Here is a 144,179-nt window from a genome sequence, read left to right as displayed (position 1 = left end):
GGAGTACTGAGGGGGTCTGGAGTACTGAGGGGGTCTAGAGTACTGAGGGGTTCGAGTACTGAGGGGGTCTAAAGTACTAGGGGGGTCTAGAGTACTGAGGGGTCTGGAGTACTGAGGGGGTCTAGAGTACTGAGGGGGTCTGGAGTACTGAGGGGGTCTGGAGTACTGAGGGGGTCGGGAGGTACTGAGGGGGTCTAGATTACTGAGGGGTCTGGAGTACTGAGGGGGTCTGGAGTACTGAGGGGTCTAGAGTACTGAGGGGGTCTAGAGTACTGAGGGGGTCTGGAGTACTGAGGGGGTCTAGAGTACTGAGGGGGTCTGGAGTACTGAGGGGGTCTAGAGTACTGAGGGGGTCTGGAGTACTGGGGGTCTAGAGTACTGAGGGGGTCTGGAGTACTGTGGGGGTCTAGAGTACTGAGGGTCTAGAGTACTGAGGGGGTCTGGAGTACTGAGGGGGTCTGGAGTACTGAGGGGGTCTAGAGTACTGAGGGGGTCTAGAGTACTGAGGGGGTCTAGAGTACTGAGGGGGTCTGGAGTACTGAGGGGGTCTGGAGTACTGAGGGGGTCTAGAGTACTGAGGGGGTCTGGAGTACTGAGGGGGTCTAGAGTACTGAGGGGTCTGGAGTACCCGAGGGTCTGGAGTACTGAGGGGGTCTAGAGTAATGAGGGGGTCTGGAGTACTGAGGGGTCTGGAGTACTGAGGGGGTCTAGAGTACTGAGGGGGGTCTGGAGTACTGAGGGGGTCTGGAGTACTGAGGGGTCTAGAGTACTGAGGGGGTCTGGAGTACTGAGGGGGTCTAGAGTACGAGGGGGTCTGGAGTACTGAGGGGTCTGGAGTACTGAGGGGGTTAGATACTGAGGGGTCTGGAGTACTGAGGGGGTCTGGAGTACTGAGGGGGTCTAGAGTACTGAGGGGTCCTGGAGTACTGAGGGGGTCTGGAGTACTGAGGGGGTCTGGAGTACTGAGGGGTCTGGGAGTACTGAGGGGGTCAGAGTACTGAGGGGGTCTGGACTCGGTTCAGCAGGATGGGGGGACTGCTAAAACAAAGGCGTGGTGCTCATAGGAGCTAACACTGTTAAAAGCCGCTGCACACACACTAAATGAGTTGTTTAAAATGGAAGCGGTCCCTCCAGCCTCTCAGACTGTCTGGTTGAAGATAAAAGCTAAACTGGGGGGGGGGGGGGGGGGGGGGGGGGCTCAGTGAGGAGAACCGGAGCCTCAGAGCCGCCATGTCTCAGTTAGAAGCAGGACTGTCTACATTATTATCTAAAATAAGATCATTGGGACCGAGCCGTCGGGCATGGTCTCTGTTGTTATTCGTTCGTTGTCGTTCTATGTTGTACCTGTATTTATTTATTATTTATTCGAGATTAGATCTCCATTAGTCGTCACTGGGTGACAACTAGTCTTCCGGGGTCCAGAACAAAGCAAACATCACATATCAAGTACACAAGATTAAAACACAGAAATAGTGGACCGGAATACACAAGATAAAATAATCATAAGAAGCAGTGCAGAAACCGTTCTTATATAGAAAAGGGTGAAAAGAATGTATATTCGGCAATGATTATAGAGGTGAAACAAGACCCTAATACAATTAAAACATAACCAACACTAAAAATGAACCAACAATTAAATCAAGTTTTAAAAATTTCCGCGATCACAGATTTAAACCTTTTTGTGTTGTTCTCTTTCCGTACTGCTGCAGGTAAATTATTCCACCGATTAGCTGCCCTGTACATCGCTGTACTCTGCACAGCACTGTCCGAGCCTCAGGGAGAGAAATGTAACCCTCTGTATGGCACCTGGTGAAATGGTTATGGCGCTGATGAATGTACATGATTCTCTCAAAAAGAGGCCTAGGTTTCATTTTTATCTAGATAGATAGATAGATAGATAAAACTTTATTAATCTCCCAAGGGAGAAATTCCGGTGTCCAGCAGCACACAAATCATTCACACGCAAATGACAACAGTACAATAAATAAAAGTGCTCGTAGTGTACTTAGTTTGGCTCAGGCACATCTGTTATACAGCCTGACTGCTGAGGGGATGAACGACCTCTGGAAGCCTCAGTTCTGCAGCTCAATGACAGCAGCCTGTTACTCCGCTCACTTTTTTGAGCTGCAACTGTGTCGTGCAGTGGATGTTTGGAGTTCCTCCAGATACTCTGCATTAGAGCCTCATCCTCCTCTCCAGGACTGCTCCAACAGAGTCCACCTTCCTCCCGTCACAGACACACACCTCCTGATCAGTCTGTCCAGCCGACTGCTGTCTCTTTTTGTCATACTGCCGCCCCAACAGACAACCCCAAAGAAAACAGCAGCTGCAGCAACAGACTGTAGAAAATGTCCAGCATGTCACCACACAGGTCAGAGGACTTCAGTCTCCTCAGGAGAAACAGCCTGCTCTGTCCTCTCTTATCCAGAACCCGAGCTGCTCCGACCAGTCCAGTCTGTGGTCAAGGTGCACACCCAGGTATTTATAGGTGTGAACAACCTCAATACTCTCTCCGTCGATGATGACAGGTTGATGAGAGGCTTCCTGCCAAAGTCAATGATCATCTCCTTCGTCTTAGAGGAGTTCAGAATAAGACCGTTGTCCCTGCTCCAGGTGGTGAATCCCGCGATGAGCTCCCTGTACTCCTTTTCATCCCTACCCTTCACACATGCCACAACTGCAGTGTAATCTGAATACTTCTGCACATGACACGCAGCAGATCTGTGAGCAGAGTCAGCAGTGTACAGTGTGAAGAGAAAGGGGGATAGTACAGTCCCCTGCGGTGCACCAGTGTTGCTCATCAGGGTCCCAGACCCCCCCCCCCCCCCCGAGCCGGACGTATAGTGACCTCAGAGTCAGGTAGTTGTGGATCCAGCGAACAAAGAGAGGATCCACTCCCATCCTCTCAAGCTTCCCCTTCAGTAGCTGAGGCTGGATGGTATCAAAGGCGCTTGTAAAGTCGAAAAACATCAACCTCACAGCCTCCAGCTCCCTCCAGAAAGGAGAGCGCCTGATGGACCATAAACAAGACTGCATCGTCCACTCCCATGCTGTCCTGATAGGCGAACTGAAGGGGGTCCAGCCCCCCCTCCACTTGAGGTTTGAGCAGCCGGAGCAGCAGCCTCTCAAAAGTCTTCATCACCACGGATGTCAGGGCCACTGGTCTGTAGTCCTTCATCCCTGCAGGCCTGGCCCCCCTGGGCACTGGGACAAGGCATGAGGTCTTCCACAACGCAGGGACACGTCCAGTCTGAAGACTCCGATTGAAGATGGTTTGGAGAGGCACAGCCAGCTCTGACGCACACTCCTTCAGCAGCCGTGGTGATATCCCATCAGGCCCTGCAGCTTTCCGTCCATGGAGCCTCCTCAGCTCCACACGGACCTCCTCCACAGTGAAGGCCGGCGCGTCAGCAGAGGTGGAGCAGCCGCTGGGTGGTGAGGAGGAGCAGGTCACAGCAGCAGAGGTGGAGCAGCCGCTGGGTGGAGGAGAGGAGCAGGTCACAGCAGCAGAGGTGGAGCAGCCGCTGGGTGGAGGAGAGGAGCAGGTCACAGCAGCAGAGGTGGAGCAGCTGCTGGGTGGAGGAGAGGAGCAGGTCACAGCAGCAGAGGTGGAGTGGCCGCCGGGTGGACATCCGTTAGTGTGTGTGTGCGTTTGTACAGAGTCAAACCGGTTGTAAAAACGGTTGAACTCGTCCGCCATGTCCACATCACCAGGAGCTACACATCCCTTCTCCTTGAAACCAGTAACGGTTCTCATGCCCTTCCAGACCTCTCGGGAGCTCTTATCCTGCAGCTTCCTCTCCAGTCCTGCTTTGTACTCCCTCCTGGCCCGTCTCATGGCCCTCCTCAGGTCATGCTGAGCAGTCCTCATTCTCTGCCGGTCACCAGACTTAAAAGCCTCCTTTTTACAGTTCAGCAGATGTTTTGTGTCACTTCTGATCCACGGCTTGTTGTTGGGGAAGCAGCGCACGGTTCTCAGGGGCACTACTACATCCGTGCAGAAATGTATGTAGTCTGTGACACAGACCACACTCTCATTGATGTCATGGTCCACGTCTGAACCCACAAGCAGATTCCAATGTGTGGATTCAAAACAGTCCCTCAGCCTGGCTGTTGTCTCAGGGGTCCACTGCCTAAAAGACCTCCTGACCGTAGGCAGTCTCATCACAGATGGTTTGTATGATGGTCTGAGGTGTATGAGATTGTGGTCGGACTTTCCAAGGGGAGGCAGAGGCACGGCAGAGTAAGCAGATCTTACATTCACATAACACAGGTCCCGAGTGTTGTTATGTCTGGTTGGACACTGCACATATTGAGTGAAGCCGCCTAAATGAGGGCTCACATCAACATGGTTGAAGTCCCTGAAATAATGATGAGCGCCTCTGGATGTGAGGACTGGATCCTGGACACCACCTCCTGGATGACGTCACACGCTGACGTCGCGTCCGCACGCGGCGGGATGTAAACAATAATGGCGGCGACCAGGTGAATCTCCCTCGGGAGATAATATGATCTTAATCCGACCGCCAGGAGCTCAACATCACGGGTACAGATTTTATCTTTCACCGTGATGTGACCGGGATGGCACCACTTGTTGTTGACCAGCGCGGCAAGTCCTCCACCCCTCGCTTTCCCGCAGGATTCCGCCGCTCTGTCCGCTCGAACGAGTGTGAAGCCGGGGATGCTAACAGCGGAGTCCGGCAGGGTCTCATTCATCCAGGTCTCCGTGAGCAGATATAACGAAGCTTCCCGGTAAGCACTCTTGCACTTCATCAGGGCTTCCAGCTCATCGCGCTTGTTGGGCATAGAGTTTACGTTACCCATTATAATAGATGGCACAAAGGGCTTGTACCTCCACCTTTTAGCTTTTAGCTTAGCGCCGGCTCGGCATCCTCGGAAGGGCTTCTTGATCTCGCGCGGGATCGGATGCTTGATTCCCCTCGATGTGCGCCTCAGCTCAAGGAGCTCATCCCTCGAGTACTTGTACCAGCACATTCCAAACAAAACAGTCACCAGTCTGTATATTCTGAAGGAAAATGACGAGATTCTTCTGTAACCTCCGCTCTACAGGTAGCCATGAGAGACAGCGATGCATATATCCAATGTGTGTTCGGAGAGGGCAACGAAGAACCAGCCGTGCAGCTTTATTCTGTAGTACTTGTAGCTTTTCAATATCTTTTTTCGTGGTTCCCGACCATAAGACTGAGCAGTAATCTAAATGAGATAAAACTAATGACTGGGTGACATATTTGACAGATGAGTCTGTCATGAAGTAGGCGCATCGTCTGATAGCCGAAAGAGCTCTTCCCATTTTTGTCGCAATTTTATTAACATGACTAGTCCAGCTCAAATTTTCATCTATGGTTAAGCCCAAGAGATCAACTTTATGCACCTGCTCCAGGTGTATATTATTTAAGGTGAGGGACAAAGATACTATTCATTGATTGCCTTCTATAATTTAGAGTCATGCACTTTGTTTTACTTACATTAATGCTAACTTGTTAGATACCACCCATTCAAATACCTGGTCTAGCTCACTTTGAAGCGTATTATTTAGGATCCGCATGTTCTCCGACCCATAATATATAGTAGAATCATCAGCTTACATGGCAACAGAGGATTTCTTTAAGATAAAAGGAAGATCATTTGTAAAAATGGAGAAACACAGAGGACCAAGACAGCTGCCCTGTGGAACTCCACATTCTAGCCCCAGTACAGAAGAAAAGCTACCATTGAAGTATACTGACTGAGATCGATTTGATAAATAACTCTTAAACCACTTAAGAGAGCAACCAGAAAAACCATATGCGGATAGTTTGTCCAACAACAAGTTGTGATCGATCATATCAAAGGCTGCACTAAAATCTAAGAAGACCGCCCCAACATCATTCCTAGCATCAAGCTTACACAGCCAGTCATCAGTCATATGAACAAGTGCAGTGGAAGTAGAGTGACAGTCTCTAAAGCATGCTGAGAATCAGAGGCAAGATTAAAATTCATAAAATATTGTGAAATCTGTGCAAATATAAGCTTTTCCATAATCTTACTCAGAACAGGCAATATACTAATGGGTCTGCTGTTAGTGCCATTGAGAGCAAGCTTATTATCTTTTCGTAGATCGATGACTTTAGCCAGTTTCCAAGTATTAGGGAAGAGACATTATTTTAAGCTCAGATTAAATATATGACAAACCGGCATGGCAATATATTCTGCCATTATTGAAATCATTTTTCCATCTAAATAATCCAGCCCAAATTGTTTGCTGTTTTTGACAGTTTTCAACAGTATTTCCACCTCATCCTGATCTATAGGATCAAAAGAAAATGTACAATTTTTGCCTTTCATGATTACATTTTTGATTACTTCAACAGATATGCCACCACATAGATTACTGGATGTGTTTAGGTTCTGAGTCCGTATTTGCTTTACTTTATTAATAAAATAATTATTAAAATAATTTGCAATCTCAGTTGGTTTAGTTATATACTTTCCTTCCGTTTCAATAATAGCAGAGTCAACATTTTTGGGTCTCCCCAGTAAGTTGTTAAGAACATTCCAAAGTTGCTTGCCATCATGTTTTGCATTATTAACTTTGGTAATATAATATGCCTTTTTCAGTTGTTTGTTCTTTTTAGTTACAGAGTTTCTGATTTTGCGATATTTATTCCATATGCTAGGATCATTACTTTCAACAGCCGCACGTTTTAACTCATCCCTATGGGCCATGCAGGTTTTTAAATCTTTATTTAGCCATGGTGCCGGTGTCTTTTTAATATTTATTTTCCTAAGAGGTGCATGTTTATCAGCAACTTCCTGGATCAAATCACTAAAAATTTCAAGTGCAGCATTAGTATTATTTTCAGAGCCAATTTAGTTCCTTTATATCTGAAATGAAATTTTCTGGAATCCAAGATTTATATGACCTTTGTAATAAAACCCGGGGGCCACTCTTTGGTACCTTAACTTTCCTACAAAAGGCCATAATGTTGTGATCACTGGAACCAATCGGGAGGGAAGCGAGATCGGTACAAAGTTCACCAACATTAGTATAGATATGATCAATGCAGTGTTGTTCTCGTTAACGATGACGACAACGAAAATATTTCCTCAACGCCCCTTTTTTCGTGACTTAAAACGAGACGTGACGAGCTAAAAATATCTCTTTAAAAGACGGAAATGTGACGAGACGGATCTGTTGTTTTCGTTAACGAGACCAGACGAGACGAAAATGTCGGTATTTTGACTTTCAAAATAAATTAAAACAAATGCGATTCCCCCAGCTTTTCACACAGATCAGATTTACTCTGAAAATATTATGAATTCACGAGCTGCTTCCTGTTTGACCAGCCTGCACTGCAGCACCGGCGCACTACAGAGCGGCAGCAGCTTTCGCGGGGCTCGGCGAGAGGAAAAGACGCAGCGATGTATGGATGTACTTTATTCAGAATCCAGCAGAAAAGAAAACAGAACGCCTCGTAGTGGGAGACGGAGGATCTGATCCAACTGTTGACTGTTTGTTCTTACTGTGAAACTGCAACAGGAGCCACCACTAATTAGTGAAGATTTTTTTCCCCAAGTAGCCTACCAAATAAATCTTTACTTTCTTTCTTTCTTTTTTTTTTTTTTAATAATTCAGGTGTTGTCTTATTTTGAAGAAATGCATTTTGACTTAGTTTAATATTGCATGGAAAGAATTCAGGTAAGGAATACTTACAAAGTTTATCAAACTCAAGTTGTGTTTGTCATTTCAGTTTTGAAGACTTCCAGTGTTCCACACCATCAAGTTTACCCAAGGAATTAATTCAGTTTATTTCAGTATTTTTAATGCTAGTATTTTCCTAATAACCATCTTAATATTGGTTTGATCGTTCCTCCAAAATAATAACAGGCAGTTACTCCACCAGTTCAAATCAGTAAGATAGAAACAGAACAGAGCAGTTTTAATAAAAGATCTCAGCCTTTATATCAGTCCGGACATTATAAAAATAACTTGAAAGTATCAGCAAAACTCCTATTAGTCCTCTCATTCTGTCTGCAGAGCTCATATCAGCTCTGCATTGAGTTTGCAAAGTATCAAACTAGTCCGGTTTATTATTTGATATTCAAAGGCATCAATGTGTTCTGTTGGGTTTTTTTGCCATTTAAGTATATTTTATTATGTTTGTTTTGTTTACAATTTCCTTTGTCTTTTTCCTTTTAAGGCTTTTCTAGGACTAAAACTAGACTAAAACTATGAGGTGTAGAAATGACTAAAATGTGACTAAAACTAATGAGCATTTCGTCCAAAAGACTGAGGGTGTTTTCACACCTGAAAGTCCGGACCACGGTCTGAACTAAAGTATGGTTTTGTTACATTCTTTCTACATTCTGTCTCTTGTGGTTTCACACTGTTACTAACGCAAACGGACCAACAGACCTTACGTGACAAAACTACGTGATGTCGTCATCACCTGCGTGCTTTGCGTGTCTACGCAGTTTACACTGATTGGTCATGTACTGGGCGGGCGTCTGACGTCAGCAGGCTGCAAAACGCGGCTCTTCAAATGTAAACAATGAATGAGACGAATGAGATCGTTTCCCCCACTATTATATTTTTGTTAATTTTGTATCACCGTCAGCGACAGCTTGAAGAGATTTACATAAGTCTGATCCGACGTCGTTTCATGAGTTTTATGATCAGGCGACACTTTTACCACCGTCGACAGGAAAGGAGACGAAATGCAATCCTGCGAGCCATCACAACACCGACTCGGGAGAAAAGGTATGTGGTATAAAACTTATGAAAACATAAGCTTTCAATTGTGAGGTATTACTTTAACTGCGATAAAATTTCCCGTTCTTGAAAAATCGCTATTCAACACAGTAAGGAACACTTCTAGTCTTCACGGAAGCAGCTACGCTGTTAGCCCAGCCTGTCCAGGCTGCTGTTAATATCTGTACGGTGAGATGAATTGTTGTGCGGTGTAATGTTACTGAATAAGTGCTAAGTCACGACACTGACTGTTTTATACATGAGTGATTCTCCAACTACAGTCAAATTTGGTTGTGAAATTTTTCATAAAATCCAAGACATATTTTTAGAAATATTTTGATTTTTTCTACTTCACCACAATATATACAAACATTAACTGATGGTGGTTGTAATAAAACTACATACATATTATATATTTTCAGTTGCTTTAGTCCAGCATTCAGAGGAAAACAAAGTTTGTATCAAGTAAGTAAATGAAAACTGACAAACATGTTTTAGTTTTTGTTATTTCTGCCTGGGACACAAATAGTTGGAGAATCTCACATATATATATATATAGTATTCCCATTATAAACTTTTCTTTGTATTGTAAATTAATCTTGATCTTAAAATAAAAAGATATAAAGCCTCACATGGATGTGCTGGTTTGTGTCCTATTGGTCACTATTCTTGCTAAAAAGACAAACAAACAAAAACCGGATTATTTCTTAAAATTACAATTTGTAAATTGCATTTACTAATGTGTTTTTGTCTTTTTTCACTCTTGCTGCTTATAGGAAACTCTGGACCCACGCACGCTGCCATGCTTGGCGGCAGCACGCATGCGACACTCGGACAGAGAGAGACTGGCTGCTCAATTTCAGAATGAGAAGAACAACTTTTCGGCATCTCTGTGAACTTCTGCGTGCAGAGCTCACTCGGCAGGACACAAGATGCCGTAGGGCATGCCAGTGGAGCTGCGTGTGGCTGCGTGTTTATGGAGGCCAGCAACAAATCTTCAGCTCCGATCCATCTCTCATCTGTTTGGCGTGGGACTGTCCAGTGCTTGTGTATTCACTCAACAAGTTGTTGCTGCTATCAATGATAATCTGAAGTCACAATATCTACACACACCGAAAGATGCAGAATTTGTGGAAATAGTCAAAGGATTCCGTGACAGATGGGGGTTTCCACAATGTGCAGGAGCAGTTGATGGCACCCATATTCCCATTCTGGCACCTTCTCACAACCCAGCTGATTATTACAACCGCAAAGGCTTCTATTCTATAATCCTACAGGGGGCTGTGGACCACAACATGAAGTTTTGGGATGTCAACATCGGCTGGCCTGGGAGGGTTCATGACGCCCGCGTTCTCTCAAACTCATCCCTGTATGAGAGGACAGAACGGAACACTTCTGCCAAGTTTGCAGGAAACCATCCCAGATGTCGATGTGCCTCTTGTCATTCTGGGAGACGCCGCATATCCACTGCTGCCCTGGTTCATGAAGCCGTACCAAGAGGGCAGAGGGATCGCAGCAGAGCAGACCGCATCCAACCACCGCTTGAGTCAAGCCAGAATGACAGTGGAGCGAGCTTTTGGACGTTTGAAAGGACGTTGGAGATGCCTTTTAAAAAGATGTGACTGATGTCAGTGACATGGTCTTGGCATGCTGCGTTCTTCATAACTTCTGTGAAAGTCATAATGAGGAGCACATCTGCAGTGACAGTGATGCACATGATCCCAGGCCGGACCCTGCAGACCGGCAGATCGCTGTGACAGTGGGGCAAATATCAGAAATGCACTGTGTGCTCCTTTTGCAGCTCTGCAGTAAAGAGGGCTTTGGACGTTGCTCATTGATCAGTTCAAAGTACAAGAAATACTTGAAAGTGATCGTTGCTGGAGTTACTGTTTTTTCACTGTTGTTTCACCAAGGAAACAAACTCATTTTTATCCTCAATGACCTTGTGTTGCTTTTTGTTGAACTCAAACATTTTTTTTCGAAATGAATGAATGAATGTTTTATTTCAAACTTAAAGTTGCTATGAGGAGAATCTATTGACGGCGAAATAAAGACTCTGCTACCCATACATACTTTGAGTTCATCACTGCAGCTGTTCCATAATGTAACTCATTTAACTGAGACACAGTCAAGTGTCATATTTGTTCTCACTGCTTGTTTTTTCAATATGAAATTTCCTCGAAGATGATGTTAGTCATCTCTCAGTTGAAAAAAACTTTGGATTCTGTTTGATAGCATATAATTTTCTCCTTAATACATAATTTGGATAGTTTTAAAAATAAACCAAAATAAATGTTGCATATTTCTGTAAATGTCATAAACCTTGCATGAGTTCACTTTTTTTCTTGTGCTTGTTTAACATTTGGGAAGCTATCATATTCATTGAACAAAAATAAAGATGAAGAAAGAGTCAAAATTTGAAAAGAAAGCCATTTGTCCAGCTGATTTTTCTATTTTAATATTTTATTGGTGTGTTAACAAATACAAATCAAAATGTTAGCAACAACAAATGTCACACCTATATTTTCCCATTTTGTACAGAGGTGTCAACAGAACAAAACAAACCCAAAAACAAAAGAGAGAGAGAGAAAGAAAAAAAAAACACCCAAAATGCTACACATATTTACAGAAAAACGTCAGTGACATTAAAATAATAAGAACAATGCCATTCCTTAAAATAATAATGAAAAGAAAAAAAAAAGTAAGAGGGGGGGGCTGGGGATGGTTTAGGATGTTTTGAAGAAGTCGATAAAAGGCTGCCATTTCCTAAAGAATTTGTCAACACAACCTTTTCTGGAATATCGGATCTTTTCCAACTTCAAAAAAGACATAACTTCACAAATCCAATGTTTGCTGGATGGTGCTGTAACAGACTTCCACTGTAAGAGAAGATGGCGTCTGGCAATAGGGAAGTAAAGGAAAGAACCTGCAACTGTAAAGGGGAGTAATTAGAGAAGTCCACTGGGAGACCAAAGGTGGCAACACAAGGAGAAAAATCAACAGTTTTGAGGAGAACTTTAGACATAGTGTCAAAGTAAGTCCGCCAAAAGTTAGCGAGTGCCGAGCAGGAGAAAAACATATGTGTAAGGTTACAGGGAGACAAGCCACATCTATCACAAATATCTAGTGTCGAGGGGAAAATTTTTGCTTATCTTGTCTTGGAGTAATGACACCTAAACAGAACTTTAAATTGTATAAGCGTCAAGCGGGCGCAAATGGTACTCTTATGAATGTGCTGCAATACAGAATCCCACCAGTGATTATCAAGAGTGAGCCCCAACTCATTCCCCCAGGCCTCCTTTATCTTTGTTGTCATATTGCTGCTGAAGGCTTGAATGTTGACATAGATTTTTGTAATAAGTGATTTTTGAGAGGGATTTAATTGAAGGAGCTCAGCCCAAGGTTGAGCAGGCGGGAGATGTGGAAAACTGGGGAATAATAATTTTGCACAATGTCTCATTTGAAAGTACCTAAACAAATGGGACGATGGAAGAGTAAATTCTTGAGCTAGATCTGTAAATGAATAGAACACACCATCTTTATAGAAATCCTTAAAACACCTCAGCCCTTTCTCATGCCATGTGGAAAAAACTGGGTCAATAAATGTAGGTTTAAACGCATGATTTCCCAAGAGAGGAGTGAGAGGGCTGAAACCAGTAAAACCGTGCTGTTTCCTGAACTGAAACCATATCTTGAGAGTAGAAATGACCACAGGGCTAGAAGTAAGAGCAGAGGGGTTGGTTGTAATAGAGCCGGTCAACAAGGCTGATAGAGAAGATGAGGTACAGGATTGAGCCTCCAACTGACACCATGGCACATTTAACAGTTTTGTCCAATATGCAATTCTAGTTATATTCACCGCCCAATAATAAAATTGAAAATTTGGAAGGGAGAGACCACCCTCAAATTTGCAGTTTTGAAGTACTTTTAATCTAACTCTGGGTGGTCTCCCTGTCCATAAGAAATGAGATATAACGGAATCAACTGACTTAAAAAAAGCTTTAGGCAAAACAATGGGCAGATTCTGACAAAGAAACAAAAATTTTGGAAGGACAACCATCTTAACTGTATTAATTCTCCCAATCAATGAGAGAGGGAGAAAGTTCCACCTTTGAAAGTCTGCCTTCATTTCAGCCAGCAGGGGTAAAAAATTTGAAGCGTAAAGAAATTTATAGGATCTAGTTAGTTGTACCCCCAAATATTTAAAGCCTGAAGTGGATATTCTAAACGGAACATCTGATGAGGAGAGTTGCAATGCTGGTTTGTTAACGGGATAACATTCACACTTCGAGACATTAATTCTATACCCTGAGAGCAAACCAAATCTATGAAAGGTTGAAATCATATTAGGAACCACCATTTTAGGATCTGTAGCATATAACAACAAATCATCTGCATAAAACGAAAGCTTAAATTCTGTGTGCTTCCGGACAATGCCTGTGAGCCAAGGGGAAGACCTCAGAAGAATAGAAAAGGGTTCTATTGCTAGGGCAAATAAAAGAGGTGATAAAGGACAACCCTGTCTGCAGCCTCTGTTCAAAGTGAAGTAGTTAGATTGGATATTATTAGTGACAACTCTAGCACAGGGTAGCGTATAAAGAAGACGGATCCATGAAATAGATTTCCTACCGAAGCCAAACTTTGTCAAAACTGCAAATAAATAACGCCACTCTACTCTATCAAACGCTTTTTCTGCGTCTACAGCTATTACTACTTCAGGACTAGCTGAGGATTCCCTTGAATATAAAACATTCAGTAAGGTACGAACATTGTAGAAAAGCTGACGTCCTTTTATAAATCCTGTCTGCTCATTTGAGATAATAGAGGGAAGAATTTTTTTCCAAGCGGCAAGCCAGAGCTTTCGCAAGAATCTTGGCGTCGACATTCATCAGTGATACAGGTCTATATGAAGTACAAAGATCAGGATCCTTCTCCTTCTTTAAAATAAGGCTAATAGACGCCTGTCTCAATGTTGGGGGAAGGCATCCAGATGACAGGGACTCAAGATATACTGAATGAAGCAGAGGAATGAGTTTTGCATGAAAAGTTTTAAAAAATTCGACCGGATATCCATCCTGACCTGGTGTCCTGAGATTATTCATGCTCTGTAAAGCTAGAACCAGTTCTTGAGCAGTCAATTCAGAATCTAATTGAGCCACAGACTCCTGGTCAATGATTGGAAAATCGAGGCCATTCAAAAAGGTATGCATGTCCATCGCATTTGAAGAGAACTCGGAACTGTACAAAGACTCATAGAAGGAGGAAAATACAGAATTAACAAGTCTAGGCTCCTCCACCAAGATTCCTGATCCATCCTTAATGCGAGGAATTAATCTAGAAGAGGCTTGACGACGTAACTGATGAGCTAGTAATCTACCCGACTTGTCCCCATGCTCGTAATATTTAGAGCGAGAATGCATCAGTAGGCGCTCTGCTTCTGTGGTCGTAATAAGATCCAAATCTGTTTGTAAAGCCACTCGGCGTTTTGTTAAATTCTCACAATGAACTGCTGCCAGCTGTTGATCAAGACATTTAATCTCAGAGGACAATTTCTTTATATTTGAGTCTCTTAGTTTTTTTAAATATGCGGAATATGAAATAATCTGGCCCCGCAAATAGGCTTTTAAAGACTCCCATAGCAATGTTTTAGAGACAGGGTCAGAATCAGATTGATTACAATAAATGAAATCATCGATGGCGCTCATGATAAATCCGCAAAATTTGTCATCAGATAACAGCGATGTATTAAATCTCCATGGTGAGGAATAACGGGGTCGTGATTGAATCTGAATATCAAGTGACACTGGAGAATGGTCTGAAATTACTATTGGGTGATACATTACATCAACCACCTTAGACAAAAGACTACCATCTATAAAAAAATAATCGATTCGAGAAAAAGTTTGATGTACATGAGAATAAAAAGAATATTCTCTGCTTGTGGGGTTACGACATCTCCAAGGGTCAACATAGCCTCCACTGGACATGAATGAGCTAAGGGCCTTGGCCATTTGAGAGGAAGCAGACACTGATTTAGAGCGGTCTAATTCAGGATTAATAGCACAATTTAAGTCCCCTCCAAAAACCAAAAGGTGGTCATTGAGAGAAGGCAGATTCTCAAACAGATTATTCATGAAGCCGGCATTATCAAAATTTGGCGCATAAACATTGACTAGCAAAACTGGGGAATCAAAAATTGTGCCCAAAACTATTAAATATCTGCCATCGCGATCTGAAATTGTTTTATTGTGTGTAAATTGAACTGATTTAGCAATCAAAATGGCAACCCCCCTCGCCTTAGAGTTAAAACTCGAATGGAATACTTCAGATATCCATGGACACCTCAGTCTGACCTGGTCCCTGGATCTCATATGGGTCTCCTGCAAAAAAATGATATCAGGTTTCAAGCGTTTCAAATGAGAAAACACCCGAGATCGTTTAACAGCCCCCCCTAGACCTTTAATATTCCAGCAAATAAATCTAACTATAGAGCCTGCAGCATTAGCCATCCATATTACAGATCAAAAAATGAAATAAGAGAAAAGAAAAGACAAATTTCCATTTGCAACACCCGATGAGGGGAAAAAAAAAGAAAGGGAAAAAGGAAAAGGAAAAAAAAAAAAAACCCCAAAAAAAACCTCCAAACAATCTGGACTAACCCCAAAACCCCCTTCCCCCCACCCCCCCACCCATGCACTTACCAATACCCCCTCCCCAAATGATGGGGCGCCAGTGCAGGCTCCACAAGGAGTCAAAAACCAACAGAAAGAGCTCAGGACTTTGGACTTGAACCTCATCCACCCAACTCCAAAGTAAAATGGAGCCCTGCGAATAATGAACTCAGACTGACAGGCCTACATGCTCAGCCAAAGAAACATTGATTTAAATACAAAAAAAAAAAAAAAAAAAAACCTAATAGTTAAGCTTGCAATAACTAAAGTAAGTAAATTAAATAAAAATAATTACGCTTAAATTTACAGAAAGAAAAAAGAAAAAGCACAAAAAAAACACACAAAAAAGGCCATTGTAACATACCATTAACCAAAAAGTCGTTTGTCAAGGCCTAGTGATGAAAATAACATTAATTAAAAGACAAAGAAGATATAACTAAATACTGATAATGATAAATAAATAATATCAAACTTATATAATTAAAAAAAAAAAAAGGCAACAACTAACAAACAAAAAAGGCAGGTAAAGCACTGAAACTTGTGGCAAAGTAGTATAAAACATAAACCTAAGACCTAAACCATAAACTTAATACATACTAAAGTACTCATCTTGTATAAGATGGGACGCCGGCTAGATGCAAACAGGGTTCACTTAAGAGTTTTCACAAAGTCACTGGCCTCTTCAGGAGAAGTAAACTCCCTCGTGATTGATTCCCTTACTTGTAATCCGGAGACGAGCAGGATGCACTATACCAAACCGTACCTCTGGAATGTCCTTGAGCTGGCGTCGAACGTTGCTGAAGGCGGCCCGGGCTCTGGATGTGCGCGCGGTGTAATCCGGGAACACGGAAATCACGGCATCCCCGATCTTGATCCGTTGTTGGGTTCTGGCACGTCTCAAAATGTCTGCACAGTCCGAGTAGTAATGCAGGCGTGCGATGATGGGACGAGGGCGGCCACTTGACAAAGGTTGAGCAAATCTGTGCGCCCGATCAACTAATGGCAACTTATCAAGACCAAAAGCCTCCTTCAGCAGAGTGGATACCGTGTTAGCATTAGCAGCACCATTTTCCTCAGGGTATCCCAGAATTCTGATGTTCTGACGGCGGCTTCTCGATTCCAAGTCATCATATTTGTTCTCCAAAACAGTAACTTGATTAGACAGTTTCTCGACTTTAGTCTGGAGAGAGACCATGTCATCCGTGCAGGTCGACAATGAAGCTTCCATATCGCGCACAGGGCCCCTCAGCTCGCTCACCTCAGCTTTCACGGCCCCAATGCTAACATTTAGCTCAGCCTTCACCTCTCGTAGCTCCGCTTTTATTTTGGATAGATTATCAGACATAGCCGTCGCCAACTCAGCTCTGAAAATGCTTACCACCTCGTCACGAAGGGTAGTAAGGAGTTCTGTCTTAAAGTCCGCAGAGGCGGAATCCATAGCGGGAGGTGGAGTGACTGGTTGAGCCGGGGCGCTATCACTCGAAGCCGAGGGTGACGCTGGTGCAGTAAGCCGCGTTTGTGCCGCCGTGGATTTACTTGAGGTCTTAGGTTTAGGAGGCATGACGGAGATGAAAAGTGCAAGAACAAAGTGAAAGTCCCAAAATATCTTGCCACAGTCCTATTGAAAAGCCCTGGAGTTAAATTTTTAAGCGTTTTCGCAGGAGCTCCCCCGAAACACGTCCTACTCCATCAGTCGCTAAGCTCCTCCGCTAAGCTCCAGCTGATTTTATTGATGCTCAGATCATTCTGATTCATTCCAGACAAACACTTCCCTTGTCAAACATATTTGTAATCTTATTTGCTTCTTCACCACACATTTTAACACATGTAACTGTTTAAGATAAACAGAGCCTTAAAGAAACAAACCCAGCTCTTTTACAAACATCTGCATAACTGCCTTTTTATTCTTTAGCAAAACAATGTATTTGAATTGTATGTTTTGAACCTATGGTAAACTCAAAAACAAGAAGCCCTCACTGAAGTTAACTGTGCTCTTCTATCCTTCTGTTTTCTTTCTAACTCCAAACTTAACTTGAACTTGTCTCATTTTTTTGGCCTTGGCTCAGTGAAAGAAACTACAACTGACAGAAGTTTTTTCTGCCACTGCTTATTTCTCCACTTTGTGGCATCTGGTCACAGAGACCTGGATCAGCCTGTGGAGGTAGTGTGTGGAGACCTCTGAGCAGCCCATTCTCCTGGAGTTGGGGGAGCAGGATAATTCTGCTGATGCATGGTTGGACCCCAAGATGTTGCGTGCTGTTGTGCAGGGCTTTGCTGGGATTTTGTTTGAATTAATGTCTGCATCATGTTCATGAACATTGAAGTTGTGGCTGCCTGCTGTTCCTGCAGCATCCTAAAGCGTCTCTCTTCAATCTCTTGCTGCATCTTCATCCATTTTTCAAATGCTGCATCCTCCCGTTCCCGCCTTCTGTCTTCTGCTTGGTTTACCTCTTCCATGAGCCTTTTGTCGTCTTCTGTTCTTTCTGCAGTCTTGTTTTTTCTCTTCCTGTGACGACAAACAGAGCTGGTTCAGGCCCTTTTTCCTCCTCAGTGCTCACAGCTGCTGTTTCTCCTGTGGATTTTGAAAAGAGTTACAGTGACTTAAAAATGTGTGTACATCTGTGAATGAGAAATAAGTTTGCACAAATGTTAAAATACGATATATTCGTTACATATATTCTAAATAAACCTCCTACTGTGTTTCTGTAATTTATGATGCCGTTTTCCTGCAGTATAAGCTATTGTAGTGTTTATGATGTAACACACCACTTTAGTTGGTTGTGTTTCTGCATACATTTGAAAAAAAGCACGATAGATTTGCAATAGAAAGACAAATCATAAGTAATGTACAGGGATGAATGGATGTCTACTACAAGCGTAGTGGACAAGATGAGCTACTCACCGCTTTCCGAATTGTTTTTGGTGGAAAACGACACCTCCTCAGTCGCTAGCGCCGGCTCACGGTTGGCAGGTGATGCAGACTCAACAACGTTGACAGGTGAGCTAGTCGGACGACTACTTAAAATGCTGTCGAGGTCCTCAAAGAAGGGAAACTTATCCTTTTCAATCGCTGATGCCCCGCTTTTTCTCAGTGCATCCAGCACTTTTGCTGCTGCCGCAGTTTTTTTTATCTTTAAATGGCACTGTTCCCCCGTCCTTTCGTATCCATTTTCTTTCATTCTCTCGGGAAACAGCTGAAAAGTTTCTGCATTTTTATGAACTTTTTCAAGTTGGCTCCTTACAAAATCATCCGACCAGATACTTATTAAGCATTTCGTCTCCTCCTCTCCCCATGTGCTCCCGCGGCTCATTTTGTTTTGGTGATGGCTTTCTTTTTCCTGTAGTTCGTGTCGTAATTTCCTGTCAATGGTAAGAAGGTCCAAACCTTTCAAAATAATGCTTTCACACTGGGCAGGAGCGAGACCGTGGTCCCGTTTGGTCCGAACCGAGACCACCTATTTTGGTCGAACCAAGGTCCGGTTGTTTGGTCCGGACCACGGTCCAAGGGAGGTTTCACACCTACCATTTTGGTTCGGACCAAACGAAAAAGTCTGAAAGTCCGGACCAGACGAGTTAGGTGTGAAAGCCCCCTAAGACTAAAACTAAATCAAAATAGGCTGCCAAAAACAACACTGGATCAATGCATGAATTGGATTTCTCACCGGAAGATCTAGTAAAAATTCTGGTTGGCACATTGACAATTTGAGACAGGTTACAGGTTATCAGGGTGCTGATTAATCTGTCTTTCAGAGCCGATGGAGTAAGCCAGTCTATGTTGAAATCACCAAGTAAATATATTTCACCTGGTTTGTCAGTAACATCCATAAGCTCTTGACATATATCATCGGTATACTGAACAACAGCACTCGGAGGTCGATAACAACAGCCAATCAGCATAGGTTTATGATAAGGAAGTTGAACCTGTAACCACAGTATTTCAAGAGAAGAAGGCATCAAATCGTGTCGAAGTTTAGCAGCGATGTTATTTTGGACATAGATGGCAACACCACCTCCTCTTCTATTTCTGTCTTTCCTGAAGATGCTATACCCAGATATAGCTATTTCAGAGTCATCACTTGTACCATCCAAATGTGTCTCAGATAGTGCAATAATATCAAAATGGTGTAAATACATCAATCTGGTCAACTCAGATACCTTAGAAGTTAAACTACAAATGTTTAAATGAGCGATTAATAAACCTTTTTTAGGTAAAACCATGAGGTCTTAAAAAAAATTAAAGCCGCAAGTGGCATTGGTCGGGACCGATCCTCCCTGCCGGCCTGCGACTGAGACGTCCAACCACTAACATGCAAGTTGTTAGCATCTCCCATCAAGTAAGATGTAGCTGTTAGCGTCTGTCATCCATTAACATGGAGTTGTTAGCATCTCCCATCCACTAACATGCAGCTGTTAGCATCTCCCATCCACTAACATGTAGCTGTTAGCATCTGTCATCCACTAACATGGAGTTGTTCGCATCTCCCATCCACTAACATGTACCTGTTAGCATCTCCCATCCACTAACATGTAGCTGTTAGCATCTCTCATGCACTAACATAAGTTGTTAGCATCCCTCATCTACTAACATGGAGTAGTTAGCATGTCCCATCTACTAACATGGAGTAGTTAGCATCTCCCATCCACTAACATGGAGTTGTTAGCATCTCCCATCCACGACCATTGAGTGGTTAGCATGTCCCATCCACTAACATGGAATTGTTAGCATCTCCCATCCACTAACATGGAGTAGTTAGCATCTCACATCCACTAACATGGAATTGTTAGCATCTCCCATCCACTAACATGTAGCTGTTAGCATCTCCCATTCACTAACATGGAGCCGTTAGCATCAGTCATCCACTAACATGGAGCTGTTAGCTTCTCCCAGCTGCTTTTGAGAGTCACTGAATGAAGGCACTGAGTGTCAGAGTTTGATTGACAGCTGCTGTCAGCTGTGTAACTGCACTGTATGCCCATATATGGTCATTTCAGTTAGAGTTGGAGAGAGCAGAAAATTAAAGCTTCTGTTTGGGAAACAACTGCTCCTTGTTCCTTTCCTGTTTGGCAAAACTGAACAAAAAATATCACGTTTGATAGGAAAATTAGTTGTCTTTCAGTTGGTGAGGATTTCAGAGCAGTCAGACTTTTCGTTTGGTCCATAGAAGCCTCAGTTTGTGAGAAGCGCAAGATTTTACCCCATCTGGCTCCATTATAACTGAGAGCAAAAAAAATGCAGAGCACACACCTACTTATACCTGTGAAAACATACATATAACATGAAATTTTCACAACTTATGTTACATCATCTTGTTCAGGAGAACCTGGTGAGGCTTTACGTGTGCTCGGTTTGTTGATAGGAGTCACAGTTTAGCCACAGTCGCCACTTGTTCGAGGTGCTGAAAAAAGGCAAATTTTTAAAGTTTTTTCCTATTATAACGGATGAGGGCAGGAGCAAGGCAGGATTTCAGACTTCCAACTTTGAACGCTAATAAAATCCACAACGTTAGACTTTTGACAAAGTTGTTCACAACTTTTGTAGAGAAATCTGTCCTCTGTCACGTCGCATGACTCTTATGTCTGTACGACAAACGGTCTCGGAGGAGATAATTTTTTCGTGAGGAGTGATTTTGAGGAAGATTTTACTTTGAAAGGGAAATCGCAGACTTCCTGTTGGATTTAGGTCAGGGGTGTGAGCACGTGAAATGTAGATCTTGATGAGACGAACACGTCAGCGTTGGTTTGATCTCTCTGCGAAATTCCTGCGGGCCGTGGCGCCTATTTTACTGTTTCTCGGTGGCGCTAGAGAGCAGATGGGCTTCATTTTTCCATTTTATTAAATTTTTCGCCGGTCATGAAGTGCGTGCCAAATTTGGTGAGTTTTCGTGCATGTTTAGGGGGTCAAATTTGAGGTCAAAGGCGTGGGGAGTATAATTAAAGCTGCAAGCGGCATTGGTCGGGACCGAGGCTCCCCGCCGGCCCGCGACTGAGACGTCCACCCACTAACATGTAGCTGCGAGCATCTTTCATCCACTGACATGGAGCTGTTAGCATGTCCTATCCACTAACATGTAATTGTTAGCATCTCCCATCCACTAACATGGAGTTGTTAGCATGTCCCATCCACTAACATGGAGTTGTTAGCATGTCCCATCCACTAACATGTAGCTGTTAGCATCTGTCTTCCACTAACATGGAGTTGTTAGCATGTCCCATCCACTAACATGTAGCTGTTAGCTTCTCCCATCCACTAACATGGAGTTGTTAGCATGTCCCATTCAGTAATATGGAGAATTTAGCATCTGTCATCCACTACCATGGAGTTTTTAGCATGTCCCATCCACTAACATGTAGCTGTTAGCATGTGTCATCCACTAACATGGAGTATTTAGCATGCCCTATCCACTAACATGTAGCTGTTAGCATCTGTAACGGTGAACTTGTTAGCATGTCAAATCCACTAACATGGAGTTGTTAGCATGTCCAATCCACTAACATGTAGCTGTTAGCATCTGTCTTCCACTAACATGGAGTTGTTAGCATGTCCCATCCACTAACATGTAGCTGTTAGCTTCTCCCATCCACTAACATGGAGTTGTTAGCATGTCCCATTCAGTAATAAGGAGCATTTAGCATCTGTCATCCACTACCATGGAGTTTTTAGCATGTCCCGTCCACTAACATATAGCTCTTAGCATCTGTCTTCCACTAACATGGAGTAGTTAGCATCTCCCATCCACTAACATGGAGTACTTAGCATCTCCCATCCACTAACATGGAGCTGTTAGCATCTCTCATCCACTAACATGGAGTTGTTAGCATGTCCCATCCACTAACATGGAGTTGTTAGCTTCTCCCATCCACTAACATGGAGCTGGTAGCATCAGTCATCCACTAACATGGAGTTGTTAGCTTCTCCCAGCTGCTTTTGAGAGTCACTGAATGAAGTCATTGAGTGTCAGAGTTTGATTGACAGCTGCTGTCAGCTGTGTAACTGCACTATATGCCCATATATGGTAAGGTCAGTTAGAGTGGAGAGAGGAGAAAATAAAAGTCTTTTTTGGGGAAACAACTGCTCCTTGTTCCTTTGCTGTTTGGCATAACTGAACAAAAAATATCACGTTTGATAGGAAAATTTGTTGTCTTTCAGTTGGTGAGGCTTTCAGAGCAGTCAGGCTTTTAGTTTGGACCCCAGAGGCCTCAGCTTGTGAGAAGCGCGAGATTTTTCCCCATCCGGCTCCATTATAACTGAGAGCAAAAAAAATGCAGAGCGCACACCTATTTATACCTGTGAAAACAGACATATATCATGAAATTTTCTCCACTTATGTTACATCATCTTGTTCAGGAGAACCTGGTGAGGCTTTACGTGTGCTCGGTTTATCGATAGGATTCACGGTTTAGCCGTAGTCGCCACTTGTTCGAGGTGCTGAAAAAAGGCGACTTTTTTCCTTTTTTTCCCATTGTAACGGATGAAGGCCGAAGCAAGGCAGGATTTCAGACTTCCAACTTTGAACACTAATAAAATCCACACCGTTATACTTTTGACAAAGTTGTTCACAACTTTTGTAGAGAAAATTGTCCTCTTTCACGTCGCGTGACTCTTATGTCTGTACGACAAACGGTCTCGGAGGAGATAATTTTTTCGTGAGGAGTGATTTTGAGCAAAATTTTACTTTGAAAGGGAATTTGCAGACTTCCTGTTGGATTTAGGTCAGGGGTGTGAGCATGTGAAATGTAGATCTTGATGAGACGAACACGTCAGCGTTGGTTTGATCTCTCTGCAACATTCCTACGGGCCACGGCGCCTATTTTGCTGTTTGTAGGTGGTGCTAGAGAGCAGATTGGGTTAATTTTTCCCATTTTATCAAATTTTTCGCCGGTCATGATGCACGTGCAAAATTTGGTGAGTTTTCGTGCATGTTTAGTGGGTCAAATTTGGGGTCAAACACGGGGGGGGCGTTTCTAAGAAGAAACGAACGAAGAACAATAGAGACCTTGCCGTGGCCCTCCGGGGCTCGGTCCCTAATAATGAATATTAAGAAGAAGAAACAGACGAAGAACAATAGAGACCTTTCCCTCCGGGCCTCCGGGCTCGGTCCCTAAAAAAAACAATGATAAAACCAAGGATAAAAACGTATTAATATCGGCCATTAAAAACAGATATTCACATAGATCCACATATCAGGTGTCACTGGGGAACTTCGGAGTGCTAACGCCCAAACGCAAATTTGACCCACTAAACATGCACGAAAACTCACCAAATTTGGCACGCACTTCATGACCGGTGAAAAATTTTATAAAATGGAAAAATTAACCCCATCGGCTCTCTAGCGCCACCTAGATCCCAAAAAACGTCTAAAACAGTCGCTACGGCCCGCAGGAATGTCATAGAGAGATCAAACCAACACTCACGCGTTCGTCTCATCAAGGTCTACATTTCACGTACTCACACCCCTGACCTAAATCCAACAGGAAGTCCACTATTTCCCTTTCAAAGTAAAATCTTCCTCAAAATCACTCCTCACGAAAAAATTATCTCCTCCGAGATCATTTGTCGTACAGACATCAGAGTCACACGACGTGATAGAGGACAAATTTCTCTACCAAAGTTGTGAACAACTTTGTCAAAAGTCTAACGGTGTGGATTTTATTAGCGTTCAAAGTTGGAAGTCTGAAATCCTGCCTTGCTCCTGCCCTCATCCGTTATAATGGGGAAAATTTTGAAAAATTTGCCTTTTTTTCAGCACCTCGAACAAGCGTCAAGCGTGGCTAAACCGTGACTCCTATCAAAAAACCGAGCACACATAAGGTCTCACCAGGTTCTCCCGAACAAGATGATGTAACATAAGTGGGGAAAGTATCATGTTATGTGTAAGTTTTCACAGGTAAGAAAAGGTGTGCGCTCTGCATTTTTTTCCCTGTCAGTTATAATGGAGCCGGATGGGGAAAAATCTCGCGCTTCTCACAAACTGAGGCCTCTACGGTCCAAACTAAAAGTGTGACTGCTCTGAAAGCCTCACCAACTGAAAGACAACTAATTTTCCTATCAAACGTGATATTTTTTGTTCAGTTTTGCCACACAGGAAAGGAACAAGGAGCAGTTGTTTCCCAAACAGAAGCTTTTATTTTCTGCTCTCTCCACTCTAACTGACATGACCATATATGGGCATACAGTGCAGTTACACAGCTGACAGCAGCTGTCAATCAAACTCTGACACTCAGTGCTATGGAATGAAATCCCTATCAAACTTCAAGAGCATTTCAAATTGATTTGAAAGCAGCATTTATTGATTTCATTTTCGGATTTCATGATATTGTCTCTCAGAACTCTGCTCTCGCGCTCAAGTTTGCTCTGCGTGCTCAAACTGTGTCCTCGCGCTCGGTCACCACGCTGCTCGCGCAGATTTCCTGCACTCGCACTCAAACTCCTCCTCTGGCTCTCAGGAACTCGTGCTCACGGATCTCTGCTCTGCTCTCGGATTTTTCGTGTATTAACGCTGTCAACCAATAGGAAGCCGGCTTGCTCTGACCAATCAGATGATCCCTGTTTGTATACGGGTGCGTTCGCTGTTTCTGAGGGGCGTCGCATACGGGCGGACACCCTTTCAACGGGTTTTATTCACTTCCTCCCTCCGGGGCTGGAATAAATGTGATTTCTTTTATTTTTTTACCACTGTTGGAATAAATATCATGCAATACGTACAGCAGTGTCCAAGCTTCTCATTACAATGGCTGTATTGTATAATAACAGCCCATCGAACACTGCTCTGTGAGGCGTGCTGGTGGAGAAAACAATGTCTCCATCCTGGAGGGACGAGGAGCCTTTTGTCAGTTTGAGTTTCTGTTAAATTGACATCATCACATTCTGGGTCCAACGCACCGCGCTCCTCGTCCTTGGCGCTGCCCGGCACTGATCGGTATTGTTCGGCATCGCTCCTCAGCGCGCACCGCCCCCCCCCCCCCCGCCCCCCCCCCCCCCCGCTCAACAAATGTCGGGAACGGGGGGGGGGGCTTCCAGATAGTCAGTCAGCGGGGGGGGGGGGGTGGACTGCCTGCTGAATGTTCCCTGCTAAAATGGAGCTGCCCAGCGGCTCGGCTGAAGGCCGTCCTGGTGATAAAAAGCTGGGCGGTTCCAGAAAACGTTAAAATTGTCAATGAAATAAAAGTTGGAGGCTGAGCAGGAGCGCTGGAGCCAGGTGTTGAGGCTGAGCAGTCTGGAGAAGCTTTCAGCGCCCCTGAAGAAGTTCGGCAAAGGTCCAGAGATAAAGACCGCCCTCCCACAGCTCTCCAACGGGTTAGAAAGGTCTTTAAAATCCTGCTTGGTGACTCCGACTGCCGCCGGGCCGTGGCGTTAGTGCCGACGTGGACGATGACCCGGCGGACAGTGGAGGGGAGGGACCGCAGGAGCTCCGGGAGTCCATGGAGGATCGTGGGGACAGTAGCACCAGGAATACAATCAATCAATCAGTGTATTTCTGTACAGCCCAGCATCACAGCAGCAGCTGCCTCAGAGGCTTCAAGATGTTACATTGGTCAGTAAAATAAAAACAGTGAATAAGCATCATGTTAATATGTCAGATTCAGTAAGGAGACAAAACGAAGCAACCTCCGCCTTACACCCTCACATCCGGCAAGAACAACCTCCAGAAACCCAGTGGGAGGAGAAGAGATGTGGGGAGAACCACAGTCTGGAGGGATCCCTCTCCCAGGGACGGACAGCTTTGGCAGCAGCTAGCATGAGAATACACCGCGTGATGGCGTTAAAGAAGCGAATATTCCTGATGCTACTGTCCGCAACCAGGAGTGTCGTGGGGGAAAAGGGGCGGGGGCGGCTGTGGGGCGACGTCGTGGGTGTCCGGGGCTACGATGTCGGTGTCTGGGGCTGGGGAGCGCTCCGCCGGTGCAGCGACGCCGCCGGCAGCAACCTCGCTGCCGAGCGGTGGTCCTGGCCCTGGTCCCGGTTCTCCCCGGGGGGGTGGTCCCGGTTCTCCCCGGGGGGGTGGTCCCGGTTCTCCCCGGGGGGGTGGTCCCGGTTCTCCCCGGGGGGTTGTCCCGGTTCTCCCCGGGGGGGTTGTCCCGGTTCTCCCCGGGATGGTGGTCCCGGTTCTCCCCGGGGTGGTGGTCCCGGTTCTCCCCGGGGGGTTGTCCCGGTTCTCCCCGGGGGGGTGGTCCCGGTTCTCCCCGGGGGGGTGGTCCCGGTTCTCCCCGGGGGGGTGGTCCCGGTTCTCCCCGGGGGGGTGGCGGTGGCTCCCGGAATGCCTCCTCACCTCCTCCCTGATCAGCCTCAGGCGGGCAGCGGAGGCCGCGGTCCAGGGTGATCGCTGCCGCTCCGAGACCGGCGGGGAGCGGTCCGGCTCCAGGCCCGGGGCGGAGTGATCCAGGGCCGCGGTGGAGGGAGCCGTTTCCGGGCCGGGGTGTAGGATAATAGGATAATAATAGGATAATATAATAATAATATAGATCTAAAAGGAGAAAAGCCCTAACTTTAAATGCAACATAAATCTAAAATATAGCAGGAGCTTCAATATATATACTAGTATGTACAGGATGTTTTAGTGCAACAGAATGTGTGTCTGATGAAGCGACTGTGATTTATTATGGGAGTTAAAAGTGATTGCAGGACGGTATGTCCAGGGTTATTGCTCATATCTATAAGGTAGAGTCTATATGTAAATTGTAGTTAATGTAGTTAACCTGCTTTGTGACACTGATTTAAAAAAAAAAAGTCTTTTTTTTAATGTATTCACTCCGGGACATCCATCAGACCTGTTATCCCCAGACACAACTGACTGGTTGCCATTAGTGGATCTGGGCCACAACCAGGTCCCAGCACCCCCTCCTGGAGCCCAGGCCCGTGATGAACATGGTAGAAGCTGCAACAAGAGGAGAAAGACTTGCAGCTGCTGAGAGTTTGGTGGCTTTACAGAACATGTCATGAAGTGACTGTGTGAGCAGACCTACATGCTGCAGCCAGAGGAGGAGGGAGCTGGTCGGGAGTGTCAGGCCGAGCTCACTGGCTTCCTGATCACTGGCATGCAGGAGGAGATCAACCGTCTCACTGCAGAGAATTTGGAATTAAAAAACAAACTGACAGCTGCTGAAACTGGAGAAGGTTTGTTTTTCTACAGGGCTACCAACATATGCCATGTTGATGATGATGACGACAAAACTGTGCACCTGTGCTGCACTGACGAACATCAGTGACACCGTTGCACCTTTTGACTGAACTGTAAATGTTTCTGTGCAGTATTAAAGAACAGCTGGATTCTTTTTCATGAAAACTTAGGACTCCATGCTGCTGCTTTTTACGTTTTGTCATAACATGTTTCACATGACTTGTATTTGAGCTGCCAAATAAATATATGCCTTTCCTTTTAGTCGGTTACCAGTTGAATGATAAATGCAAAGAAACAATTCCACTCGAAAAACAGCTTTATTTGGTATCAGCATGCCTGCAGATTCACGGACAATTAAGAAGTAAGAACCAGTTACACTGGACAGATATATTGTAGGTTCCTGAATAATGAAGCCCAAGCTGGACGCTCCGATCTCCTCCTGAAATCCACACGTGAAATACAAAAACCTCCACAGAACCCCCTCCATTCACTCAAACTGTTTAGTCAAAGGTGCATTAAGGAGTTTGTTCGTTTTATGCGAAACAGCGCCCCCTGCAGGCCTTGGACATAACTGCAGCTTAGTGAAACGCTCGTGTCTGTGGCTTGCATCCATGTACGTCCACGGAAGAGGGGAACTCCTTCCTCGCTGTTTCAGTAACGCTCGAGTAACCTTTAAAGGCGCTATCCCCGATTTAACGTAACCAGGACAAGAAAAATGCTTTTTCCAGTCCATGGTACATTTCTATGAAAAAAAATCACCCATTGATCAACGAGTTTTGGATATCTGGCCCCGCAAAGCGCTGCCTGAGGATTCGGCGTGACGACCTCTCTGCTCCGCTGGCAGCAGCGGGGGGCGGGGCGGGGGCGGAGCCAGGCCGTCTTCAGCGCGTGCACGACACAGGGAAAGTGGCGATACGTCCACTTGCTGTTACAAATTCATTTCTGCAGCTACTTTCTGCATTGAACATGTAGTGACAAGGGAACATCTGGTTCACCTGCGACGAGGCGGACATTTATTTTGAACAAAACAGAGCGGAAGTGGCTTCTGCTGTTTCCTCCGGAGGATTGTGCACGCGTATGGGATGTGCATGTAGCGTCGTGCACGCTGAGTGGGAGCAGAGCGGAGGGGGAGGGGGAGGGTTTTCTCAATGTGAGGAACCAGTCAGAGAGCTCGGGGGCGGAGCCAACATTTCACACTGAAGCTCAGAAGCAGGGATGGCTCCTTGAGGTTTCTCCTGCCTGGTGGGTCTGTGTGGCGCTGCGGCGCCAGAAGCCGGTCTGTTCTTACTTCCTGGAAGCTCCATCCTCAGTACTGCTCAGTTGTTGCTGCTGAGCATCTTATCGGAGTAATGGCGGACAAAACGAAACGTAAGGATATCAGGCCAGCGGGAGGCGCATTACGTCATTCCTCTCAAATTCTCCCCAAAAAATTTCTGGTGCCGGACCGGCACTGCGACTTTCTAGTGACAATTTAGCGCTGTTAGCGGTGCCGGCAATGGATCTGTCAGGGCACATTGTGCACATCACTGAACATGTGTAACATATGGTGGAAAATAAGTATTTTTAAAGTTGAAAAACTCCTTAATGCACCTTTAAACTTCAAAGTCGTGTGAAAAAATCATAACGTCCAGATAAATAAATGAAATAACAAAGGTAATATCCAGAGAAACAACGAACAAAAAGCTGTGTGGCTCCACTCCACTTGCCCAACTGTCTGTCTGATGCAGGACAGCCACAAAAGAAAACTTCATTTTCTTAACAGGCAATTAAATATCAAATCAAATCAAATCAAACTTTATTTGTAGAGCACTTTTTCATATTTATAAAAACAAGGCAAAGTGCTGAACAGGAACAACAGTCATAAAAACAAAAGAATAAAAACCGCACCATCAATAAATATACACCACACACACACACACACACACACACACACACACACACTCCGAATTATTTGCACACAGCAGAGGAGACATGGCATGGCACTAAGCATCATGGGAAAACACTACCAGTGGGGCCGTTCACACCAGGAGAAGGTGAAGGTCATTAATACTGGGGCCCCAGCGCTCGACCCCCGACCCCGCCAGGCCAAGGGGACCCCCACACTGAAGTGTGGAGCCCCCCAGGCCAGCCGGGACCCGAGGCCTCGAGCGCAGCGACCCCAGCAGAGGACCGGGACCAACTCCCGGTGTGGAGGACCCCCCTCAGAGTGAAGGACCCCCCTCAGAGTGAAGGACCCCCCCCTCAGAGTGGAGGACCCCCCTCAGAGTGAAGGACCCCCCTCAGAGTGGAGGACCCCCCCCCTCAGAGTGGAGGACCCCCCTCAGAGTGAAGGACCCCCCCCTCAGAGTGGAGGACCCCACTCAGAGTGGAGGACCCCCCTCAGAGTGGAGGACCCCACTCAGAGTGGAGGACCCCCCCCCCCCCCCCCTCAGAGTGGAGGACCCCCCCCCTCAGAGTGGAGGACCCCCCCCCCCCCCTCAGAGTGGAGGACCCCACTCAGAGTGGAGGACCCCCCCCCCTCAGAGTGGAGGACCCCCCCCCCCCCCTCAGAGTGGAGGACCCCCCCCCTCAGAGTGGAGGACCCCCCCCCCCCCCCTCAGAGTGGAGGACCCCACTCAGAGTGGAGGACCCCCCCCCCCCCTCAGAGTGGAGGACCCCCCTCAGAGTGGAGGACCCCACTCAGAGTGGAGGACCCCCCCCCTCAGAGTGGAGGACCCCCCCCCCCCCCCCCCTCAGAGTGGAGGACCCCCCCCCTCAGAGTGGAGGACCCCCCCCCCCCCCCCCACTCAGAGTGGAGGACCCCCCCCCCTCAGAGTGGAGGACCCCCCCTCAGAGTGAAGGACCCCCCCCCCCCCAGAGTGGAGGACCCCACTCAGAGTGGAGGACCCCCCCCCCCCCCCCCAGAGTGGAGGACCCCCCTCAGAGTGAAGGACCCCCCCCCCCAGAGTGGAGGACCCCCCTCAGAGTGAAGGATCCCCCACTCAGAGTGGAGGACCCCCCCCCTCAGAGTGGAGGACCCCCCCCCCCCCCCCCCCCTCAGAGTGAAGGACCCCCCCCCCCCCTCAGAGTGGAGGACCCCCCCCCTCAGAGTGGAGGACCCCCCTCAGAGTGAGGACCCCCCCCCTCAGAGTGGAGGACCCCCCCCCTCAGAGTGGAGGACCCCCCCCTCAGAGTGGAGGACCCCCCCTCAGAGGGGAGGACCCCCCCCCCTCAGAGTAAAAGACCCCCCCCTCAGAGTGGAGGACCCCCCTCAGAGTGAAGGACCCCCCCCTCAGAGTGGAGGACCCCCCCCCCCCCCCCCCCCCCCCCCTCAGAGTGAAGGACCCCCCCACTCAGAGTGGAGGACCCCCCCTCAGGAAACTCTGGAGTTAAAGCAGCTAAAGACATAAAAAGACATGATACAAAGTTAATAGCAAGATAAGATTATAAAGTAAAGAATTAAAATAAGTTAGAAGTACATAATAAAATAGAACTAATAAATAGGATAAATAGAGTAAAATAAAAATGATAATAAAGAATAAAAACGATGGAGATAAGAACTATAAAAGGTTCATTAAAAGCCTGATTAAAAAGGTGTGTCTTTAAAAATATCAACAGTCTGTGTGGTCCTGAGGTTCTCCGGCAGGCTGTTCCACACGCAGACTTCCAGGAAACCTCAGTGTCCCGCAGAACATCCAACAAACCTCATCCATATGGATTTTTAACCTTAACTTATCTATACACATATTTTGAGAAGTAATTAACCACAACATGAGCTGTACCTAATCATCTGTGAATATTTTAAAGCTCGTGTCCGGAGTTTTGAAAGAGAGAGGGTTTTTTTTTAATCCAACGTCTGGAGGCTCCGCCTCCCTCTGCTTTCATGAGCGACCAAGCCACGCCCCTTTAATTGTGCACGCGAGTTATCTGTGGGGTGAACCTGAGCGCCTCCAGTCCTGCAGCTCCTCCATGCTGAGCTGTTTCCTGGATGTTCAGCAGACGGTGGATATATCCGAGGTGAGCGGGCTGGCTGCTGCGGAGCTAACTCTGCCTGGGCGAGCGACGTGCTCTCTGGCTGCGTGCACACTTTGATTGATGGCACGACAAGGCGGAAGCTCGAAGTCTATTGGCTGACGCTGACCAGCACTTTTTCAGATAACATGGGGGTCTATGAGACGAAGGCGGGGCTCATAAATACATTTTTATATTGCTTTATGCTAATATTATATTGTAGTATGAACCAGACTGACACATTGAAGCTCTGTTGAAAAATGATTCATACGTTGGAAACGAAGGGAAACTCCGGACACCAGCTTTAACCTGTAAATAATCACTTCACATCTCAAACACAAATAAGCGTTTAATTATGAAATGGCAATTTTCACGTTGATAAACTCAAACTGTATTTAAGCTCCTACACATATGTTGGTGTGGATTCTGTCACAATCACTTCAGAATATGTAAAAAGTTTCAGCAAGCTGAGTAGAAAACACATCTCCAGCATTTATATAAAAACAAACAAGAAAAGGCCAGAGAACTTGAAAATAACACATATAGATCAATTACTACCACAGCTTGAGCCACATGTCACATCAGACCTCAGTAACACCTCCAGCGGGTGTAAAGCAGCCGAGGAGCTGTAACGTCATGAGCTGCTTTAACGACTCTTTTTCCTGCTGCCTCTGCATTCTGGACAGAACCAGAACCCAGAACCCCGCTCGCCCTCTGGGGTTTCCTTGATGTTCTCACAGCCTGAATGGAACCGCTGCATTTCGCAGCGTCCGTCGTCACAGCGTGCAGACGGCTTAGCGAGTAGACCAGGTAGTAACGATGTGGAAGTAGCTGATGTCAGCCCATTTATCCTCCTTCCGGGTAAATTCCGTGCTTGCGATCAAGAATGGGTCAATAGTCAATCCCTTGCACTTTTCGCGATACAGAATCCTGTTTTTTTTTCGCTCAAAAGTCCGCAGTAACCCGCCACCCTCTCATGTGTTTGTAACTCCGCGTATGCCCTCCAACATGGCGCCCGAAACTGTTGCTCAGCAAACGATGACGTCATTAGGAACACCCTACTGAGAACTGAGGAGCGGCCCTTGTCTTTGAAGGTGACGTCACCTGGATCTGCTGCCATGTTCTGGGCGTTTCCACGCTGACGTCAGTGGGATACGTAAGCAGGCTGACCCCAGCAAGGTGCCGCGCGCTGAGTGACACGTACCGTTTATAAAGACGAGGAAGGAAGCGGAACGGGCCGCAGCAGCACCGAGCTCAGGTTGGTACACGCGCCGCGGTAGGCTTCGCCGAGGCGGCTACACTCCGAGCTGTTCGCCGCTGAACAAAGACGACGGCGTCGAGTGAGCTAACCAGGCTAACCAGGCTAACCAGGCTAACCAGGCTGCTTGATATTTAGCCCGCACAGCTACCGACGTTAGCTCGTTATAAGACCGCCTCGCGCGTCAGAGCCACGCTGAGCTTTCCGCTGCTCGACCCTGCGGGTCTATTTCTGAATATCTCTTCGTCGAAGCGTTTGATTTTGTCCCCAGAGAACCGTTTAGTGTCGGAGCTGATAGCATGTTAGCATGGCTGGGCTAGTCCAGCTCCTCCACGGTTAGAGTTTAACCTGTTGTTTATCTAGAACCATCTAAACATCACTTCCGGCCGGGCCTCACCTGGCAGCTCAGTTTGATGACCTTTGTTTTATCACATGGTGATTATTGCAGTGACACATTAACTACGTGACCGCGATGAAAAGTACCGTATCCTCGTGAGATGTTCACCACAACACACACACACACACACACACACACACACACACACACACACACACACACACACACACACACACACACACACATAGGGTTGCCAACTCCCAGAGATTGAAATAAGGAACGTCTCTCGCGGGCAGCTGAAAAAAACAAGGCTTTTGGGGGGTGAAAAACGCATATATAACAGCATTTTGCCACAGTTACACCTATTACAGACTATAAAAACACATTAGGCTACTGCATCACACCTACAGTAGCAAGACTGCAATAACTCATGATCAGCTTGATCAGTTTGTGTTTGAGGCCTGCAGTGAGACAGTTATCATTCCAGTCTCATCATCATGATGGACAGCAGCTCTCAGCCACTGACCGGACGCTAGAGCAGCTCAGCAGCTCCTTCAGAGGAGACTGAGACCCTCAGAGCAGGAAGCAGCTGCCAGGCCTCTCATCCCCACCGCTGTCAGGCTGGACAGTTCTACTGTGCAGAATATAACCTAATCCTGGACGTTATAATATGCTGCACCCGCCCTTTCAGCGACACTTTATCATCCATTCACTCTGCTAAAACATATTGTACATATTATATCATACTGCATCATATATTGCATATTGTATTGTATATATTGTATATAAAATATATATATATAATATCAGGATAAAATAAAATGTAACAGGATATATATAAATATACATATATATTTATATATATCCTGTTACATTTTTAAGATTCAGGTAGTATATACAGTTAAATCTTCATTGTCTTTAGCTTCTATTGTCCATCCTAGTATGATTTGCACTAAAACTTGTTAATTATTGCACCATGCATTACTTTTGCACCCTGCTGTGGGTTCTATGAGCCCATACACCTGTAAATTTCTCCACTGTGAGATTAATAAAGTCTTCTATTCCTATTCTATTCTATATTTATTGCTAAATGTGCAAAATAACAAACAGCTGCTGTCTCTTCTGGATTTTAACATTTTCTTTTTTTTATTATTTTCAACTAAAAAAGTGCAAAATCAAAACTGAAAAACCTTCTGAACAAAAAAACTAACAAGGTTCCGTTTCTAAACTGAAAACACTCCACAGTCTGCAGCAGCAGACACACATCACTGAACTAAACACGATATATCCGATATGGAAACGGCACAAACTGACATGTCTCTGGAAGCCAGGCTGCTGCTTTAATGTTGTGATTTCCTTCTTCCCACGCGCTCTGTGACCAAACTGACTACTGGCCAATGAGCTGCCGCGGCCTCCGAGGAACGGCCTTTTTTTGACCAATGAGATAAGAGTGATTCTGTTGTCGAGCCATCTCTGTCAGCTCATTGGTCACAGAACGTCAGAGAGCCGCTGAACAATTTACCGTAAGTTTTCAAAAAAAAGCGCATGTTCCATTGACTCTCACAAAAATACGGAACAAAGTGCGTTCCTTTTCAGCTCAATACGGAACGCACACTTTTACATCCAAATACGGAACGATTCCGTTTTTTAAGGAACGGTTGGCAACTCTACACACACACGTATCTTCAGGTAGCCTTGTAGGAATGGTCGGAACACAAAATTATGTGATTTTTCAAGATTGTTTTCTGAAATTAAGTTTGTCTTTAAAAGCTGTCCATAAACCTGAGACTAGCTGCTGCCTGCAGTACCAGGCCCAGAGGGTCTGGAGGATCTGGAGGGTCTGGAGGGACAGAGTCCCACTGGGCTGTTCAGGATTGTTGAAGCATTTGTAAATGTGAGGCCAGATTTTTATGATCCGTAACGTTTTAAATTCGACATGTATGCTTTTAAAACTTAACAGCTCACATGATTAAATACAGTAAATCGGTTAATTGCATTATTGGTCGGTCGTGATTAATAAGACTTTTGTATTTAATTTTGAATAATAATAATTTTTTTTGAATAATCGGAGTGTGAGAGCGCAGTGTGGCAGCTCCCCGTCGGCGCTAGCTAATGGTGGTACATTTAGGAGATGTGCTGCTCGTCTTCACAATACAACAGGATTCATCAGGACCTGGAGCTGAAGAGAACCAGTCCCGTAATCTTTTTAAAGAGTTTTCACAGTGATGTCCGTCTGTCTGCGTTCCTCAGTCAGCTGCTAATGAAGGTGTCTGCAGAGACGGCTGCTTTCCTCAGGGAAATTCATCCAGTGCAGCCGTTCCATGCAGGACGGTCATGATGAGTTGGACTGGAAAGAGACGGTCCCCGTCTCTGGACGTTAAAGGAGACGTCCCCGTCTCTGGACGTTTAAGGAGACGTCCCCGTCTCTGGACGTTTAAGGAGACGTCCCCGTCTCTGGACGTTAAAGGAGACGTCCCCGTCTCTGGACGTTAAAGGAGACGTTCCCGTCTCTGGACGTTAAAGGAGACGTCCCCGTCTCTGGACGTTAAAGGAGACGTCCCCGTCTCTGGACGTTAAAGGAGACGTCCCCGTCTCTGGACGTTAAAGGAGACGTCCCCGTCTCTGGACGTTAAAGGAGACGTCCCCGTCTCTGGACGTTAAAGGAGACGTCCCCGTCTCTGGACGTTTAAGGAGACGTCCCCGTCTCTGGACGTTTAAGGAGACGTCCCCGTCTCTGGACGTTTAAGGAGACGTCCCCGTCTCTGGACGTTTAAGGAGACGTCCCCGTCTCTGGACGTTTAAGGAGACGTCCCCGTCTCTGGACGTTAAAGGAGACGTCCCCGTCTCTGGACGTTAAAGGAGACGTCCCCGTCTCTGGACGTTAAAGGAGACGTCCCCGTCTCTGGACGTTAAAGGAGACGTCCCCGTCTCTGGACGTTAAAGGAGACGTCCCCGTCTCTGGACGTTAAAGGAGACGTCCCCGTCTCTGTGCAGACCTGCCAACCTGTAGGCATTTTGCGTAGCAGGTACACAATTTGACATGAAAACCCGCTGGTACGCTCCGCCTCATTAAACTACGCAAAAAGCTGCAGACGTCTGTGAGCGCTGGTATAAATGCGGACCGTGGACGTTCTCATGTCTGACAGCACGATGCAGCAGCAGGGCTCTGAAGTGTCACGCTTTTCGGTGTGTTGTCACGCATTCACGGCACACATTGTATTTGTCACGCTGAAAAAAAATACCGGTAAATTAGGCCGGTGCGCCGCAGCTCTGGAACCGGGAGGAAACACATGTGCTCCCCTCGTAGAGCTGCGACGTTCAATGAACACAGCATTGTGTACACAAAGAGCCGTTCGTTTGAACGGCTCTTTCAAGTGAACGACGAGAGCCGGTTCTCAGCTGTCTGCGAGCCGTTCCTTTGTGCAAATTGTCCTCGCTTCCTTCACGTGTCTCCTGAGTGTCTCCTGAGTGTCTCCTGAGTGTCTCCTGAGTGTCTCCTGAGTGTCTCCTGAGTGTCTCCTGAGTCCCTCCTGAGTCCCTCCTGAGTCCAGCTGTCTCCGCTGCTTTCGTGTGAACGACCGAGTTTCACTTTTCCGCAGCAGCTAACTAGCGGAGGAGGAGTGTCGCGAAACCGGAGCGGAGCCGGTGTTTTGGAATAACTGAGTCCCTTTTAACTGGCGACTGGGTTTCTTTCACGTCCCTTGTTGCTGATAGATGTTAAAAACCAGACAAAAAGCCGTTCAGACCTTTTATGAGTCTGATTTCAACATCTGAGGCTACTAGCAGCAGCAGCAGGAAGTGCTAAAGGAAGTCAGTCACCAGTTAGCAAGGAAACCAGTAGTAATTTGAAACGCCGTATTCACGGCTTTATAAAGGTTTTAGTAATGGAACACACGCGCACGCATGCGCACACACACACAGCAAAAAATGCTTAGATAAAGGACATGTAGCAGCATGTTGAAGCTCTTTTCTGGGGACAACGTGCACGGTCAGCCGCAATGTAATGTGTATCAGAAAAACATCAGTTTAATCTTTGCCAATAAACAATTTAAAGAACCACATGAGAGCTTAAAACTGCCAGCCCCCCCCCCCCCCCGATCGACAACTGTTCTGGCAAGTGGTACTCAAAACATTTTACCAAGGTTGGCAGGTCTGCCTGTGGGAGCCGTCCCCTCATGTCTCCACTCTTCCAGTGCCTGGTCTTGTTCTGACCCATTTGTCCACAGAGGGCTGTGGTGTGAAGTGGACTGGTCCGGCTCCCTGCCAAGACGGAGGGGTTGTCTCACAATGAGGCAGTTGTTGGTTCGATTCCCATCTCCTTGTCTACATGTTGAAGTGTCCTTGGGCGGAACACTGAACCCAGGCTGCTCCCAGTGATTGGCTTTCCTGCCTGGCATGGTGCCTCACACTCCTCCACTGGTGTGTGAGGAGTGTGTGAGGAGTGTGTGTGTTGTAGTGTGAAGTAGGGCTGTAGCGATACACTCATTTGACGATACTAGGGATGTGCGAGTACCGATACCAGGTATCGGTATCGGGCCGATACTGGCCTTATTTCAAGGTATCGGGTACTCGTGAAGGCTACCGATGCCAGCCGCCGATACTCACGGCAAGAAAACCCCACGCGTAGTGAGCCCTCCTCACCAGCAGGTGGCGGTAGTGCAGCCGAATGGGATGCAAGCTGCCGACAAACATGAAGGAGGAAGAAGCTCCTCTCTGGAGCTGACAGACGCAGGGCTGCACTGCAGCGGGTTGATTCTCCATGAGTCTCATCCAGAGCAGAGACAACAGGATGAATCCAGAACGGCTGCTCGTCTCACCAGAACCGCCGGGGTGGAAATTCTGTTATACAAGTGAAAACGAGCCGAGCTTTGCAGAGTGCTAACTCTGCTATGCTAAAATTGCTAAAGGAGGTGCGCGATGTTGTTCATTTACCACTAGTAATTTGTTTAAACACCTCAGGGCGACGCTTGTGGACGAGAGTCTGACGCTGTTGTGCTGGAAAAAAGAAAACTCCGGCAGCAACTCGACGGCAAACTCTGCAGAAGACCGAGAAACTGAAGAGCAGAGATCCGAGAGCAGCACAGAGAACACGAGCAACTCTTTAAACTTCTATCTTTGACTTTAGTTCATTAAAAAAAAATAATTAAAATTAGTACATTTAAAAACCTTAGTTTATGTAAAGTGTAAAACTCAGAGAAATTGTTTTATCTTGCACTTAATTTCATTTAAATAAGTGCAAACTCAGTTGCTTGTTTTATTTTTCAGACTATTATTTTGGACTTAAACGTAGTGGCTGGGCTGCCTTTTTATTGGAAATAAAATTCAATTTCAAAAATAATCTCATTGCATTATTTTAAATTTTATGTGTATAAAGTATCGGTATGCAAGTATCGGTATCGGTGAGTACTGAAGATGAAGTACTCGTACTTGGTATCGGTCTGAGAAAAAGTGGTATCGCACATCCCTAGACGATACGATACGATACACGATATTCAGCTCACGATATGATATATATCACGATTTTCGGCCAATGATATGATCCGATACGATTCGATGCAACTCGATACGATTTGTTAAACTAACATCATTTTCTGCAAGATTTTCCAGGGAAAGTGTGATTTTGGTGACATCTTGTTACTGTTCCGTTGACTTGGATTGATTTAACCGAACTGAAAAAAGAATGCATCAAATACACAATATATGGCTCTGACTCGGCAGAGAGTCTGCAGCTTGCAAATGCTGCACAAAGTGAATCAAAGACGTGGCGAGAAAATGTATTTTTAATTGAAACAGTGCAAACTGTGGCCTGCAAGCCTTTGTGAGGTGAATAAAGTGCAACAGCATTCCAGTGCACTTTGAAAATTGCAGCAAGTGGCCTGTTCTGAACTTCACATTTAACTTCTGAGGGTATCCCTCTCGCCACCCAGTTAGTAAACATAGTACCTTGGTTACTCTAAAACAGCCAATAATTCAAGTAACAACGAGCCATTTGAACACATTTAACTCACTGGTGACGTGTGAGGTGCGCCCGTAGGTGCGTTGTATTTCCTGAGTATTTGACGTTTGTGTGACACAGCTTGCAAACTGCAAATGTTTGTCCAAATCAACACTTTCTTTCTTCTTTTTAAAACTTTTTAAAACATCTGATGTAACCCTTTAAGCCCTGGGCTATTTTTCAGAGCCTCTTCTCGAAAATGACATACTAAACTAAAAAGAGTGTAACACTGTAATAACTGGGCCTATTGGAGTGGTTACTGTCTCCTCATAAAGTGAACACTTGTAAGATTTGTCCAGATGTGTAAATATCAGTATATATGTTACTGGTTAAGTGTGACTGAAGATGGAACACAGCACAAATGAAAAATTTTCAGTCTCGCCTAAAAAAAAAAAAAGCACTTTCAATGTGATCATCTCTTTGGAAAAGTCCAGCTGCAGCTCTAAACCTCCATCAGATCATAGACAAATATGTGAACACTCTCTCTGCAAAGGCTGACTCTGAGAAAGTGAAGCAGAACAACATTTGACAGGTTTTAGTACAGACAGGTCAGGCGATGGCACACTTTGGCACACTATGGTGCCATCTGTGTAATCTGAATTTTCTAATGTACCAAATTATATTTTTCACTTTTATATCACTGCTGAGGTTCAGTACATCCAAACAGAGCAGTCTCTGGCGTGACTGCAGTGGAAATTCACACAGAGCGTCTGTTTCCGCTCAGCTGGACGCTCCGTGCGTAAAGCCTCCTCTGTATACAGGCTCCCAGCTCCGCAGCAGCTTCATGAATACAGACACCCCGTACGGCGCTAGACTCGTCTGAGCCAATAGAATGCAGCGGGGGTCACCGACATGTGATTGACAGCTCTGTTAGCCAATCAGAACAAGCAAAACACCGTCATGGCGCAGACAAACTGTATGGCGCTGACCAATCACAGAGCTCCTTGAGGCTAACTGGGGGTCAGTTTTACGCCCGGATTGACGTCAGAGAATGCTAGGTGGCTAAGCTAAGTGATCCCGATGGACAATAAACGCATAATTCGGACTCTATATGGCCAAAAGTCCAGGTAAGAGGCGATTTTTTTTACCGCAGTTTGAAAACGCGATCTTGCTGTTGGCTGTTTTTGTGGCATTTTCTGGCGGATTCTGTGGTTTTAGAGGCTTTGAGTGGCATGGTTGTAACCAGCGGAGTCTCAGCTCTCGTCTGAGAGGCTGTTTGTGTGAATTGTATCATGTTTCATTGCGCTACGATCAATATTTCGGCGAGTGGGTTGACACGATCACGAATATGGTTCATAATTCATTTAGCCTTCTAATAGCCTTAATGTTATAATGGCTGATATATTCGGTTAGCCCAGGCTCTGCTGTTTAAGCATCATGACATTCTGTCAGAAATAATCCATATTATTAGACAATCTCTGAAATGTTTGCTGCCAGGCCCCCAATTGGGGGGCGCTCGGGCGTAAGACACGGCGGCGCTGGAGTTAAATTCTCTGCCATTTTCTCGATCCTTCTTGCTCTTTCTTCTTCTGTGGGTAACTTACTAGAAGTGCTGCAGCGACACCAGTGGCTGGCTGACCTAATTGCTCTTCCTGCAAAGCAGACGGAGCAGGGGGAGGGGGCAGCGAGCAGAGTGCCGGACGGAACAAGCGGGATTTGAATGAGACTTAATCTATCGATACTTGCGGCTGAAAGATCGATACTTTCTGGCGAAAAAAAATATCGATTTATATCACAGAATCGATAAAATTGCCCAGCCTTAGTGTGAAGACATGCAGCATTTAAACCTAAGGAGGCGAAGTTGATTGGAGGGACGGAGGCTGGACCAGGACCTCCTGACTAGCAGAGTCTAACTGGAAGACATCCGTCTGTCCTCCAGACTTTGTCCTGAGATGCATCTTTTAGAACTGGACCCGTCCCAGATGGACGCCCAGATCCTTGGAGAGGACGGAGGAAGGGAGGAGAATGGAGAGCACAGTCAGGGCTTCCTGCTGATGGCTCTGAGATCCATCACTTCTGCAGGATGACAATATAATGGAACCGTTTGTTCAGCAGGAGGTCGTCCATCTGGGTCTCCTCTGGATCCCCTCTGGATCCCCTCTGGATCCCCTCTGGATCCCCTCTGGATCCCCTCTGGATCCCCTCTGGGTCCCCTCTGGATCCCCTCTGGCTGTAATGTCTTTAAATTTTAGTGAGAGAGACCCAGACGTCGGGGTCATTCACAGGAGACCAGAGGTCACAGGTCGCTCCCGTCCTGTGTGAATAGTTCGTACCGTAAACATGGAGGGAGGAGCCGCGCCGCTGTATGAGGGTTCAAAGCAAGGGAGGGAGTGGCGGCTTAAGACCAGGAAATGGCGGTGAAGAGTCCTGAGACGTCCCCGGTGCAGAGCTGTGGGAAACATGCAGCTTCCCACTGAGCAGTCCAGCCCTGGGGACGGGGTGGGGTCTGGGGGGGCGTGGCTTTTCTCTCAGGTTCAGTGACCCTTGGTGATGGAAGCAGCGGGGGACATGGTGTCCTGACACGGCCTCCAGGGGGCGCTCTGTTTGACTTCCTGAAAGAGTGTTTCGGTCTTGAAGGAGCGACGCCCGGGAAGCGGTCCGGCGCTCTAACGTCTGGTCTTCTTTCTGCCCCACTGGAACCGGGTCCAGGTTTGTCTCCACAGGACGCTTTGACGGATCAGGTCCAGGTCTCGGTCCCGGTCTCATCATGAACGTGTTCGACCGCAGCATCAACCTCGATGCCCTCTTCAAGTTCTCCCAGATGTACGTGAGCCTGTGTGTGTGTGTGTGTGCCTGTGTGTGTGTGCCTGTGTGTGTGTGCCTGTGTGTGTGTGTGTGTGTGTGTGTGTGTGCCTGTGTGTGTGCCTGTGTGTGTGTGCCTGTGTGTGTGTGCCTGTGTGTGTGTGTGTGCCTGTGTGTGTGTGTGCCTGTGTGTGTGTGTGCCTGTGTGTGTGTGCCTGTGTGTGTGTGCCTGTGTGTGTGTGTGCCTGTGTGTGTGTGCCTGTGTGTGTGTGCCTGTGTGTGTGTGTGTGTGTGTGTGTGTGTGTGCCTGTGTGTGTGTGTGCCTGTGTGTGTGTGTGCCTGTGTGTGTGTGTGCCTGTGTGTGTGTGTGCCTGTGTGTGTGTGCCTGTGTGTGTGTGCCTGTGTGTGTGTGCGTGTGTGTGTGTGTGTGCCTGTGTGTGTGTGTGCCTGTGTGTGTGTGTCTGTGTGTATGTGTGTGTGTGTGTGTGTGTGTGTGTGTGTGTGTGCATGTGCGTGCGTGCGTGCGTGCGTGCGTGCGTGCGTGTGTGTGTGTGTGTGCTTCACCTGTGCTCTTCCTGCAGGTCCCGGTCCACCCAGGCCCACCTGAAGAAGGTGTACTCCAGCCTGGCGCTCTGCATGCTGGCGGCCGCCGCCGGCTCCTACGTGCACCTGGCCACCCGCCTGCTCCAGGTGAGCCTCCGTGGTGATTGGCCCAGTGTTCGGCGTGCGGGGGGGGGGGGGGTGTGTGAAAATAATATTCCAATTTAGCTGTGTAGGTGGGCTGTGTTCATGTCCCTTTAAGACGCTGCGCTACATGACTCCGCCCACTCCTGATTCAAATCCCAGCAGGCAGCAGAAGCAGAGCAGACAGACGGCGTTCGACCCTCTGAACCAGCAGACGTGATCTCTGGACACACAGCCTGGAGACATGCTAGTTTAGCCGCTAGCGGCTACAGGCTAACAGCCTGCGGGGCTGCTGCTGGTCCACCGTCCCGGACAGTGAAGCTCCTCAGCAGCTGATTGGCTGATATTCCCTGCAGGAGCTCCTCATGCTGTTCTATTGAACCGGCCGTATGTTCTGGTGTGTTTGTTTACATCACGCTGCATGTGCAGCTCCGAGCCATGCCTTGTGTCTTCTTCTCCATTTTGGAGCTTCTGTGTCAGAGTGACGGCGCCATCTGAAGGCCTGGCAGGTGAACTACATCGTTTTCAGTCCTTGTTATGTTTCGTGGATGCAGATATTTCCTGAAGGAAATACAGGGACAGGAAACTGAGGAGGAGATGTAAACAAACAAGCTGGGCTCATCTGTAGCTCGGGGACAGGTAGACGTCCAGCTGTGTTCCATTCTCAGCTGCTCATAACATCACATCACACTGGAAACATCTGGAACCTCGTAACATGAATCATTTCCCAGAGTCTTCAGTCATCGGATTTTCCCTGAAGCCCACAGAGAAGACATTTACATTACCAGCAGAGTTCTGTCGGATTTGGACGTCTGTTGCTGTGAAAGTTTGGCCTCGTGAACCAGCCCCGCCCACTCCACATCCACATTTGGATTTAGTAGCTGGGGGGTCTGGGGACGAGCCAATAGAAAGAGAGTGCGGCTCGGCCATGAAACGGCCGAGCCAATCAGCGTTGGCGAATTCCGGTGGCTAAACCGGAAGCGACGTCATCGCTGAGCGTAGCAGAGATTACGGACTTCAACCATCATCTGAAAGCTGTAATAAGTAAAGTTACAGCCAAAATACCAAGAATTACAACAATCAAGCAGAGCCAGAGTCTGAAGGGTCTGGCCTGGAGAGTTTCTAACAGGAAAAGACGTTTTCACGTGTCTTTGCCTGTAGAGAAGCTAGAGCTAATGAGCTAAAGCTAACTCTTAGAGACGCTAACGCATCTTGATGACGTATTTCTTTTGAAGCGCTGATTGGCTGAAGTGCATTGTCAGTCAGAGGAGTAACCGACGCCCCCCGCAGGAAGTTTGTATTGGCTTGTCCCCAGACCCCCCAGCTACTAAATCCAAATGTGGATGAGGAGTGGGCGGGGCTGGTTCACCAGGCTAGTGAAAGTTGGGATGCATAGATTAGTTAGTTTAGTTAGTTTTGTACCCTAATCTTGATAAATCTAATAGAATTTCAAGAAAACTGACCCCATATAATGAGAAATAAAATGTTTGCAACACCTGAGCCCACAGTAAACTGTCAGAAGTTTAATCCAGTACAATCCCCCCCCCCCCCCAGTAGTTATTCATTTATCGTTATCGAGGTGAACTGTTCAATATATCGCGGTATTGGTTTGAGGCCGTATCGCCCAGCTCTACTGTGAATAGGAGGCAGAAGCAGCTCGGTGGAGATTTCCTGTCCTCAGTCTTTAATGAAACGATGGAAGTACAGACGCCGTCCCTCCGTTCTGCAGACGGAACGCAGAACCTTCAGTCCTCCAGCAGACCTGAGCTGCTGAAATAATCAACACAACCTGCTGCTGACCTGGTTCTCCGGCGGCGTGGCGGGGGAACCAGCAGCAGGAGATCTGACGCTCAGTCCTGAAGATCATGGAGGGACAGAAGCACAGACATCGTATATTTACTGAATCTGTTTACCAGTGACCGGTCCGGTCCGGTCCGGTCCGGTCCGGTCCGGTCCGGTCCAGTGTTGTCTTCATGGCCTGTTGAGCGGTCCTCCTGCTGCTCTGTGGTTCCTAACAGATCCAGAGCATCAGCGAAGAAACGCAGAGGACGCTTTGTTTGGGCCCCGGCCCCCAGAGGTCAAGGCTCCCCACCTGCTCCGCACCGTGGAGGGTTTGAAACCAGGCGCTCAGACCCGGGTTTACAGGTGTTGGCTGCAGTGGGGACTGTGGCCTTGGTGTCCTGTCTCATCCCATCCTGTCCTGCCTTGTCCCCCGTCCCCCTCAGGGAGGCGTGCTGTCCGTGCTGGGCTCTCTGGGGATGATGTTCTGGCTCGCCATGACGCCTGCCAGCCCGCACACCGAGAAGAAGAGGCTGGCTCTGCTGGCCGGCTTCGCCTTCCTCACAGGTAGGCCGAGTGGACGACTGGCCCCGCTGGGGGGGCTGGTCCCCGGGCCGCTGGGGGGGGGGCTGGTCCCCGGGCCGCTGGGGGGGGCTGGTCCCTGGGCTGCTGGGGGGGGGGGCTGGGTCCCCGGGCCGCTGGGGGGGGGCTGGTCCCTGGGCTGCTGGGGGGGGGGGCTGGGTCCCCGGGCCGCTGGGAGGGGGGGCTGGTCCCCGGGCCGCTGGGGGGGGGGGGCTGGGTCCCCGGGCCGCTGGGGGGGGGCTGGTCCCCGGGCTGGGGGGGGGGGGGGGGCTGGTCCCCGGGCGGCTGGGGGGGGGCTGGGTCCCTGGGCTGGTCCCCGGGCCGCTGGGGGGGGGCTGGTCCCCGGGCCGCTGGGGGGGGGCTGGTCCCCGGGCCGCTGGGGGGGGGGGGGGGGGGGGGCTGGTCCCCGGGCGGCTGGGGGGGGCTGGGTCCCTGGGCCACTGGGGGGGGGGCCCCAGCCACCAGGCGGGGGGGGGGCGGCGGGGGGGGGGGCGCTGGCGCCGGCGCCGGAGCGTTGACCCTGTCCTCTGTCCTCTGTCCTCTGTCCCCTGCAGGAGTCGGCCTCGGCCCCACTCTGGACTTGGTGATTGCTGTCGATCCGAGGTGTGTGTGTGTGTGTGTGTGTGTGTGTGTGTGTGTGTGTGTGTGTGTGTGTGTGTGTGTGTGTGTGTGTGTGTGACTCAGGACGGTCTCTCTCGTCCTCAGCATCGTGGTGACGGCCTTCCTGGGGACGGCGGTGGTCTTCATCTGCTTCTCGCTCAGCGCTCTCTACGCTCAACGCAGGAGCTACCTGTTCCTGGGCGGTAAGGCGGTCTCCAGGGTCACCTGAGCAAGGGCATGCACAGCGGCGTGCACGGCGGCGTGCACGGCGGCGTCCTTCAAAGCTCTCGTCTGTCTTTTCAGGTACGCTGATGTCCGGCCTGTCTGTCCTCTTCCTCATGTCTCTGGCCAACATGTTCTTCGGCTCCGTCCTGCTGTTTAAGGTGAGCTCCAGCCCGTCCCGCCCGTCCCGCCCGTCCCGCCCGATGCCGATGTCTTCACGCGTCCTCTGTCTGTCCCCACAGGCCCACATGTACCTGGGGCTGCTCGTCATGTGTGGCTTCGTCCTGTTTGACACTCAGCTCATCATCGAGAAGGCGGAGAACGGAGACAAGGACTACGTCTGGTGAGGACTGCTGCTCAGTGCTGGGAGGGGACGGCTGTCTTTACGTCTCCTCACACCGTCGTCCCACCTAGCCTTGGCTAGGGGTCACCAGCTCCGCCCGAGTGTGGAGTACCGGGACAGGGCGCCCCCCCCCCAGGACAGGGCTTTTTTTACTGTTCAGCACTTTGCGTTGTTTTTATGAGAAGTGCTTTAAAAAGAAAGATTGAGACTGAGCTGGCTCCGCCCACCACCGCTGCTCTGTGTCTGGCGTGGGGTCGGCTCCGGCTGCCTGCTGCCCCCTGGAGGCGGTGTGAGCTCGGCGCGTTCCACCGTCTGCAGGAGCTGCGCCCAGACGGCCGGTTCCCCCAGACGCGGTGAACAAATGAGATCGTGCACGCCGCTCGCCTTGGCATCACGCCAACTGTTCTGGTGGTCAGAGCGCTGCAAGTCAGCGCGTCCGCGAAGACCTCCACGCTGATAGGCTGTCCTGGCGCCAATTCGCTTGAAAAGTTCAATTATTTCAACCCGAGTGACAAGCGTGGAGCGATGAAGCAGCAGGCTTTGGGCGGCGAGCAGTGGGCGGAGCCGAGTGGCACTGCAAGTTGACGGGTGCGCGAATCTTACACTGGAAACGCTCACTGCCAATCGCGCGCCGCGTCATCGCTCGCCGTCCGGCACCCGCCACTCAAGTTTTTGAGCAACGATCGCGCCATTACATTGACTTTGTATGTAATGTGCCCCCCCCCGGTGGAAACGAGCGTGGGGCGTGTTTGAGCTCCGTGCAGAACGGAGGCGGACCGCCAGGTCAGAGCGCGGCCCGGGAGGCGCTCCAACAGAGCAGAATGAAGCGTCAGCTCTGAGGAGAACCGAGTCCGGCGGAGAGTTTGGAGTTCACATCCCGACAGTCCTGGACGGAGGTTCTTATGCGGCCTGGGAAAAGAAAAAAAATCCCCCCTGTCGTCTCTCATTGTTTCCTGTTATCGACAGGTCGGCTAACTTCCCAAAAATGTTGGAGAACACAGAACAAAAGTAATAAGCTGTTGGGGAAGGCTCGGTGTTCGTGCTGGAGCTGATGAAGACCTGCAGCGCTGTCAACGGGATTTAAAGGAGAAGTTCGGTTTAAACAGTTTTCATGTTGTTTATACGAGGGGGGATCCAAAAGTTCCCGGACTGTGGTTATAACTTTTTATTTTTTAATCTTCGCAATTATTTGAAACTGTCACCTTCAAAATCCTCTCCTTTGGCTGGAATACAACGCTGCACCCGAGATGTTCACTGTTCAGAAGAGTCGCCATGACCGTGCGTAACTGTGCCAGAAAGATAGAACTTCGATTCCCCGCCCCCGCCTGTATGCCTGTCTTACCTTTCCGCTGCCGCTCCAGTTTCATCTTTGACAATAGAATATGGCGGTGGGGAGGCTGGCTGGTCACGGTTTTAGTCCAAAATTATGCTTTACACACAACATCTGGTGCTATTTCTGTGCGTAACGGGGCGTCCTGTGGTCTGCTGTGATGAGGCCATGTCCAGGAGCCTTCGTCTCCCTGCTTCTAATAACCGCCTGAGGATGATCTGTCTGGATCTCTACAACACTCCATCAGTTCTGCAATGTCATCAAAAGTCCTGCGTGGATCTACCAGGACGTCTTCTTCAGTTTTTGTGACGTTTTCCTCTGTTCTGGAAGTGGATTGTTGTCCTCTGCGTGCCTGGTCTTCCTGATGTAGTCTGATTACTCTTAAAGGGCCCAAACCACTCAGAAACCCTAAGAATCCTTCTTAAAGAATGTCTGCAACATGGTGAGTGTTTCTGCCGCTGGTTTCCCAATAAAAAACAAAATGTTTTGACAGAGCGCATATCCGTGGATATCCGCCATCTTGAAAAATCGAAGAGCGGGGAGTAACTCTGTCAACACAAACAGTGACTGTCAGCTGACCGCTTCACGGGGGAAGACCAAACCTGGCACAGTTATGCATGAGGCTATCCTGTAGCGACATCTAGCGGCCAAAGGCGGAAATTCATTGTATTTTTTTATTAATAGAATCAGTCCGGAAACTTTTGGGTCCCCCCTCGTAGAAGAAAGTAGAACAATATCCTCACCCAGAAGACTTCTCTGATCCAAACAGTGCTTCGGGAGAAAGTTGGATCCAAAGTGGAGCTGCAGACATCGTAGGGCTGCACAATTAATCGAATTTTGATCATGATCACGATTTTGGCTGCTGCGATTAAATTTAGATGATCGTCGCGATTTTTAAATTGAAAAAACGGCTCTGCTGCGTGTCAAATCAAGCACTTTTTTAATCCAACAATAAGCCAACCACCAGGGGGCGACCTGAGCCGTGTAGCTCCTGCTGCCTTCAGGGACACTCCGTAAAAGTAGCTGCTGATGGACGCCACTGCGTGTCTCAGTCAGCTGTTAGCTTAGCTGTTAGCCACTGATGAACTAGCTGGCTTTGAACGATTCCTTCATGCTCAAACATCAGTCGATGGAACGCATCTCAGCTTCTGTCCCGGTGGAAAGAAGATGTAAACGCTGAGCGTCTGGGACGGAACGGGAAAGGTTGTTATTGACGGACAGTTCAGGATGTGAGCGGCGTAGCGGCGGCTTGGAGAGAAGGAGGGAATCATTGTTCTGGTAGGTTTCATGTCTGGGTTTAGCGTGGCTGTTTACTGTTCTCTTGTTGTTCAGTGATCATCGTGTTGCTCTCAGGGGTTAGAATGCAGCAGGTGACGGTCTCAGCTGTGAGGCGTTCAGGTTCCGAAGTCATAATCCGGCTCTTTTCAGAACATAGGTCTGGTCAAACGTTTGTAAAAACTCACAGTCGGCGCGTCTATATGTTCGTTTCTCAGGGAAAGCGATCATTCACAACACTGACATGGTTCTAAATAGTCGTTTAGATTCTAATTAAAACATCTTCAGTTATGTGCGCATGCACACCGGACTTCACTGAAGTGCTGAAGACGCACATCTTCAATTTGACACTTGTTTGTTTAAAAAAAAAGTGCAATAAAAAGGTATGTTTTACATAACAATGAATAATCGTGATGAATAATCGTGATTACAATATTGACAAAAATAATCGTGATTATCATTTTGGCCATAATCGTGCAGCCCTAAGACATCGTATGCTGTTAAGGCTGGTCCATGCTTCACATGTCCGCGTTTCCGCGCTTCCTCCCATGCTACATTCTGAGCTCAGCTGTGCGTCTCCCTGCAGGCGCGGTGATCCACGCAGCCTCGACAAGCTTTTCCGGCTCTACAGACTGTTTATCTGCTCCTTTATTACGGATTATTTAGAGAAAATTAAGCACATACATTGTCAGTACATTATCTTTAAGTATTAAAGTTTATTTAGCCTTTTTTCCTGTTTCTGAATCGCGGGGCGGCGGCGGAGCGATCAGTTACTTTCACTTCTGTCTGCAGACCTTCTCCTCCCTCCAGACAGTCTCTCTCTCTTTCCACCAGTTTTTCACTCTTTCGGTGTCTTTAGTGGAGCCATCAGGCTGGAGCTCCGTCTACTTTCACTTTTACCGTCATGTTTTGTTTGCTATGGCGCTCTGGCGCAGGCGCACACTTCCGTGACCTGCGCGCAACGCGGTCTCAAATTCTGGCTGCTGCGCGGACGTCCGCGGACCCTAGCGGACAGGAATTCATGACGATTTTTACGTCACGCGGACCAACGCGCAGCCACGCACACATGTGAAGCTGGACGGGCCTTTAGCCAATGGGGCATGTGTGGCGCCGGCTCCCAAAACGGCTTCAATCATCCAGAAACTCATTAGTGTCACCAACATGTCGTCCTGGTCCCTCAGCCTGTCCTCCACAGCCCGGGGTCGCAGAGTACCTGCTGAGGTTTACAGATCTCTGAAGTGGACACGGTGATCAGGAAGTAAACTGAAGGACATTCACCAAGAGACACAGTAGGGGGCGCTGTGCACCTGAGTTGTTGGTCGCCACCCGCTTATTTGAGTATATTGTTCTACTTCGTTCTATAAACAACGAGATGGCCATCCAAACCCAACTTATCCTCTCACAGTTCCGGATGGATGCGTCGCGATGTGTTTTTTGCCCGAGTTGAAATGTGATTCATGGCTCCAGTGTGGAGCCACCTGGAGGAGCCCCCCCACACCCCCCCTACACCCCCACCCCCCCTCCCAAAACATTTTCAGGCATGCGATCTTTTCCTGCTTCAAGCCCTGCATAACTGTGTGGCATTGTGGGCTGCTTTGCTTTCACTCTTCTGATCATTTCATCCCAAACCGGCTCAGTGGGGTCTAAGGGTGTTTTAGCCCGACCTATCAGAGCCTCTGGACCGAGCACGGCGCGACTGGGTTGGTGTGAAAGCGCCACTCGCTCTAGTTGTCGCTCTAACTCTCCCGCTCCCAGAGCGGCTGAAAGAGGGGGTCTCGGAGCGGCGGGGGTCGCGCTGGGATGCGGCGCGGCAGATGTGTGAAAGCGCCGCGGCTTTAGCTCGGCCCAAAGTCTAGATATTGCGCCTTTATGAACGACACAGGCTCCCGTAGTCGGCTCAATCCCGGGTAAAGTGATCACATGTCACGATGGCAGAAAGAAAGTCTCTGCGACTCACTCTCCAGCAGACTGGCGTGATGAAAATGCTTTTTTTACACTGATTGTTGCGCGGTTTTAGCCCCGCCCCTTTCCTTTTTTGATTGACAGGTAAGTGACAGGCTCGCACACGTGTTTGATTCTTTGCGGTTCCATATCAGCGGCGCTCCAGACAAATTTACCCGTTTTTTTTTGTTTTTTTTTTTCAGCATGAGAAACACAATGTGTGGCATGAGTGCATGAGAAAAGACCGAAATGCGTGACTGTCACGTGAAACTTGAGAGCCCTGAGCAAGGCTGCTGGTTTTACACCAGCTTCCGCCTGGTTGTCATGGATACCCCACACTTCCCTTGTTTAGAGCGGCTGCTCTGCGCGGTCATGAAAAGCAGATGTGAAAAGGGACGGATTAGTTGACGACTCAAACACTATATCTTTTTTACTGGTGCGGCTGCCTTTGGCCCAAATACATGTGAAAACGGCCTCAGTCTGGAGGCTGTGCTGGCCACTCCTTGTTTCAAGTTTGCCAGCTTCTTTTTTCACAAGACAGTTGTGGCATAGCCTGGACTTCTGTTTTGGGTCATTATCTTGCTGTGAGATGAAGCCCTGACCGACTAGACGCATCCCAGAGGGGACTGCATGGCGCTGCAGGACGCTGTGGGAGCCGTTCTGGTTCAGGGTGCCTCTGAACAAGTCACCAACCCTGGATCCAGCAGAACAACCCCAGACCATCACACTTCCTCCTCCATGTGTGACAGTTGAAGCCACACACTGTGGAAGCTTCCTTCACCTGCTCTCCGCCGTACAGTCATCCTGCTGATGAACCCAAGATTTCACGTTTTGATTCATCCCTCCATAAGACCTTTTTCCAGTCTGCAGTAGTGGCAGTGCTTCTTGGCCCAGGCAAGCCTCTTTGTCTCATTCTGACGTCTTAGCAGTGGTTTTCCTGCTGCAGCTCGTCCAGTCGAACCTGCAGCTCCAAGTCTTCTCTTCACAGTAGAAACAGAGACTTTCTCACTACGACCACTATGAAGCTGTGCTTGAAGCTGTCGTCCTGTGAGCCGCCTATCACGCAAACTGTTGACTCAGAAACTTGTCCTCTGATTCAGTTGTGGCTTTGGGTCTGCCAGACCTCTTCCTGTCAAAGTTTGCTCCAGTTTCTGACTTCCTGTTGACGGTGAAGGAAACTGTCCTCACTGACACCTTGACTTCCTTTGCAGTTTCTCTGTAGGAAAGACCTACATTTTTCAGTGTCATGATGGTCTGTCTCTCTTCCACTGTTAATTGCCTTTTTCTTGCCATTTCTGTAGCAACACACTACTTTCTGCAGTGCAACACTGTTCAACTGATGCTCACGAGGGTCTGGCACCACACTGTTCAAACACTGCTTCTATGCTGACAGAGGGGCTTGTTAGTAATCCAGAAAACTTGGAAGACCTGTAGGGATTAGTAGCACCAGCTTCTAAAGGCTTGGTCTCCCTCCACTGCTGCAGGACAGCTATCAACTCTTAACCCATTTTGTGTTCTTGTGCTGAAATGTACTCTGTTTTTCAGCTCTGGGTAACCTTTAAGGCTGGGCAATTTTATCGATTCTGTGTCCGGCACTCTGCTCGCTGCCCCTCCCCCTGCTCCGTCTGCTCCGTCTGCTTTGCAGGAAGAGCAATTAGGTCAGCCAGCCACTGGTGTCGCTGCAGCACTTCTAGTAAGTTACCCACAGAAGAAGAAAGAGCAAGAAGGATCGAGAAAATGGCAGAGAATTTAACTCCAGCGCCGCCGTGTCTTACGCCCGAGCGCCCCCCAATTGGGGGCCTGGCAGCAAACATTTCAGAGATTGTCTAATAATATGGATTATTTCTGACAGAATGTCATGATGCTTAAACAGCAGAGCCTGGGCTAACCGAATATATCAGCCATTATAACATTAAGGCTATTAGAAGGCTAAATGAATTATGAACCATATTCGTGATCGTGTCAACCCACTCGCCGAAATATTGATCGTAGCGCTATGAAACATGATACAATTCACACAAACAGCCTCTCAGACGAGAGCTGAGACTCCGCTGGTTACAACCATACCGCTCAAAGCCTCTAAAACCACAGAATCCGCCAGAAAATGCCACTAAAACAGCCAACAGCAAGATCGCGTTTTCAAACTGCGGTAAAAAAAAATCGCCTCTTACCTGGACTTTTGGCCACATAGAGTCCGAATTATGCGTTTATTGTCCATCGGGATCACTTAGCTTAGCCACCTAGCATTCTCTGACGTCAATCCGGGCGTAAAACTGACCCCCAGTTAGCCTCAAGGAGCTCTGTGATTGGTCAGCGCCATACAGTTTGTCTGCGCCATGACGGTGTTTTGCTTGTTCTGATTGGCTAACAGAGCTGTCAATCACATGTCGGTGACCCCCGCTGCATTCTATTGGCTCAGACGAGTCTAGCGCCGTACGGGGTGTCTGTATTCATGAAGCCGCTGCGGAGCTGGGAGCCTGTATACAGAGGAGGCTTTACGCACGGAGCGTCCAGCTGAGCGGAAACAGACGCTCTGTGTGGATTTCCACTGCAGTCACGCCAAAGACTGCTCTGTTTGGATGTACTGAACCTCAGCAGTGATATAAAAGTGAAAAATATAATTTGGAACATTAGAAAATTCAGATTACACAGATGGCACCATAGTGTGCCAAAGTGTGCCATCGCCTGACCTGTCTGGACTAAAACCTGTCAAATGTTGTTCTGCTTCACTTTCTCAGAGTCAGCCTTTGCAGAGAGAGTGTTCACATATTTGTCTATGATCTGATGGAGGTTTAGAGCTGCAGCTGGACTTTTCCAAAGAGATGATCACATTGAAAGTGCTTTTTTTTTTTTTTTAGGCGAGACTGAAAATTTTTCATTTGTGCTGTGTTCCATCTTCAGTCACACTTAACCAGTAACATATATACTGATATTTACACATCTGGACAAATCTTACAAGTGTTCACTTTATGAGGAGACAGTAACCACTCCAATAGGCCGTGTTATTACAGTGTTATACTCTTTTTAGTTTAGTATGTCATTTTCGAGAAGAGGCTCTGAAAAATAGCCCAGGGCTTAAAGGGTTACATCAGATGTTTTAAAAAGTTTTAAAAAGAAGAAAGAAAGTGTTGATTTGGACAAACATTTGCAGTTTGCAAGCTGTGTCACACAAACGTCAAATACTCAGGAAATACAACGAACCTACGGGCGCACCTCACACGTCACCAGTGAGTTAAATGTGTTCAAATGGCACGTTGTTACTTGAATTATTGGCTGTTTTAGAGTAACCAAGGTACTATGTTTGCTAACTGGGTGGCTAGAGGGATACCCTCAGAAGTTAAATGTGAAGTTAAAAAAAACTGTAAAAGAAACTGTTCAGAACAGGCCACTTGCTGCAATTTTCAAAGTGCACTGGAATGCTGTTGCACTTTATTCACCTCACAAAGGCTTGCAGGCCACAGTTTGCACTGTTTCAATTAAAAATAAATTTTCTCGCCACGTCTTTGATTCACTTTGTGCAGCATTTGCAAGCTGCAGACTCTCTCTGCATAGTCAGAGCCATATGTTGTGTATTTGATGCATTCTTTTTTCAGTTCGGTTAAATCAATCCAAGTCAACGGAACAGTAACAAGATGTCACCAAAATCACACTTTCCCCTGAAAATCTTGCAGAAAATGATATTAGTTTAACAAATCGTATCGAGTTGCATCGAATCGTATCGGATCATATCGTTGGCCGAAAATCGTGATATATATCATATCGTGAGCTGAATATCGTGTATCGAATCGTATCGTCAAATGAGTGTATCGCTGCAGCCCTAGTAACCTTACTGTTTGTTTTACCCTCTGGAAGTTCACCACTTACCGCTGTATCATTTCAAGCTACTGATTGGACTTGAGTGACTTGAATTGCAATAAATAACTGGAGAAATTGGAGTGTTCTAAAACTTTTGACCGGTTCCCGGTTCCCTGTTCCCTGTTCAGTAAATTCCTGTTTTTTTTCCTTGTATTCCCGTTGAAAGTTTCCAGTTTGAAGAGTGGTGTCCCGCTGCTCCGCTGGCCAGACGGTGGCGCTGCAGCCTGCTCCGAGCTGCTGAGCAGCAACTCGTTGCCAGTTGAATAGAATAGAAATAACTGATTGTAGATTAGCTACAGTGCAGCCACGGTGTGAATGAATGAATCATGAATGAATGAATTGGTTTGATGTCGCTGAACAGAGTGAACCTGCTGTTTCCAGGCACTGTGTGGACCTCTTCCTGGACTTCATCACCATCTTCAGGAAACTGATGGTTCTTCTCACCATGAACGAGAAGGTAGGCTCCAAAAACACTCACACAGAGGTCAAGGGTCAAAACAGTCCACAGGGTTCCAGCTTTCCAGTGTCGGGGTTCTCAGCATTAGTTCTCATGGGCCGCACCAGTAATGCTGTGATTTCAACTTCATGGATTTGGGCTGACCCCCTCCCCGCCGTGCACGTGTGTCCTGGAGCGCACACACCAGAGCTCCGGCAAACCAGCAGTGAACCCGATCCCCAGCACCAGGAAGGCACTTCACAGCCTGTCCACTAGGGGCCAGTGTAGCCCGCATGAGCGACTGAGTCCCAGAGTTCGAGAGCGCTCACTGCAGGTAGCATGTAGAGCGCTCGCCGCAGGTTGTAGAGCGCACGCCGCAGGTTCCAGAGAGTTGTAGAGCGCACGCCGCAGGTTCCAGAGAGTTGTAGAGCGCACGCCGCAGGTTCCAGAGAGTTGTAGAGCGCACGCCGCAGGTTCCAGAAAGTTGTAGAGCACTCGCCGCAGGTTCCAGAGAGTTGTAGAGCGCACGCCGCAGGTTCCAGAGAGTTGTAGAGCGCACGCTGCAGGTTCCAGAAAGTTGTAGAGCGCTCGCCGCAGGTTCCAGAGAGTTGTAGAGCGCACGCCGCAGGTTCCAGAGAGTTGTAGAGCGCACGCCGCAGGTTCCAGAGAGTTGTAGAGCGCACGCCACAGGTTCCAGAAAGTTGTAGAGCGCACGCCGCAGGTTCCAGAGAGTTGTAGAGCGCACGCCGCAGGTTCCAGAGAGTTGTAGAGCGCACGCCGCAGGTTCCAGAAAGTTGTAGAGCGCTCGCCGCAGGTTCCAGAGAGTTGTAGAGCGCACGCCGCAGGTTCCAGAGAGTTGTAGAGCGCACGCCGCAGGTTCCAGAGAGTTGTAGAGCGCACGCCGCAGGTTCCAGAGAGTTGTAGAGCGCACGCCGCAGGTTCCAGAAAGTTGTAGAGCGCTCGCCGCAGGTTCCAGAGAGTTGTAGAGCGCACGCCGCAGGTTCCAGAGAGTTGTAGAGCGCACGCCGCAGGTTCCAGAAAGTTGTAGAGCGCTCGCCGCAGGTTCCAGAGAGTTGTAGAGCGCACGCCGCAGGTTCCAGAGAGTTGTAGAGCGCACGCCACAGGTTCCAGAGAGTTGTAGAGCGCACGCCGCAGGTTCCAGAGAGTTGTAGAGCGCACGCCGCAGGTTCCAGAGAGTTGTAGAGCGCACGCCGCAGGTTCCAGAAAGTTGTAGAGCGCTCGCCGCAGGTTCCAGAGAGTTGTAGAGCGCACGCCGCAGGTTCCAGAGAGTTGTAGAGCGCACGCCGCAGGTTGTAGAGAGTTGTAGAGCGCACGCCACAGGTTCCAGAAAGTTGTAGAGCGCTCGCCGCAGGTTCCAGAGAGTTGTAGAGCGCACGCCGCAGGTTCCAGAGAGTTGTAGAGCGCACGCCACAGGTTCCAGAGAGTTGTAGAGCGCACGCCGCAGGTTCCAGAGAGTTGTAGAGCGCACGCCGCAGGTTCCAGAGAGTTGTAGAGCGCACGCCGCAGGTTCCAGAAAGTTGTAGAGCGCTCGCCGCAGGTTCCAGAGAGTTGTAGAGCGCACGCCGCAGGTTCCAGAGAGTTGTAGAGCGCACGCCGCAGGTTCCAGAAAGTTGTAGAGCGCTCGCCGCAGGTTCCAGAGAGTTGTAGAGCGCACGCCGCAGGTTCCAGAGAGTTGTAGAGCGCACGCCGCAGGTTGTAGAGAGTTGTAGAGCGCACGCCGCAGGTTCCAGAGAGTTGTAGAGCGCACGCTGCAGGTTCCAGAGAGTTGTAGAGCGCACGCCGCAGGTTCCAGAGAGTTGTAGAGCGCTCGCCGCAGGTTCCAGAGAGTTGTAGAGCGCTCGCCGCAGGTTCCAGAGAGTTGTAGAGCGCTCGCCGCAGGTTCCAGAGAGTTGTAGAGCGCACGCCGCAGGTTCCAGAGAGTTGTAGAGCGCTCGCCGCAGGTTCCAGAGAGTTGTAGAGCGCACGCCGCAGGTTCCAGAAAGTTGTAGAGCGCACGCTGCAGGTTCCAGAGAGTTGTAGAGCGCACGCCGCAGGTTCCAGAAAGTTGTAGAGCGCGCGCCGCAGGTTGTAGAGAGTTGGTGTCTGGCAGTAACGGGGACTGATCACCAGCGCTGTCCCCAGCCTGAGACGGTCTCATGGCTGCTTCCTGACAAACAGGGCTGTGTAGAGACGGAGTCCTGCTGAGGACCGGTGTGTCGGTCCGTCCGTCTGTCGGCTCCTCGGTTCACAATCCACTCCCGCCGCTCTGTCGTTCAGGAAGTCAAAGTCCCACCCAGTGCTCTTCTGGGGCTCTCTCAGGGCGGTCTCAATGCTGTCTCAATGCGGTCTCAGGGCGGTCTCAGGGCGGTGTCAGGGCGGTGTCAGGGCGGTGTCAGGGCGGTCTCAGGGCGGTGTCAGGGCGGTCTCAGGGCGGTGTCAGGGCGGTGTCAGGGCGGTGTCAGGGCGGTGTCAGGGCGGTCTCAGGGCGGTCTCAGGGCGGTGTCAGGGCGGTCTCAGGGCGGTGTCAGGGCGGTCTCAGGGCGGTCTCAGGGCGGTCTCAGGGCGGTGTCAGGGCGGTCTCAGGGCGGTGTCAGGGCGGTCTCAGGGCGGTGTCAGGGCGGTCTCAGGGCGGTGTCAGGGCGGTGTCAGGGCGGTCTCAGGGCGGTCTCAGGGCGGTCTCAGGGCGGTGTCAGGGCGGTGTCAGGGCGGTGTCAGGGCGGTCTCAGGGCGGTGTCAGGGCGGTCTCAGGGCGGTGTCAGGGCGGTCTCAGGGCGGTGTCAGGGCGGTCTCAGGGCGGTGTCAGGGCGGTCTCAGGGCGGTGTCAGGGCGGTCTCAGGGCGGTCTCAGGGCGGTCTCAGGGCGGTCTCAGGGCGGTCTCAGGGCGGTGTCAGGGCGGTCTCAGGGCGGTGTCAGGGCGGTCTCAGGGCGGTGTCAGGGCGGTGTCAGGGCGGTCTCAGGGCGGTGTCAGGGCGGTCTCAGGGCGGTGTCAGGGCGGTCTCAGGGCGGTGTCAGGGCGGTGTCAGGGCGGTGTCAGGGCGGTGTCAGGGCGGTCTCAGGGCGGTGTCAGGGCGGTCTCAGGGCGGTCTCAGGGCGGTGTCAGGGCGGTCTCAGGGCGGTGTCAGGGCGGTGTCAGGGCGGTGTCAGGGCGGTCTCAGGGCGGTGTCAGGGCGGTGTCAGGGCGGTCTCAGGGCGGTGTCAGGGCGGTCTCAGGGCGGTGTCAGGGCGGTCTCAGGGCGGTGTCAGGGCGGTCTCAGGGTGGTATCAGGACTCATGAATGATCCGAATGTGACTGTCTGTCTGTCTTTTTCTTTCAGGACAAGAAGAAGGAAAAGAAGTAAAGGAACGATTTGAAGTGTAGGAAATTTAAAAAAGAAAAAAAAAATTAAAAATCAGTCAGAAAAAAGGCACAATTTGCAATCTGATTGGTGCTTTTCACTGTCTTCATCTGTTCAGTTCATTCTCTGGTCTCATTCAACCTTTGGCTGCTTCAGTTTCTGAGTCGTGGAGGGACGAGTGGGGGGGACGAGTGGGGGGGGACGAGTGGGGGGGGGCGAGTGGAGGGGGACGAGTGGGGGGGGGACGAGTGGGGGGGACGAGTGGGAGGGGACGAATCGGAGGGACATGTGGCGGGGACGAGTGGAGGGACATGTGGGGGGGACGAGTGGAGGGACATGTGGGGGGGACGAGTGGAGGGACATGTGGGGGGGACGAGTGGACTGACAAGTGGGGGGGACGAGTGGACTGATGAGTGGGGGGACGAGTGGACTGACGAGTGGGGGGACGAGTGGAGGGGGACGAATGGGGGGACGAGTGGACTGACAAGTGGGGGGATGAGTGGAGGGACATGTGGGGGGGACGAGTGGAGGGGGACGAATGGGGGGATGAGTGGACTGACGAGTGGAGAGTCGCGTGGTGGTTGACGCTTGTCCCGTGAGACTGGCCTGCCTGTGGGTTCTCCTGTGGGTTCTCTTGTGGGTTCTCTTGTGGGCTCTCCTGTGGGTTCTCTTGTGGGCTCTCCTGTGGGTTCTCTTGTGGGCTCTCCTGTGGGTTCTCTTGTGGGCTCTCCTGTGGGTTCTCCTGTGGGTTCTCCTGTGGGTTCTCTTGTGGGTTCTCCTGTGGGTTCTCTTGTGGGCTCTCCTGTGGGTTCTCCTGTGGGTTCTCCTGTGGGTTCTCTTGTGGGTTCTCCTGTGGGTTCTCTTGTGGGTTCTCCTGTGGGTTCTCCTGTGGGTTCTCCTGTGGGTTCTCTTGTGGGTTCTCCTGTGGGTTCTCCTGTGGGTTCTCTTGTGGGCTCTCCTGTGGGTTCTCCTGTGGGTTCTCTTGTGGGTTCTCCTGTGGGTTCTCTTGTGGGCTCTCCTGTGGGCTCTCCTGTGGGTTCTCCTGTGGGTTCTCCTGTGGGTTCTCCTGTGGGCTCTCCTGTGGGTTCTCTTGTGGGTTCTCCTGTGGGTTCTCCTGTGGGTTCTCTTGTGGGTTCTCCTGTGGGTTCTCCTGTGGGTTCTCTTGTGGGCTCTCCTGTGGGCTCTCCTGTGGGTTCTCTTGTGGGTTCTCCTGTGGGTTCTCCTGTGGGTTCTCTTGTGGGTTCTCCTGTGGGTTCTCTTGTGGGTTCTCCTGTGGGCTCTCTTGTGGGTTCTCCTGTGGGTTCTCTTGTGGGTTCTCCTGTGGGTTCTCCTGTGGGTTCTCTTGTGGGTTCTCCTGTGGGTTCTCCTGTGGGTTCTCTTGTGGGTTCTCTTGTGGGTTCTCCTGTGGGTTCTCCTGTGGGTTCTCCTGTGGGTTCTCCCTCACTCTCAGCAGAACCTCACTCGTCTTCAGTGCCATACCTTGCTGGCTGGGTTTCAGTCGGCCAGCTGAGCTTCTGATGCTAACTGTTTCTGTTGATTAGCATATTTCTAGTTTTTGCCAAACGGTTTTGACAGCAGAGGATCCTTCCATCCTCCCTTTATGTCGTTTGATTCTTAGTAATGTTGAGTTCTAGGTAGAACTGTGGTGATGGCGAACGACCCTGATGTGTCCCAGTCCGAATCAGACTGCAGCCGCTCTGGATGGGAGAAGAGTCGACATCAACCATTCAGAGGATTTTCTTACTAATCTCTCAATGCACCTGGAAACCTGTTATCTAGAACTTCGGTTTGCCAAATATGATGTTCACCGAATAATTTGGCAGTGGTATGGCGTTTTCTTGGTTCTGATTTTTTGAAAGTGTATAATGTGAAGAATTTATTTTATTGCTGTATAACTGAAATTAAGAATTTGATACGTTTATTCTAATAAATGTTGAACGTGCTCAAACTCTAAGTCTTCTTCACTCCCGGTTCCGGTTCCGGTTCCGGTTCGGGTTCGGGTTGGAGTGGTCACACAGGACATCGCTCTGGTTTTCGGTAACTTTTAAACCCTCCCTGGCCGTTAGTCCCGTTGTCGGGGCTGGCTGCCCTGTCTGCGTAGTCAGCGCTGTCTGTCCTCGGTGTGGCTGCCATGACTTCTAAAAGCGCCAAGCAGAAGAAGGACGAGGCTAGCTTGACGCTAGCTGCCACACACACGCATTCAGGAAAGCCCCCAGTGGGGGGTCTTCCATGGTTCAGGACAGTCTTCCATTGATGAGCGCCTGAAAGGCCCGTCCATGCTTCACATGTCCGCTAGGATCCGCGGACGTCCGCGCAGCAGCCAGAATTTGAGACCGCGTTGCGCGCAGGTCGCGGAAGTGTGCGCCTGCGCCAGAGCGCCATAGCGAACAAAACATGACGGTAAAAGTGAAAGCAGACGGAGCTCCAGCCTGATGGCTCCACTAAAGACACCGAAAGAGTGAAAAACTGGTGGAAAGAGAGAGAGACTGTCTGGAGGGAGGAGAAGGTCTGCAGACAGAAGTGAAAGTAACTAATCGCTCCGGCGCCGCTCCGCGATTCAGAAACAGGAAAAAAGGCTAAATAAACTTTAATACTTAAAGATAATGTACTGACAATGTATGTGCTTAATTTTCTCTAAATAATCCGTAGTAAAGGAGCAGATAAACAGTCTGTAGAGCCGGAAAAGCTTCTCGAGGCTGCGTGGATCACCGCGCCGGCAGGAGACGCACAGCTGAGCTCAGAATGTAGCATGGGAGGAAGCGCGGAAACGCGGACATGTGAAGCATGGACCAGCCTTTACTCTGAAGCTCAAAGAAGCAGAAGTGACTTCCTGTGGCGTCTGGGCCGTGGCAGAGCAGCACTGGCAGAGTCGACCTGGAAGACGTCCGTCTGTCCTCCAGACTTTGTCCTGAGATGCATCTTTTAGAACTGGACCCGTCCCAGATGGACGCCCAGATCCCTGGAGAGGACGGAGGAAGGGAGGAGAATGGAGAGCACTGTCAGGGCTTCCTGCTGATGGGTCTGAGATCCAACACTTGTGCGTGTTTATAATTCCCTCCACTCATACTTTACACTGGTGCCTTTTAAATCGGTTCTTTCTTCTTTTCTGTTGCGCCGTCACTAAAACTGCATCCTTGGCAGTAAACCTGTTTCTGGTTCTGATCATAAAGACATGTTAAAGGATATTTTGACCGGTATGGACGCGCCCATCTGGATCTATCTGGACGTCACGTCTGTAACTTGCAGTCAAGCTCAGAGTTCTCTTGTCTCGTGAGAAGAATGAAAGAAGCACAGATGTTGGGGGTAAAATGCACATTTGAATGAATTCCCTCCTTTATCCACTCAGCTGCATGGAAGGCGTACGGCCGCTCAGACGGACGAGTTCTCCAGGCTTCTCTCAGCAGCAGGACGGAGTTTATCAGCGGCTGATAAACTGTAACGGACAACACCGCGAGTTACCGAAAGAGAACGGCGGAGAAACAGCCACTGGTCAGTAGAGCGGCGCCCTCTGCTGTCAAGATGCCCGCCCAACAGATCGTCCCTCCACATATGGCCGGGTAACCATCCTGTTACCATTTAGTTAACCAAGATGTGACCCTGAAGTTAACCTATATATGACTCTTTAGTTAACCTATATATGACCCTTAATTAGGGACCGAGCCCGGAGGGCATGGTGGCCGCAGGCCACCATGCCCGGAGGGCAAGGTCTCTATTGTTCTTCGTTCGTTTGTCGTTCTCGTTCTCCTCCTCCTCTATTATTAGGGACCGAGCCCCGGAGGGCAAGGTGGCCGCAGGCCACCTTGCCCGTAGGGCAAGGTCTCTATTGTTATTCGTTCGTTTATTGTCGTCGTTCTATATTATTATTATACTAACGCCCAAAGAAACGCAAATTTGACCCACTAAACATGCACGAAAACTCACCAAATTTGGCACGCACATCATGACCGGCGAAAAATTTTATAAAATGGAAAAATTAACCCCATCTGCTCTCTAGCGCCACCTAGAAACAGTAAAATTTTCGCTACAGTCCGCAGGAATGTCGCAGAGAGATCAAACCAATGTTGACGCGTTCGTCTCATCAAGGTCTACATTTCACGCGCTGACACCCCTGACCTAAATCCAACAGGAAGTCCGCTTTTTCCCTTTCAAAGTAAAATTTTGCTCCAAATCACTCCTCACGAAAAAATTATCTCCTCCGAGACCGTTTGTCCTACAGACATAAGAGTCACGCGACGTGAAAGAGGACAAATTTCTCTACAAAAGTTGTGAACAACTTTGTCAAAAGTCTAACGGTGTGGATTTTATTAGCGTACAAATATGGAAGTCTGAAATCCTGCCTTGCTCCGGCCCTCATCCGTTATAATGGGGAAAAAAGGAAAAAAGTCGCCTTTTTTCAGCATCTCCAACAAGTGGCGACTGCGGCTAACCCGTGACTCCTATCAACAAACCGAGCACACGCAAAGTTCCAGCAGGTTCTCCCGAACAAGATGATGTAACATAAGTGGGGAAAATATCATGTTATATGTATGTTTTCACAGGTATAAGTTGGTGTGCGCCTTGCATTTTTTTTGCTCTCAGTTATAATGGAGCCGGATGGGGAAAAATCTTGCGCTTCTCACAAGCTGAGGCCTCTGAGGTCCAAACTAAAAGTCTGACTGCTCTGAAAGCCTCACCAACTGAAGACAACAAATTTTCCTATCAAACGTGATATTTTTTGTTCAGTTATGCCAAACAGCAAAGGAACAAGGAGCAGTTGTTTCCCCAAAAAAGACTTTTATTTTCTCCTCTCTCCACTCTAACTCACATTACCATATATGGGCATGCATTGCAGTTACACAGCTGACAGCAGCTGTCAATCAAACTCTGCCACTGATTGCCTTCATTCAGTGACTCTCAAAAGCAGATGGCAAAAGCTAACTACTCCTTGTTAGTGGATGGGAGATGGTAACTACTCAATGTTAGTGGATGGGAGATGCTAACTACTCAATGTTAGTGGATGGGAGATGCTAACTACTCCATGTTAGTGGATGGGACATGCTAACTACTCCATGTTAGTGGATGACTGATGCCACCAGCTCCATGTTAGTGGATGGGAGATGCTAAGTACTCCATGTTAGTGGATGGGAGACGCTAGCTACTCCATGTTAGTGGATGGGAGATGCTAACTATTCCATGTTAGTGGATGGGAGATGCTAACTACTCCAAGTTAGTGGATGGGAGATGCTAGCTACTCCATGTTAGTGGATGGGAGATGCTAACTATTCCATGTTAGTGGATGGGAGATGCTAACTACTCCATGTTAGTGGATGGGAGATGCTAACAACTCCATGTTAGTGGATGGGAGATGCTAACTACTCCATGTTAGTGGATGGGAGATGCTAACTACTCCATGTTAGTGGAAGGGAGATGCTAACTACTCCATGTGAGTGGATGGGAGATGCTAACAACTCCATGTTAGTGGATGGGAGATGCTAACTACTCCATGTTAGTGGATGGGAGATGCTAACAACTCCATGTTAGTGGATGGGAGATGCTAACTACTCAATGTCAGTGGATGGGAGATGGTAACTACTCCATGTTAGTGGATGGGAGATGCTAACTACTCCATGTTAGTGGAAGGGAGATGCTAACTACTCCATGTTAGTGGATGGGAGATGCTAACAACTCCATGTTAGTGGATGGGAGATGCTAACTACTCCATGTTAGTGGATGGGAGATGCTAACTACTCCATGTTAGTGGATGGGAGATGCTAACAACTCAATGTTAGTGGATGGGAGATGCTAACAGCTCCATGTTAGTGGATGGGAGATGCTAACAGCTCCATGTTAGTGGGTGGTAGATGCTAACAGCTACATGTTAGTGGATGGGACATGCTAACTACTCCATGTTAGTGGATGGGAGATGCTAACTACTCCATGTTAGTGGATGGGAGATGCTAACTACTTCATGTTAGTGGATGGGAGATGCTAACTACTCCATGTTAGTGGATGGGAGATGCTAACTACTCCATGTTAGTGGATGGGAGATGCTAACTACTCCATGTTAGTGGATGGGAGATGCTAACAACTCTGTGTTAATGGAAGACAGATTCTAAAAGCTTCATGTTAGTGGGTGGACGTCTCAGTCGCTGGCCGGCGGGGAGGCTCGGTCCCGACCAATGCCGCTTGCGGCTTTAATTATACTTACGCCCAAATAAACGCGAATTTGACCCCCTAAACATGCACGAAAACTCACCGAATTTGGCACGCACATCATGACCGGCGAAAAATTTTATAAAATGGAAAAATTGACCCCATCTGCTCTCTAGCGCCACCTAGATCCCAAAAAAACGTCTAAAACAGTCGCAACGGCCCGCAGGAATGTCGTAGAGAGATCAAACCAACACTCACGCGCTCGTCTCATCAAGATCTACATTTCACGCGCTCACACCCCTGACCTAAATCCAACAGGAAGTCCGCTATTTCCCTTTCAAAGTAAAATTTTGATCAAAATCACTCCTCACGAAAAAATTATCTCCTCCGAGATCGTTTGTCGTGCAGACATAAGAGTCACGCGACGTGAAAGAGGACAAATTTCTCTACAAAAGTTGTGAACAACTTTGTCAAAAGTCTAACGGTGTGGATTTTATTACAGTTCAAAGTTGGAAGTCTGAAATCCTGCCTCGCTCCGGCCCTCATCCGTTATAATGGGGAAAAAAGGAAAAAAGTCGCCTTTTTTCAGCACCTCGAACAAGTGGCGACAGCGGCTAAACCGTGACTCCTATCAACAAACCGAGCACACGTAAAGTTCCAGCAGGTTCTCCCGAACAAGATGATGTAACATAAGTGGGGAAAATATCATGTTATATGTATGTTTTCACAGGTAAGAAAAGGTGTGCGCTCTGCATTTTTTTTGCTCTCAGTTATAATGGAGCCGGATGGGGAAAAAATCTCGCGCTTCTCACAAACTGAGGCCTCTACAGTCCAAACTAAAAGTCTGACTGCTCTGAAAGCCTCACCAACTGAAAGACAACAAATTTTCCTATCAAACGTGATATTTTTTGTTCAGTTATGCCAAACAGCAAAGGAACAAGGAGCAGTTGTTTCCCCAAAAAAGACTTTTATTTTCTCCTCTCTCCACTCTAACTCACATTACCATATATGGGCATGCATTGCAGTTACACAGCTGACAGCAGCTGTCAATCAAACTCTGCCACTGATTGCCTTCATTCAGTGACTCTCAAAAGCAGCTGGGAGAAGCTAACAACTCCATGTTAGTGGATGAAACATGCTAACAACTCCATGTTAGTGGATGGGAGATGCTGACTACTCCATGTTAGTGGATGGGACATGCTAACAACTCCATGTTAGTGGATGGGACATGCTAACTACTCCATGTTAGTGGATGGGAGATGCTAACTACTCCATGTTAGTGGATGGGACATGCTAACTACTCCATGTGAGGGGATGGGACATGCTAACTACTCCATGTTAGTGGATGGGAGATGCTAACTACTCCATGTTAGTGGATGGGAGATGCTAACAGCTACATGTTAGTGGAAGGGAGATGCTAACTGCTCCATGTTAGTGGATGGGAGATGCTAACTACTCAATGTTAGTGGATGGGAGATGCTAACTACTCCATGTTAGTGGATGGGAGATGCTAACAGCTACATGTTAGTTGATGGTACATGCTAACAACTCCATGTTAGTGGATGGGAGATGCTAACAACTCAATGTTAGTGGATGGGAGATGCTAACTACTCCATGTTAGTGGATGGGAGATGCTAACAACTGCATGTTAGTGGATGGGAGATGCTAACTACTCCATGTTAGTGGATGGGAGATGCTAACAACTCAATGTTAGTGGATGGGAGATGCTAACTACTCCATGTTAGTTGGTGGGAGATGCTAACTACTCCATGTTAGTGGGTGGTAGATGCTAACAGCTCCATGTTAGTGGATGGGAGATGCTAACTACTCCATGTTAGTGGATGGGAGATGCTAACTACTCCATGTTAGTTGGTGGGAGATGCTAACTACTCCATGTTAGTGGGTGGTAGATGCTAACAGCTCCATGTTAGTGGATGGGAGATGCTAACTACTCCATGTTAGTGGATGGGAGATGCTAACTACTCCATGTTAGTGGATGGGACATGCTAACAACTCCATGTTAGTGGGTGGTAGATGCTAACAGCTACATGTTAGTGGATGGGACATGCTAACTACTCCATGTTAGTGGATGGCAGATGCTAACTACTCCATGTTAGTGGATGGGAGATGCTAACTACTCCATGTTAGTGGATGGGAGATACTAACTACATCATGTTAGTGGATGGGACATGCTAACTACTCCATGTTAGTGGATGGCAGACGCTAACTACTCAATGTTAGTGGATGGGAGATGCTAACTACTCCATGTTAGTCGATGACAGATGCTAACAGCTACATGTTAGTCAGTGGGACATGCTAACTACTCCATGTTAGTGGATGGGACATGCTAACAACTCTGTGTTAATGGAAGACAGATTCTAACAGCTTCATGTTAGTGGCTGGACGTCTCAGTTGCTGGCCGGCCGGGAGGCTCGGTCCCGACCAATGCCGCTTGCGGCTTTTGTTATTCGTTCGTTTGTCGTTCTCCTCCTATATTATTATTATTAGGGACCGAGCCCGGAGGGCATGGTGGCCGCAGGCCACCATGCCCGGAGGGCAAGGTCTCTATTGTAATTCGTTCGTTTCTTCTCTATTATTATTATTATACTCTCGCGGCTTCAAACCCCAATTTGACCCCCTAAACATGCATGAAAACTCACCAAATTTGGCACGGACATCATGACCGGTGAAACATTTGATAAAATGGAAAAAATAACCAGATCTGCTCTCTAGCGCCACCTAGATCCCAAAAAACGTCTAAAACATTCGCTACGGCCCGCAGGAATGTCGTAGAGGGATCAAACCAACGTTGACGCGTTCGTCTCATCAAGATCTACATTTCACGCGCTGACACCCCTGACCTAAATCCAACAGGAAGTACGCCATTTCCCTTCAAAGTAAATTTTGCTCAAAATCAGTCCTCACGAAAAAATTATCTCCTCCGAGACCGTTGTCCGTACAGACATAAGAGTTACACGACGTGAAGAGGACAATTTTCTCTACAAAAGTTGTGAACAACTTTGTCAAAAGTCCCACGGTATGGATTTTATTAGCGTTCAAAGTTGGAAGTCTGAAATCCTGCCTTGCTCCGGCCCTCATCCGTTATAATGGGGAAAAAAGGAAAAAAGTCGCCTTTTTTCAGCACCTCGAACAAGTGGCGACTGCGGCTAAACCGTGACTCCTATCAACAAACCGAGCCCACGGAAAGTTCCAGCAGGTTCTCCCGAACAAGATAATGTAACATAAGTGGGGAAATTATCATATTATATGTATGTTTTCACAGGTAAGAAAAGGTGTGCGCTCTGCATTTTTTTGCTCTCAGTTATAATGGAGCCGGATGGGGAAAAATCTCGCGCTTCTCACAAACAGAGGCCTCTCTGGTCCAAACTAAAAGTCTGACTGCTCTGAAAGCCTCACCAACTGAAAGACAACACATTTTCCTATCAAACGTGATATTTTTTGTTCAGTTATGCCAAACAGCAAAGGAACAAGGAGCAGTTGTTTCCCCAAAAAAGACTTTTATTTTCTCCTCTCTCCACTCTAACTCACATTACCATATATGGGCATGCATTGCAGTTACACAGCTGACAGCAGCTGTCAATCAAACTCTGTCACTGATTGCCTTCATTCAGTGACTCTCAAAAGCAGATGGGAGAAGCTAACAACTCCATGTTAGTGGATGGAACATGCTAACAACTCCATGTCAGTGGATGATTGATGCCACCAGCTCCATGTTAATGGATGGAACATGCTAAGAACTCCATGTTAGTGGATGGGAGATGCTAACTACTCCATCTTAGTGGATGACAGATGCTGACAGCTCCATGTTAGTGGATGGGAGATGCTAACTTCTCCATGTTAGTGGATGGGAGATGCTAACTACTCCATGTTAGTGGATGGGAGATGCTAACTACTCCATGTTAGTGGATGGGAGATGCTAACAACTCCATGTAAGTGGATGGCAGACGCTAACTACTCAATGTTAGTGGATGGGACATGCTAACTACTCCATGTTAGTGGATGGAACATGCTAACTACTCCATGTTAGTGGATGGGAGATGCTAATTACTCAATGTTCGTGGATGGGAGATGCTAACAACTTCATGTTAGTGGATGGGAGATGCTAACTACTCAATGTTAGTGGATGGGAGATGCTAACTACTCCATGTTAGCGGATGGAAGATGCTAACAACTCCATGTTAGTGGATGGGAGATGCTAACTACTCCATGTTAGTGGATGGGAGATGCTAACAACTCCATGTTAGTGGATTACAGATGCTAACAGCTACATGTTAGTGAATGGGACATGCTAAAAACTCCATGTTAGTGGATGACAGATGCTAACAGCTCCATGTTAGTGGACTTGGCATGCTAACAACTCCATGTTAGTGGATGACAGATGCTAACAACTCCCATGTTAGTGTATGGACGTCTCAGTCGTGGGCTGGCGCGGAGGCTCGGTCCCGACCAATGCCGCTTGCGGCTTTAATTTAACCTATATATGTATATATGAGCCTTTAGTTAGGCACCTTGCCCTCCGATGGTCCTTGTTGTTCTTCGTGCGTTTGTTTCTCTATTTTACTGACCTCGTCAATAAATGCAAATTTGACCCCCTAAACATGCACAAAAACTCACCAAATTTGGCGCACACATCATGAAAGGTGAAAAATTTTATAAAATGGAAAAATTAACCCCATCTGCTCTCTAGCGCCACCTAGAAACAGTAAAATTGTCTCTACGGCCTGCAGGAATGTCGTACAGAGATCAAACCAACACTCACGCGTTCGTCTCTTCAAGATCTACATTTCACGCGCTGACACCCCTGACCTACATCCAACAGGAAGTCTGCGATTTCCCTTTCAAAGTAAAACTTTGCTCAAAATCACTCCTCACGAAAAAATTATCTCCTCCGAGACTGTTTGTCGTACAGACATCAGATTAACGTGACGTGAAAGAGGAGAAGTTTCTCCACAAAAGTTGTGAACAACTTTGTCAAAAGTCTAACGGTGTGGATTTTATTAGCGCTCAAAGTTTGAAGTCTGAAATCCTGCCTTGCTCCGGCCCTCATCCGTTATACAGTAATGGGGAAAAAAAAGACAAAAAGTTGCCTTTTTTCAGCACCTCAAAGAAGTGGCGACTGCGGCTAAACCGTGACTCCTATCAACAAACCGAGCACACGTGGAGCGTCGCCAAGTTCTCCCGAACAAGAGAATGTAACATAAATGGGGAAAATGTCATGTTACATAGACGTTTTCACAGGTATGAAAAGGTGTGCGCTCTGCATTTTTTTTGCTCTCAGTTATAATGGAGCCGGATGGGGAAATCTCGCGCTTCTCACAAACTGAGGCCTCTACTATGGAGGTAAGTTTGTGTCTTTATTTTTCAATCAAAAAAAAAGTTGCTCCAATCGCAAAACATGTTTTCAATCACAAAAAATGTCTTCAATCAAAGAAAAAACTTGTTCAAACCCCAAAAAAGAATTTGATTCCCCAAAAAACTGCATATAAACCATTTTTTTTCTTTGATTGAATTTTTTTTTTTTTGTTTTGTTGAAAATACATTTTTTGATTGAAGTCCTATTTTTGGATTTGAGCCATATTATGGGCAAGGGCGGACTGGCCATCGGGAGCACCGGGAGGTTTCCCGGTGGGCCGCTGCCTCAGTGGGCCGGTCGGACCACGAGAAGAAAAAAAAAGTCTGACGCGACCCCGCCAGCAGCGCTGTGGTCCGCTCCACGGGAGGCGGGGCTGTCAGCTGGACAGCTCCTGATGCCACAGGCTGGTTTACCTGGGGTTGCTGCTGATAGCCAATCACATTTCATCCCTGCGGTGGTTAAGTCCCACCCACTCCCTCACTCTGCAGCTGCTGTCACCTGTCAGTCACACAGCCAGACGGACATCTGGCAACTTTGGTTGGATGCAGGAATGCACAAAATATGGAGAAAAACAAAACAAAATAAAACGAGAAGGTGGCGCTGAGAAGCTCAGGGACAAAAAGAGAAAATCCCTTCATGAGCGGCAAGTAAGTTATGTTTGGTACTTGTTGATGCTTTGATGAAAATGTATTTGGTTAAAGTGAGATGATTCAGCACAGAGACATTTCCTGTCGATGTGAACCTGGCTGTGCTGTTGCTAATTATGATGGGATGGAGTCTTTCACCTTTGTAGCCACGTTGTCATCTGGTTGAAATTAACCTGTTCTTATCAATTAATTGACTCTAATACTTAATGACCATAAATTAATGAATTGTTTACTTGTCTGTACAAGTTCGCTATCAGAATAATTCAGTGATACCATCCCAGAATTTATTTATTTTTTTATTTTTCATGTAAAATACCTACTTCTCCGCCGTTCCGCTCTTCACTCTGACGTGAGCATGCGCGGCGGCTGACAGCACAGCTAAGACGCCAAGCTCTGATAATTGGTAAAATTGAGGCTTTTCATTCTGTGCCTAGTGCCTTCAAAATCGTCACATTGAAGGAAGACACATCATGCAACATAATGCCGCCGAAAAAGCCAAAAGTGTATGTTAAACCTGGCGAGGACGAGGCAGAAAGCGAGACTCACCATGCTGGAACGCATGACGCAGCAGCAACAAGTGCGCAGAGCAACTCTGATCTGGCTGACCTGATACGCACTATCATAAGAGAAGAAATAAGTGTGGTGGTATCCCAACTTAAAACAATCAAAGAGGACATCTCTGGGTGCGTAAAGAGGATTGATGAAGTGGATGAAGCTTTATCGAGTGTGGAGGAGCGCGTTGCGCACTTGGAGACGGCGTGCGAGGAGATGCGGAAAACCAATCTGGAGCTGAAGGATAAAGTGGAGCGGCTGGAAATGCACAGTCGAAAACAGAATGTGCGCGTATTTGGCTTAACAACGGACATTGAAAAGGGTAACCCGACCACCTACATGTCCAAGTTGTTTAAAGAAGCGTTCGAGGAGAAATTACAATCGGCGCCTGAGGTGGAAGTTGCGCACCGGGTCGGGCCTGCGGGGAAAGCCAAAGAGAGAGCGATGATTGTGCGCCTCCAGAACCGAGCTGCCAGAGAGGAGATCCTGAAAATCGCGAAAAAGGAGGGGATGCTACAAATTCGCGGAATGAATTTAGGATTTCCCGGACCTGACCTCAGAGATGGCAAAGAAACGGGCAGGCTTCAAGGAGATCAGGGCCAAACTGCGGGATGCTGGTGTAAGACATGGAATCCTCCATCCAGCCACGCTGATCATAACTTTCAGAGGTGAGACTAAAAAGTTCACAGAACACAGCGCAGCGGACACTTATGTGAAGACTGTTATCGAGCCAGGCTTAAAAAACACTGGATAATAGTATTACAAGTTCCAGAGACAAAAGGGGAGGAGGACACACGGGACAAAATGGATTAATTGGCATACAAGTCTATTATAGGGAACGCAGGAGGCATAAGGTTTATTTCTGTTATGGATTGCATTATAGTTTAGTTAACGGGACATTTCAGTGAAAAGACTTTGAAGAGCAATCAACTTTAGTTATAGAAGCCAAGATGTTTTTGTAAAATAATAGATATTCAGAGAAGGCGTTGCTAAGTTTATTATTTCATTACATGTTGGAAAAGTGTATGGGAGTGTGTGTGATTGAATGTGTGTGTGCTGATCACTGTTTATATGTTATGAAAGCTCAATGTAACATTAAAAGAACCATGCATAAATTGGATGTTCGGTAAAAAAGGATTTAAAATAGCTCATTTAAATGTGTGCAGTTTACGAAACAAGGTGAATGATGTTTTAAATATAACACAGGATTATAATTTGCATGTATTAGCTTTGTCTGAAACCCACTTGGACTCAAGTATTAATAACTGTGCTTTGAATATAGAGGGATATGATTTGTTTAGATCAGATAGAAATTTATATGGTGGAGGTGTGGCATGCTATGTTCAAAGTCACATTCCGGTAAAAATCAGAAATGATCTCAGTGTTCAAGGGGTAGAGGTGTTGTGGCTTCAGTTACAGTTGCCTCATTTAAAACCTGTACTACTTGGGTGCTGTTACAGACCACCAAATGCTACAGCAGGGTATCTTGACCAAATATGTGAAATGTTAGACAACGTATGTGATAGTGAAAATGAAATTTATTTTTTGGGAGATTTAAATATTGATTTCAAAACAAAAAGTTGTACTTTAAAAGAGAAATTATCTTCCTTTATTAAAACTTGTAATTTATCACAAATTGTCAGAAAATACACAAGGATAAATGTGAGAGCTGATGGTACGCACTCAGCTACTTTAATTGATTTAATTTTCACAAATGTTCCAGAATTATGTACTGAGGCTATTTCTATTCCCGTTGGCTTCAGTGACCATAATTTAATTGCGACGGTAAGAACAACAAAGATACCTAAACCTAGTCAAAAATTTATTAGTAAAAGATCTTTCAAACATTTCAATGAGAATAGCTTTGTTTCCGATGTATGTAGCATTAACTGGTCAGTGGTGACACAAGAACAGGACCCAAGTAGAGCAGTGGAGGTTTTTAATAAAATGATGTCACAAGTCATGGACAAACATGCGCCGATAAGGAAGCAAGCTGTGAGGAATATTTCCGCCCCATGGTTAGATCCAGAGCTTAAGGAGTACATGACACAGAGAGACAACACTAAAAAGGAAGCACTTAAGACTGATAATGTTGAACAGTGGAACAATTACCGTAAACTAAGAAATTATGTGACCAAATTGAATAAAAAGAAAAAATACTTATATTATCATAAGAAGATTGAACACGCAAAATGTGATCCTGCAAAAATTTGGGGAACATTGAATGAAATATTAGGAAGGAGAAAATTAACATCTAAATATTTAGAATCAAACGGGGTTTACCTAACAAAACCAAAGGAAATTGCAAATCATTTGAGCCAGTTTTTTAAAAATAAAATTGAGAAATTAAGAAATTGCATGGAGACAGGACAAAGGCAGAACATTTCCTATGAATTAATAAGTAAGTATATTATGAAAGAGAAGGAATGCAAATTCAAGTTTAATCAAGTAACACAAAATTATATTAAAGAATTAATCAAAACAGGTAAGGATAAACCGGCTGGCATTGATAATCTTGAAAGCAAACTTTTGAAAATGGTGGCTGAGGTTATTGACCTGCCAGCTGCTCACATTATTAATTTATGTCTGACTAAATGTTGTTTTCCCACACAATGGAAAACTGCTAAAACAATTCCTCTGATTAAAAATAGTAAAGAACCGTTGTCAGGTAAAAACAGCAGACCGATTAGCTTATTGCCTGTGTTAAGCAAAATCATGGAAAAGGTGGCATATGATCAAATACAAACATACTTTTCAATGAACGGGTTAAATACAACATATCAGCATGCATATAAAAAGGGTCATTCCACTTCAACTGCACTCACTCAAATTACTGATGATTGGTTAAATGAAATGGATAACAAAAATCTTATAGGAAGTGTATTTTTAGATCTAAGCGCAGCCTTTGATGTGTTAGATCATAATATATTATTGAATAAATTGTGCTGTTATGGATTTGAATCATCAGCTTTAAAATGGATGGAAAGCTATTTAAATAATCGTATGTACAGCATTTTCTTTAATGGTAGTTATTCTGTGACTGAGGGAATGAGTTGTGGAGTGCCCCAGGGCAGTTGTTTGGGACCCCTTTTATTTTCTATTTTTACAAATGATTTTCCACTTGTATTAAAACATGCAACCATGGCCATATATGCTGATGACACAACACTATATGCGTCTGCACCTACTGAACAACAACTCAGCAACATCTTAAATGAGGAGTTGGCAACAGTAGCATGCTGGATTCGAAATAATAAGTTAGTAATCAATGCAGAGAAGACTAAATGTATGTTAATTGGATCACAATACATGTTGAAAACAGTTGAAGACAAATTACACTTAAAATTAGAAGAAACTGAAATTGAACAGATAGAAGAAATGAAGTTATTGGGTGTAATTGTAGATTCCAAATTAACATGGACCAGTCATATAAATTACATGTTGCAGAAAATGGGTAGAAGTATGGGCATGATTAGACACTGTAGAAAATGGATTCCACAACATTTGGCCAAACAACTAGTTCAGTCATTAGTACTTTCTCAAATGGATTATGCATCTGTTGTGTGGTCAAACACTAGTGAAAATAATTTGCACAGGTTACAAGTTGCCCAGAATAAAGCAGCACGCATTGTGTTGGGTTGCCCTTACAGAACCAGTGTAATATTAATACACAGTGAGCTTGCCTGGTTGATGGTAAAGAGTCGGCTGAAATATCATTTGTTGACACTAATTAGAAATCTTATTATAACCAAAACACCAGAAATTATTTATGGTAAATTTTCATTCTTTTCTAATGTTCATAATTATGCAACTCGTCAAAGCAGTAATGTGAGAGGCTTGCTCCCTGTGTGTAGAAGCAGTCAAATGCAGCGCACTGTTGTTTATCGGGCCATGGTTGCATGGAATGCATTACCTCTTTTCTTATTGTCGGAAACAAGCAAAATATTATTTCAGAAAAAGTTGAAACTTTTCCTATTTACACAATGATTTGATGAATTTTGTTATTGTATGTATTTTACTTAGCGCTACATGTATGTATTTACATTACATATTTAAAATGAGCTGTATTATATTTTGTATTTGACGTTTTATGTTTTATATTGTGTATCCATAGAGTTGAAAATAATGGGATCAGGATTGACATTGGGCTTTCATATTCAGTGTGTGTGTGTGTGTGTGTGTGTGTGTGTGCGTGTGTGTGTGCCTATATTATAATAAAATTTATGTAATGAATTTGGAAAGACCCCAGGAAGAATAGCTACTGAGATTTCAGTGGCTAATGGGGATCTTAATAAACTAAACTAAACTAAACTGATGATGATGCGTGATGATGATGATTACTGGTAAACTAGCATGATTAATAATATTAATCTCTTATCTTATCTTAGATGGCGCTGTCGTCCTACTGCACCCAGTAGGAAGCTGGCGCCAAAACCTGTATAAATCAGCCGACCAGACAACATCACGTGACACTTCTGAGGAAGGCTGCAGCTTTGCAGCCGAAACATGTCAAGGTAGGCAAAATAACCTCTGGCCTGTATATACGAATCCAAACATGAATACAAAAAAAGGCCTAATGAACCTTATCGGACTACTAAGAACGAATCATGGACAAACCTGTGTCAAAGAGTTCCGCTGCATGGAACAGCTGGAACAGAAGAGAGCGCGTTTCCGGAATCACCTGAGATTCAACCTGCGGTGCCGAGACGAAGGCATCATACCATCAAGCCTGGATTTAAAGAACCCCATACCAACGCAGAACGCGGACAGAATCGTGAGGAGAGCGCAAAGTGCATTGCTACAGGAAAGGATCCGCTGCACGGCAAACAAGGTAAAAGAAATCAACTTGTCATTAGCACAAAAAACGGCACATTTCAGACAGACATACAATATGGACAAGGACACATACAAGCTGATAGAAACACATCTGAAGCACGCACACGAATGGCAGTTCGCAGAAGCCAAACATCGCCAAGTCAGGAAATTAGAAACATTAATCCAAAACAAACAAGACAGGGAACGTAACACGCACGACGTAGCATCCAGGAAGTGGGTGCATAACATCTCCAGTCGCTCTTTAACCACCACGGAGCAAAGCGTTTTAGCCCGGGGTCTGAACTATGCCATCACACCCGCTAAAATTCCGTACGACGATTACATTTTAGCTACTGAAATAGCGTGCAAAGCAATAGAAGACCAGGGGAAAAAGTCAGAACTACGAAACGAAATAGCAGGCATTTTAAAATCCGCAAAGCTACCACCAGCCAATATGACCAAGGAGGAGGTGAAAGCAGCACAAACACTCGCCAAAGACAAGAGCATCACCATATTACCAGCAGACAAGGGGAGAGCCACAGTAATAATGAACACGGAGCATTATGAAAAGCAAATGGATACTATGCTACAAGATTCCAACACATATGAGATTCTAAAGAAAGACCCAACTGAAGACAAAAAGAAGGCCCTGAAATCACTACTCAAACCCCTTCTCAATGAAGAAAAAATAAGTAAGGAGACATACAATCATCTCATCCCCACAGCAAGCATCACCCCTAGAATTTATGGAACCCCCAAGATACACAAACCTGGAACACCGCTGAGACCCATTGTGGATAGCATCGGGTCCGTGACATACAATCTGTCTAAAGCCCTGGTTGACCTCATAAAACCACTCCTTGGCCTCACAGACCAACACTGTAAAAATGCCAAGCAATTGGCCCAGGAACTGAAGGATATAACAATCCAAAAAGATGAAATATTTATCTCACATGATGTGGTTTCTTTATTCACAAAAACTCCCATAAACGTCACAATACACATCGTACATAATCGCCTCAAGGAGGACAAATCATTAAAAAGAAGGACCCCACTCACTGTCGAGGACATCACAAGGCTCCTGGAATTCGTCTCCACCTCCACCTACTTCCAGTATCGGGGTACCATCTACAGGCAGAAGGAGGGGTTTGCAATGGGGGATCCGCTGTCTGCCATAATGAGCGGCTTCTTCATGGAAGACCTTGAAGCCCGGGCCCTCAAAACAGTACCACCACACTGCGGCCTTTCCCTCTGGAAGAGGTACGTGGATGACATTTTGGAAATAACAAGGAAAGGACACACACAAGAACTCACGGATCATCTCAACACACTGGATGACACAAAAAACATCAAGTTCACCCACGAAGAGGAAACAGACAGCACCATACATTTCCTGGACCTGGACATAAAACACCTGGAAGATGGCAGCATTAGAATCCACATATACCGGAAACCCACTCACACAGATCAATATCTCCTTTGGATGTCAGAACATCCCATTAACCACAAACTTTCAGTCGTAAGAACCCTTTTCGAACGCACAAAACTAATCACACAGGAAGAAGACAGAAAAGAGGAGGAACAACACATCATAAAAGCACTACGAAAGTGCAACTATCCGATGTGGGCCATAAACAAAGGCCGCCAACAAGCAAAACAAAACAAAGACACAAAAAAGAGAACAACAACTAAACAAACTGAGAAACAAAACAGGGCCATGGTGACACTTCCATACATCAGAGGGATCACAGAGAGAATACAACGGGCCATGAATAAGCACAACATCAGCACCCCAGTAAAACCACACACAAAACTACGGCAGTTACTAGTACATCCCAAGGACAAAATAGAGCCACAACACAAATGCAATATCATTTACGAAATACCTTGTTTGTCGTGCAACAAATCCTACGTCGGGGAGACTGGCAGAGCCTTCAACATCAGGACAAAAGAACATCGCACTGAATGCGAAAAAGAAACATCTAAAACATGCACACGCTCCTCCAAACGACAGGCAGAGCAGGAACAGCTAAGTCTGCCATTTCCGAACACTGCAAGAGGGAAAACCACCTCATGGACTGGGATCATGCCCAGATCATCGGCACGGAAAGCAACAAGTACCACCGCTGGATCAGGGAGGCCATCGAGATCCGGAAACGCGCCCCCAGACTGTGAACCGGGCAGAGGGGGCGTATCAACTTTCCCATACCTGGGACACAGTTCTGAAGAAGTCGGACTGCAGATGGCGCTGTCATCCTACTGCACCCAGTAGGAAGCTGGCGCCAAAACCTGTATAAATCAGCCGACCAGACAACATCACGTGACACTTCTGAGGAAGGCTGCAGCTTTGCAGCCGAAACATGTCAAGGTAGGCAAAATAACCTCTGGCCTGTGTATATGAATCCACACATGAATACAAAAAAAGGCCTAATGAACCTTATCGGACTAATCTCTTATCTAGATTAAATATAACCCAGATGTGGACAGAGAAGTGAATCCCAGACTTGTTACGGTAAGGCTGATGACAATAATGCTTGTTTGCCAAACCATAACCCACATGCACTAATATCAAATGCTGCTGACAGTAAACCACTAAAACTGCTCTAACAATTCACATTGCCAGTCATTTTTGTAGTCTGATGTCTCTGCTGCTGACACAGAAGGCCAAGGACAAGAAGTCAGGTTCCCCCATCAGTTGATTATTTCACAAGGCCAAAGCCAGACTTAGACGTCTTCCTCCATTTTCACCACAAGCAGAAGGCAGACAGCGCTGCAGTGCAGAGGCCATTTTGTTTGATGGAACAAACCGGAAATGACTGACATATAATGAACAAACCAAAACACTCTTCTGCTTTCCTTGCATGGCTTATGAGATAGCAGCTCCTTTATCACTGACGTGACCACCTTCACCCACGAACACCTGAGAGTCGATGAGCATGAGGGAAGTGACAGTCTCAGACACTGTGCCGAGGCATATTTTCTCAGGTCCTCCTAAAAAGACCATGAAGGACCTTGTCATGGGACCTCAGATGTCACTTCACAGACAGCAAGTCCACAGGAGGCGACAAGTGTTGGAGCGCATCATAGATGTGATCAAGCTCATCGGCAGAAGGGGTTTGAGTCACAGAGCAAAGCAGGCAGAAGCAGCACACACCTTAGATGATGAGACTCTTGATCAAGGCTGTTTTTTAGAGATCATTCACTTGGAAAATATGATGTCTGTCTCAAGGAACACCTCACTCTCAATATAGAAAAAACCAAACAAATCCGTCAGTCTGACTCTGGATCAAGAGGAGGTCGAGGTTCCCTTGTCACTTTCCTATCAAACAACCATCAACTACATCATCACCACCATCCAGCACTATATGAAGGTCACCATCGCCACCGAAATCCAGGAATATTTCTATTCACACTGCTTTTAGCGTGTGACTGAGCTACTTACCAATCTTTAAATTAGTGAATGACTTATTGTTACAGACTCTTGAACTAACATTTACAATGTGACCTATTAGTTTTAACCCAGGTTTCAGGACGGGAGGATGTGTTATTATAGCTAATGTCATGTTTTGTCTCTCACCCATAAAGGCCGGCATGTGTTCCAGAGGGACCCGGAGAGGACTGGGATCCACACTGTGGATGGTCGAGAACATTTTAACACAATGGACTGACAAAGCTTAAGGTATAAATAACTTTAAGTTTTTATATTGTATTATTGTGTACAGTTATTTGTATAGTAGCTGCACAGTTTTTATTTTATATAAAGGATAAGTTATCACATGATTGTATGTAGCTGTTTGTATAGTTGCTTGCTGTGGAGTTTATTTATCTATAATATATATAGAAATAATATTTACATCTATATTGTTCATCTATTTTTAAACAAACAAACTTTGTGAAATGAACTTATTGTTGTAATTAAGTTGCCCTCTAGTGGTTGACTCATGGTATAGACATGTGGTGTCACTAACAGACTGGCAAATAGGTAAGCTAAATGCTATTGTACCAACATGCTATAAAATCATAATATACCTGCAATTATTTTAAGGTAAGCTACTTCAAGCTTAAGGTTAATTATTATTATATGATTGTGGTCCAAATTGGTTCTTTTTTCAGCGAGGAACTCAGGAACATGAAACTTGTGTTGCTGGCTGGTTGGTTGCCACACTACGCATGAAGTGGGCCGGTCTGTCCATGTCTCCCGGGACACTTTTACCCCCCAGTCCGCCCCTGATTATGGGTAGGACATTTGTTTCTTTATTATTCAATCAAAGATATAACTTCAATCAAAAAAATGTTTTCAATCAAAGCAAAAAAACAAATGTTTGGAGTGTTTCACTTTGTTCTGACATTCAAACACCTTTTTTTTTCGATCAAAGTGAAATAAGTTTTGAAGCCTCTTGTTTGAAGCCTGTTTTTTGAAGCCTGTTTTTTGATTGAATCATTTTGACACAAACGTCCCGCAGTGGGCGGAGCTTCTCCATTGGCCGGGCATGTTTGAGTGACAGGTGTCCCCACCAATGAGAATCTCTCCAGAAGAAGCCAGAAGCTGGAAGCTAGCTGCTGGTGCGCGGGGAAGTCCGTTTCTATTTCGGGTCTACTGGAGCTCCGGCGCCGCATTGCTGCCTCCGACTCCGGCGCTGGATCCACAAACTACTTGGCTCACGGCGTCAGCGCCTGGCCGTGTGAGCAGTTCCGACATTATAAATCTCTGGAAGCTCACGGACACTTCAGGAATGGCTGGGTGCCGGATCTGTCGTGTTCTGCTCCATGAGCTGCTGGTCTGCAGCGTGCACCGCTGACCGGGACTGTGGATCTGCAGTCACTGTTCCTCTAATGTTTTACTGATGTCGGACACATTTACCACACATTATGTGACACTGACGTGCTCCATTGACGTTAGCTGCCATGCATATCGTTCTTACTGTTGTTTTCTCATATATCACTGTGTTGCTGCTGCTGAGTGTGTGAAACACAATAAATTCCAGGAAAAAGAAAATGTCTCACTTGTCATTTCAGTACTTTTCCCCATACTGACCATTTCTCTTCACTAAACTATCAAGAAGTAATTACTAACGAGGAGCACAGGTCCAGCATCAGAACCAACAGTAGTTACTTGTTTGCTAACAAAAGCAGTAACTCAAAAAGACTCCAAAAGTGTCAATGACAAGCTTTATTACTGTATGTCAGAAACAAAAACATGCTCTTCCACAAACATTGAGGAAAAAAACTTCAGGGCCTTTACTGGTCTAACTACATACAGATATATTCCATCCGGCCTTCGCTCACTGTCCAGGTCACTACACTGCTGATGGGCGGTGGTTTGTCAGGCACAGCTCACATTTACAATCTCATCCAGCAGTGTGACTTCTTCTCCTCCACATGGAAGAATCCTGTGTCTGGGTTTGGTCCCTGACAAGATTCTATATTCCTGACAGGTATTTCCAGTGACTCTTTCAGCATGAATCCTCAAATGTGCCATTTTCCTGGTTCCCTCCACATCTCTGGCTGCTGACTGACAGCAGCCTTTAATGCTGGGAGTTTGACCTCCGCACACATCACAACAACAACAACTCACAGAGGTCACAGTCAGTCTGTGTGGCATCCTGACTGGTGTGTGTGTGTGTGTGTGTGTGACCAGCTGACTGCTGTCTTCCTCAGCATCAGGTGTCTCTTCCTGTGATTCTGTCCAGGCTCCGCCGTCCCCTCCTCGGTCTGCAGCTCTCCAGTCTCTGCATCCCGGTGGACTCCCGTCTCTGGTGCTTCTGGTCACACTTTCTGTAGCTGCTCCCACCAACGTCGCCTTGCAGAGCGCCTCATTGGTCGGTGTGACTGATGTGTGTCCAGATGTAGGGAAGGTGTCCAGTCTGGGTCAGTCTCCATCAGTTCATCGGCTGGTTGACCTGCAGACACAGGTTAGGTTTAATTGAGAAAGCTAGTAAACACTGGATTCTTGCATGACATTGCACACAGTTACAAGGACTAAATCCAGACAGGTGCAGATGGATTTGTTGTTGTGCCGATTGTTTCTCAGGCTGGAACATCATCTGACATATTTTGCTGCTGCTGAAGCTGCTGGCTCTGTTCTCCTCCAGGATGTGTTGTAAATTCAGTTTGATCAGTTTAGCAAACAAATCAATGGCTGTATTTTTGTTTTCAGAAGGAGATCAGATCCGATGTGTTGTGTGTTGCGGTGTACCAGGGAGTGTGTGTTTATCTGTGAGGACAGAACTGACAGGACGTGTCCTCTTTGGGACAGCAGGTCTGACTGGATCTTTAAGGTCACTCCCTCCGTAACGTTTAAATTTAAGATGAAGAAATAAAATAAACAGATTTAGCATGAAGTGATGATCCCATCTCTACTGCCCTCCTCCTCTGACCGGAGTTTATAAGTGAAGTTGGTTCGCAGCTGCTGAGGCTCGCTGGCAGCTGCAAACTAGCTTCACCGCTAACGTGACTTCAGTCACAAAGAAACCGCATTTTCAGTAGCATCGTTAAAAAACGAATAAACTCACTTACTTGCCTTTATGAAAATGGTGAGAGCAAACCAGCATGTTGTCAGACATGGAGTCTAAAGTGATGCTCTCCTTTCCTGTCGCTGCTGCGACCCGCCATCCCACGCCTCCTCCTCAGTCTTCCCTCCATAACTTCTTTTCCACCTGGGAAACTGGAAAAAACGCAGACTGTCGTCTGTCCTGCTCCCGTTCCATCGACGTGACCGATGGTGGTCGTCTTTCACGCAACAGCATCTTCTCGTTTTGAAGAAATAATGCCGCACTCAGAAAACGTGAATCGGAAAGTAGCTCGCAAGCGAGACCTGAACAATCCCACAATGCAACAGCGTGACGACAGCTGCAAATAGAAACGGACTTCCCCGCGCACCAGCAGCTAGCTTCCAGCTTCTGGCTTCTTCTGGAGAGATTCTCATTGGTGGGGACACCTGTCACTCAAACATGCCCGGCCAATGGAGAAGCTCCGCCCACTGCGGGACGTTTGTGTCAAAATGATTCAATCAAAAAAACAGGCTTCAAAAAACAGGCTTCAAAACTTATTTTCACTTTGATTGAAAAAAAGGTGTTTGAATGTCAGAACAAAGTGAAACACTCCAAACATTTGTTTTTTTGCTTTGATTGAAAACATTTTTTTTGATTGAAGTTATATCTTTGATTGAATAATAAAGAAACAAATGTCCTACCCATAATACGGCTCAAATCCAAAAATAGGACTTCAATCAAAAAATGTATTTTCAACCAAAAAAAAAAAAAATTCAATCAAACAAAAACGTTCTGATGCAATTTTTTTGAGGTATCAAATTCTTTTTTTGGGTTTGAAAAAGTTTTTTCTTTGATTGAAAATGTTTTTTCTGATTGAAAACATGTTTTGCGATTGGAGCAACTTTTTTTTTGATTGAAAAATAAAGACACAATTTTACCTCCATACTCTACGGTCCAAACTAAAAGCCTGACTGCTCTGAAAGCCTCACAACTGAAAGACAACTAATTTTCCTATCAAACGCGAAGTTTTTTGTTCAGTTTTGCCAAACAGGAAAGGAACAAGGAGCAGTTGTTTCCCAAACAGAAGCTTTAATTTTCTCCTCTCTCCACTCTAACGGACATGACCATATATGGGCATACAGTGCAGTTACACAGCTGACAGCAGCTGTCAATCAAACTCTGACACTCAGTGCCTTCATTCAGTGACTCTTTTTGATTGATTGATTGAGATTAGTTTATTTCGATCATATTGAAAACTATACCAACCAAAGCAACACCACTGAAAACCAGGTTGACCGAAAAGGTTTAGGCTGGAGCTGCGTAGCTTCTACATGCCGAACCTTCTTCTTGTTCAACATTTTTAACAAAGCAAAACAAACAAACAACACAAACAAAAAAGAAACAATCTCAACAACCAATGAGTCGTTAATATTCCAACAAAGAACTAAAAAGAAATAGAAGTGCACTAAATATTCAAAACACATGTACACACATATATATGTACAAAGCCAAATTTACATACATGCACTTTTTTCTTCTTCTCTTCCTTCCTCTTTCCCTTCTATTTATTTATTTTTTAATACCTCCTCTTCTCTCTTCATCTTTCCGTTTGCTACCTTTCCTCCTTTTTTCTCTTTATTCCCTATTTTCCCCCTTTCTTACTTTTTTCTTCCTTCCTTCTTCTCAACTTCCTCTTTTCTTTTTTCATCTTTTTCCCCGTCTTTCTCCTCTTTTCTTCCCTTTCCTTCCTTCACTTTTTCCTTTCCTCTCTTCCCCGTCTCTCTCCCCTTCCTTCTTCCTGTCCCCCTCCCCCTGTCCTTCTCCTTACCTCTTCCCTTTTCTTCCTTCCGTCTTTGTTTCCGTTTTCTTCCCTTCTCCTGTTCTTTCCTTCACTCCCCATCGTAACATCAGTTCAATCTATATTTCAGAACAGAAAGTGTTTTAGCTGTGTTTTAAAGAGTCGGACATTTTTACTTTCCTTAATAAACTCAGACAAACTGTTCCACCGTTTCACCCACAGACTGGAACACATGCTTTTCAGAGTGGGATGGACAGCGGGTTGTTTGAAGTTAAATTTGCCCCTCAAGTCATCCCCTCCTTCTCTCTCTCGAAACATGTTTTGTATATTACCAGGAAGTAAGTTATTGCTTGCTTTGCACATTATTTGTGCAGTTCTGAATTCTACTATGTCCATGAGCTTCAATGTCTGGAGATTTAGGAACAGTTCCTTGGTGTGATCACGATAACCTACATTACTAACTATTCTTATTGCTCTTTTTTGCATTAAGCACAGAGTCTGTAAGTTGCTTTTATCAGTGTTCCCCCACACCTCCACACAATAAGTTAAATACGGTAGTTTAAGAGTGCAGTACAACATGAAGAGTGATTTCTGGTTCAGGATGAATCTGAACACTAAACCCCGCCGCCTGAACCAGACTCTCGGGGGCCTGAACTCATTTTTTGAATCAAACACTCTTTTGTCAAAAACTTAAACACTGTTCAGGTCCGATGCTCAATTTGCAAAACCCATCTGCTCTTTTTTGCAAAACCTCAGACACATTCTCAGTCACTGAACACCTTTCACAACATTTTTGCAAAATTGTACTCACTGGCAGCAAAAAGTGAACACAACTCCAACACAGCTGTCATCTGCTACACACCACAGCTCCAAACTGAACACACACGTTTCTAATGATGTGATCAGACCAAGAGCCCAGAGACTGAGCCTCCAGGACCGGGACCGTGCAGGACTCTGCTTTGGTTTTCTTTGTTTTGGATTTATTTTTTATGACGGTCAATTTAGAAATCACTTTGACTTGGATTTTTTTTTTTCCTAAACGCATTTCAAATACGTAAAATAAACATTTTCTGTGCACTACACACTCTGAAAACTGCTGGTTACTGTAAAAATAACCCAGATTGGGTGGAACTGCTGACCCAGCGCCGGGTCCAGAGGGGACCGAGCCATGCTGGGTCATTTCTACCCAGCAGCTGTTTGGGCTGAAGCTTTGACCCTGATGCTGGGTCAGGATTGATCAGCCGGTCTGGGAAGGTTACTTTACAGTAAAAATGTAATCCCTCAGAATTCAGAAACGCGTGCCCTCGGCCCTGCCAGGCGGTCAAACCCTCCACTGGAGGCCAGCTGGGCCTCAGGGCAGTTCACTGACAGGGAGAGGAAAAGATTTGAACTAACAACCTCACATCTGCTGAACAACCACTCTACCCACTGAGCCACAGCCTCACGTGAGTATACGGAGGGGGAGGCCGTATGTCTGTTCCTTCTGAGCCACTGCAGTAGTCCTCAGTGAGAACTCAGGACTCCAGTTTTCTGCTGTGTTTGTTGCCAGAAGCCTCCAGATGCCAGAAGGAGAAGGAGCTGCAGGAGTGTTCAAAATGGTGATTTTGTTCAAATCATCACCTCACTCTGCTGGGTCGACACAATTCATCTAATTTGGGGTAAAAGTGACTCAATCTGCACAAAATCCAGGGCTGCCCAGGAAATGTGTTGGGAGAATAACCAGCAGGTTTCAGAGTGAGACTGCTGCTGCGTCCTCAGTGATTTCCTGCAGAGTCTGATGAACGATCTGAGGTGAAGATGTTTCTACCTGCTGTGTGTGAGATCTGAACGCAGAGTGGTTTTGATCACAGGAGAGCTGCTTTTGAGGCGATTATTCCATTTTGACAGAAATGTCTGAGGTTTTTGTGAATGCAGTGTGGATTTTGGATTTGTGTTTAAGGTTTTGAGAAAATGGATGGAGGTTTCAAGAAATGTGTTTTAGCACTTGTGGAAAAACTGTAAGACTCCAATACTTCGGTCGTCTTATAACCAGAAGGTTGGCGGTTCGATCCCCGCTCCCGCAGGCGTAAAACTGTCGTTGTGTCCTTGGGCAAGACACTTCACCCACCTTGTCTAGTATGAAACTAGTGAGAGTGAATGGTTGGTGGTGGGAGGGGCCGACGGCGCAGACTGGCGGCCTCGCTTCCGTCAGTCTGCCCCCCCCAGGACAGCTGAGGCTACAGCAGCAGCTCACCACCACCCAGTGTGGAGGGAATGAAGAATGCAGTGTAAAGCGTCTTTGAGTGTCCAGAAAAGCGCTGTATAAAACCAATGAATTATTATTATTATTACCATGAGCCGGCGGCTTCTCTCCCTCCATGCTGCTGTCTTCTTCTGTTGATAAATGAGTTGACGCCAGGCCTCCTCTGCCTCCTGTCTGCTGCCCGTCCAGCTTCACATGTCCACGTGGTGCGCGTTGGTCCGCGTGACGTCAAAATCGTGACGAATTCCTGTCCGCGGACGTCCGCGCAGCAGCCAGATTTTGAGACGGCGTTGCGCGATCGCGGCAGTCTGAGCCTGCGCCAGAGCGCCACAGCAAACAAAACGTGACGGTAAAAGTGAAAGTAGACGGAGCTGCAGCCTGATGGCTCCACTGGAAGACACCGAAAGACTGAAAAACTGGTGGAAAGAGAGAGAGGCTGTCTGGAGGGAGGAGGAGGTCTGCAGACAGAAACTAATCGCTCCGGCGCCGCCCCGCGATTCAGAAACAGAAAAAAAGGCTAAATAGACTTTGATACTTAAAGATGCATTAAGGAGTTTGCACGTTTTATGCGAAACAGCGCCCCCTGCAGGCCTTGGGCGTAATGCAGCTTAGTGAAAAACTCGTGCCTGTGGCTCGCGTGCACGGAAGAGAACTCCTTCCTCGCTCTTTTAGTAGCGCTCAGTGAAATGTAAGTGTCTCTCCCTGGTGGAGTCTGTGTGGAGCTGCAGAGCTGGAAGCCAGTCTGCTCTGACCTCCTGGAAGATCCTGCTCAGCTGTTGCTCACTAAGCATCTGGCGGAGTAATGGCGGACAAACGAAACTTAACTAAATCAGACCAGCGCATTACGTCATTCCTCTCAAATTCCGCCCAAAAAATTGTGGTGCCGGACCGGCACTGTGACTTTCAAGTGATAATTTAGCGCTGTTAGTGGTACTAGCAATGAATATGTCAGGGCGCATTGTACACATCTTTACTTCTTATTGTCTCATGCTAGCTGTTGCCAAAGCTGTCCGTCCCTGGGAGAGGGATCCCTCCAGACTGTGGTTCTCCCCAGATCTCTTCTTCTCCCACTGGGTTTCTGGAGTTTGTTCTTGCCGGATGTGAGGGTCTAAGGCGGTGGCTGCTTCGTTTTGTCTCCTTACTGTGAATTTGACATATTAACATTCTGCTTATTCATTGTTTTTATTTTTACCAACCAATGTAACATCTTGAAGCCTCTGAGGCAGCTGCTGTTGTGATACTGGGCTGTACAGAAATACATTGATTGATTGATTGATTGATTGCGTGATTGCTTGATTGATTGATTGACATCATTAAAAATGTGTAACATATTTATGGTGGAAAATAAGTATTTTTAAAGTTGAAAAACTCCTTAATGCACCTTTAATGATAACGTACTGACAGGGTATGTGCTTAATTTTCTCTTAATAATCTGTAATATAGGAGCAGATAAACAGTCTGTAGAGCCAGAAAAGCTTCTTGATCAGCTGAGGTGAGGCTTCTTCTTCTTCTTCGCTGGCTGGCAGCTTGCAGGCAGCTTGCACTCCATGCGGGTGCACTACCGCCACCCGCTGGTAGAGGTGAGGCTTGTCATGATGCGCATGCATTAAACTGCGTTAAAAATTTTAATGAGATTAATTACATAAATGAATTAACGCAATTAACGTGTTATTTTTGACAGCCCTACTCTTTAGTTAACCTATATATGAAACTGTAGTTAACCTTTTGTTAACCTATATGTGAACCTTTAGTTAACCTAAACACGAGGGGGGACCCAAAAGTTTCCAGACTGATTCTATTAATAAAAAAAATACAATGAATTTCCGCCTTTGGCCGCTAGATGTCGCTACAGGATAGCCTCATGCATAACTGTGCCAGGTTTGGTCTTCCCCCGTGAAGCGGTCAGCTGACAGTCACTGTTTGTGTTGACAGAGTTACTCCCCGCTCTTCGATTTTTCAAGATGGCGGATATCCACGGATATGCGCTCTGTCAAAACATTTTGTTTTTTATTGGGAAAACAGCGGCAGAAACACTCACCATGTTGCAGACATTCTTTAAGAAGGATTCTTAGGGTTTCTGAGTGGTTTGGGCCCTTTAAGAGTAATCAGATTACATCAGGAAGACCAGGCACGCAGAGGACAACAATCCACTTCCAGAACAGAGGAAAACCTCACAAAAACTGAAGAAGACGTCCTGGTAGATCCACGCAGGACTTTTGATGACATTGCAGAACTGATGGAGTGTTGTAGAGATCCAGACAGATCATCCTCAGGCGGTTATTAGAAGCAGGGAGACGAAGGCTCCTGGAAATGGCCTCATCACAGCAGACCACAGGACGCCCCGTTACGCACAGAAATAGCACCAGATGTTGTGTGTAAAGCATAATTTTGGACTAAAACCGTGACCAGCCAGCCTCCCCACCGCCATATTCCCCTGGTCTGGCCCCGGGCGACGGCTTTTTGTTGTCAAAGATGAAACTGGAGCGGCAGCGGAAAGGTAAGACAGGCATACAGGCGGGGGGGGGATCGAAGTTCTATCTTTCCGGCACAGTTACGCACGGTCATGGCGACTCTTCTGAACAGTGAACATCTCGGGCGCAGCGTTGTATTCCAGCCAAAGGAGAGGATTTTGAAGGTGACAGTTTCAAATAATTGCGAAGATTAAAAAATAAAAAGTTATAACCACAGTCCGGGAACTTTTGGATCCCCCCTCGTATTACCCTTTAGTTAACCTATATATGACCCTTTACTTGACCTTGTTTGATCTTGATTTTCAGTATGAGTACAGACCGTGGAAGCGGGGCCTCACCATCCTTCTGACTTTGTGGGTTTTCAGCAGGAGGTGTCAGAAAAGTTCCCACAGGGAGAACCGGCTCGTGCCGGCCAAGCGTTCTTAGCGACGTCGCTTTTTGATCCTTGGATGTCGGCTCTTCCTGTCATTGTGAAGCAGAATTCAGCAAGCGTTGGATTGTTCTCCACTAATAGGGAACGTGAGCTGGGTTTAGACCGTCGTGAGACAGGTTAGTTTTACCCTGCTGATGATGTGTTGTTGCAATAGTAATCCTTATTAATTAACCATACTACGATCCTTTAGTCAACCTTTAGTTAACCTATATATGACCTTTTACTTGACCTTGTATGACCCTTTAGTCAACCATACTACAATCCTTTAGTTAACCTATACAGTATATGACCCTGTAGTTAAGCTTTAGTTGACCTATATATGACCCTTTAGTTAACTTATACGAGGGGGTTCCCAAAAGAAACTGGAATTTGGTCAGAAAACAATAATAATAATGAGTTTGGACTTCTGGCCATCAGATGTGCTGCAGGTAAGCCTCGTGCACATCTGTGAGAAATCTGAGCTCCCAGAGTGACGCTGACGCCTGTCAGGAGCTATTTATAGCAACAGAGTGCAGCGGCGTCTGTGATTTTTTCCAAAATGGTGACATTGACTGTGAAGCCAGAGCAGCGCAAACATTAAATTCTGCTTCTTGCTGGAAAACCAGCAGCAGAAACTCTCAGCGTGTTGCAGCAAGCCTACAGGATGCTGCTCTGGGAAGACTCAGGTCCAGGAGTGGTCCGGGGGTCTGAGAAGGGCCAGATGTCGGCGTCAGGTCCGCTCAGCGTGAAAACAATGCTGAGCTGCTTCCTGGCTGTCCAGGGTCTCGTCCACAGCGAGTCCGTCCCTCCAGGTCAGACTGTAAACCAGGACTACTACAGGAAGTCCTCAGACGCTCCGTGAGGATGTGAGGAGGAAGCAGAGCGTCGTGGCGGAGTGGAGCCGGTTGATCCACCACCACAGAGCGCCAGCGGACACGGCGCTGCGCCTCACGCCGTTTCTGGAGGAGAATGAGATGAATCTCCTCTCCCATCGCCTGATTCTCCAGATGAAGCCTCCAGGGACTTTTTCTTGTTCCCAGGTTGAAGAAGCAGCTGAAGGGACAGCGGTTTGCAGATGTGGAGGAGGGGACAGACAAACCACAGCCGGCCCTGAATGACTCTACGCACGGGTCTGACGACGCAGTGGTGAAGTGGGAGGCACGGCTGGAGCGCTGCATTCATGCGGATGGAGATTATTTTGAAGGCGACGGTGGAGTTTTATTTTGAAATGTCAGAAATAAAAAGTTACAGTCAAATTCCGGATTCTTTTGGGTACACCCTCGTATGTGACCTTTTAGTTGGCCTTGTATGACCCTTTAGTTCACCTTTAGTTGACCTCAATATGACCCTTTAGTGAACCTATGTATGAGCCTTTAGTTTATTATCAGCAGAATCATCCTGTCATCAGAACAGAAAGAGGAAATCTGAATTTCTTTTGAAATGTTCCCTTATCAAAATATAATTTTCTTCACATTATAATCCAGAATTCATCACAGAACGTTGATTATTTTTTAAACAAAATTGTTCAAATTTGTTACAATTCTTTAAAACTTTTGAGAACATGTGAAATATTTGTTTTTAATTGGACTTGTTTTCATTCATTGCAGAAATCCAGCTTCACTTGTATTTCGAAGCATGTTCGTCCACAGTGAAGGGTGAGGGTTTGATTCCGCCTGAGATGAATGAAGCCAGAGGGTATCGGCTGCAGGTAAAGGCCACACACCTAAATGAAAAGATTTTATTAGAAAGTTGGAAAACGGCAGTTGTAGACATGAGCTCTATCTGCTAAGGAACAAACAGCAAGAGAAGATATGAAGAGAATCTACTGAGCACAGAGCAGTTTCCACAGAAAGATTACAAAATAACAAGAAATGACTGGAAATGATGCACATTTCAAATAAATAAATAGAAAAAGAGATTCATTTCATAGTGGAGCCATTTCTCTGATCTATGTTATTATTGCTGGTATATATTACCTTTAAGTGTTTCATGATTCAACAACAGAAAACTGTCCCAGACGACATGGACATGATGGACAGAAATCATTTCTACATTTCAAACTGTGATGAGTTCAGAACGAGACATGAACATTCAGCTTTTCTGTAGTTCTGGGAAAATCCAGGGTTTCTCTCGTCTTCATACAGCATGCCATGGGGGGGCTGAACCCTGAACCGGGGGGTCTGGACCTGAACCAGGAGGTCTGAACCTGTACCCAGAGGGTCTGAACCCGGGGTCTGAACTGGAGGGGGGGTCTGAACCGGAACTTGGGGGTGTGGTCTCAATGAGAAAAAAGAAGAAGACAATTCATGTTTGACTGAAAGATGAAGGAAGCGCCTGTAGCGCCTCCCAGCTGTGAGAGGTGGAACCGCCCAGCTGTGAGACAGTCAAAAGCCTTTTCTCCAATGTGGTGAACTCCCCTTCACCCCCTTCACCCCCTTCACCCCCCTTCACTCCTCCAGCAGCCGGAGCTCAGCTGCCTCTTCCACCTCTTCCACCTCTTCCACCTCTTCCACCTCTTCCACCTCTTCCACCCCTTCGTTTCTGGAGTTTGCATATTTCCCCCCGTGGGCTGTGCTTGTTCAGCTGCTCTCAGTCAGGTACCGGGTTTGAAGGACCTCCACTCTTCATCGTCTCACAGGGTTTAGGGTCGCATGCAGAGGTCAGGGGTCACAGTTCTCACAGTTACTGCAGGGTGGCAGTAATCCGGCTCCAACAGGTGCGGTAGGGTCTGAAAACCCAGATCTCTGAGAGCGTCAGCAGCACGGTTCCTGCTTTGACAGGAGAGGGCGAAACCGGCTGAAGCAGGAACCAGAACCTGCTTCCGGCTCCAGACACAGATCCTGGTTCTACTGGAGCTGAAGGACGCAGACCCCTGACGGGATCTCCCAGACCTCACCCAGCAGAGGAGGACGGCAGGCGGAGTGCTGAGCGTCCGGAGTCTGGTCCACTGGATCAAGTACTGAAGTCTGGTTGTGGAAAAGCGGCGTCGCTTCTGGCTGAATGTTTCTTAGAAATCCTGAGGAGACGAGATGAGTCCAGCGTTCCTCGTCCCGCCGGCGCCCGGGAGGCGTCCTCAGCCTTGGCTGCCGCAGGACGACAGGCTGTCGTAGAGAGAGTCGCTCAGGGACTCGGGCGTCTCCGGGACCTGGGGCCGGCTCGGGGACAGGCCGTCCTCCGGACGCTCCCGGAGCAGCTCCAGCCCGGCCTCCCGGCTCACCTCGGCACCGGGGGGGGCGCGTTTTCCCTCGCCGGCCGGCGCCCGACTGGGCCGGGACGGGCAGGCCGCCCGGGTCCGCCGCCCGGCTGGAGGAGGGGCCGCAGGCCTTCACGCTCTGGAAGCACAAAGCATCTGGCTGTGAGTCTTTAATTCCAAACAACCAACAGTTTGCTTCTGTGTTTACAAGGCGTACGGAGCGAGAGCAGAGTTAGAAATGATCCCAGTCTCTCTGTGAACACAGAATCCCCTTTTCTCCTGCCTGCAGCTGGCAGCTTTCAGCCAGAACACTGAAAACAATCCCTTTCTGTGTGGAGTTTGCATGTTCTCTGTCGGCTTTTTTATTTCTATTATTAAGGATTAGCCTCCAGATTACAGCTGCTAAGTCTGGAAAAACACTAGTTTTCAGTTTGTAAGAAAAAAAAAATGCTGCAATTAAGGAAGGGGCATCTGGGCAAATGGCAGCACGTGATAAAATGGATTTATTTATTGTTTTTATTTTTAACATGTAAGACAAACAAACAGAATAAGACAAATGTAAGCAGGACACGGTCTGTCCTTCATACCAGCAAGTCTGCATTTGCATGAATGAAAAGTCACCGTGGGAAGAAGGATCAAACTGTTGATACCAACAACAAAAAGATGCAACTTCTATTTGAAAATCCAGCAGTTTGCAAGTCTCACCCCCCTGAACGGGGACCCGAAGGGGACCGCCTCTTCCTCCTCCTCTTCAACAGCCAGGTACACCTCTGCCGGGCCGGCCGGGGTCTTCAGGTTGGGGAAAGTCCAGGTCTTGGAGCGAGGGGAGAACATATTCACTCCATGGGCCTCTTGGTCTACAAATTCGACAAAAAACAGCTCGTTTAAAGATGAGAGTGACAGATTAGGATTAGGACCAGGATTAGGACCAGGGGGCCACAGGGTGAACACCTGGATCCATCCCGTCCCTGTGCCACCTGCGTTCTCACAGGCAGAAGACGAACCCTGCAGGAACTCAGTGTTTACAGCAAACACACACTGTGTGCCTTCAAACACTGACAACAGCTTTCACAGACCCCGTCCACCAAAACGCCCTCTGGAACCGTCGGATGACAGACAAACACATTTACACCGAAGCCATGGGTTCAGAAATGTTCTAAAGTCAAGGAGTTACAACCTCTGCCTCTTCATTTCACAGGACAGCTTGAACAACCCTCAATCCGGCTGCTGTTCAATGAAAGACTGTTTGCCAGCGTGTTCCAGACAGCAGCCCACTGCTGAAGGTCATCTGTGATTGGACACAGCGTCACTGGAACAGCAAGGACACAGCCTCACAGGCCGCCACACACTACAGGATTTTTTCAATCTTCCCCGATTCAGAGACACTAGAAGACAACGGAGGACAGATCGCACCAACTCTCCCTCTCCTGATCCTCTAGTGTGTGTGTCGCTCTGGAGCAGAACACACACTTGCCGATTCTTCAGACGAGAATCGGTTCCTCAATCTTCCAAATCTGGCGTCGTCCAACGTGACTTTGTGCTGCTTCCCTTCATTCCTGTGTTGAACATTCATCTCCACTTTAAATAATAACTCATTCATTCCCTCAGTTCGTTCATTCACATCAGCATTGCTCTTTCAGCGCAGCCCCCCGGCGGGGGGGGGCACAGCAGCAGCAGCCGGAGACTCGGCCGCTGTGCCTCGGTGTATCCTTCACCGGAGCTCTGTGCTCGTGCAGGTCTGTGTGCATCAAAACCTTACTGAAACAAAGAAAACACGTCTTTTAAAGTTTTTTATAACCATTCGGATTCACTTCCCGTGCTAACACGCCGTCCCCCGGACCACTGTGAGGAGTATCTTGTCCACTTTCGTCAGTCCGACGCTGTCTCCTCTTCACCTCCCGCAGCCGAGCTAAGCTAACTACGATGCTAACAGCTGGGATCCAGCCGCTGGACGCAGAGAGACAGTAAAGGTATGTATGATCTTGTCTCACTATAAAAATGACAGGGATAGGGCGTGGGTCCAAAATCTTTGGAGTGTTCCTTTAAAGAGTTAATGCAAACACCCCACTGTATTGTTTCATTTCTCAGTCAATGAGAATTGATAAGAGAATTGATGAGGAATCGTACCGATAAGCAGTATCGATAATAGAATTGGAATTGCTAAGTTCTTAACAATTCCCATCCCTACCCCCGCTCCCGAGGTACAAGTGAGCTCCGGTTCTGCCCCCCCCAGCTCAGACGATATGAGTAAGCGGGTAAAGGGGGGCCGCCAGGCTTTTCACTCCTCTCTGGCTCGTTATTCCACACTTTGAAAACCCCTGGTCTCCTACATTCAGGATCATCCGCCGCTCTGTCCTCAGACGGACCAACAGGCTGTTTTCAAGTTTGAGGGTGTTTTCAATCGACGTTCCGCTGATGTTCCTGCATCACATCAGCAAGCGGCTGAAACAAACTCATACATGTGGTCAGGTAAGGTTTGCTGTTTAATGTGTTCATCTGTTCAAAGTTCAACCTGTCAGGAAACCCTCTCCTCCTCGCTGTGACGGCATCTGTATTTCCTCTCGCTAACTGCCTTCAGCACATTCAGGCTTGACTACTTGAAGTTGTCTTTCTGGTTTGCAGGTGGCTAACCCCCGCCCAGGGCCATCGATGCTGATTGTTCATGTGGGACTGGTGTCTCTTTGAGACATTCAGGGACCAAGTGAGTGCAGAACGATGGACGGCGATCTGAACGCCTGTCATCAGGCTAACTCGGGTGCATTTACATTTATTTTTTATATAAAATGTTTATTAATGAGCAGTGTCCTTTACTTAATAAGTAAACCGTTTGTGGTGGCTGAATCTTCAGAGCGGCGCAGAGCGTCGGGGCGCCCCTTGTACAGCCACGGCGCCCCCCCAGTACGTGGCGCCCCAGGCAGGGTATTGTTTCGCCTGTAGGACGGACTGGCCCTGTTTACACCGTCACTGCTCCAAACCCAGAGCAAAATAGCTTCAACCTTGAAAGGGTGACAGAATCACAAGTGCAAAAAGTAACTGACTCGCTTAAAACCAAAAAAATCGAGAGATGTGTATGAAATGGACTCTGCTAGGATAAAGGACTTGTGCCCTCTGGTGAAGAAACAGATAACTCACATTGCAAATATTTCATTTTCTGAGAGTCAGGGTGGTTTCCCAGAACATTGGAAACCAGCTGCTATCGTTCCCATCCTCAAAAGTGGCAACCCTGAACTAGTATCAAATTATAGGCCCATAAGTATACTTCCTGTTATATCCAACATAATTGAAAAACTGGTGGCAAAACAACTAATCTCTCATCTTAATACTTATCAACTATTACATCCCATGCAGCATGGCTGTAGGGCCAATCACTCCACAGAAACTGCAACTGTTCACTTCATCGAGAGCGTCAAATCCTTGATCGACCGAGGCATTCGATTGAGGCAACTGTTGTTGCGATACTGGGCTGTACAAAAATAAGTTGATTGATTGATTGATTGATTGAACATTGAATTCTACAGCCGCTGGGGCCTGAACTGGTCTTCCTTTCTCTGATCCTGAGCATTGAACTGTAACCGAATGAATACGATATATGTTTTGTAGAAATGGTGTGTACTAATGAGTGAATTATTTATATATATTTTTAGCGAGTATGAGTATGAGATTGGGTCACATAGTATGTATATAGCTGTTTATTTTATGTGTATTTTGTATTTTTATTGTTGCTCTGTATGATATTCTGCACTTTGCATTTGTATAGTGCAGTGGTGGGCCGTCAGGGCCTGCAAGGCCTTCTCTGCTGGCCTAAAAATGATCTGAATTACAGACTGATGTAAATTATATTTTGTCCATAAATAATTAATAAATGATTCCAAACGGTATGTTCCAGTTCCTTTCATAGTTTTCCCGTGGTCGCGCTGCTTCCAGACAAGTTTTTTTCATATTAAATCATTTAACCAATCAGATTTCAGGCATCATCTGTTGCTAGTAGGGATGGGACGAGATCTCGTGTCACGAGATCCCGCGAGATCGCAATGCCGCGAGATTAAGTACGTTTATATCAAGGCAAAAACTCTTTATTAACTGGAATATTGACGGAATGATACATTACATGGCGCACAGCCATATAAACACGTGCAAACCCCTGAATGTGCTCATATTCATATTTAAAAATCCGGTCGAAAAGGACATGAAATACTGTTCTGCGCATGTTCTATCTGCAGGGAATCTTGGTCTTTTGAGTCCACAAACTACTTGTGATACAGTTTAATTGATACGACGTAAAGAAAATGTGCGGAAACGGTCGTTCAGTTCTTCTCTTTTATTGAAAAAACGCTGCATCGCATCAATGAACATTTCACCTCGTCTTACCGGCTCACACTCTGTTTCTAACAGCATGCAGAGAGAGCCTGCAGCCTGCAGCCCTTCTTCCTCTGTGGTGTCTGTGTAAAATAAGGTTGAACATGCAAACAGCGCACCTAGTGGCATGAAGTGCAAATGCAGTCATGGCGTCGTCTGTGCGCCGCGGTTTGAATGGGAATAGGGGAACGAGGCGGCCGCCTCGGGCGCAGTGTAGAGCGGAGGGCAACGTGGCCGTACAAGGGGCGCTCCGACCCGACACTCCATGCTCCCACGCTGCATGTGAGTACCGCGCTGCCCCCCCCCCCCCCCCCTCCTCCCGGTCTCGTGTCGTCTCGATCTCGTGGACTCAATCTCGCGAGACATCTCGTCCCGTGAAATTTGTGTCTCGTCCCACCCCTAGTTGCTAGGGTCAAAGAAATCTGCCCGAGGCCTTCACTGTCCGTTCTGATGGCGCAGTGAAGTAAAGTGAAGCGTCAAGCAGACAGTTGCTTCAACCAATCAGACAGTTGCTTCAACCAATCAGATTTCGAGTTGGCGACTCAGCGCCTTCTAGCTTCTAACAACAGCAGATCCAGGCCCTCTGATTTACATTCACCAAGAGGTACAGTAGGGGGCGCTATGCACCTAAGTTGTTGGTCGCCTACCGCAATTATTCCAAAGAAGAAGAAGAAGAAGAAGAAGAAGAAGAAGACCTGAAGAGAAATAAAACTTCCTCCAGAAATCCCACAGGACAGCTGGACTTTCAGCCCTGGCTTTATGGAACTGAAACGCAGGATAATCTATATGACAGAGCAGTTGAACTCTTTTTGAGGAAGGAAAGGAGGATGGATTTTTTCAAATAATGGGGATTTTGGTGAGTAAAATGTTCCTCTTTTCCTAAATAATATTGCTGTTTTATTAAGTTGTTGATGCTCATTGTATGTGCACAGATGTAGTAGGAGACTTGTGCTCTTCAGCAAAGGCTTTTATTCTGGCTGCACAAGTATCTATCTGCTGAGCAACAACTCTTTATGTGCATATCTGCATAATAACATTTTTTTGTAGACAAAATAGTTATTGAGAGGTGGATTGGTTCAGGCGGATCTGTTCTGAAGGCCTTAAAGCTGGTGTCCGGAGTTTCCCTTCGTTTCCAGTGTATGAATCATTTTTCAGCAGAGCTTCAGTGTGTCAGTCTGGTTCATACTACAATATAATATCAGCATAAAGCAATATAAAAATGCATTTATGAGCCCCGCCTTCGTCTCATAGACCCCGTGTTATCCGAAAAAGCGCCGGTCAGCGTCAGCCAATAGATTTGGAGCTTCTGCATTCTTGTGCTGTCAATCAAACTGTGCACGAAGCGTCGCAGCCAGAGAGCACGGCGCTCGCCCAGCAGAGGAGAGTTAGCAACGCAGCAGATATATCCACCGTCTGCTGAACATCCAGGAAACAGCTCCACCTGGAGGACGCTGCAGGACTGGAGGCTCTCAGTTTCACCCCACAGATAACAGCGTGCACAATTAAAGGGGCGTGGCTTGGTCGCTCATGAAAGCAGAGGGAGGCGGAGCCTCCAGACGTTGGATTAAAAAAAACCTCCCTCTTTCAAAACTCCGGACACGAGCTTTAATGTGAAACGCACGGTCCGCCACTGGTATAGTGTGTATAATTTTCATCTCTTCCCTACCAGGCGCTGGCCTTTTAGTTCTGGGGACAGCCGATGGAAACTGGCCGTTGGCTGACTCGGGTGCATTTACATCCATTTTTATATAAAATGTTTATTAATGCGCAGTGTCCCTCCAAAACAAATAAAGGAAAATGAATGAAATCACCTTCATGGACGCCGCCGGCCGAGCTCCTCCCCTCGGGGGCGGAGCCATACTGGACGGTGGGAAGCAGCTGCTTGTGTGGCTCGTAGCACTCCTCCTGCAGCGTCAGGTCTCGCTCCAGAGTGCGCGCTCGCCGCCCGCCCCTCCCGGGGGAACCGGCGGACTGCTGCTCGGCCGCGGCCCTCATCTTGGACACGCTCCGCCCGGCGGGGCCTGTGCTGCAGTCTGGAAGAGGGAAGGTGCCGATGCCGCTGTCCAGAGTGTAGGTGGAGGCGCCGGAGCCTGCGTGGACACCAGCCAATCATTATCATCATCTAAACTGGTGTATTTGCCTTTAATTTATCTTTTACTCAACTCTCCTAATCAATCAATTTCAATCAATTTATTTTTGTATAGCCCAGTATCACAACAACAGTTGCCTCAGAGGACTTCAAGATGTTACTAATAACTTCTCTTCAGGGACTTGACCTCCATCTTTTCTTTGAAAAGTTAATTATGGTGTGAGCCAATGTACCGTATTGGCCCGAATATAAGACGGTGTTTTTTTCCAGAAACTGCATCCTCAAAAGTGGGGTGGTGTTATAATGGCGGACTTACGGTAGACGGTCAATACGCATCCGCACCGCTAGATGGAGCCAAAGTATCACTGAGCAGAGAGCGAGTGGAGCGATGAAATGAGATCAGATGATCTGAGGAAAAATGGCGGATCATCTGGAACAAAGGGGCTGAACGCTGGACAACTGAGCAACAGCAGAGGAGAAGTTATGATACCAACTTTAACCTGATGGTGATCAACGCAGCAGAGTCATCAAACTACTGCCAAGCCGCCAGGAGGTCTGGTGGAGCAGAGCCTCGTTCTGACTGGAGAGCACAGAAAAACACTGCAGATGCTAACGCTATGAGAAAAGCTTTCCTGGTCCTGAGAGACGCTTCAGAGAGACTGATAGAAGGGAGAGAGAAACGTCTCTGAAAGACGGACAGACGGAATGTCCACCACCAGAGCCTGATTCAGCTGAAGGACCTGGACAGTTATTTACATCATTGATGCAGTTTGGAGCCTTGAGGTTCTTATTTGTTTCTTATTGTTTCTTATTTTGAGAAAGAGAATATATTTTTTATTCAATACTGTGGTAATATTTTTTTCATTTTATATCTCCTGAAATGTTATCTCAGTCGTGAGTTTTTGAGTTTATAATAATTGTATAATAAAAAGTTGTTTTATGAGTGACCTTACTGTCTTCAGCATTTTTTTTTTTTTTCACAAAATGATCTTTGAAAAATAGGGTCGTGTTATAATCGGAGTCGTCTTATATTCGGGCCAATACGGTAAGGAATGGTGTGTTCACTCAAACTCTCGTGGGGCAGCAAAGAGCTGCAATCTAAAAAGAAATGTCTAGACTCAACAAAAAAATCAACGCAACAGTTTGCATTAGTCCTTTTAAGTTATGGCAACCTCAGAATCAACAAACTACATCACTTTGAGTGAATTCATTTTTTGTCATCAGTCAAAGATCCTTTTAAGTACTGTTTACTTAATAAATGCAAGATTTTTAAGTTGATAACTGAAATAAATTGGCTGCCCACTTTTAAGTTGTTCAAATGGACAGTTTCTGTTGAGCCTTCATGTTGTGAGCAGATTAAATGCTCAGTACTTCTCATTCCAGGTTTGACACAAAAAGTAACTAAACTATTTAGATTAACTGAACAAGAAAACAACCAAACACAACTACCAATAACACTATCAACATCAGAACATCGAAATAAATAATGAAATCAATGTTTAAATCTTGAATATCTCATCCCAAACTCCCATGATGCATTGCGGCACTACCATCATCATTGTTAAATTCTTCAAAGAGCCTGTTTCCTTTATGCTGTGACCACCACTGACCACGCCGATGTGGTGTCCTGACCCTACTAAAAATGAATTTCAGTCACCATGAAATGTTGCTTGTATCGAGGTTTTTCGTCCTGCTAACCCGCCGTCCAACTGGTCCCGGCACGGTGTGTGGCGAGAGGGAACTTCAAATTGTGAAGTCAACGTTGACAAAAGCAAATTATCAAGCCAAGTTTGTGAAGTTATAACAACTTGAATTTTGTTTTAAACCCATCAACAATGAATTTTGAGTTCAAACTGCAAGCAAACTTAAGTTAATGTAATTAAGAACGTAACAACTTTTTCATAACTTGAGAAAAATAGGTTTGGAACTGAGATACCTTATCAAAATCAACTAATTACAATTTTTTACTTATATCCATGTATTAAATCAAGTGGTGTTAGAAGCTCCTCTGAGTTACGTTTTAGAGTGTGGAAGATGCACAAAAATGCTGCAATAAGACTTAATATACAAACAAGTCAATTCAAATGTGTTTTTAACTTTATTTATAGAGTACTTTAAAACAGCTACAGCTGGACCAAAGAGCCATATAGAAGTCAATCAAACATAAAAAAACAATCAACAGGAGCAGAGTCTCCGGCTGGGTTAGAAAGGCAACAAATAAAAACTAAAAGAAAGAGAGAAGCAGCCTTCTGATGCTCAGAAGAAGCTTTTCACTCCAGCTGGGGCTCAATATTCCAAACTGTGTATTTTCTAGAGCAAACACTGGTTACAAACAGTGTTGTTCTCGTTAACGATGACGACAACGAAAATATTTCGTCAACGCCCCTTTTTTCCGTGACTAAAACGAGACGTGACGAGCTAAAAATATCTCTTTAAAGACGGAAATGTGACGAGACGGATCTGTTGTTTTCGTTAACGAGACGAGACCAGACGAAAATGTCGGTATTTTGACTTTCAAAATAAATGAAAACAAATGCGATTCCCCCGGCCAGTTCACGCAGATCGGCTGCTTTACTCTGAAAATATCAGCAATTCTCGAGCTGCTTCCTGCATGCCTGCACTGCATGCGCAGGCGCACTAGAGAGCGTGGCAGGAGCTTTCGCCCGGGCTCGGCGGGAGGAAAAGATGCAGCGATTTATGGATGTACTTTAATCAGAATCCAGCAGAAAATAAAACAGAACGCCTCGCAGTGGAGACGGAGGATCTGATCCAACTGTTGACTGTTTGTTCTTACTGTGAAACTGCAACAGGAGCCCACCACTAATTAGTGAAGATTTTTCCCCAAGTACCTAATAAATCTTTACTTTTTCTTGTTCTTTTCTTTTTTAAAAATAATCCAGGTGTTGTCTTATTTTGAAGAAATGTATTGTCACTCTTGTTTAAAATTAGTATAAAGAAAATTCAGGTAAGGAATACTTACAAAGTTTATTAAACTCAAGTTATATTTGTCATTTCAGTTTCAAAGACTTCCAAGTGTTTCATACCATCAAGTTTACCCAAGGAATTAATTTAGTTTATTTCAGTTGTTTTAATGGTAGTATTTTCCTCATAACCATCTTAATATTGGTGTTATCTCTCCTCCAAAAGTAATAACAGGCAGTTACTCTGACCAGTTCAAATCAGTAACATAGAAACATAACAGAGCAGTTTTAATAAAAGATCTCAGCCTTTATATCAGTATGGACATTATAGAAATAGCCTGAAAGTATCAGCAAAACTCCTATTAGTCCTCTCATTCTGTCTGCAGAGCTCATATAAGCACTGCATTGAGGTTGTAAAGTATCAAACTAGTCCAGTTATTATTTAATTCACAAGGAATCAATGTGTTATGATGGTTTTGTGCCATTTAAGTATATTTTATTATGTTTGTTTGGTTTAGAATTTCCTTTGTCTGCCTTTTTTCTCATGTACTATTGTTTCAGCCTTTTTTTAATGACTAAAACTGGACTGAAACCCGTTTGGTTTTCGTCAACTAAAACTAGACTAAAACTATGAAGTGTTGAAATGACTAAAACTAGACTAAAACTAATGAGCATTTCGTCCAAAAGACTAAGACTAAAACTAAATCAAAGCAGGCTGCCAAAAACAACACTGGTTACAAATACAGGCTCAGTCCAGTGAGGATTTGTTCATGATCAGGCTGCAACAACAGATTACTGTCCATCAACGAACAGCTCCACTCAAGCCAATGGCGTGTGGCCCTGCCCCTGGCGAGGACGGCCGGCCAGCCTCGGCTGAAGCTCAGTCACACTGAAGCCAAACGAGATGAGACAACATTCCTCCAGCAGCCGCTGGAGGTACTGAGGCTGGTCTGAGCTCAGGTATTATCAAGGTTCACTACTGCAGCAACACTTCATCAGGAGGGTCAAACGAACCAGTCTCACCAGGGTCTGAACCAGGGTCTGAACCAGGGTCTGAACCAAGGTCTGAACCAGCTCTCGCTCCCTGTTAGTGGAGAACAATCCAGCGCCTGGTGAGTTCTGCTCTGCAGTGACGCAAAGTTCATGTAACACACATCCAAACCAAGCAGACTGGATGGGTGGAGACTGAGAGAAAATAAATTCTTCCAGCGTTCCCAGGCCAACCGAGAGACATAGTCTCTCCAGCATGTCCTAGGTCTTCCCTGGGTCCTCCTCCTGGTGGGACAGGCCCAGAACTCCTCCCAGGGAGGCGTCCAGGAATCTCCATCCTAAATAGCTGCCTGAGCCTCCTCAGCTGCTCCTCTCTATCTGGAGGAGTATTTTCTCTACTCCCAGCTCCGCCCTGCTGACGTAGCTCCTCCCTCTGCTGACGTAGCTCCTCCCCCTCTCTCCAGTGGAGCACCCAGCCAGCCTATGGAGGAAGCTCATTTCAGTCGCCTGTAGCCGGATCTGGGGCCTCACCTATAAAACCCTGCGGGAAAATCTGACAATAATGGTGCGTGGGAACGCAACGCAAACTTCTGTCCGCAAAAAAAATTCGGGAGCCAAAAAAAAGTGCGCCGCACAGCTGTTCGCAATTTCCAAGTCACGGTTTCAAATCCTGCGGAGAATGTGTCGGTGGCCGATCACACCCACAATCCCGCCCAACTCCACCCCTTGGCACCATATATGGGTATGCAAATGAACTCATGAATGAAATTTGGGTATATTAGACGGTGAGGCGCAGCGGAGCCTGCAGATAACCGCGGATCAGGCGGATGAAGTGTCGAAAAATGAAGATTTTAATGACATTCGGGCGGGTTGTGTTGAAGCATTCAAATAAAAAAAAAGCAACATTTTAAATCTTATTCCAAACATAAAGAAACGAACGAAAACGATAGAAAAACACTTTATGATCAGCCAAATGAGCAAAAGTGTGCATAATCATGGCATTTACAATTTAATCGCACATTCAGCAGAGGACACCGCAGCTTTTCCTTTTCAAGGCGATCAGCGTCTCGCTGCAGAACACAAGTGTCTCCGGCAGGTGAGGCGCGCCGCATGCAGGCGGTGAATCTGCCGCTGAGGAGGACTGAGGTGATGCTGCTGCCGTTATTGGTGAGGTGGAGAGCCGGGCTGCTGTCCTCTCTGGAGGACACAGCAGTGGAGGGACAGAGGGTGGAGAGCCGGTCTGCTGTCCTCTCTGGAGGACACAGCAGTGGAGGGACAGACGGAAAAATATTGAGTGGGAGCAGGTGACCACAACGTGGTCAGAGCCATCGGGCCACTACTGCTGAAGTGAAAGAAGTGGTCCGACTTGAAGGTGAGTTGTCATAATTCATAGAGTCTCAACATTGCGGAAACACCTTTAAAAAAAAAGGAAAAAAAAAACTTAACATAAAGATGTAGTGGAAATGGTTGCACAGTATGATCGTGGTCCAGGCATTATCTAGATTGTTTTGCCTCTGGAGTCAGCAGGATTTAATGCGCTGCAGCATAGAGGCTGTGAACCCGGATGATTCGGGCTTCGGACGTCAGATATGGCCATGGCTACATAGCAAACATTTTTTGTGTCAATTTGCCATTTAATTGTGAACACTTTGAAGTGTGTATCATGAGAAAAATTGTCATACAAGGGACAGTCGGTATTTGTAAGTGCAGAGACAAAGACATTGTACATGTTTATATGTGATGTGTCTGATTGCTCCCTGTGAACTATTTATTTTGTGTTTACTTTAGAAGATGCAGAAAGGAGATGGAACAGGATGGAAACATTCCAAAGCCTCTGAACATGACTTCCTCACAGTGTCCCCCCTCATGTGCTCATCACCACTCACTGTCTGTCTGAAATGTATATTTAAATTATATCGAACTTATGTCTGTTATTTATTTCGTTATATCTGTCTTGGATCTTGGTGTAAATTAAGTTTGATTTATATCTGTCGGCTTCTATCTATTATTTAATTAAATGTGTCTTCCGATTTATTTCCGTTATATTTAATTCAACTTAAATAATTAGTTGTGTCGGTCAGTATATTCCTGTTATGCAATTATATCTAATTTTACATACAAACTATATTTAACTTTTCCTTGTATGGTTGGGCTTTGTATTTTTCTACTTTTCTTTCTACGTTTCTTGCCGCTGCAGCCCTGCAGTTTCCCCACGCGGGACAAATAAAGGCTTTTCAGTTCCGTTTCCTTCTGCTTAGTCGTCTCCAGGTAGTTTTTCTGAATTGTGCGGTCCCGTACGGCACCTATTTTGTTGGCGGTGAGGACCGCAAAGTCACGCGCATTTTTTCCCTTCGCAAAATGTATATAGGTACCTGCTTTGGCGCAGAGGGGCGGCACCGCAAGGTTTGGGGCTCGTTTTGTGCGCCGCAAGCTTTATAGGTAAGAACCCTGGTCCTGTGGGTCCTGATGCTCAGGACCAGAGGTGAGGGTAGAACGGAGACTGACGGTGAATCCAGAGCTTCTTTCAGCTCCTTCTTCACCACGACGGACCCAAACCACCACTGATCACTGCAGCTGCTCCACCCTCCTGTCAGTCTCCTCCACCCTTCCTCGATTAGTGAACAAGACCCTGAGATAACGGGACTCCTCCACTTGGGCCAGGATCTCTCCACCGACCTGGAGAGGGCAGACCATCTTCTTCTGGTCCAGGACCAGGGCCTTGGATTTGGAGGTGCTGATCCTCATCCCCTTCGCTTTGCTCTTGGCTGAAACCCACCCCAGTGCATAATGGTCAGGGCGTGGTCTGGGTTCCATGGAGCCAAGAGGACAACATCATCAAAACAAATATGAAATCCTGTGGTCCCTAAACAAGACCCTTTCCGGTCCTTGTCTCTGAACTGGACCGCCTGCAGTCCCTGGCTTCACCTACAAATTCTGTCCATTAAAATGATGAACAGGACCTATACCAAAGCTCAGCCCTGCTGGAGTCCATGTGCCTTTAACAGGTTTGACTTACTGCCGGTGTTCTGTCAGATTTTGCTACCGTTGCATTTTCTGATAGACGCGTCTATAATTTTTTTCACTAAAGCTTTGTCATTACAGTTTATCTAATTACAATGACGTTACCATGTTAAAAAAAAAAACAAAAAACAAATCTTCTTGCGTCTTCCTCTATGTTTTTTTTTTTAACCAAAATTGTAGGGGAGCATGTTTTGATGATACAACCCCGCCCCCATCAAGTATTGCTCCCAGTACTCAGTGCACGAATAAATCATTAGCATTCACCCCCAATACCCCGTATCATTAATTCCAGCTAGTTTTGATGTGTTTTATATGTACTTATGGTAGCATATTTTGATAGTTCACTTGCACCCATCAAATACTGCTCAAGTACTCAGTGCTCCGAGCTCTCCGGTCCTGCTCACGATGCTCACTCTCGCAGGGCGAGCTCCGACAGGCAGCAAAGAATTATGGGTGTGATTTTAAAGACGATGAACATATGCACATAGCCGCAAAGCAGCAATTTTCGATGGGTAGCAAAATCTGACAGGACACCTGCAACAAAGACCAGACTCCTGCTCCGGTCATACAGAGACCGGACGGCCCTGAACAAGGGGGCCCAGACTCCGTATTCCCCAAGCCCCCCACAAGGTACCATGAGGGAGGCGGGCGAACGCCTTCTCCAAGTCCACAACACACATGTGGACTGGTTGGGCGAACTCCCACGAACCCTCAAGCACCCTGTGGAGGGTCTAGAGGTGGTCCAGTGTTTCAGGACTAGGACAAAAACCGCATTGTTCCTCCTGGATCCGAGGTTCCATTAACGGTTGAATCCTCCTCTCCAGAACCTGGAATAGACTTTCCCAGGGAGGCTGAGGAGTGTGACCCCCCTATAGTTGGAGGACACCCTCCAGTCCCCCTTTTTAAACAGGGGGAACACCAGCCCGGTCTGCCAGTCCAGAGGCACCGTCCCCGACTGCCACGTTATGCTACAGACATACCAAGACAGTCCTGAACATCCAGAGACTTCAGGTACTCAGGGTGAACCTCATTCCCCCCCCCCCCCCCCCCCCCCCCCCCCCGGTGCTTTGAGACAAGGAGCCGACCAACCACCTCGGAGACTTCAGCTTAAGTGATGGACAAGTCCACCTCTGAGACCTCAGACCACCTCTGAGACCTCAGTCCTCCTCTGAGACCTCAGTCCTCCTCTGAGACCTCAGTCCACCTCTGAGACCTCAGTCCACCTCTGAGACCTCAGTCCTCCTCTGAGACCTCAGTCCACCTCTGAGACCTCAGTCCACCTCTGAGACCTCAGCCTCTGCTTCCTCCAGGAAGACGTGGCGACAGGATTGAGGAGGTCCTGGAAGTCTTCCTTCCACCGTCCAACAATGTCCCCAGTTGAGGTCAGCAGCTCCTCCTCCACTGTAAACAGTGTTGGCGGAGACCTGCTTTCCCCTCCTGAGGCGCCGGACGGTTTGCCAGAATTTCTTCGAGGCTGATCGGTAGTCCTCCTCCATGGCCTCCGGAACTCCTCCAGACCCAGTTTTTGCCTCCACAACCACTCGGGCTGCAGTTCTCTGGTTCTGCCGGTTCCTGTCAGCTGCTTCTGGACTCTCCTGGACTCCTTCAGCTTGACGGCAGCCCTCACTTCCTGTCTTCACCACCGGGTTCGGGGGTTGCCGCCACGACAGGAACCAGACACCTTACGGCCACCGCTCCGGGCAGCTGCTTCCACAATGGAGGTGGAGAACATGGTCCACTGGACTCCATGTCCCAGCCTCCCTCGGGACATGAGAGAAGCTCTCCCGGAGGTGGGAGTTGAAAACCCTGCTGACAGAGGGTTCCGCCAGACCTTCCCAGCAGACCCTCATAGCATGTTTGGGTCTGCCAAGTCTGTCCGGTTTCCTCCTCCGCCAGAGAATCCAACTCACCACCAGGTGGAGATCGGTCCACAGCTCTGCTCCTCTCTTCACCCGAGTGTCCAAAACATGAGGTCAAAGGTCAGATGACACGACAACAAAGTCGACCATCCGACCTCCGACCTAGGGTGTCCTGGTGCCAGGACACGCCTGTGCTGGAACATGGTTTGTTATGGACAAACTGTGGCTAGCACAGAAGTCCAATAACAGAACACCACTCGGGTTCAGATCGGGGAGGCCGTGCGATCCAATCACCCCCTTCCAGGTCTCACTGTTGCCGCCCACGTGAGCGTTGAAGTCCCCCAGTAGAACCATGGAGTCCCCAGATGGACCACTGTCTCGCACCCCTCCCAGGGACTCCAAGAAGGCCGGGTACTCTGCACTCCTGTTCGGCCCGTAAGCCGAGACTCCAGTGAGGAACCTATCCCCGACCCGAAGGACCAGGGACCAGACCCCCTGGTTCACCGGGCTGAACTCCAACACATGGCTCTGAGCTGTGGGGCTACCAGACCACCGCCTCTCACCACGGACACACCAGAGCAGTGGAGAGTGCAGGTCTTCTGGAGGTTTTGGGTTCCAGAGTGAATTCAAGGAAGTGCCAAACTCCAGGAATACTTGTCATACCTGCAAAGTGCTGGGGGTGAACTGAATCTGCGAGGTTTTCATCTGATGTGATCTGCCCCATTCGATCTGGTCCCTGAAAGAATGGACAGTGAAGAAGCAGAGGGAGATGTGAGCGTACCCAACTCTCAGATCCTGACACCCAAAGCCCATCCCACAAGGTTCAAATGTGAAAGTTTATGCAATGCCAATATATTTCATTAGCTGAAAGAGGAAACTGCTGTGGGGTTCCCGTACCTTCTCCATCTGGTGGTGACTGCTGGTGTGACTCCTGGCGTCACTCTGCAGGGAGAACACCGGCTTGGAGGTCTTACAGTCAAACGACAGCCGGCGCTGAGGTACCCTGATCACTTCCTTCCCGTCCACTCTGCATTATTAAACAATGAACTCCAGTTAAAACTTCCAGTTTTAGAGCTAATATATATTGACCTGATAAAGCAAAAGAGTGAAAACGAGACATCTAATTGAAAAACCTCCAAACCAGACTGAGTGAAGCGATGATCATCACAGTTATACGGACAGACAAAGAGCTGCTGTGTGCTGTTTTGGAAAGGTAAGCCTGAACTTAGCCTTTTTACAGGCATGTTGTATTTTCAGCTACAGACATGGACATGTATTGCTGTGTGAATGTTTGCAGCGTGTTGATCATGGCAGTGCTGCTGTATCAGGACAGTGTCAGTATCATGAGCCCGGTGACTCCCACCCACGGGAAGCTCAGTGTAACTCTGGCCTCTCCTTATACCTTTCCACAAATATCTGTGTAGAAAAAAGGTCCAGAAAAGTCTAGATAAACACCCCTGCCACATGACAGTCGACACTTCATTGATGCATTTACAGCAACCTACTTTCTGTAAAAAAGAAGTTGACACTTTGAAAGTATATCAACATAAAGGTGAAGCTCAGTGCCAAAAGCGACGGTTGGTGTTCTGCAGCGTTCTCACCTATTCAGCAGCTGTTGCATGAAGTTGTCGGAGCGAGCTCCTCTGTACATGACAGCCAGCTGCCCTTGAGCCTGGTCCATCACCACTTCGCAGGAGTGGCCCCTGCCGGACCGCTCCACGTAGGCCCGCTCCTCCTCCAGGGCCCTCCGCAGGCCCTCGGCCTTCTCCATCAGCGTGGAGATGTTCAGGCCTTCCACGCCCTCCTTGCACCTTGTGGCCATTTTCACAGAGTCCCTGCCCACTGAGGGAATGTTGATCTTCCACTCCTTCTTCTCCTCCTTGGCTTTGGCGGCGTCGGTCTTGCGACTCAGAGCAGGCAGTTTACTCTTCTTCAGGCCGAACCAGCTGGCGATGCCGTTGGATGCTTTCTGCTTGACCTCTGCCCCCGGCCCTCCTCTGTCCTGCTCCTGCAGCTTCAGCATGTTCTCCTCAATGCCCTTCATCACTTTCTGCTCGATGGCAGACTGGGGGCTCGGGCCCGGCTGCAGAGGCTTCTCTCCCTCCGCCGGCGGTCTCAGAGGAGGCGGGGGGAGGCTGTCCCCGTACATCGGGTTCTTCTTTCCTTTTCCACTGATCTTGGTCCTCTCCTCTGATTTGGACGAATACCGTGGGGCCTCTGAAGGCTTTCCCCCTCTGTAGACTGATGGTCCCGGACCAGGTTTGGATGGTGACTTTGGGGGAATCTTGTTGGGGCTGCTGCTGTGAGGACCAACGCCAGGCTTCACGCTGTAGGCCAGGTTCAGAGAGCCGGGACACTTGATGTTGTTGCGTAGAACCTGGGGAGCATCGGCGTTGGGAGAGGGTAACCCTATTTTGCTTTTGGAGCTCTCTGGTTTCACACAGAGTTCTTGTTTAGCCACATCAGACTGAGACTTCGCCGCCTGGTCATACATCTGGGACGACCCCAGATACTTCAGACCACCAATGCTACTTTTAGGTTTGCTATCTGATAAGTCGATGTGTTTCAGATGTCTCTGCTCCTCTTTCTGGACCTCCACTGATCTCTCTGCTGTCTTGCTCCTGTCCTCTACGTACATGCTCTGGCTGGCTGTGAGGCCAGCTTGTAAATCCTCGGAGCTCCTCAGTTTTCCCAGTGCTGCCAGCCGATCTTTAAAAGTGTGATGACTAGAGTCGGCCTGAGCTCTGGCTGTGCTACTTGTTGGCCTCTTGGGAATGGATGAGGACTCGCTCCTCCTGGCTGGAGGTGGAGGTGGAGGCTGGGTAACCTCTGAACTCGGCATGGCCGCCTCTCGCAGACCCGGGTCCCGTTGCTCTCTGGAGTAGTTGGTTCTGCTTTGAGCTCTGGCCTGGGAGGAGGAATGGGGCAGGCTGTGATGATTGACCCACACCGGGCTGTCCGAGTCCTCCTCGTCCGACGTGGACTCAGATGTTGACGAGGACTGCTTTCGTTGAGGAGCTGGATTCAGAACATTTTCTGGTAATGATTTAACAAGTTTTCTGTCGCTACCATTTGCCTTTATTTGAGATGGAAAAGTGGTTCTTTTCTCGAGTCCTTGGGTTGGTTCTTCCTCTCTGGAGTGGGCAGACATTTCACAGACATTTTCATAATGAGGGACCCTCTGAGAGACTTTGGGAGAGGAGGAGGAAGCAGAGGAGGGACTCTCCATCTTTGAGCCAACACTGTTTTTCGGAGCAGAAAGGCTACTGTAGCTTATGTCCTTGGTGGGTGGGGAGCAGACGTCTTCCGGCTGAGGAGGGGAGGTTGGTGCGGAGTGTGTGGTGGGGTAGGACTCGGACCGGGCGGGTGGAGGTGGGGGTGGTCTGCAACGCTCTGTGGTGGTGGCTCTGCGGGTGGGAACCGGGGAGTGGTACACCTCGTAGTTGTTGGTGCGACAGGGGATCCTGGAGTTGCGGGTGAGCTGGGGGCTGAGACGGACGGTGGCGTTAGAAGCCGGAGATTTGTCCCCTATTGAGGGAATCTTCAGGAACTTGAGCAGTTTGGACGGCGAGCTGATGGCAGCGGTTTTGACGTCGCTGAGGCAGGATGGGCTGGGGCTGACGGAGGCGCCGGCTCTCACGGTGGAAGCCTCCTGGTAGGCGCCGTCTTGCTCAGGGATGGCTAAAGGCTCGTTCGGCGCGGCGGCAGTAACGGTCGGCAGGCTGTTGCGACCGCCGCCACTCGCGTCCCTGTCGCAGTGGGACACCTGTGCCCTGTCCTCAGCAGAGCCGGGCAGATGGGAAGGAGCACAGAAACCAGTTAGCTCTTCCGAGGTGCTCACATTCACACAGCTGTCTGGGTCTTCCTGCTTCAGCCCTCTCGCGTCGGGACTCGGACCGGCTACGGGTGTGACTGATGGGCTGGAGGAGGCGCTCACGAGCTGCTGGGGGCCTTCATTCTTGGGACACTGTTTTGGGGGTGCAGACTCTGCTGGTCTGTGCTTATTGGGACATTTGACCACAGCAGCTGGAGGCATGGCCTGGCTGTGGGCGGCGGGGGGGGCTTTAGAAGGACTACAGACATGGGTGCAGGGCTTCGGGGAGCCGTCCGGGCTCCTCTTGCAGTGTAAGCAGCAGCTGGGGCCCCCCTCGCACTTTGCCCCCCCGTCGCCGTTGACATGCTGGTGTGCTTCAGCGTCAGAGCAGCGGCAGCGGCAGTGTGTGTGCAGTGGGAGGACGTCAGCGGTGAGGACGGCCTCGGTGGACATGAGCACCTGGCTGTAGTCGCAGAAGGACAGGCTTGTGGTGGACGGGTGGAACTTCAGGGGGTCCGTCTCCTCCATTTTGCGCAGGACCTCCAGGATGTGTGCTTTCTTCTTGAAGAAGGGGGACAGGGCCTCCATGGAGGGAGCGGGGCCCCGGGGGCCCGGGGAGGCGTGCTGTGTCCGGAGCCCATTTCCCTTCAGACAGAAAAGACCAGCGTCAGTGAGAGCCAAACCATTCAGGACCTCAGGACCTTCCAGTGCATGCGTACAGGAAGTAAGTGGAAGGCAGATTAGGAGTGAGCTTGTTTCTGAAAGGACAACAGCTGGAAGCCAGCGGAAGGCCAGAGGGGCCGGGGTCTGGTTCCAAAGGCTCAACTCTGCTAACAGTCACCTTGGCTTGTGCTTCGGTCTGTGCAGGCTCCGCCGCTTTGGCCGAGTCATTGTGCAGCTGAGCAGCGTAGTCCGGGAGGGGTCCTGCCTGGACCTGTAACGGGCCGTTATGATGAGAGAACACGCACTGATGGAACAACGAGGAGCAGAGGGGAAAGCACATGTCTGAAGCAATGGGCCCGAAACCGGTGGAACCCTGTCCTGTTCCTGTTCAGCAGCAGAAGGCTGGTTCCAGGGTCTACAGCTCAGAGCACTTCCTCTTCCTGCTGCCTCCTGTCCGGCTCACTGCAGCTCCATCCTGACAGTCTGGACACTGATCAGGCTTTTGAAGGACCTTTGCTGTCTTTTCTCATTGTTCGGCTGCATTTGGTGGTGGTTGATGTGCAGTTCATTTAAGGCCCTTGTTACTGAAAGATTTTATTCCAAATTTATTTATTCATTTAACCTTTATTTAACCAGGAAGCTCCACTGAGATTAAAATCCTCTTTTTCAAGGGAGTCCTGGGGATTACAAAGTTGCAATAAATACACAGTGTTATAAATTACAAGAAAAATTAAGAACAACAGTTGCACATAAAAGAATCTGTCTCAGGTTCTCATCCTGGTTTTAAAGAGCTCATTGAACCAGTTGGGTAAGTTCAGGCCTGCAGCTGCTTCCTCGTTTATGGAGCTGAAAACCAAAAAGCTCTTTTTCTGAGTTCTGTGACAAACGGAACAGAAAGCAGCAAATAATCCTCTGAGTTCAGAAAGTGAGAGTCGACTCTGAGCTGCAGATGTAGGAGGACAACAGACCGAGCCATGTCCAAGTCTCCTAGAGGACGAGGATGACCGTCCCACACCAGAGGACCAGTCCCAGGGACGGTCTGGACTTTACAGTTCGCTATGAATCTTAAGCAGGGGTGAAAGTAAGATAAGATTCTTGCAGGAACTGTGCAACTCAAAAATTTTTTTTAGTTTGTGCACAAAGCGTGCGAGCATCGTACAAAACAGATATTGATAAATCCTGCTCTTTTTTGACATTCTTGAAAGCATAATATTTTTTTAGTTGCTTGATAATTATTTGGGATGTTTAAATACAATACATATTGTAACAGCGGCAACGACCTATTCACAACAAAGGCAACGATTTGCACATCAAATCATCATAAGCTTTTGGTTTTTCTAACAACTAATTAATTCTGAAAGCATGTCACTCACACCAAAAAATATCGGCACAGAGGCCAAGTCAGTCTCACACCGACCCTTCTCACTGTTGGCCCAACATAACGTAAATGAAACTTGACGTAAAAAGACCGGAAAAACGGCTTCAACACATAGAAAATCAATAACTTAACAAACTTTAACAAAACGAAGTACATTTTAACAAATTTTAACACAAAATACATCTTGAAACGGCCCGAACAATCCCCTCCCATGATGCCTTGCGGCACCAAACAGTATGGCGGCCCCCAGCGGCGCCTGCCGCCACAACAATATGTATGATATATATATAATATATGTTGTTTTTAGTTAAATGTTTTTTTTTTTTAATTTTTCTTTGCATTTTTGACCTGTCCTGGCTGTCTCTTGAGGCGGGGACGGGGGGCGGGGTCCTTACATCACCAAGGCAACCAGCCATCCAATGAAACGAACGCATTGAGTTTACCTCACTTCCACATGTGCTTGTTTGCGGAAGGAGTGATGCTGCTCGCATGACAGGGACGGAGAATATTTTACGACGCGTGAACCCTCACAATTTATTACTTGTGGATTTATGTTTTGTTTATTTTGCAAAAATGACGACCCTGTTGTCTGCAAAAAACACACAGCAGTGGACACTGGATTAACGTTACGCTACAGCGAGAGACTGCCGCTACAAGCTGCAACCTGTCCCGGTAAGCCAGTGCTCCAGTGCTGGTCAGGCGCATTAACCTTGTTCAACACGTCACAGAAGATGTAGTCTGGAGATGGCTTTTATGTATTCATCAATTTTACACTTATTTCGGTAAAATTTGCTTGAAAAAAGAAAGGGCTCGCTTTGTATGCATGAGTGAAAGTTGCTTTTCAGAGGCGTTCCGGGGCGTTCCAGGAGAGGAGGCCAGGATCTTTCTTACCGGCACGGCGTTCCGGTGCGTTCCGGCTTACTTTCACCTATGATCTTAAGGCCAGCACACACTACAGGATGATCAGGCGGAATTCTGCCCCGATCTTCTCCTCCCGATCGAAACCGGCAGGGTCCGACTGTTGGTGGTCTGCTAATGAGTCCGGTCCGGCCTTCCTGGTGTTCGGTGGTTCCGAGAGATGTTTTCCGGTCGGAGCCGCTCATGAGGCGTCAGAAGGGGAGATCGTAGATAATGAACCTGTTTAATATTTCCAATCATAAATCCTGTGGTGTGGTGAGCAGAGAGAGGAGCCGATCAGCTGAGAGCCGACCTGTCCACACCCCCGGAATAAAGCTCCCTGATTGGCTGAACAGCTCCGTCTCACCAAGGTGCAGCTGCTTAAAAAACCCCCTCAGCTGTGAGTGGGGGAGACATGAATATATGTTTGTGAAATATATTCAGTATATGACAGTGAAAGAGAAAAGCCAGAGCTCCTGAACTCAGCAGTGCAGACAGAGAGAGGTTCATCCTCAGCGACTGTTTCCTCCATTCAGAGTCCGATCTAATACGTTCATCTGCATCTCCGCCAGTCCTGCAATAATCCCAATGTTTTAATACATCTCCATGATTAACCATCACGGAAGAATGAGGGGGGAAAAATAAATATTAATAAATCCGCCTTCAGAGACAGAGTGGACGCACAATGAAACTTTTCCTAACCAAAGCTCAACGAGTTTTTATTCTGGTGTAAACCATCCATTCTGGGGACAAAGAGAATGATTTCAGACATTTGGTGACTGAAAAAAGTACATTTATTTGTCATAGACTACTAAAAACTTTATTCTACTGCTCCACTCAGGAGTCAAAAGTAAAAAAAATAAACACACACACATTAATAAGCTGCATTATTATCAAATGTGGAGGGTACATTATAAGAGAAAGATCTCAAACTATGTTTCCCTCTTCTGTAGTGGAACATTTAAATTTTCAGTCTGTGCTGGGGGGGGGGGGGGTCTGCGCTGAAGGAGCAACACTGAAGTGAATGAATGAACTGAGGGAATGAATGAGTTCTCCACTTATGATCAACAGCGGAGATGAATGTGAACACAGGAATGAAGGGAAGCAGAGTCATGCTGGACGATCTTCTAGTGTGTGTTCTGCTCCAGAGCGACACACACTGGAAGATCAGGAGAGGAAGACCTGCTGCGATCTGTCCTCTGTTGTCTTCTAGTGTGTCTCTGAATCGGGGAAGATTGAGATAATCCTGGAGTGTGTACTGGCCTTTAGAGAGACATGACAGAGACGGTCTGTCCTGCGAAGACACTGAGCAGAAGCTTCCATATAAAACAAATCTCCGTAATCTAAAACTGATAAAACAGCCACAGTGATAAGACGGTTTTTCAAGTTAAAAGAAAAGCAGAACTTTTTCCTGAAGAAAAAATCCAGCTTCAGTTTGAGTTTCTTTGCCGTGTTCTCTGTGTGGGGTTTAAAGGAGAGACCGTCGTCAAGACAGACACCAAGAACCTCCTCGATGAGGGACACTGGAGGAACAGGACATTTTAGCTTCTCACAACGTTAGTTTGGTCTTGACAGCATTGAGGACGAGTTTTAGTGAGAGAAGAGTTCTCTGAACCACATCAAAGCTCTCTGCAGGGACCAATGGGAGCTTAAAAAAACAGCATTGACACCACTAAAAATACTATTAATACGTCTGTTTTTAAGATTTTGATTCCATGAACTTGTTTTTGAACATTTCCTGGCCTTCATAAAAGACCGTGCTCATGTTAATGTGCAGATTTCAGTTTTATCAGCGTTTTCCTGCTGAGACTGGAGTCTCCTCCTTCCAGGGCTGTCCAGATGTTTCCATGCAGGCAGAGCTGCTGAGTGCTGGCTGCTGTGGCGGCGTGTGTGTGCGTGTGTGTGTGTGTGAGTGTGTGTATGTGTGTGTGAGTGTGTGTGTGAGAGAGAGCAGGTACCTGGTAGTGAGTAGTGGAGGGATGGTTGGGAAGTTTCTGCTGAAAAAGCTCACAAAGCGCTCGATTCTGCCTCTCCAGGTCAAACACCAACATCTTCAGCTTGATACACTCCTCCCTCAGATCCTGAACACACACACACACACACACACACACACACACACACACACACACACACACACACACACACACTTCATATTGTGGGCCAGTGGGGGAAGTGGTGTGTGTGTAGCCCGGCTCCAGGCTTCCTGTTACCTTCTGGTTGAGCAGAGCTTGGACCACATGATTGGCCACCTGGAGACACAGGAGGACAGTGAGCGTGGAGGACACTGTCCACAGCCGTCTCAACCACGTCCACGGCCAACTCACCTCGTCCAGGCACCTCTCGTATGCTTCTCGCTGATTCTCATTGGCCAGCACCAGAGCTGAATTCTCCGCCTGCAACGTGAGCGAACACCCGAGTCAGCAGGAACCCGGTCTCTGATGGACAGACTGGTGGACAGAGACGTGACCACAGGGACAGACTGCATGTACTGATCCACAGCTGATCAGGAAGGAACTGATCGGAAGGCCTGCTCGGTAACACATTTGACCAGTTTCCCACAAAGAATTGTCAATAATCGATATGACTGACTGTATACACATAAACCAGGATCCTGGGGGAACCAGGATCCAGACTGACATGCTGTGGTGGTGGAGGAGAACCAGGAGAACCAAGAGAGCTAGGAGAACCAGCAGAACCATGAGGAGAGAGCGGTAGTGATGGATGGATCAATTCCCAGTGACGGAACATCAGAACCAAGGAACAGGAACCGCTGGAGAACCACCAAGGACAGAGCAGCTGGAGCAGATGTGGCTGTGAAGGGGGGGGGGGGGCAGCTGGAAGGGGGCCCACCCAGGAAGGGCCACATAGCTGGTTCTGTAAAGCGTACAGAGTCTGGGTCGTTCTCAGAAACTCTCGGCACGGCTTTTTATTTTATTATCAACTTATAAGAAGCGAGCCGGGGAACATCGAATGTTCAAATCAACTCATGAGCTTCACTAAACTCCAAGAACACAACACAACAGAACCACAAGAACACCAGTGACAGCAGAACCTCGAAATAACCCACTAAACAATCAGTCCCCTATCCCACACTCCCATGATGCATTGCAGAAGCACAACACTCATGGCCACTGGCTCTGCAAGAGCTACAATCCTCATTCAAGTATAGCTCTTCACTCACAACTAGAACCAGGTCCAGGGTGGGTTAGACCTGGTCCTGGGTGGTTAGACCTGGTCCAGGGTGGTTAGACCAGGTCCTGGGTGGTTAGACCTGGTCCAGGATGGTTAGAACTGGGTCCAGGGGGGTTCCTCTGTTGAGTGACATGCTGTTTGAAACCTGAATGGATCAGAACCCCTCTGGACTCTGGGGTTTCATCAGCAGCAGGTAGAATCAGCAGGTATTGAGCTGTCCTCATGTTTGACGGGACGGACAGATGAAGGTTCTGAGAGTCCCCACCAGAGGACGAGCCTGGAGGGGTTCTGTCCTCCAGCGAGGACTCAGCTAAAACACATTTGGGTCGGGGCGTGGGGTTCCTGGGGATGGAGGCGGATCTCCACCCCTTTCATCCTGTGCGCTGGAAAATAAAAGTAAGCTGTGGCGGGGAAGCCCGGCATCAGAGTCGCCATGTCCCAGCCGAGAGGGGACGGTCCAGCCGGGACCGAGCCGTCGGGATCAAGGTCTGGTTTAAAAGGAGGGCAGGTTCATGGTGGCGCTTTCACCACCACGCTGCAGCAGAAGACTCACCTCCAGCTCCCTCAGCCGGTCCATCAGCTCGCTGCTGTTGTCCTCCAGGTAGGACTCCACGTCGGCGTCCTCGCCCTCCTCGTCCGAGCCGAAGTCCTCGTCACACATCCTCTGTTCCGTCTCGTCAGACATGGCTTTCATCTGCAACACAGACACCAGCAGCGTCAGTGTCCTGCAGAGGCTCCTCGCTCAGAGCCAGAACCAGAACGAGACCAGCAGCCGACCGGAGGACTCCCACAGCCCCCCACCTGCAGCCCCCAGCTGAAAGTTGGTCTGAAAGTCACGTGTTTGGTCAACAGCATTTAAAGCAACGCACTACACTGTCAGGAACCATGGAACCGTCGAGGGTTGTCATGTGAAGGCTACAATAAAAATAATGAAAAACTAAAATTCAACATTCTCATGACCGATTTGCACACGATTAGAATTTGCTGTGACTTGGGAATCCCGCCCTGGCCTCTGTTTGTTCCACTGCATTCACAAGAAACTTTGTTTCCCTGGAATTTACAGACGTGATCCCAGATCAATGACCCAGCTGGACCCAGCTGGACACGTCCCCGGAGACAGAACCGGACTACCTGAAGCTGGTTCTAGTTACGGAACCGCTGCGTCCTCATCACAGAGACATGGCTGAACTCGTCTGTCCCCGAGGCAGCATCACCCTGGACTGGCTGCCAGCATCCAAAGCCGGCAAGGACCAGACTCCACATGTCCCTCAGAGACCTGCCGTCCACGTCCACATGTCCCATCAGAGACCTGCCGTCCACGTCCACATGTCCCATCAGAGACCTGCCGTCCACGTCCACATGTCCCTCAGAGACCTGCCGTCCACGTCCACATGTCCCATCAGAGACCTGCCGTCCACGTCCACATGTCCCATCAGAGACCTGCCGTCCACGTCCACATGTCCCTCAGAGACCTGCCGTCCACGTCCACATGTCCCTCAGAGACCTGCCGTCCACGTCCACATGTCCCATCAGAGACCTGCCGTCCGCGTCCACATGTCCCATCAGAGACCTGCCGTCCATGTCCACATGTCCCATCAGAGACCTGCCGTCCACATGTCCCTCAGAGACCTGCCGTCCACATGTCCCACCCAGTGGTTACACTGCTGCTGCGGACTTTAACCGAACCAGCATGAAGACTGTTCTGCCTGATTCCGACCAACATGTGGATTTTGCTGAAAGGGGGGAGAGCACACCCACATCCAGAAGGCCTCCAGAGCCGCCCCCCACCCCCACCTTGGCTCCTCTCTCAGTCCTGCTGATTCCAGGACCTGCTGACCAGAGGAAAACCCCCTGAAGCCTGAGGGAGCCACGTCTGCAGGACTGCTCTGGATCCCAGACTGGACCGTGTCCAGAGAGGCGCTGCTGACGAGAACCTTCACACCAAGGTGGAGGAGATGCTGCGTCTGTGTCTATGTACATCCGCTGGTGAATGGAGGAGGCCACTCCCACCTAGACCATCGTCACACGGGCCAATCAGACGCCTTGGCTGAACAAGGAGGTGCGGGCCAGACTTCGGGAGATTAATGCTGCATTCAAGTCAGGTGACACGGGGGCATTGAGATCAGCGAGGGCCGATCTGAACGGTCACCCACAGCCAAAAGATCCAGGCTTCTTCCAGGACCCTGGTAATACCAGACAGCTGTGGCATCAGGACCGTCCCTGACCACAAAACATCATCCCCCCCCCTGCAAGACACATCGGCTTCCTCAATGAGCTCAATAACTTCCGAAGGTTTGAAGCCCTCAACCACACCCATGTGAGGACCCCCCCCCCCCCATGAGAAAAGCTCCACCCCCCTCCCCTGTCAGGACCCCCCCCCCCCCCCCCCCCCCCGCCCGCTCAATGAGCAAATGAGCAATGAGCAGGCACTGAGACTGAATCCACGGCTGTGCTGAGACCCTGAGGAAAGCTGCAGGCCCTGATCAGATCCCTGGACGACTGGTCTGGACTGTCCGATCAGCTCACTGACTTGTTCAACACCCCCCTGGACCAGACTGTGGTCCCCCCCTGGACCAGGCTGTGGTCCCCCCTGGACCAGACTGTGGTCCCCCCCCCTGGACCAGGCTGTGGTCCCCCCTGGACCAGACTGTGGTCCCCCCCCCTGGACCAGGCTGTGGTCCCCCCCCTGGACCAGGCTGTGGTCCCCCCTGGACCAGACTGTGGTCCCCCCCCCTGGACCAGGCTGTGGTCCCCCCCCTGGACCAGACTGTGGTCCCCCCCCCTGGACCAGACTGTGGTCCCCCCCCCTGGACCAGGCTGTGGTCCCCCCTGGACCAGACTGTGGTCCCCCCCCCTGGACCAGGCTGTGGTCCCCCCCCTGGACCAGACTGTGGTCCCCCCCCCTGGACCAGGCTGTGGTCCCCCCCCTGGACCAGGCTGTGGTCCCCCCCCTGGACCAGACGGTGGTCCCCCCCCCTGGACCAGGCTGTGGTCCCCCCCCTGGACCAGACGGTGGTCCCCCCACTGGACCAGGCTGTGGTCCCCCCCACTGGACCAGGCTGTGGTCCCCCCCCCTGGACCAGACGGTGGTCCCCCCCCCTGGACCAGACGGTGGTCCCCCCCCTGGACCAGGCTGTGGTCCCCCCCCCTGGACCAGGCTGTGGTCCCCCCCCCCTGGACCAGGCTGTGGTCCCCCCCCCTGGACCAGACTGTGGCCCCCCCCCCTGGACCAGACTGTGGTCCCTCGAGGTTTCAAGTCTTCCACCATCATCCCAGTGCCGAAGAAACCTGCTGTCTCCTGTCTGAACGAGGGCAGAGACGAGCACACACACACACACACACACACACACACACACACACACACACACACACACACACACACACACACACACACACACATCTTTGCAAGTCATGGAGGCTGATCAATGCTGCTGTTTGAGCAGAAGCAGACCTTAACCTTCTCTTTGACCTTGGCTGATGTAAATACCAGCTTTTCTCCTCACTAATGCACATGAGAGAGAGAGAGAGAGAGAGAGAGAGAGAGAGAGAACAAGAACAAGACAGAGAGAGAGAGACAGGACAAGACAGGAAGTATGTTACGATGGTTCTGCAATGGTTCTGCCATTGCAGCGGTGGTTTGAGTTCAGCTGAGTGAGCAGGTCAGGACGGGACTTCAAGCCTCAAATCGCTGCTTTTCACTCGTCCACTGCTATTCCTTCCCCACCGGGAGGGTTCGGGCTGGACAAAATTTCGATAGCAGTATGTACCGCGGTACATACCGGCTTGGATCCGGGCTCTGTGATGTCTGCCGGCTGTCTGGGCTCTGAGGGCCTCTCTGGCCTGCTTCTGGCCTTCTCAGAGGTCAGAGGTCATATATGCATGATCACTATCACCATCACTGTCACCATCATATTCACATGATCATGTTGATCTTTAATCACTCTTTACATACTGGGTTACCTTGTCTTCCTGTGGTGGTTAGAACAATGGTGATCTGTAGCAGACCTCTCTTGATGCACGCCCCGAGTTTACTACTAGTTACTACTAGTTACTACTAGTTACTACTAGTTACTACTAGTTACGACTAGCTATATTCCAAAAAAAAAAAAAAAAAAAGGGTTTGTGGTGTCCTTGCATTTCCGTCCTCCCCTACACCTCCTTTTATTTTTGTGGCCTGGTCTGTTCACTAATATGGTTCGGGGAAAAAAAAAAAAAAAAAAAAATGGGGGTTTGGGATTGTTCTAGGTTGCGTGTGGTGCGTCGACAACACTGTTTTGTATTGTGACTTTGTACATAGGTTGTGCCCCCCCCCCCCGTTCTCCCTCTCTTTATCTCTCTCTCTTTCTGTCTCTCGCTCTCTGAGCGTTTCCGTCCCGGTCCTGTCCTCAGCCATGCCGGATGCCAGCTTTAAATAAAGGCAGCAGCAGGAGGAGATTCAGTCTCGTCCTGCTGCTGACATTAAAATCTGTTCGGATAGTAAAAGGCTACAATCATACAATATTGCACGCCCCAGCTGCCGAACAGGACAAGGGAGAAAAGAAAAAAAAAAAAAGTATGTACCGCGGTATATTTTTATCCAGTAACGGTGATATGAGTTTTAAACACATTTTCGATATAGTGCATTACATTACATTACATTACATTACAGTGCATTGCATTACAGTCTGCGTTTCACAGTCACTAACTGCTGTTCACGGCGCCGCTGATTCAAGCCGAGCAGAAAGCGCCGCAAGAGAGTGATCAGAACTCGGCAGCCACAGCTGGCCGTCCTCAGCTCAGGCTACAAGCTAGCTCCACCGCGGTGAGTTTGAGCTCCAAAATGAGAACTGGTGATGTAAACGCGACTGAACAAGCTAGTTTGTGGCCACGAAATAATAAATTGTGTGCATGAAATACTAATTAGTGGCCACGAATTAGGAATATCATTCACTGAACAGTCCAGTAAAGCTGGCAGCATGTTGACAGATGTGGACTTTCGGTCTCAATAACTCTTTAACAAAACGTCAGTAACACACAGAGGAGCCTCCATCCCGTCGCTGTCAGCTGGACGACAGGCTGCCAGCTCATTTTCATTGAAAGTATCTGTCTGTCAAGCAGCAGAAACAAAGGTGGTGGTGCTGCGGGGTTCAGGGAGCGTCTACAATTTACAAGACGCTGCAGCAGTGAAGACAAATACCACACAAAAAAAAAAACAGTACAGGGATTCGCTGCAGTGTCACCATAATCACTGCAACCTGAAGTAATCTGTACTTAACCTGAGTAATTCTGAGCACTTTAATTTTTATAATAAAAACTGTGTTGTAGTTTAGACAAGCTATTATTATTGAAAAGGTGAGTGTCTGGCAGTTATTTCAGTCCCCTGTCCAGTGATATTTATGATTGTTGTTGCTCACTCTTTTTTCTGTTTATTGCAGTAAATCTGAACACTTTTATTTTTCTTCCTGGTTGAAGCAGCTGTGTTTGAATCCATGACAAATACATAACTGTATTTAAGTGTAAAGTTAAAGCTATTTATATTGAAAAAGGTGAAACTTACATTTAGTTGACAGTGATTTCATATTTCTTAAATAAAAGGTAAAGAATTTATTTATTGTAGGTTTTATTTCTAAAATGTTTTACTGGAGGAGCTTCCTGGATAAATAGCTTCTAGTTTTACAGCTAGTCCATTATCTACATGATTCTTAACAGTTTTTCTGAGGCTTTTGTATTATTTATATATATATCGGAATTATATCGTATCGACCGAAATTATGACCTATATCATGATAACATTTTTGGCCATATGGTCCAGCCCTACGGAGGACTTTATCTTCCTTCTCCAAGATCATCAATGACATGAGGAAAAGTAGTGGGAGTGGCCAGCAGGACTTCTGCTGTGAGACCGTCCAATCACAGGAGGACCCAAGGGTCCCAGGGGGTGCACTGGGATCGCAAACAGACCACCAATCAACAGCTGATCCATTGATATGAAACAACCTGGACTCAATGTGTGCAAAAGGTTCCGAACTGGGCATCAATCAAAACAGCTGATCCATTGAATTCATTGATCACTCGGGACCACCCTGACCCAGACCGGGTGCCAGAGGTTTACTGAGCCCTGCTCCCACTTTAACTTTACTGCTTTCCTTTCTCACTCTGCACCTGTACTACTACGTGTCATTAATCAATGTTCTGTTGTAAGCTAAGAACCCCCTGCAGGAACCCCCAGGACCTCCCAGGACCCCCCAGGATCTTCATTTGAGGCCTCCTGTATTGATTCACCTGCATTGAGTGGAGCACTGCTGAGTTCAATCAGGGAATCGATCTGTGTCATCTCTTTTTCTGGCCTTCTCCCCCCCACCCCAACAGGAACAGCAGGGTTCTCCTCCTCTGAGCCTGGTTCTGCAGGATATCTGATATTGGAAGTGTAAGTTGTGGTTTGAAGCCTCATGAACCAGTCCACCTACAGCACACGATTCAGAGAATCAGTCTGTCTGTCCATCCAGAAAGTCTCCTCTGGGTCTGGTTCTACAGAAAGGCTCCTCTGGGTCTGGTTCTACAGAAAGTCTCCTCTGGGTCTGGTTCTACAGAAAGTCTCCTCTGGGTCTGGTTCTACAGAAAGGCTCCTCTGGGTCTGGTTCTACAGAAAGTCTCCTCTGGGTCTGGTTCTACAGAAAGTCTCCTCTGGGTCTGGTTCTGCAGGTTTCTTCCTTAGCTCCTCGTGGTCTTGTGGAACTGATGGGTTTCTTTGTAAAAGGGTCTAAAGATGCCTGTGTTGTACTTGGTGCTCTGTATAAACAACGTTTTATTGAACTGAACCATTGAAACCAGACAAAATGATTATATTTACTAAAAACTGATGAGCGGCCAAAAACGTATTTTCTGCTTTGAAATGCCGAGGACCTTTGTTTGACTGAGCTTTTCAAAGATTTCGACCTTCCTTAATGCCTCTGATGCCATTATGTTTTCTCTGCTGTGGTCTGTGCTCCCTCCTCTCTGAACCTTCCTTCTGGATCTCAAGTGATCTGTCATTGCTTCAGGATCCGAAGCGATCTGTCATTGCTTCGGGATCTGAAGTGATCTGTCATTGCTTCGGGATCTGAAGCGATCTGTCATTGCTTCAGGATCCGAAGCGATCTGTCATTGCTTCGGGATCTGAAGTGATCTGTCATTCCTTTTGAATCTGAAGTGATCTGCTATTCCTTCGGGATCTGAAGTGATCTGTACCTTCCTGCTACCGTGTGCAGTGACGGGTTAGCTTGCTATCTGGTTTGGGGCTGTTTGTTGCTTTCCATCCCTGGCCAGTCCCTGTCCCCCTTTCGAGTCCCTCAGTCAGGGCTACTCACCCCCGGTCCTCTGTGTTTCAGCTCTCCCTGCTTCAGAACACCTCAGTCTGAAGTCCAGGTCTCATCCTGGAGGACTGTGGCCTTTGAGGACCAGGGAGAGTGCCCTGGCTTCCAATCAGCAAATCAATCAGTCAAACTTTACTCATCGAGCACTTTTCATGTCACAACAAAGCAGCACAGTGTGCTTCACAGCACTGAAACACACGGTACATGGAAAAGGTAAATGGACCACACCGATCCGGATCTGTTGGGTCTGCTCTGTGAAAGTGTCTCGAAATCACTATGTTGTAATTGGCACTTCATAAATAAAGCAGAATTGAATTGAATATAGAGCTTTTTACCCTGCATTGACAGAGCCCAAAGCGCTGGACACTGCAAGATCACATTCACCCATTCACACTCACATTCACACATTCACATTTGAAACAACAGCGAATGAAGCTCTTCCAAACTGTGAATCACGCCCATGTGCTTTGGCATCCAGACACGAAGCCCAAAGGAATTTTTGGAGGACAGTTAAATGTATGTAGTCTTAAATCCAAAGCTGAACAAACTGAACATTTATTAACAGACTCCAACTTGGATTATTTATGCCTCACATCTGCGTGCAAATTCTCCACCGTCGGTGTTCACTATACCAGGATATAAGGTGTACAGACGTGACAGAGGGGGAAACAGAAGGGAGGAGGGGTTTTGATTTATGTTAAGGAGGGCATTCAAAGCCAAGAGATACAAGTTAGTGGACCTGAGAATATGCTAGAAAGTGTGGGGGTTACAATTACACTTTCTCCACAGATGTATTTTATTGTTATTGTTGTTTACCGCCCTCCAAAAACTCAAGATGTTTTTTATACAGAGTTAGTCAGCATGCTTAAAAGGTTTGATGGAAAAGAATTATTACTAATGGGTGACTTTGATATAAACTGGTTAAATAAGGCAGAACCAAAAAAGCTAAAGGATATAATGAACACATTCCAGATGACTCAAATGATGGTCAAACCTACTCGAATTACCAAAACATCACAAACATTGATTGATTTAATTTTCACTAATAAACCGCAGAGGATTGTTAAAACATATAATCTGATAGCAGGTATATCTTATCATAACCTTACTTTGGTCTCAAGAAAACTCATTAAAGCAAGATTTAAAAACCAAAAACTCACGAGTGAAAGAAATTATGTAAGCTTTATTCCAAAAAATGATTTGTTTCTACTGAAAAATGAATTAACACAAATTAAGTGGAATGAAATTATGCAGAATAAATCATGCGATGATATGTGCAGTGATCTCATCATAGCAGTGGTGGGCCGTCAGGGCCTGCAAGGCCTTCTCTGCTGGCCTAAAAGGTACCTGAATTACAGACTGATGTAAATTATATTTTGTCCATAAATAATTAATAAATGATTCCAAACGGTATGTTCCAGTTCCTTTCATAGTTTCCCCGTGGTCGCGCTGCTTCCAGACAAGTTTCTTTCATATTAAATCATTTAACCAATCAGATTTCAGGCATCATCTGTTGCTAGGGTCAAAGAAATCTGCCCGAGGCCTTCGCTGTCCGTTCTGATAGCCCAGTCAAGTAAAGTAAAGTGTCAAGCAGACAGTTGCTTCAACCAATCAGATTTCGAGTTGGCGACTCAGCGCCTTCTAGCTTCTAACAACAGCAGATCCAGGCCCTCTGGTTTACATTCACCAAGAGATACAGTAGGGGGCGGTATGCACCTAAGTTGTTGGTCGCCACCCGCCATTATTCCAAAGAGGAAGAAGCAGAAGACCTGAAGAGAATTAAAACTTACTCCAGAAATCCCACAGGGCAGCTGGACTTTCAGCCCTGGCTTTATGGAACTGAAACGCAGGATAATCTATATGACAGAGCAGTTGAACTCTTTGTGAGGAAGGAAAGGAGGATGGATTTTGTTTACAAATAATCGGGATTTTGGTGAGTAAAATGTTCCTCTTTTCCTAAATAATATTGCTGTTTTATTAAATTGATGCTCATTGTATGTGCACAGATGTAGTAGGAGACTTGTGCTCTTCAGCAAAGGCTTTTATTCTGGCTGCACAAGTATCTATCTGCTGTGCAACAACCCTTTATGTGCATATAGAGTTTTATAGACATAAAATAGCTATTGAGGGGTGGATTGGTTCAGGCGGATCTGTTCTGAAGGCCATAGTGTGAAATGCACGGTCCGCCACTGCATCATAGTGATAAAAAACTTAATACAAAAATTTACTAAAACAAAAACAAAAAAACAAACGAAAAAACGGAGACTGCCATGGTTCTCAAATGAACTGTGGCAACTCATGAAAAGAAGAGATGTTGCACTAAAACAATCAATTAAATCTGGGCTAAACACTGATTATCAACTGTACAAAAGTTTAAGAAATAAAGTTACTGCCCAACTTAGACAATCAAAAGCCACATTTTTTCTCAACCTGATTAAAGCTACAAAAGGAAACAGTAAAGTAGTATGGAATACAATGGATAAACTCCTGGGAAAGAAATAAATGTTAATGTTTTACAACTTAAAGTGAATGGTGTTTTTCAAAATGATAATGTAGCTGTTGCTTCGAAATGTAATGAATATTTTATTGATTCAGTTTGCAAACTTGTGCAACCACTTCAAACATCATGTGTTTCTTTGCCATCAGTCCCGTGTCAGACACCTGTCTTTAGTTTAGCGCCAACAAAATGCAATGCAGTGGAGAAGATTATCACAAAACTTAACAATAGCAAAGCAAAGGACGCCCATGGATTGGACAGTGTCTTTATGAAACATCATAAGGAAAGTTTGGTTCCTCCAATAACAAAAATGGTCAATCAGTCCATTGAGGAGGGCATTTTTCCATCATGCTTGACAACTGCCATCGTCACGCCTGTGTTCACGTCAGGAGATAAGCTAGAGGTCAGTAACTATCGACCCATAAGTCTACTCCCTGCCATCTCCAAGGTCTATGAGAAGGTTATAGCTGAGCAGCTCATCCAACATCTTGACACAAATTGTTTATTAAATCCTTTACAATTTGGCTTCAGGAAAAACTATTCCACGAAAACAGCTTGTGGATATTTCCTGGAAGAAATTAAATCAAGTCTAGACCAAGGAGGGTAGTTGGAGCAGTTTTCCTTGACTTGCAGAAGGCGTTCGACACGGTAAACCACAACATCCTCCTCACTAAATTAACACTTTGGACTGTGCCAGCATACAATAAACTGGTTTGCATCATACCTGCATAGTAGACAACAGTGTGTCAGAGTGAATAACACCCTATCCTCTCTTAAAAACTGCACTGTCGGTGTCCCACAAGGATCAATCCTTGGGCCCCTACTTTTCAGTTTGTACATAAACGACCTTCCTTCTGTGTGTGCTGTAAAGATTATAATGTATGCTGATGACACTGTCTTGTTCACTCATGGGCAAAATGAAACTGAGGTTGCCACGAGACCGACTGCAGAGATGCAAAGAGTTGCGACTTGGTTTCAGAGTTCTTGTCTAACGCTTAACGTTGACAAGACCGTTGCCATGTATTTTACAAATAAGGGTAATTTAAAAGATCCTCCAAATATTTTTATTAATGAAAGCAAAATAAAAATGGTTAATGATTTTAAATATTTAGGAATTACTCCGGACTCAAAACTACATTTAAAAGTCATACAAAGAAACTCTGCAACTCCCTCAAATTTATTCTCTCAAACTATAAGTACATCAGAGGGTCACTGAGTAATGAGGCTTCATTCATGTATCTAAATTCTATGATTATGTCACGTTTTATGTATTGTAGGACATCCTGGTCTCAGGCGTGCAGAACAGTGTTGGAACCCGTTGAATCATTATATAAACAAGCGGTCAAGATTCATGATAAGAGACTTCGACGATTTCACCATTGCTCTATTCTTACTAAATACAAGATCTTAAAGGTGAAATACACGATTTTCTCGAAAAGACGAAGCCCCACGTCTGTTACTCACTTTTTGAACAACGCCATGCTCCAGACCATCGCCCGGCTCTCCTGCTTCTCCCAGGAAACGCGGAAGTGTACGAGCGCGACCTCCTCTTCTCCGGCGTGCACGGCTCTGTTTACAGTTTCTGCGATCCGCCTCGCTCATAAATAAAGCTTCTTTTCCGAAACAGTTCCAGTTTCATGATGTCAGACTCGCCATCGGTCAGTACGAGCTCAGAAGCTCACGGCTACAGAAACACTCTGAATGTGCAGAAGGGAGAAGCTGATTGGGCGCGAGCACGGAGAACCGCCTTACGAAAGCAGCTCGTCAGAATGATTGACAAACAGACCCACCAGGTATTTAGGTGATCCACCCGGAAATCAAAATGTTGTATTACACCTTTAAGTTTTGAAAACCTAATTATCTTTACAAATCTCTGTTTACTGTTTAAGGTACTTCATGGTATGGCTCCTCCTCTGAGAAGTTTCATCTCTTTAACATCAGAAATATCAGAAAGAGTTACGCGCTCCTCTTCAAGAGGAGAATGTCGGGTCTCCAACAATAACTCGGCTTTAGCCAGAACAGCCTTCTCATATGTGGCCATAAAACATTGGAATAAACTACCAATAGAGATCTTGACTTGCACAGAATTTCCCACTTTTGCACGTCTGACAAACAAATGGCTGCTCTCAAAACAAATCCGTCTACATTAGCGCTGTAGTGTTGTGAGTGACAGAGACTGGTGATCTGAAAGAGAGTGAATGAGGGAGTGATCGGGTATATGGCTGTGCAGAAAGACTGCTCAAAAACATGTTTTTATTCAACAGTTTATTTTTTTTCCTTTTGGTCATTGTAATCTAACTCTAAATGTCTCTCTGTTAAACATCAACCTGCCCAGGGACTACTGGTAGAAATGAGCATTTGGCTATAACCGGGCACCAAGCATCTCTCCTCTTTTGGTTAATGTTTTGTTGTGCTGACCTGACAAATAAATGCATACCATACCATACCATACCATACCATACCATACCATACCCTACCATACCATACCATACCATACCATACCATACCATACCATACCCTACCATACCATACCATACCATACCATACCATACCATACCCTACCATACCATACCATACCATACCATACCATACCATACCATACCATACCATACCATACCATACCATACCATACCAACAGTGGAGGCGGCTGCCATGCAAGGCGCTCAGTCCGTTCACTGGGGGGGGGGCAGTTTAGGGTTCCCACACACACACACACACACACACACACACACACACACACACACACACACACACACACAGGGGATGGCATTGAGGAGTGTGGCAAACTCCATCATTGGGAGTGTTCAATTCGGCAGAAGCCGTAGGCCAAGACCCGCACCCCAACAGACAGGGGGGCCCACACACCAAGGCGGGGAGCCAGCAGCCAGCCTCCAGCCCCCAGTGTGAAGGACCCCCCAGTGTCAAGTAACCCACCTGGGAAACAGTGGAGCGAGAAAAAAAATACTATAATATTGAAATTTCAGATATATTAAAAGACTGACGTCAGAAAAATAAAAAAGTAAAAGTACATAATGGAACAAATGGTGGTAAGAAAAATGTAGGCGGTCAGTTAAAAGCCTGATTAAAAAGATGTCTTTAACCTTCCTTTAACCATGTGGACAGTCTCTGTGTTCCTGAGGTTCTTCGGCAGGCTCTTCCTCAGGCGGGGGCCGTATGGGCTTGAGGCCGCCTCATCGGGGGTCTTGGTTCTGGTTCTGGTCTGGATAATAGGCTGCTGCCAGAGGACCTCAGGGTCCACGGGGGTCGATACACGTACCTGTGGGCTCAGCTCTTGCAGTGATTCATTGAGAGGAGTCGTCTCCCGTCAGGCACCTCTGTCTCCCGACAACAAAACCGCGGAGCTGAAAGAGAGCAGACAGCGAGGACACTATCAGCCAATCAGCTCCCAGCCCACTGGCTTCAGCCAATCCCGTTTGCATTTTCAACCATAAGACAGAAAAGCACTGGAGCCCCGCCTCCTCCTCCTCCTTTCAGACAGCCCACAGGAGAGCTGGAGGGCAGGAAGATGCTCCACCACACGGGGAGACCCCCCCGCCCCGCCCCGCCGCCGCCGCCGAGTCCCCCCAAACTTCCCTTCTGTCCACTCTGAGTCGCTGGTAGGAGTAATGAGAGGATGATGGACTCTCCGTCTTCATGTCTTCCTGGTGAAGCAGGAACCTCAGACTCTCCCCTACTTGTTTGTTTTTTCTTTTTCGTGCTGCAGTTTGGGTCTGATGTGGGATTCTGCATCTCCAGGACACACCAGCTTCTCCACAGCCTGAGGAGGGATGCCTGGTCTGCTGCAGGCTCTGCTCAGCCGGCTCGTCACTGCCGGTCTGTCGGGCGGTGAGCTGCAGCATTAACTCTTTGTTTATGGGGGCAGTCTGCAGGTAACCAGGCCTGATCCCTTTGGATCTCGTCTAACTGAAATGGGATTAGAGGTGTTGAGCATCTGTCCTCTCAATCTGGGTTTTATAAGAGACCAGAACAGATCATGTGGCGAGTTGTGCTCAGTACACCTGGTCCTGCCAGAGGAACCAGGCTGTGACCTGTGACCTGTATCAAGACAGGAGGCGTCGAGAGAGCCGCGTCTGCCAACATTTTGATTGAAATCGAATCCGATCAATGGCAAACTTCAGAACTTCAGAAAGAGAGAAAAAGCCACGGCAGCAGGATCTGCTGAAAGTTAGCAGATCGTCACAGCCGCCCCGTCCAATCAGAAGGCTTCGCCGCCCCCAGCGTTAAGGCGGAATGAATCCTTCCTTTCTCCTATGTAAACAACAAGCTGATAAATATCATCTGAAATAACTTCATTTGGAACCAGTGGCCAGTGTCGTGTTGTTGAGGCGAACTGGCATCTCTTCAGTGGCACGAAGTGGACCAAAAAACAACTTCAGCCTCAAGTGTCCTGATTTTCAACCCAGAAGCGTCTCACGTTTATCAATCCTCTTTTTTTTTTTTTTTTATCTCTAACGACAAGACTGAGTTCAGAAGTTTGACTTTTCTTCTTTCATTGACAAGCTGCACATCTTACTTCCTGGGAAACAAAGCTCAGACCAGTCAATATTCTGTCCCTTTCTCTTCTCCTGATAAGGTGAGATAGTGGGGACAACTGTCCACCAGCCTGGAATCCAGAAGAAAATGTGTCTTTCTGGTGTCTCCAACAATCTCCAGGTAGAAGAAACTGTTGGACGGAGCGGAAGTCTTCCCCAAACTTCCTGTTCCCATTTTCCCCGTCCACAGACTTCCTGTCCCCATAGTCCCCGTCCACAGACTTCCTGTCCCCATAGTCCCCGTCCACAGACTTCCTGTCCCCAGACTTCCCGTCTCCAGACACTTCCTGTAGGATCCCGAGGTGTTTCCAGACCAGGCCAGCCCAGAGACAGTGTCTCCAGCGGGTATAGGTCTTTCCTGGAGCGTCCTCTCAGGGGGACATGCCCCACATATTGAACTTTGATGAATGAAATTCCCAAACTGTTTTGAATCACCTGGAGTACTGCAGTATTTTTTATTTATTTTTTTGATCATTACCATGATGAAGGAGCATCATGAGACGGCGGAGGAGGAAGAAGATCATCCCAGCTGGTTTGCATCGTCTGTGCTTCACATTTTTTTGGCTGCATGCCAACAGTTCAGAGAAATATGAAACAAATCAAATGAGGTTGGAAGTTTGGGAAATAGTTGATGAAACTGGCTTGAAATGTTAGAAAATGGTGAAAAAGTATTTTTGCCAACAGTGTAGAAAAGAGTTGAAATGAGTTCCAGATCGTCCTCTTTCCTTCAGGTTTATCTCCACTGACACTCCAGCCGCCACAAAAACACCCATTCACAAAGCTGGAATTTTAATGTTTAGAACAATGGGTGCTGCTGACAACCACAGTTGGGGTCCGTTACTCAAAAAAAGTAAAGCGTTACCCGTTACTCGTTACTTTTGAAAAAAGAAGTGCCTTACACTACTTGATTACTCCAAGAAAATAGTAAAGAAGTTACACTACTTGTTACTGCATAGTGCTTCCAGAGCGCTGCCATGCGCAGGTCTGTGTATCAACACGTTATTTTAACGGATTGAAAAGAAAACACGTCTTTTAAAATGTTTCATAACCATTGGGATTTACTTCACGTGCTAATACGCCGTCCCCAGGACCACTGCAAGGAGGATTTTGTCCACTTTCGTCAGTCCAGCTCTGACTCCTATTGACTTCCAGCAATTGAGCTAAGCTAACTACGTTGCTAACAGCTGGGATCCAGCCACTGGACGCACAGACACATAAAGGTATTTATGAGCTTGTCTAACTTTGTCAATGATAGGGAAAGGGCGGGGGCCAAAATCTTTGGAGTATTCCTTTAAAAGGGGCATTTACAGTAGGAGGGAGTGCAGTGTTGTCAGTGGGGCACTAATTTATATAAGGCAACCAATTTTACTTTGACAGTTCCATCAGCCCTGACCCAGAAGAGATAGCGAGGAGTTGCTCGTATGGCCACCGTTCCATCTACTGGTGGTAATGAAAATAACTCCACTTTAATAATATTTCGGTTGCTCTATTTGTAGTCATTGTAAAAGTAACGATCGTAGCGTTTCATTTCTAACTCTAGTTTAACTACCAATCTAGGAGGAGTAGTGCCGTTACACTACTTGCTCCCATCAAAAGTAATTTAACTACTTGTAACATTCGTTACTTGTCGTTACATACCCAACTCTGCTGACAACTAACCAAGCTTATGTTGCTCAAAAGTGATGTAAAAACTCAATGTCAGCCACTTGGTACGTTTACATGCAGCCAATAACCCTTTTCAAACTGCTGCTGTTACTGCTGCTGGTACTGCTGCTGCTGCTGTTACTGCTGCTGTAACTGCTGCTGTTACTGCTGCTGTTACTGCTGTAACTGCTGCTGGTACTGCTGCTGTTACTGCTGCTGTTACTGCTGTAACTGCTGCTGGTACTGCTGCTGCTGCTGTTACTGCTGCTGTTACTGCTGTAACTGCTGCTGGTACTGCTGCTGTTACTGCTGCTGTTACTGCTGTAACTGCTGCTGGTACTGCTGCTGTTACTGCTGTAACTGCTGCTGTTACTGCTGCTGTTACTGCTGCTGGTACTGCTGTAACTGCTGCTGGTACTGCTGTAACTGCTGCTGGTACTGCTGCTGTTACTGCTGTAACTGCTGCTGGTACTGCTGCTGTTACTGCTGCTGTTACTGCTGTAACTGCTGCTGGTACTGCTGCTGCTGCTGTTACTGCTGCTGTTACTGCTGTAACTGCTGCTGGTACTGCTGCTGTTACTGCTGCTGTTACTGCTGTAACTGCTGCTGGTACTGCTGCTGTTACTGCTGTAACTGCTGCTGTTACTGCTGCTGTTACTGCTGCTGGTACTGCTGTAACTGCTGCTGGTACTGCTGTAACTGCTGCTGGTACTGCTGCTGTTACTGCTGTAACTGCTGCTGTTACTGCTGCTGGTACTGCTGCTGCTGCTGTTACTGCTGCTGTTACTGCTGCTGGTACTGCTGCTGCTGCTGTTACTGCTTCTGTTACTGCTGTAACTGCTGCTGTTACTGCTGCTGTTACTGCTGTAACTGCTGCTGGTACTGCTGCTGTTACTGCTGTAACTGCTGCTGTTACTGCTGCTGTTACTGCTGCTGTTACTGCTGTAACTGCTGCTGGTACTGCTGCTGTTACTGCTGCTGTTACTGCTGTAACTGCTGCTGGTACTGCTGCTGTTACTGCTGCTGTTACTGCTGTAACTGCTGCTGGTACTGCTGCTGTTACTGCTGTAACTGCTGCTGTTACTGCTGCTGGTACTGCTGCTGCTGCTGTTACTGCTGTAACTGCTGCTGTTACTGCTGTAACTGCTGGTGTTACTGCTGTAACTGCTGCTGCTGTTACTGCTGCTGCTGCTGTTACTGCTGCTGCTGCTGTTACTGCTGTAACTGTTGCTCCTGTTACTGCTGTAACTGCTGCAACTGCTGCTGCTGCTGTTACTGCTGTTACTGCTGATGCTGCTGTTACTGCTGCTGCTGCTGTTACTGCTGCTGCTGCTGCTGTTACTGCTGCTGCTGCTGCTGTTACTGCTGCTGCTGCTGCTGCTGCTGCTGCTGCTGTTACTGCTGCTGCTGTTACTGCTGCTGCTGCTGCTGCTGCTGCTGCTGCTGCTGCTGTTACTGCTGCTGCTGCTGTTACTGCTGCTGCTGCTGTTACTGCTGCTGCTGCTGCTGCTGCTGCTGTTACTGCTGCTGCTGCTGTTACTGCTGATGCTGCTGCTGCTGTTACTGCTGCTGCTGCTGTTACTGCTGCTGCTGCTGCTGCTGTTACTGCTGATGCTGCTGCTGCTGTTACTGCTGCTGCTGTTACTGCTGCTGCTGCTGCTGCTGCTGTTACTGCTGCCGCTGCTGCTGTTACTGCTGCTGCTGTTACTGCTGCTGCTGCTGTTACTGCTGCTGCTGTTACTGCTGCTGCTGCTGCTGTTGCTGCTGTTGCTACAACAGCGGCAGCAACAAATGACACAATGTAAGCATAGCAGGAGACAAGTCGAGCAGACGGACAGAAGCACAGGTGCCTGGCACAGGTGACCCCATCAGGGAGGGAGGAGCAGGGGAACCATGGAGCTGAAACCAGAGATATAGAAACACAAGCAGGACAAACATGAACCCGACAGCCTCGGCCTGTAAAGCTGATGTCTTCACTTTGTACGTTTACATGCAGCCAATAACCCTTTTCAAACCCTTTTCAAACTCGAATACTGGCAATAACCCAATAGCGCGTGGCCATGTAAACACCCGCAAAAACCCAAAAAAGCTCATATTCGAGATTTTAAAATCCCGAAAAAAAACGCTGGGAAAAAAAAAGGCTTCCGTAACACACCATACGAACTGTTATTCTGAGCGTGCACGTCGCACATGCTTCCTTCTGAAAGTCGGCGACTTGTATGGCCTGCAGAAAAATCATGAACAACAGAACAACCGTTCTGTCTGCGTTCCGTCTACAGAACGGAGTCACCGCAGCAGTCTGCCTCTGCAGGCCAGTGGAGGAGTTTGCCAGATCTATAGATCTAGCCCGTAAAAAAATTTGAAACTCGTAGAAAGCAGCCCAAACCTCCATCTCGGTTGAAAATGCACGTTTAAACCATATTTCTATGATTAAAAACACGTCGTAAACACATAATCATTTAATCAACCCCTCCAACGTGTTCAAAAAAGAAGCTTGCTTTGGTGGAAACTCCACCCAACCTGGCAACACAGAGCCACTCCGGTCAGAACTGTTTTGTTTTGAGAACAGCATGACGTGCGCCGTGGTTTGGAAAGGGAGATCCTGATTGAATGCTCTGACTGGTAAACGGGGGAACTCTCTGTCTGTTAAAGCATGTAAACGGGGTTTTCCTGATGTTTCAGAAACCAGATACTGACCTGAGCCCAGATATTAGCTGCATGTAAACGTAGTCATTGAAACAAGACATCTCTTCCTACAGCTGACGGTCAGTGAGCACTGACACCACGATTCACTGCCGATGGAGCATGCGCAGAACCAAAAACAATGTCCCGTTACTCAATATGTGTTTACACGGCGGCACTTTCGAGTTTGAAAAGGAGTAACCCAGGGAGCAGCAGTTACAGCAGTTACAGAAGCAGTTACAGCAGTAACAGCAGCAGCAGTTACAGCAGTTACAGCAGTAACAGCAGAAGCAGCAGTACCAGTAGCAGTTACAGCAGCAGCAGCAGCAGTTACAGCAGTAACAGCAGCAGCAGCAGTAACAGCAGCAGTTACAGCAGCAGTTACAGCAGTAACAGCAGCAGCAGCAGTAACAGCAGCAGTTACAGCAGCAGTTACAGCAGTAACAGCAGCAGCAGTTACAGCAGTTACAGCAGTAACAGCAGCAGCAGCAGCAGTTACAGCAGTAACAGCAGCAGCAGTTACAGCAGTAACAGCAGCAGCAGTTACAGCAGTAACAGCAGCAGTAACAGCAGCAGCAGCAGTAACAGCAACAGCAGTACCAGCAGCAGTAACAGCAGCAGTTACAGCAGTACCAGCAGCAGTAACAGCAGCAGTTACAGCAGTAACAGCAGCAGTAACAGCAGTAACAGCAGCAGTTACAGCAGTACCAGCAGCAGTAACAGCAGCAGTTACAGCAGTACCAGCAGCAGTAACAGCAGCAGTTACAGCAGTAATAGCAGCAGTTACAGCAGTAACAGCAGCAGTTACAGCAGTACCAGCAGCAGTAACAGCAACAGCAGTTACAGCAGTAACAGCAGCAGTTACAGCAGTAACAGCAGCAGTTACAGCAGTAACAGCAGCAGTAACAGCAACAGCAGTTACAGCAGTAACAGCAGCAGTTACAGCAGTACCAGCAGCAGTAACAGCAGCAGTAACAGCAGTAACAGCAGCAGCAGTTACAGCAGTAACAGCAGCAGTTACAGGAGTAACAGCAGCAGTTACAGCAGTACCAGCAGCAGTTACAGCAGTAACAGCAGCAGTTACAGCAGTAACAGCAGCAGTTACAGCAGTACCAGCAGCAGTACCAGCAGCAGTTACAGCAGTACCAGCAGCAGTTACAGCAGTACCAGCAGCAGTTACAGCAGTAATAGCAGCAGTTACAGCAGTAACAGCAGCAGTTACAGCAGTAACAGCAACAGCAGTTACAGCAGCATCAGTCCAGAACACCACTGCTCCTCATGTTCTTCAGTACGAGGAGAAAATGTGAAGAGGAACCTGGGCCCGGGGCGGTTCTGGGTGTTCGGTCCTGCAGGGGCCACACAGCGGACGCTGAGCTTCATTCCTGCTTCACAACACGTCTCAGACAGCGCGTTACATTTGAACATGTCCGGGTAGCAACAGAGGCACAGTGAGCAGTTCCTGCAGTAGCATGACCTCCACCCTTGCTCCAGTCATCTGTTTCCTCCTCGCACGCTGAGTCCGAGTCTCGCCCTGCTTCTTTACCTCAGCGGGGGTTTCTGGTGGGTCGGGCAACAGATGCCGGTTCCGATGTGCACAGAACACAAACGAATGTTCCTTTCACTGGGGATATTCCCATTCGAGCAAATATTGGGGTTAGAAAAGGAGTCCCTCAGAGGTCTTATTCGGGGTTTTAAAAACCGGAATATGAGCATATGAGGCTTTTTGGCGGCGTTTACATGGCCGTGCGTAACCAAGTTATTGCTCATATTCCTGTGGAAGGGCGACTGGCTGCCAGGTGGAAAGGTCTGCTTGCAGAAACAGAACCGTCGGTCGTCTGAGGCATTAACAGATGCAGAAAAATCTGAAAGTGGGAGAGAGGAGGAGGCCAGCAGGGCTCCCTCCACACTCGCTTCCTGTCTGATGTGTGGCTTTAGGAACCAGGACGAATCGTACACAAGCAATATTCAGGATGAGGAGGAGGAGGTGGGGGAGGGGCTAAGAGAGGAGCGCTCCCTGCTCCTAAAACAGGGCCTGAGAGGCTGGATGTGCGCCATGAATGTCTGAGAGCTCTCAAACCAAACCCAGGATCCTTCTTCAAACTGTTGCCAACCAAAAGCTCCACCACAAACAAGAAGACGAGGAGGAGGAGGAGGAGGAGGAGGAGGAGGAGGGCTTCCTCCATCTCTGCCATCACACCAGACAGCGCCACAGTCGCCTCCTGCATGCTCACCAGATTTATGACACTTTGTTACAAGCAACCAAAGCGATCCGAACAGATTCAGCAAAAAAAAAAATCAAAGCAGAGGCGGCGTGGAAACAGCACTGGTGGTAAAATCTGAGCCAGCACTCGGACATTACTGCTCATCTAACGAGAGGCGGCCCTCACAAAGAGACGAACCAAGCATTTTCTTACTGTCACGCCACAAAACTCTTCAGATCAGAGGTGCTGGCCCTGAAGAGGACGCTGGTCCAGCTGGAAATGTGGGGCGACTCACCTTGCTCCTGCTGCCTCTTCAATCATCCAGTCGTCGGAGATCTGCTCCCAGCAGCAGGACGAAGGCTCGGCCAGGACCAGGAGGAGGCCACTGCCTCACATTTCTGCTTTCTGGCTGCAGAGACGATCTTCCTCCCCCCTGTGAAAAGCGCCGTCACTCTGCGAGCGTGGCGAGGAAGCTGCTTCCTCTACGCTGCGGCTGGAAGGGGCCCGTCCTTCAGCGCGAGCAGTGAGTGTGTGTGTGTGTGTGTGCCGTCTGCAGAGGCTGCCATGTCTCCCATTGTTCCAGGGCGAGTGAGGCAAGCTTCCTACCCCAATAGACCCTGCCTACTACACCAGCTGTGGAACAGCCCCTCCTCCGCCAGCACCTCCCTGCCTGTGCTGCTGCTGAACATTAACCCCACAGCTGCCGGATCGGGCCATACAGCCTGGAGGAGGAGGGGGGGGCGGGCTGAGGTGGGGGTTGTGTTTCAAATTGAGACCCCAGCTAGTAGTGGACAAAGAGACGCAGCAAAGAGAGGAAATCCAACAGGACTGCTGCAGCCCTCAGTGGCCTAGAAAGCAAACAGGCTCTGTGCTAAGAGGATTGGCTTTCTCAATCACGTCGGCAGGACGTGCTGGACCCAGGAAATGAAGAGTTCCTGTAAAGCACAATGAGCTACGGCCAGGAAGCTGCAGCTGATCGCAGCTTGCACTGCTGGTCACTTCAGGCAATTGACAGTTTTGTGCTGAAAAATGCTCTTGCTCACTCGCCACGAGTCAGCATGACTCAACCTGAAGCCTGAAGCTCTTATGTTGTCAAATGAACGATTAAAAGATACAGCTATGCTGGAGCACATGCTAACGGAGAAGAGAAGCTGGGTTTCTTATACAGTACCAACCAGACGACAGGCATTTTACAAAGGCACAGGAAAGTGAAAATCTACGACCGCAAACAATGAATATCAGTCTTTAACAGATCAATCGATATCAGCTGGAGGTAAAACTTGATGAAGCGTTGTCCTGAGAGGTCAATGAAAGAAAGAGCTCGTCTTCACTTCTAAACTGTACGACCATCTAAAGTCGGGGTTTGTCACCCTGTGTGGAAAAAACTACCACTGCTTCCTGTTCCTTCAATCAGTCATGACTTCCTGTTATAGAATATAACATTATTGTTTCAGGGATTCCAAAAGGCCTGATTCAACTATTAAAAGGATCCAAATTCAATCAAACTCAGAAAATTGAAAATCAGATATTAATAAATGGACTGGATATAAATAAATGCTCAAACAAATTAATTAGAAATAATATTCAACCCGCAGGTCGACCGGCAGCAACATCCTATTGGAACTCCATATACGGTGAAATAGACTGGAACCAGGCCGGGCTGGTGGGAGAGGAGTTCTGCATCAGTAACAAAATCAAAGAGATATCCTTTAAAATTCTTCATAATATTTATCCAGCCAAAAAAACATTGCAAAGATTTAAGTTAGACATAGACTACAGCTGCTGTTTTTGTGCAAAGGAGATGGAAACAATACGACACCTCTTCTATCAGTGTAATTTCAGTCAAATTTTCTGGGCTAAAGCTGGAATGTTTTTGTCAAATAGAACCAAAGGAACCGTCCGCCTCCAGGAGATCCACATTCTTTTCAACACCAACTTCCGCCAAAATATAGAAACAACCCTGTTAACGCAGTTAATAATACTGCTGGGGAGATTTCATATCCACAAAATGAAACGGGCGGAGAGGAAACCGAACTGGAACCACTTTCTAGAAGAACTGAAACTTTACATAAAATGCATCGCTAACATTGGAAACTTAAAGGCTGTAAAGACTCTGGCTCTCATGGAGAAATTCTGCACCGATCTGATGGATCAGTAAATCCCTTGTCCGGTAGCTTATTGTTGTTTTTTTCTATTTTCTTATGAACGTTGTTATTTTGTGTAATAAAGGCTCCCCTGGCGGCAGAGCTGCTGATACCTTTGATTGTAATGACGTGTGAACGGTGTGTGTCTGTTTAAATGTTTTATGTTTGTCTGTATTGTTTAGTCTCTTAATAAAAAATAAAAAAAAAATAAAAATAAAGTCATGACTTCCTGTTCCTTTAGCCCGTCACTACTTCCTGTTCCTTTAGTCCACCACTACGTCCTGTTCCTGTAGTCCACTGATGCTTCCTGTTCCGGTAGTCCACCACTACTTCCTGTTCCTGTAGTCCACCCACCGCTGCTTCTTGTTCCTTTAGTCCACCACTACTTCCTGTTCCTCTAGTCCGCTGCTGCTTCCTGTTCCTGCAGTCCACCACTGCTTCCTGTTCCTTTAGCCCGTCACTACTTCCTGTTCCTTCTGTCCACCACTACTTCCTGTTCCTGTATTCCACCACTGCTTCCTGTTCCTTTAGCTTGTGATGAGCCAGCTCAGCTGCTCCTCTGGATGTGGAAGAATAGCAGCTCTACTCCGAGCTCCTCCCCTGGTGACGTAGCTCCTCCCTGGTGACGTAGCTCCTCCTCCCTGGTGACGTAGCTCCTCCTCCCTGGTGACATAGCTCCTCCTTCCTGGTGACGTAGTCCCTCCTTCCTGGTGACAAAGCTAGTCCCCCTGGTGACATAGCTCCTCCTTCCAGGTGACATAGCTCCTCCTCCCTGGTAACATAGCTCCTCCCCTGGTGATGTAGCTCCTCCTCCCTGGTGACATAGCTCCTCCCCCTAGTGACGTAGCTCCTCCCCTGGTGATGTAGCTCCTCCCCTGGTGATGTAGCTCCTCCTCCCTGGTGACGTAGCTCCTCCTCCCTGGTGACGTAGCTCCTCCTCCCTGGTGACGTAGCTCCTCCTCCCTGGTGACATAGCCCCTCCTCCCTGGGGACATAGCCCCTCCTTCCTGGTGACATAGCTCCTCCCCCTGGTGACTTAGCTCCTCCCCCTGGTTATGTAGCTCCTCCTTCCTAGTGACATAGGTCCTCCTCCCTGGTGACAGAGCTCCTCCCCTGGTGACATAGCTCCTCCCCTTGGTGACGTAGCTCCTCCCCCTGGTGACGTAGCTCCTCCTCCCTGGTGACATAGCCCCTCCTCCCTGGGGACATAGCCCCTCCTTCCTGGTGACATAGCTCCTCCCCCTGGTGATGTAGCTCCTCCTCCCTGGTGACATAGCTCCTACCCCTGGTGATGTAGCTCCTCCTCCCTAGTGCCGTAGCTCCTCCTCCCTGGTGACAGAGCTCCTCTCCTGGTGACATAGCTCCTCCCCCTGGTGACTTAGCTCCTCCCCCTGGTGATGTAGCTCCTCCTCCGTGGTGACATAGCTCCTCCTCCTGGTGATGTAGCTCCTCCTCCCTGGTGACATAGCTCCTCCCCCTGGTGATGTGGCTCCTCCTCCCTAGTGCCGTAGCTCCTCCTCCCTGGTGACAGAGCTCCTCTCCTGGTGACATAGCTCCTCCCCCTGGTGACTTAGCTCCTCCCCCTGGTGATGTAGCTCCTCCTCCGTGGTGACATAGCTCCTCCTCCTGGTGATGTAGCTCCTCCTCCCTGGTGACATAGCTCCTCCCCCTGGTGATGTGGCTCCTCCTCCCTAGTGACGTAGCTCCTCCCCCTGGTGATGTAGCTCCTCCTCCCTAGTGACGTGACTCCTCCTCCCTGGTGACATAGCTCCTCCTCTGGTGACATAGCTCCTCCCCCTGGTGACATAGCTCCTCCCCCTGGTGATGTAGCTCCTCCCCCTGGCGATGTAGCTCCTCCTCCCTGGTGACATAGCTCCTCCCCCTGGTGATGTAGCTCCTCCTTCCTGGTGACGTAGCTCCTCCCCTTGGTGATTTAGCTCCTCCTTCCTAGTGACGTAGCTCCTCCCCCTGGTGATGTAGCTCCTCCCCCTGGTGATGTAGCTCCTCCCCGTACCTCTAAAGGAGCGCCCAGCCCCCATATGGAGGCTGGTTTGGCCCTCTGTATTCGGGACCTTGTGCTTTTGATCTTGGCGCACATGATGAGCTCAGGTGAGGCTGGGAGCAGAACCGATGGCTCAGCTCAAGCCAACCTTATTTATGTCGCACTTTAATGATGTTGCTGGATGGAGCTCCACTGCTCAGCTCCTGTTTCACCGCTGCAGACGCTGCCCTGATCCTCCGGTCGACCTCGCAGTTCACACGCTTTATCCTCCGGACAGGAATCACTATTCACCACGTCCACAAACACTTCTGATCCAACAGCAGGAAGACTTAATTTTTTTTAATTTTTTTTTTTGATGAGAGAGTTTGTCAACAGTTGTATCTTTTCTGAGCGTCTTTTCCCCAGCGTCCCAGCGTCTTGTTTTGGGTTCATCAGCTCAGGTCTGGGACTCATCAACAGTCCAGATTCAGTGAAGCTGCATCATCCTCGAACCCCAGACATCTCGGACATCCCGGACATGACAACCCGAGTCAGATGACAACATAACTGGAGGCTGAGGCAGCAACAACTACAACAGTAATAACAACTGCAACAACAACACTGGCTGCGTTTATATGAGACAGGGAGCGTATTGTCGATCGGTGTAGACCAGTGTTTCTCAAACTTTTTAAACAGAGTACAACCTCAGAAATAATTAGGCTTTCCAAGTACCACCATGATGACCAAAGTGAAAAAAAGAAAACAACACCCACAGGAAGCAGGTATATTTCTAATAGTCTTGGTCTTCATGTTTTTGTTTAATTCTGTCAGCCACAGTTAGCAAAGGCAGAGCACTAGAACTGTCACACACAAAGGGGCAACTCTCCCTCTCACTTACATCCTCACTCTCTCACTCTCTCTCTCTCTCACTCTCTCTCTCTCTCTCTCTCTCTCTCACGCGTGTGCGCACTCACGCAGCGTTGTTTGTTGCTAACGCTAGCAGATGCCGGTGACTTCGGCTACGCTGCTTAATCAGCCTCCTGACAGCCTCGTGTTCACTTCACTGTTGTCAGCTTCAGTTCCAGCAGGGCTGCTGGTTCTATTCTCCTCCTGTTCTGCACTTCTTTTGCTAATAGCTCCTGTTTGGAGCCACATCTGTAGAGTTTTCGGACCTCTCGTGGCTCGCTCATGACGGTGAAGCTCAGCCAGTTTAATCGTGGATGACTGCTGCGTGACTGAACGTGAGCACGTCGCAGTCCAACACATTATATTAGAAGAGAAAAACTGACTGTGAATTGCAGTGGATTGGATGTGTTTTAACTTGAAGTTATTATGTATTTTGGTGGTATTATTTGTTTCTGAAAGTTCTGACTTTTAACTAATCTTCAAAGAATATATACATTTCTGTGATTCCCCCGCGTACCACTAGAGGGAGCTCACGTATCACCAGTGGTACGCGTACCACAGTTTGAGAACAGAGGTTGTAGACCACCTCGTACAATCGGCTCTGAAATACAATCTGGTCCGAGTGAAGCGGATCCACTCGGGTGTTTACATGACGCATTCACAATCCACTCCATCGTATAAGCGGATTAT

General features: G+C 47.5%; 3 protein-coding genes across 3 annotated transcripts; 1 reads left to right on the top strand and 2 right to left on the bottom strand.

Moving 5' to 3' along the window:
• The first annotated feature begins 32,656 nt into the window (after positions 1–32,656).
• On the top strand, positions 32,657–58,279 carry tmbim6 (transmembrane BAX inhibitor motif containing 6). The gene is made up of 10 exons (XM_030119079.1): positions 32,657–32,787; positions 41,769–41,882; positions 42,443–42,551; positions 44,771–44,891; positions 45,461–45,509; positions 45,612–45,709; positions 45,810–45,889; positions 45,971–46,071; positions 54,854–54,929; positions 58,223–58,279. The coding sequence occupies exons 2-10, from the start codon at positions 41,827–41,829 to the stop codon at positions 58,244–58,246; spliced, it is 714 nt and encodes a 237-aa protein (XP_029974939.1). The 5' UTR covers positions 32,657–32,787; positions 41,769–41,826; the 3' UTR covers positions 58,247–58,279.
• A 100-nt stretch (positions 58,280–58,379) lies between these two features.
• Positions 58,380–59,720, bottom strand: LOC115408239 (circumsporozoite protein-like). The gene is made up of 2 exons (XM_030118874.1): positions 58,679–59,720; positions 58,380–58,402 (listed from the first exon to the last, which is right to left on the bottom strand). Exons 1-2 carry the CDS (start codon positions 59,718–59,720, stop codon positions 58,380–58,382), a joined length of 1,065 nt encoding a protein of 354 aa, XP_029974734.1.
• Positions 59,721–92,110: 32,390 nt separating this feature from the next.
• On the bottom strand, positions 92,111–139,033 carry nckap5l (NCK-associated protein 5-like). The gene is given in 14 exon segments (XM_030119033.1): positions 92,111–92,401; positions 92,403–92,509; positions 93,076–93,227; positions 98,538–98,816; positions 108,270–108,342; positions 108,504–108,633; positions 109,208–112,065; positions 112,262–112,354; positions 116,317–116,439; positions 116,569–116,607; positions 116,683–116,751; positions 118,104–118,244; positions 130,656–130,740; positions 138,754–139,033. Coding segments are annotated over 12 exon segments (4,215 nt in total). The 5' UTR covers positions 130,656–130,740; positions 138,754–139,033; the 3' UTR covers positions 92,111–92,250.
• Positions 139,034–144,179: the final 5,146 nt, after the last annotated feature.

This window comes from Salarias fasciatus, chromosome 20 (assembly GCF_902148845.1).
Source record: "Salarias fasciatus chromosome 20, fSalaFa1.1, whole genome shotgun sequence".
In the NCBI taxonomy this organism is placed as follows: Eukaryota; Metazoa; Chordata; class Actinopteri; order Blenniiformes; family Blenniidae; genus Salarias; species Salarias fasciatus.
This window is presented reverse-complemented; position numbering and strand designations above follow the sequence as displayed.

Bases quoted from the DNA above. Each gene is read 5' to 3' on its own strand.
- tmbim6 (XM_030119079.1), top strand. From the start codon at position 41,827: ATGAACGTGTTCGACCGCAGCATCAACCTCGATGCCCTCTTCAAGTTC. The intron at 41,883-42,442 runs GTACGTGAGCCT...CTCTTCCTGCAG, and splicing joins CTCTTCAAGTTCTCCCAGAT to GTCCCGGTCCACCCAGGCCC. The intron at 45,510-45,611 runs GTGTGTGTGTGT...TCTCGTCCTCAG, and splicing joins GTGATTGCTGTCGATCCGAG to CATCGTGGTGACGGCCTTCC.
- LOC115408239 (XM_030118874.1), bottom strand. From the start codon at position 59,720: ATGGCACTGAAGACGAGTGAGGTTCTGCTGAGAGTGAGGGAGAACCCA. The intron at 58,403-58,678 runs GTCAGTCCACTC...TCCACGACTCAG, and splicing joins CTCCACTCGTCCCCCCACTC to AAACTGAAGCAGCCAAAGGT.